The 111667-nt window shown below is 43.1% G+C and overlaps 2 protein-coding genes across 16 annotated transcripts; one reads left to right on the forward strand and one right to left on the reverse strand.

The window, feature by feature from the left end:
• Nucleotides 1–539: 539 nt before the first annotated feature.
• Nucleotides 540–110772, forward strand: PRR5L (proline rich 5 like). 15 transcript variants are annotated; one of them, XM_067557560.1, is made up of 13 exons: nucleotides 18453–18549; nucleotides 40459–40608; nucleotides 44821–44977; nucleotides 45709–45937; nucleotides 50094–50507; nucleotides 67703–68006; nucleotides 69148–69228; nucleotides 74698–74746; nucleotides 86940–86997; nucleotides 92190–92281; nucleotides 95902–96042; nucleotides 97765–97891; nucleotides 108972–110772. In XM_067557560.1, the coding sequence occupies exons 6-13, from the start codon at nucleotides 67837–67839 to the stop codon at nucleotides 109352–109354; spliced, it is 1101 nt and encodes a 366-aa protein (XP_067413661.1). In that variant the 5' UTR covers nucleotides 18453–18549; nucleotides 40459–40608; nucleotides 44821–44977; nucleotides 45709–45937; nucleotides 50094–50507; nucleotides 67703–67836; the 3' UTR covers nucleotides 109355–110772. The 15 variants fall into 15 exon arrangements, with proteins under 15 accessions (XP_067413672.1, XP_067413661.1, XP_067413673.1 ...); XM_067557572.1 differs by lacking the exon at nucleotides 108972–110772 and adding an exon at nucleotides 100306–101542; XM_067557576.1 differs by lacking the exon at nucleotides 108972–110772 and adding an exon at nucleotides 100639–101542.
• On the reverse strand, nucleotides 10281–19537 carry COMMD9 (COMM domain containing 9). Its single transcript, XM_067557577.1, has 6 exons — nucleotides 19445–19537; nucleotides 18369–18494; nucleotides 16771–16910; nucleotides 14964–14998; nucleotides 12291–12394; nucleotides 10281–11329 (listed from the first exon to the last, which is right to left on the reverse strand). The coding sequence occupies exons 1-6, from the start codon at nucleotides 19517–19519 to the stop codon at nucleotides 11189–11191; spliced, it is 621 nt and encodes a 206-aa protein (XP_067413678.1). The 5' UTR covers nucleotides 19520–19537; the 3' UTR covers nucleotides 10281–11188.
• Nucleotides 110773–111667: the final 895 nt, after the last annotated feature.

The raw sequence follows: 111667 nt of genomic DNA on the forward strand, positions 1-111667 counted from the left end.
TATAATTAATTACACTATTGCTTTCTACTGTATGGAATCAGTTTTTCTGAAGATTATTCTTTAGCTCTGTGATAAAGGCCTGGGTTTTTAGAGCAGGAGGATCAGAGTTCTATTCCCACTACTGCCAAGATGTTCTACAGAGCAGTAGTGTGCAACGTAGTCAGAGCTGTGAAATCCACCCTGACTATGCATTTGTTACATAATATGTTACAACTAGTGGCTGAGATCTGCCCCAGGTGATTATATTGAAGATAATCGTATGCATGGAGATGTGGGGTTTGCCAATCTGGATAGATTATTTGGTCATCAATTCTGGTACCAGAACTTCATACTGATCCTCATTTGGTACTTTTTTCATTGCACTGACTTCCATGCCTCTCTGGGTGCCTGGGTGCATTTGGCATCATTGTGTTTAAAATTACCTTGCATAGGCAATTCCCTATAGTTCTGAAGGGCTTTTGTGGTCCTCCAGGGTCATAGAAAAGGAACAGGCTAGACAAGCCAACTTCAGAGGATTACTACTTGTCTAGCCTGCTTGACTCTCTTCTTTATGGTTCTTTGAAGGAGTGCAAACATCCTCCTGGATTACGGACTGGAGGAGAAGCCTGGCTTGCTGTGCAGAGCAAGGCACTGGAGACAGGAGGCGCAGGGAGAAGGTAAGGACTGAGATGGAGAATGGGCCCGGGGAGGGCAGCAGGAGTGGGATCAGAGCATTAAGGAAGAGACAAGAGCTCTTAGGAGAGCAGCAAGAGAATTGAGGGGTGGCAATGAGGATAAAAGGCATTGGGTGGAGGGTATGTTTGGGTCAGGGACCAATAATCCAATGGCATCTGTGGCTCTTCTGGGGTGAAAGTTTTGGTTTTGAAATTACAATGTTTCTGATTTAACTGATGACACTGACCTTTGCAAGGATGGGAGCTAGCTGAGGTGCATCGCCAATTGCACATCCTTCAGCACTTGGCCTGCTCTGTTCAGGGCTGAGGGTGTCACCGAGATGGGGGCAGGAGAGTTGCTTGTCCGTGGGGCTTGTCAGGGTGGAAAGAGACCATGGACTCCCCAGGCCATGGAAAAAGCTGCTTTTCAGGAGTAACCCTAAAGCAGAGATTTCTGTGTGTATGTGAAATGAGAGAGAAACTAGCTTTTATTGGGTTTAAACCTAAAATCACTCTGAGACTGATTCATCAGTGCTTGTGGCCCCTTTGCACTAATTAGGCTGGCATGAAAGGGCCAGAGGGTAGATGTAAGGCTGATCCTTGGGGAATATCCCCAGGTGGGGCCCATGTGTTGCTTCTGGCCCTATTAGTGATAGGAATTGAGACAATGGGTGGAGAGGGGACTGAAAAGAATGAACATAGCATTTTAAAATACCTTTTTAAAGGAGTAAAGAGAGAAAGCAGGATGGATTGAGTCTAGAGGAGAAGAAGGAGGGTCTTATTGTTAAGTCACTAGACTGGGACTTGATCTATATTCATTTATCAGCCCTGCTACAGGATGCCCATGTGACCTTGGGCAAATCATTTAATTTCTGTGCCTTAATCTCCCTCTCTCTAAAATGGAAATAATACTTCTCTACCTCGTTGGGGTTGTTAGGATATATCCATTAACGATTGTGTGGTGCTCAGATAATACAGTGATGGAACTTGGACAGATAGAAGCTAATATGGCTTTGGAGACACTGGAAAAGAAAAAGTGAAAACAGGGCTCTAAATATCAACTCTTGGAAGTGGTGCTTTTAGCTGTGGTGTCACAGTGCACAGAGCAGCCCTAAATTAAGGTGAACCATTCTGTTTCATAGAACATAGAGATGAAAAAACACACATTCGGTCCTTCCTCGCTTGACTAATGCAGGATTGTTTCTTACACCACATTTGCTGTCAAGTCTAGTGCGACTGACCTAAACAATGGCAGCTTCCAGCATTCCCCTTGGGAGTTTCTTCTGTGGTTGAACAGACCTCCTAAGTGTTTGGAAATATTCTGATAGTCTCCCTAAACTTTACTTTATTGATGATGATGCTTTCAGCTTTGCAGCCTTGGAGAAACTAGGGAAAAGCCTCCCCAAATGAACTTACCACCAGCTTTGGGCATTTTCTCGCCTGCTCTCTGACGTATACACAAGTGTCTACATAAAAGGAAGGCTATGCAGACACAGTAAGATTTAGCCATTGACCTTTTGCAAAGTGTTGTAATAAAATGAAGAGGGAGAAAAAAATCAAAGTGACTCTACATCAAAGGCAGAGAGAGAATCGGTGGTTAACATAGCCAGATGTAGGGTGATCCAGTGGGAGAGAGACAGGGTATCTGAATTCGCAGAAAGTCCTTGCATCCCCTTGTCCGGAGCCCTATCAATCTTGCCAGGGAATCTAACAGGCAAGGAAAGCTGAAGAGCAGGTGAAAGATTCTGAAATCAAAAGACTTTGAAAGCTGGATCAGAGGGTGAAGTACAATTTTCCCATCTGCTTTGAATTTATTGCTGCTAATGTGAAAGGAGCCTCTGGTTTGAATGAATGTGTTAGACCAAAGGGGTCATTTGACATTTCCATCGTTTTCAGGAGAGGATAACAAAGATTCACTTCCTTATTTAACTCCTCCTCTACCAAACAGGTACAAATCAACAAATTTTTTTAAAAAAAAATGAAATTGGGAGCAGAGGAAAAGTTGTCCAGCTTTTTTTTTTTTAAAAAACTAAAAGGATATATTGTGTTTAGCCCCCCAATCCTGTCCAGCTCCACAATCGTCGTCTCTTGAGTATACTTACTCCCCTTGGATAAAATGTTTTACTGGACCCCAGACTGCATTTTAAAAGTAATTGATGTTTCTGTGACCACGGCACACGCAAATACCTAGATCAGAAGCTAGAAACTAGTTGAATTATCTAACTACGCCAGATATAAAAGACTTATGGCTATAGCTGGTGTCTTTGTGGCAGAATCTCAGCTCATGAGGAGACACTGGTGGCTCTGGAGATTCTGAGCCCAGTTTGTCTAGGTTGCTGACTTGAATCCAGCTTTGTTATGTGGTGATTAAACGTTACCACTTGATTTTTTTTCAGTGACCTGTGTGAAATAAATTGATGGCTCTCAGTCCAGTTTCTAGTAGTCAGGTGTCTATGAAAAACAAACAGAACAAAACACACCACCATCACATTCGGCAGTTCAGGGAAGAGGTCAAGGATTGAATGAGCCTGGATATTGAACTGCCCTCTGACCCAAAAGAAATGCTGGCCCTGCCAGCTCAGGGTTGAGGCACATTTCGGGATGATGGTGGTGTGTGGGAAGCTTGTATAACACAATGTGCCTGCTTCCTTGCTGCTGTCATTGGCAGGGATCAAGCACGGGGCCTTCTGCTCCAAAACTACCAAGTAGCAGGCTTTTATCTTGAGTCTGAGTCAGTCACTAGGGGGAGCCATGAAAACACACATTTACTTGGTGTCTTATGTGCTCACCTAGTTAGACAAAGCTTATCCTGGGCCTTTGGAGTCTTCAAGAATTCAAGTCTCATGTGGTGTTCTGTTTTGTATTGAACTCCTGAGCGTTTATAAACATCACGTCGTCAGCAAAAATTCAACCCAGAATCTTCAGCGTGACTTCTTGCATCCAATACCCTCTTAGAAGTTGTTCCTTTAGTGCAAGTGGTGGGAGATGATGCATATAGTGCTCTAAATCCTAGGCCCGAAACCTACTGATGACCATCTGTACAGTCTGGGTTTCTTACACCTGCATTGCCACTGCATGTGTTCTACTCAGACAGGACTGCAGACTGCGGGGATGTGAATCCAGCACTCAGACTGACTTTAAAGAAAAAAAGATCTCCCAATACATTTGTTTTATATATATGTAATTTATATATAAAAACTGCTAATCATTCTCTGGATAAATTACATCTAGGCACCAAATCCCCTTCAGGTTTGACCCTGTCACTGTCAGCAGAAGTTATATGAAACGCTACTGCTCTTTTCTCTCCACAGAATAGACCTTCCCTCTCCCCTCAACCGCCCTGCTATGTTTCCTAAGCAACGGGAACTGCATGGTGCTCTGGCTAGGCAGCAGATAAGGAAAGCGGTCAAGTCAATGAGATTTTGTCAGAACAGATTTTAGCTCTCACGCTGCTCATGAGTATTACGGGAAAGATCCCTCAATGTTGAAATCAGCACCCTCATTATTTTTTAATAACATTTGGCATCTTTCTTTCTTTCTTTCTTTTTTTTTTTTTGGTGCTCCCCAGGAATTGGCACCTGTTGTGCTGAATTGCTGCAGCCGTCACGTTTTATTTTCCTTGGCTACTTCTAATAGCATTGCGGGCATAGCAGCCAAAGACTAGAGCCTGGGGAGCTGCTCTGTGGGGTTATGAACCCTGCTCAGCATTAAACCAATTACAGTTCTAGGCTGCTGCTTGTCCAGGAGGCTAAAGCAAAAGCGGTGACTCAGAAGAAAATTCCAACTCTTCAGAGGAAGGGAGCCCGCAGGAGGGAATGTTGGCATGAGAGTGGAGTGGAGGAGTCAGTGAATCTAAGGCTATTTCTGCACTACACATTATTTCAGTATAACTTACATTGCTCAGGGGTGTGAAAAATCCACACCCCTGAGCGATGTATTATCGACCTATGGGATGGACACAACTATGTTGGTGGGAGAGCTTCTCCTGCCGACATAGCTACCACCTCTAGCGGAGGCAGGAGTTATTAAGCGGATGGGAGAGCTCTTTCCCGCCGGCTTAGAGCATCTTCACCAGAAGCATGACACTGATGCAGCTGCGCTGCTGCAGCTGCTGTAGTGTAGACATAGCCTAAGAACCTGTTTTTTGCTGGCCAAGGAGACTGCATTAGAACTAGAGAGGTTTGAGGGCTCATGCTGCAAAATTAGGCTCCAGAGTTAGGTTTCAAAGTTCAGCTCTAGGTTTTTGTTCAGCCTGTTACAGGATTGCAAAAGTCAGTTCTAGATTTGGGTTTGGATCACCCAGCAGGTGTGATCTGGGGGCTTGCATGGGTCTATCTCTAGTGAACCCCTTTCTAGAAAAATTTGCTTAAACAGAGCTCAGGCTAGCATAGTGTAGATGAATGGAGTAGGAGGTCTGGAGGGAGCACAGCCTGGGCCTTAATGCAGCACTTATTGCCACAGGATTTCCACCCTGGCCCAAAGCTGTCAGTACTACGTGTCTAAGAAGGATCCTGTTCTTGTGAAATTTCAAGAACAAGGAGATTCCAAGAGACTTCCAAATTTCTGGATTCTTTTCTAAAACATTTGAGGGTTGCCACTCATTAGTCCAGATAGAATTTCAAGTGGTTTTGCTTTTTATTATTTTTATATAAAGTTAAGGATCTGTCACCATATTACCTTCGCTAGTCCTTTGTCATCTTGGTGCTCAGATACTATAGTGCCCTAGAAATACTTAACACTGGTCCAGGACTGGGCTGCTAGCTGCTACTGCAATACTACTACTAAGTAATAGCTGGCAGATATTTGGAATTTATTATTGCTGACGCTAGCCAGGGACTGAAAAGTGAAAATTACTTGAGCTTAAAACAAAAAACAAAACCACCTTTTAAGCTTCATTCAAAAATAAAGCCACATGTTGGGATCAGACTGAGGCATGCCAAGATTTATCGATTGACATGAATTAAACTGGGACAGCAGGGTTGGCTCCCCTACTCCTTACTGACCACAGGAGGCCAGCTCGTTGATCTTACATTTTCTAAAAAATTATGAAGTGTTTCCCCATCTTTTTCTTCTTCAGTTATTTGTCTGCTTGAGTACCAGGATAAGCAGTCATAGGGAATCCATCCAGCTCAACACTATCTAGAAACACTTTTGTAGCCAATTCAGATGCTTATGATGCATCATATCAAGTAGAAGAGAAGTCCCAGAAGTGGATGAAGGATGCTGTGGCCACTGGTTTTGTGATGGTTAGGATTATGCTTTTAAGTAGGAGTGTTGGGAATTAAAGGAACCATCAGTTTTCAAGGACATCTGATCTCCTGGGAACATTTAGACCAGGAAATTTACATTGTTGATAATGTTAACAGGTTAATTTCCTGTCAGTGCATGTGGCAGGCCATGATGTACCTCAGCCCTTATCATTTAGGTTTCCATGTCTGTACCAATAATTTACAATATGGCCCAAAGCTTCAATGCACAATTGGGATTTATCACTTCTTTTAAAAAAGCTCACTCCAAGGCCTAGTCTTATATGCAAAGTTTCATCCTGCATCTTATTTGCATTGCTGAGTTATAACCCGCTAAATTACAATCTGCATTGGCAGACTCTTGCTAACAGCACTAATGGATGCTATTATAATTCTACCACTCTGTGACACTGAACTTTTACCATCTCAGCCGCATAAAGGGACGCTGTCAACTTGAAAAATCGCATTTCTGTCTGAAAAAGCGATACTTACATTGGTTACAAATAACACCTCAGAGACAGCAACTGAAAGAGATAAGGGTAGGGGTGGAAATGTATTTAATGCTATTCAGCTTCTTTACTTTGTGTGTTTTACAGCACTTTGTGTAATGTCAGTGTCACTGTTACGCTGATGCTCAGTTGTGTTTCCTGTCCCCCAATGACTTCCTTTGTGCATGGCTGTAGGGAGGATCTCATGCACTCTGTGTCCCAGGCCCTACACTTATAGTAACAACAAAGCTGAAAAAGGAGCAAGCAGGTGGGAATGTGCCCAGAGAGGAAGTGGAGTGGGAGGAGAAGTGCGCTCAAGCATGTGACTCGTGAGTTGTTTTAAAAGATCTCTGTAATATAGCAGAAGAGCAGAAAAACCCTTAGAATACTATTTTACAGAATTTTTGTAAATGTCTGATCATACTGTTATTTAAAGGGGGCTGTATCAGAAACGTGCATTCTTTGAAACTCATTAATTATACAAGATTCCAAATTGTCAGTGTCCCTTTAAGTATAACATTGTTGCTTTCTCTTGGGATGCCAAAGCTGTCTCTGGAGGAATCAGCATCTAAACACAAAAGGAAGGATTCACACTTGGCACGAATCCTTTTGCATTAAAAAGGCAAGTGACTGGCAAAGTGTTCTACTGAGAGGCATCGGTTCCTTCCAGTTCTGCCAGCCTCCCCTGGAATCCGCTCAAGTGCCTCAGCCCACAAATGTGCTAGCACCAGGGGCCTTTTGCGAAACAGTGAATAAATCTCCCCTTCATTCCTCTTCTTCTGCCAAAGTAAGTGGCTCTGGCTGTGGCAGGCACCTGATTCCTCCCAGCTTCTTATAGCACCAGCCCCAGACTGCAGCTTTCTACAGATAAAGTGGGATTATGGATAAAATTAGAAGGCCAAGGTCACCATCTACTGGGGAAAATGTGCAAGCTACCTAAGAGACAAGGTGGGTGAGGTAATCTCTTTTATTGTCCAACTTCAGTTGGAAAAAGAGACAAACTTTCAAGCTACGAAGAGCTCTTCTTCAGGTCACTGCACAAAAGCTACCTGGACACAAATATGTACTGTATTAATTCATTCCTACCATTCATTCCCTCACTCCGGTTCATGGCTGGATTAACCCATCACTGGGCCGTAGGCAAACGTACACTTCTGGGTCCCTCTACTGTCCAGCTAAACTAGATGCTCCCATGCAGTACGGATGCATGTGTATTAACTCTGTCCTGGCTGGTACAGCAGCGGTCTATTAACCCAACCATGTCTGGCTCCCAGTGCACAGATGTGGCTTAGTTAACCCTCTCCTATCAGGTCAGTGACTAGCTCTTGATGCCTTATTAACCTCCTTGAATGCCCCTCCCCCAGGGCTCCTAGCCACTCATCTCCCAGCTGGCTGCCCCCTGTGGGCACTCAGTGCAGCTCTCTGTACATGTAGCAGTTCTTGAGGCTGTCACTGAGTGAGTCTGGTGTGCAGAATAGAGGGGACATGGGCTGCTGGAAGGGGATGCCGTGGTGTGGGAGCCAGCCCCCAGGCAGCAGCAAGGAAGAGCAGTGCTGACTGCCCCATTGTTCACTTAAATTTGATCTGGCAACTCCTCTATCATAACAAAGGGGCGGCTGGACCAAATTTGAGTGAGTGGCATTGCTGGAGCACAGGGTCACAGCACCACTCAAGTTGCACCCCACCCCCAAAAAATTTGGGCCATAGGCACATGCCTCCTTTGCCTATGCATTAATCTGACCCTGCTCCTGTTAGCATATTCATGAGAGAGGAGTGGTCTGAGGACAAAACCGGGAGTTAAAAGTCTGCTGTATTCTGGTGCAAGCTCTCACTGCTAAGCTGTGTAAACTTGGACAAGCTGCAGAACCTCTCTGTGTATTTATCCATCAAATGTGGATTGCCATACTTACCTCTCTACATCATAGGCACAATCAATCAATGTGTATAAAACTCAGTATTCTTAGTATGCACCAGTGCATCATTAATGTATTTCAGCAGCAGCTTCAGAAATGTCAGTGGATGTATGTGTACTCTTAAATCAGCCCAAGAAATGAAGAGTTAGGAGGAGGTGCTGCTGTAGTCCCTGAACAAGGCAGGCTCCCCCTACATTTAAAGTGGCGATGACTGAGCTGGTAACTAGCAAGTGGAAAACCATGAAATCCACAGTAGCTCGGCCTCCCCAGTGATTCTTTATTAATGCACTAATTAGTTTTACTAGTTTAGTATTCACTGATAAATATTCAGGCCATGATTTTCAAGACCGTTCTGCTCCCAAATCAGCAGCTAAGTAAGTGGCGTGATGCTCAATTTGCTTAGCACCCGCAACTACCCATTGTCTTTCAGATCAGATTGGAAAAATCTCAGTTCCTTGCCTCTAGTTCTTAATTCGTCTCTGCTGTTGGGGAGGAAGAATTGTCTAATGCGTACAGCATGGGAAGTCAGAAATTCTGGGCTTCGTTGCCAGCTCCCTCATTGACTCATTGTGTGGCCCTGGGCAATGTTCCTTATGGCTCAGTTTACTTGTTTGTATAACTGGGACAATAATCCTACTGCGCCTTCCTCTGAGATGTGTTTGTGAGGTTTAATTGATTAGTATTTGTAAAGTGATGGGCGATACTTGAATCAGTGCTAGCACCATCTTAGTGCTATTAGATAACTCTGTAGAACATTTTAGGATACAACAGTAATGAGGATGTATTGCATTGTAATGTACCGAGCCTGCTAGCAGGGTGACAGCTCTGTGGCTATTGGAAAGCAGAAAACCTATAGAAGCTTAAATTATATAACCTTAATCAAGTTACATCCAGTATGTGACAGCTATTCAATAAGCACGACCCAAGTGGTGCTAGCATTAGCCTTCCATATAAAAAGAAATCAGCCAACCACCTACGCAAAAGCTGCCCAGAAAGAAGAAAAATGTGCAGAGGTTAGTGTAATTACTACACCATGTAATTAAAGTTTCCAGCGCCAGCAAAGGTGCTGCTGTTGAAGGCAATGGCACTTGTAGACGAGCTGGGGACTGAACAGTCAGTTGTTGGCATAGTGTTCAGAACCAGCTACCATGCAGAGCACAATCTGGCTCTCACAGAAATGAGGGTGCTTTCATTTGAGTGAGTTCTCTGCTGAAGGAGCTATCGTCCTCAAATGAGAGGACTGAAAAATCAGCAAGTCTCCCTCTTGTAATAAAAGCATAGAACAAGCCTTGCACTAATTCAGCAACGTGGAAGAATGCATTTAACTGTCCTCATAAAGAACCCAAAAATCTATGCTGAGGAAGCTTACGCCAGGAAAGGCAGTGTGGTCAAGGGGCTGGAAAAGAGACTAGTGAGCCAGGACTTCTGGGGTCTAGGCCCAGCACTGCCAAGGATTCATTAAGACTTTAGGCAAGTCACTTTACTGTTCTATGCCTCAATTAATCCACCTGCATATTACTTCCCTGAATTAATTAGTGCTTGTAAGAACCGAGACCCTTTTCTACATGCTAAGGAAATGCAGACTGTCATTACTAAATATGGGCCTGAGCTGCGGCGTTCAGGTCCAGGGTTTCTACTTGCCACATTATAGAACAAGGAGCCTATCTGAAGTGTGGATCTAGAAATCTTGGTTCTCAACTCTGCTCTTTCCCCCCCAAAACAGCTTGAGTGTGTTTGAATGAGATTTTGCCTCAGGCCCATCCCTAATTACATCCATGAGATAGATAGGAGAGGGCAGGAAGGATGAGACTAAATGGAAGAAAGAGAGAGCTAGAGGATCAGTTCTGTCTGAGTAGGAGCCAAAGAAAGGAACGCACCAGACCCAACCAATATAGAGAGCAGGTGTCACAGAGAGACTGAGACCAACTTGGTCCAATGTCCCTTTTGGAGAGAAGTGAATGCATCCAGAATAAACCTGAATTCAATCAAGTAACACTTTATTTTTTATTAAAAGATTTATTTTACATAAAGATGTAACTTGACATTTTGAGGGTACAGGCACCAGCTGCCAGAAGACTTCCTGTGGTATCACAGAAAGCTATTGATTCTTTACCATCTGAATCGATCTTCTCACCTTTTTTCATTTTGCAGGGAAGACGAAGCCTAAATCTATTAAACTCAACACAGGTGATCAAATCCCATCTCTTTCTTTTCAGTCAGAAGGAGGAAACTGCTTGCTATTAAAGATGTTCCAACCCAGTTACTTATAGTGAGGTGCTCAGAATAGTCATTTTGCAAACAGTAATATGGAGCCGATCAGAAGGGAATGCACTGCAGCATAATTGCCCTATTTCAAAACATTATCCTGTAATAACAATCTGTAGCACAGATGTGTCTCACTGAGAGGGAGAGAGAGAGAAACATACGGAATGCACCTCAGTAAATACACCATCAAGAGAGAAGCACCCTTGTTTCCTGCTAACACTGGAAGGCAGCCCATTAGCTATCCTCAGCCTTTTCGTCCTTAATCTCAGGGCAGGGAAATAACAGTCGCTCGACTGGCTGCTACTATTTCCCATTGCAACCATTATGATTAAACCAGGCTCTGAGCCTTTAAATCCTTCTCTGAAAGGGAGATCAGTTTTTGTTCCACAACATTAGTAAAATACTTTTGGCAACAGAGCAAGAGCACATTGAAGCATTTGCTTTTGAAATGCCATGTTATTACCTACCTGTCCCCCCAACAACCAAAAAAATCAAACCATTTTTAAATTTGTTTGGTAGAGAAAGAGAGAGATACCAGTCTGTAAAATATCAGAGCTCTATTTGCAATAGAGGGAAGTTCTTTTCCAGGTACAAATGGCAGCTGAAATTCACATCCCAGGCATTCATTTGTTCGCTACAGCAGAGAGTTGGTCTCGGATCCTTCCCAGACCATCTAACATAGTGTCCAGGGTTTCTTTATTCAGCTCCACAGTCACTGCAGAGATCACAGGGTTATCTCCACGCAAGGCAGCATCTTCCTGAATCTGAAGTAGAAACGTGGATTGAAATCACATGAGACATCCACAACACTCCCCTCTACCCCTCCCCCAGTGCCTCCATTCAAATCAGAATAGACTGGAAATGGACTAAAAATAGCTGACATACACCACAATTTCCCCTTCTGAAGGACCAGTGTTTCCCCCAAACTGCATACATCACCAATGAAATGCAGCTTCCTCTCTGGAAGAGGGCAAGCAACCATCTGGCACATAACACAACACTGAGTAAAGGGGAAGTTCTGATGAAGGACACCCGCCTCTTACGAGAAATGTCTTATCTTCTACGCTTACTAGAAATACTCTGAGTCAACACGGTACAAAGCTACCAGGCTTTTTTCTCCTCCAACATCTCCTCCAGAAGAGCCCACCCATCCCAATTCACTTTAACAGCTCTTGAAGAATGAAGGATTGAGTAGACCCTCCTGGGATTTAAACTTGTATGTCCAGGCAGCTTAGCTATCCCCCCCCCAATCTCAGCTGATTGACATGTCAGTGAGTGAGGTCTCTTCAAAGTCCACTGCTAATCAAAAACCACCTCCAGAATAATCTGCTAAAGAGGTGCTGGGTTAGAGAGTGAATAACTGTCTAGGACGAAGGGGCAGATGGCGCTGTTTGATTTGCTATCCTAATGCTGTCCCCATATTTCGGAGAACTCAAGTTGTCCTAATGCCCAGCCAGCTGGCTCCTCGTAACCGCAGAGCACTCTCCTGTACTGCAAAGAGTCTGTCGCTGTTTCCCCTACAGACCTCATTCATGGGGGTTCCAAGCATTCTTTGCCAGAGCACAGTGGTTTGGAGCTCTCTTGCATTGTTTCTGTTTGTGTCCATCTAGCAACACGAGTAGCTTGTCACTGAATTCTTCTATGCTGCCACAGAGAGCTCATGTGCAAGAGAGTCAGCAACCTAGATACTGTAACCCCTGGAGGGTTGGAATCCATTAGCATTACCTTCAACTGCAGCAAGCAGGTGGGGACTGCCATTCTGCCGATGCTATCTGAGGAGGTCTTGATGTCTACTCTCCAGTCCATATCAACCAGCCGAGGCAGGGAAACTGCAGAATTAAAAATTACATGTCAGTTAAATGAATGACTTGGGCTTGTCAACATGCAATAATCCCAGCCTTTGCAACGAGAGCCAGTGAACTGTTGCAGATCCAGATTACCAGGCCAGCAAACTGCACTGAAACAAACCAAAGGCTTACAATTTCGACAGAGGCACCTAGCAGCTTCTGGTTCCCAATCAGCCCTCTGCTCTGCACTATCCATAAGCTACAGATAGCAGGACACCCTCTCCCATGGCAATGAAACAACACACAAGATTCTTCCAGCACCCACCAGCAAGGATGGTAGCATGCAAGACCACCCTAGAAAGAGTGTAAAATAATTGGGGGAGGGGAGAATAGGGTTCATTAACTCCCCTCTCCAAAGCCATCCCAGCATCCCTTTTGCCTTATTGAACTGGCTTGCTGCCTGCAGCATACAACCAGCATTTCAGTGTAGCCTGATTTGGCCCTACAGTGTGTCTCGCTCTATGCTGTGGCCAAAGATCATCATGTAGGAATGATCTGAAAACTAAGCAATGTAGATACATGATTTCCACTTCCAGGCCTGCTAACAAAGGAACTCTGGTGGCTGTGTATGTGCAGGGGGACAGCGACCTTTTGGCCAGGTGCACATTCATTAAAAAGGACTGAGACACTTCCACTTGATGGATGACTAATGGATGTCAGCCTGACCCAATTTCTATTGGACTAAATCTAATGAATTCAACAGTGTAATGCAATACTTATGTAGGTGCTTAAGAGTCCCGAAACACTATAAACCCTTCAAGAGAATGGGGCTCTTTGAACTTGGCTGATAGTTCAATCATTTGTAGATCTGAACTCCACCTAGGAGAGAAAGGGTTACATTGTCTCATCTGAGGGAGTGCACACAGCCTAGCTGTTTCTTTCCAGGTTATTAAGAGGTCAGAGGCTGTACAAGTTTAAAAGCATCAATATTACAGCAAGTTTGCCAGGGCAGCAGGATGATCACATGACTCACCTTGTGTTCAAACTGGAAAAGCTACCAATATGTGAAAAACCTTGGAAAATAATTGCAAGCTGCATTCCAAAGCAGAGTTGGACAGGAAACATTTTCCCATCCCGCAAAATTTTAAATAAAAAAAAAATCATTTCCCATTCAACACCTGGAGGAAACCAAGGTCTTTCAAGGAAAAGCAGAGAGAGAGAGATCCCAGAATAGCCAATTGATCAGGGCACTTGAAAGCCAAGTTCAAGCACTGACTCTGCTGTTTGGAGCCTGCTCTTGTTATCTGTCCCCAGAGCTGAACTCCAAGGGGCAGTGCAGCCTCGACTGGCAAGCACTTGTCTTTGGAAGTCACTCCCATTTACAGTCCAGTGTTTGGCAGCATTCACAACACAACGTAAGATGCATCTGTGTAGTCTTGTCTTTTAATTGACAAGGGAGTCACTGCCGGTAGCTTTGGAGGACCAAGAAACTGTCCTCATTTTATGAGCATGTCAACTGACCATTCATAATGTCTGTTGTTTAAATCGTATCTGCCCCTCTATGATGTACAGCAGATGCCTTGTAAACACAGCATAAACATAATGCACCATTACCCAGAAAATAATCTCTTTCCAACATGGTGGAATACCCTGTTCACCAGTGAGTGCTGGGTTAAAATCAGAGCGAGAAGCCCTAGAGCAGAGGTCCCTGAATGTGGGCAAAAGGTTACCAGCAACAGCCATCAGAGCCCCGCTGATAGGCCATGGAGGTGGTTGGGCACAGGGTGCTGGCTCATCTCATTTCCTAGATCACATTGCAACATGAAGATACACGGAGAAGTACTGTTAGGACAATATTTAGTGTAAGCAATTGCAGTAATTGCCAGGGAGGTTATGCAACTGTGGAACAACCTCTCCCCCACCATTTGTATTCTATCAAGATGTTGAAAAACCCTTTCCCTAAATATTTTCTTACTCAGTGTTTCCGAGAATGTTGGGTGTACTGCTCCCTGCCCCAACCCCATGGCAGGGACAAGGAGGGCCCACATTGGCCTTGAGTTGTTCTCCAGAGCATCCACTTTCTTTTGACAGAGAAGTCTTTAGCTGTTTGGGTTGAAAAGAAAAGCTTAAAAATAGGTGTAGCAAGTGTAATCGATGCACAGACATCTGCTTGAGTTTGCAGACAGCCTGAAAAACAACTCTGAGGTGTGAACTGTCCAGGCACTTAAATGGGGGCTAATTCAGATGCCAGTGATGATGTTTCAAATGTCAGCATTGTTAAGTGTTACACTAAGCAGCTAAACATAAAAGAAAGGAGAGGAATTGCACTATGAAGAAGTAGGCTAGTGTTTTCTATAACATATGGGGATAGGGGAGGCTGGGGAGCAAGGACTTTTTGGGATGGCATTGAAGATGTATACACTAAAATATGAAAGCCTTTAACAGTCCATGGGAACTGTGGGGGCGATATTGGTTTCTCTTCCCTGAAAGGTGACTCAATTTTCCAAAGTTTGGCACACACCATTTTAGTACATCTCATGGTTTTAAATGTCAAGGTCTTGCTAACCATCTCAGAAATATTAATAGCCTTAAAATGCAACCTGCTACTTACTCTGACTTGATTGTGCTTCATTCCTCCAGATGGAGCTATGAAAGGGAAAAAGAGAGGAAAATATATGATCAGTGCTTTAAAAGAGATTACAGCAATAGTGCAGAGCAGGGATGTTGACTAGTGTGGCTCCTTGCTGAAGGATCAGTCAGAAAAAGTGAGTAGAGAGATGAGACTACCCATAGCAGGTGGCAACTCTATAAATGTGACAACTGAAAGTCAGTGGGGTGAAGAAACTAAAACAAAGGGGAAGGTTGGCCTGTGGCATTCAGGAAAAAAATCAGTAACTCGGTGCAATTTACTGATGACCAGTAAATTTGTCTTCAGGCTCACAAGGCTACTTTACTATCAAAAATACAGCCTAGCTTTAATCTTTACATTTTCTCCCTTGATTGCGAGACTTTCTGATAGGAGGTAAGGATGTGCCAGTGGTTAAGGCACTAGGCTGGGATCTGGGTGATAGAGGTTCAAATCTCTGCTCCACCACACGCTCCCTTGGGTTAGTCACTTAGGCCTGGATCCACAAAGAGACTTAGGTGTTGCAACACCTTTTTGATGCCTAGAAAATCACAGGAACAACACTGCAATCCACAAAGCCCGAGTTAGGTGCCTCAGCTCCATGGAGCCTACACAATGAATGGAGAGAGAGAGACACCTTAGCACAAGATCCACAAAAGCCAGCAGGCTAAGCAGGGAGCTGCCTAAGCTAGCCACTGGGAGATACCGAGAGGGGTGGGTCCTAAGCCCCACCCCTCTCACAGCGAAAGGCACTATATCTGGGCTGCAGGGAGGCACCTATCTCTGCTAGTGATCTGCAACCAGGAACCCTCTCCTGGAGTCATATGGCTTAAGTGCCTAAGTCATCTCTTATGAGAAGGAGCTAAGTTCTTGCCTCGGCCCACACAAAATAGCTGGAGGAGGCTGAGATGGTGCTATCACTCACCTTATAACTTTTAGCCCTGTGGTTAGAGCACTCCCCTGGGAGAGCCAGGTTCAATTCTCTGCCTGAATGAGAGAGAGGATTTTAACAGGGCCTCTCCTCTCTTGGGAGAGTGCTCTAAGCACTGAGCAATGGGAGATTCTAACATGGGGCTCCCTCAATCTCTGCTGCTGACTACCACCCAGGACTAGAGAGTCACTCCCTCTCTCTCTCTAGCCAGCCCAGTGACTAAGGGCTTGAGAGTATCCCATAGCTCGGTGATTAGAGTTCATGGATTGCTCTGGGACTTAGGCATGAGATGGGCATCAGGATGTCTAAAAGGAAGAAGAAGTGCACATGCTCAGAGGCACAAACTCAGACCCCGAGGGAATTTTTACCCTAAAAATGTAGGCACCGAGTGAATTTAGGTACCTACATTGTTTGGTGGGTGTTCTGCTGCTCACAGAGAAGTCTGAAATTGGGGTTTGACACATAAGTACCTTTATGGTATCTTAATCTGTCTGTTTCAGTTCCTTCAGTAACATAGGGAAAGTAGCACTTGCTCTTAGGGGTGTTGTGAGGACAAATACATTAAAGATTGAGGTGCTCAGATATCATGGTAATGAATAAGTACAATCGTTAGAGGAAGGGCTTGTCCCCTCCTAAGCTCTTGGGGAAATCTTAGGATGCATTACAGGGATAATCTACCATTCTGTTGCAGAAAGTACCATAATCCATTACATCCCTCACCAGTGGTACTCAACGACTGTGGCAAAGGCTCACATCTTTAACCCTTAGAATGCTGAGCTGTTCCAGGCTGCCAGCCACGCTACATGCCCTCTTGCTTTACCTCCGAATGAAATCAAATGTCAAGCATGTGCCAACACTTACACATTTTCCAAAATTATCTTGGTCAGGAGGTTTTTTAGACTCTGGTGGAAGTTTTCTGGGAAAAGAGAGAGAATTTCTTCCGCTGATGACAGGCCCCGATACACAATGTGCCTGGTGAGGTTGTGCAAAGAGCAGATCAGCTGCAGGAAAGGAACAGAGAATGGAAAAGAAGCTGAAGTGATAAAGGACACCACATACTGCAGAGGGAATGACTTAATGATTTCAGTAACCAGATGGGGTGCAGGACAGTGTACATGGATAGGCTCAGCTCCAGCAATCAGATCTATGCTGGCAGGCCCTCAAGGGGCCCCAATGACTTTATCTCCCCAGCCATGCAACCAACTGCAAAATCATAGTCACGGAATTTCATTTTCTGTAAGGAATGGCAAAGACCACCCACAATGCACGGTACTCGAACCAGCACTCTCCACACACCGACCACTCCAGCTTCCTCTTAAAAACTCTGAGCCATGTCATCCAACAAGCATGACCTTCACTGAGTCCTATAATTATAACTACTGCCCCAGGGCTTTCAAAACCAGTAAGGGCCATTTTTCAGCGCTGTAGAGCCCTCCGGCTTCAATCAAAATTGCAGGCATTCAACGCTTCTGAAAATCAAGTCCCAATTGCTCGTATTATTACTTTACAGAACTAATTACATTTAAGGATGAAACAGATACATGAAGTTACAGAAATTTGAAGAACATGCTTATTGGGTGACCTTACCCATCCCCCTGCTGATGAAGGGTGGCCCCCCATAGTATATTCCTACCTATATTTTGTACTGCATGTTCAGCCTTGGGAAAATGGTAAATCAATGGGACTTCAGCTCCTAAGTCACTTAAGCAATTTTGAATATTTTAACCCTAGTCTTGAAAAAACAAGACAATTAGCATGATTTAGGCCCCAATCCTGCATGATATTCTATAGGTATCTGAGCCTGATAAGCCTAATGTCAGATTGGTGTTTCAGCCATAGACAGCAACTCAGTTTGAACAGAGCAAGTTTTAAAGCCATATTTTCACTCAACTCACAGAATGAAACACAATTTATTAAAAACCTTGGCCAGGTAACTGGAGGAGGGGAAAAAAAATCTGTTTGGATTGTACCCGGTGCTTTCTTAGCTTATTGCATGACATGATTCTTAGTGGCTTTTAGAAGCATTTAATGTTTGTTCTTAAACTGCCACACTTGCTTCATGATACTTAAGCACTTTAGATCTTAAAGAGGCTTTGCTAACATTGACTGGTACTATGATCCCTGCTGTAAGGTAGATTAATGTTGCACTGATGTATGTTGAATTTGCATTCATTTTGACTGTACTTGTGAAGCAGAATTTCCCATTTTGTGCTTTAGTATCTTTGAAGCTGACCCAGGCCGACCCAATGAAGTTCTGAGCCAGCCTGATTGCAGTGCTAAGGTCTTTGTACTGACTCATTAGCCATCACACTGAAAGCAGATTATTATTAACTAACTACTTTTAGTTTTAAAATCTGCTTCTCACTGCTTGTGAAGAGTCAGAGGGAAAAGCACCTGTTAGATGCAGACACTGTTAATAAGACAGTATTGTCAATGAGGAAGTATCATTGCATTCTTACTTGAGCTGCTTCTTCTGGTGTTACAGACAGATTGGAACAGGTGCTGTCAATCAATTTGCTTGAGCCTCTTGTTGAACTAGAAAAGCACTCTTGGCAGAGCTCTCTAACTATGTCCTTTGAGGAAGCCTGGAAAATAAGGAGTGCAGGGTTCAGAAACCATTGTTTGTATGCAGCGAAACCAGTGAGTACTTACGTAGTGTTTTACAACTGCAAAGCATTGAACCAGTAACTACTTATTCTTCCAACCCCCCTATGAAACAGGTTAGCTTTATACTAATTTTGCTTACTGAGAATCTGAAACAGAGGTGAAGTGACTTGCCTGAGGCCACACAGAGTTGGTGGCATGAGCAGAATCAGAATGTAGGAGCAGCTGGCTCCTAATGCTGTGGTCAGCTCATACTGTGTTGCTGAATTATTTGTGTGTTTTCAAATCTGGACTTTTTTTAATTCTTAAAAGAGCAGCAAATTAAACCAGGCTAACAAATGCTGCTTCAATGCTACTTGACCACACCAACCATGAAAAAATACTCTCTGCCCCATCCTCTCAAGCAGTAACTTATTAATACAGAAGCTTTCATTTTACAGTCTTCTGGCTTTATTGTTAAGAGGTAATAAGGCTTGTAGAGCTCATTTACATGAATGGAATTGATCCAAAATGCTCTTGTCTAGGAGACAGCACTTTTTGAATGCATCTCCAATTTAACACCTCATCTCCCTTGTCTCCAAAGTGTGTGTGTGTGTACATTATTGCATACAACTCACCTCTATAAGTGTCAACTTCCAAAGTGAGCCATTGTTGATTCCAGGAAGAGAAAAACCATGCAAGGCAGCAACTGAATGAGCTCATGCTCACTTTTAATTTTCTTTTTTATTAATGAACACTAAGTCACCTTTACATGGCATATTTCTTCCCAAACTGCTTTACAAACTCTATTCAGGGATCAGTGAAAAACAGCCATCTCTTGGGCAGAATTCAGTAGCTGTTTAACAGTACAGGGATTTTAAAAAGCAAACAACATCATGCTAACTTAGCACATTTGTGTGTCCTTTTTATTTTATTTTATTTTATTTTTTACCTTCAATAAGATCTGCAGAGCTGCAAACTTCTCGTCTGTCATTGCAGCCATCTTTATGCTGTCATGTGACTGCATACAGTCACAAGAGCTGAACTTAAGTCATATGATTATAGCTTCAGTTGCCTTGCATTCTGGTATTTGTAGTTCTAGTTCTAGCTGCAGCCTGATGGAGAATTTTCAAACCGGAAGCTTAGGACATCAAAATATTGGTGATTATTTTCATTTGAAGCCATTTAAAAATGTAATGGCTTAAACAAAAAGTTCCTGGTATGATTTTTTTTTAAAAGTATATTGCTGAAGCCCTGATTCTGCAACATGTATGCACAGGAATCATTTATTTACAGGAATCATTCCAGGTGAAGTGGAACTGCTCACATGAGTCAAGTTACTCATCTGAGTGTTTGCAGAACTGGGGCCATAACTTTGTAAAGATGCACTTTCAATTTTAAATTTGGTTCAAAGTTTACCTGTTGTAGAAACAAGCCATTAAAAAGCTTAAGAGCAACAAAAATATTTCCACAAATTTAAAAACTAAAGCCAAAACCTCCAACAAAATCAATTGTTTAAGTATATACACATTCCCTGCTGAATTTCACATCCAAATATTACTGCACTAAGGACTGAAAAGTGAAATTTATTCTAAATAATCAAAAGTCAAAGGAACTTAATTGATTCTCATTGTCCATGTTACATAGATTGCCTTCTGCTTCTGTTTCCCTGGCAGATCCCATACTTTTCTCTAAAACTCTTCTACTGTATGTAATTGCAAACGTCCCAGAGCTAAAGCGTTGTATAATATTTTGTACTTGCTTTGTGTCCTTCATTCAAGAATCTCAAAGTACTATATAAACTTTAATGTTATGTGAACATTATATCACCTCTGTGAGGTAAGTAAGGTGGAGAAAGGTTGCTGTCTCCTTGTGTTGTTTTTATTACTGTAGCCAATTTACAGCTAAGTAATCCTACTTGTATTGTAAGACCCATCTTTTTGTTCTGTGTTTGTACAGTGCCTAGCACAATGGGGTCCAGGTCCATGATTAGGGCTCCTAGGCACTACAGTAATACAAATAATAATTAAATAATAGTAACACTAATAAACTGAGGGGCAGGGAAAGGTTCAATGATTTGCTCGTGGTTACCCAGTGAGTTAGTGACCCAGCTGGGAATGGACTAATTCATTGGTGTGCTAAGAACACTTTTCTGTACAGGGGCTTGGGAAGGACACACATTTTCCCACAATATGGCACAAACCCAATTGCTAGAGCAGCTCAATTTAGTGAGGCGCTAAGCACCTTGGCATACGTCCCTCAGAAATCATAGTGCCAAGCCTATATAATTGCAGCTACACAGGTATGAGTTCTGAGCAACTCTGCAACATGACTGCTTGAGGCGTCCGCATGCATAGTACACTCTGCAATGTAGGCAGATCCTAAGACCTATAAGTTTTGGCGTCAAGTCCTGTGATCTAATTGTTAGCCTACATTCCTTCCCAAAGCTTCAAGTAGCTTCTCTATAGTGGATGCATAGCTAGGAGAAAGATGGTGTAAGGGTCTGATCCTGGGAGGTGCTGAGTGCCCATTATCTTCAGCTGCTGGAAGCTGAAGACACAGCATTTACCATCATATTACTGCAATGTATGAACCTTTAGTCAAGGATACTGTTGTATTTTCCCCTGGGAAGGGATATTTAAATAAATCCTCTTTCAGTGAGAGAAATAGCTTGCTTCTGTCCTGTGTAATTCACGGCACATCGTGGTACCTTGCATTTTGTACAATCCAAGGGCTTTCCCCATCCCCACATCTCGGCCACATCACTGGCACCTCAATTTTATTTGCATTGCCCCTCTGCAAATGAAAGAATAAATTGTAATAAGCAGTGCAAATGCACAGCTGTTATTGGCAGCATGATGGAGAGCACTTGGCAAGGGGAAAGGGCTTCTGTTCACTGAGGAACTGATTTTGCTTTCACATGCTGGGAACCCTTCAAGGGCAGAAGAATCTGAAGGGAGAGGAGTTTATTTTCTATTTATTTTTCATGAGCAACTGGAAATGAGACTCTGGGGGGAGCTATTTCAGGGTATGATTTACCATCTGTGGCCTCTTGAAATTAATGAGTATGATTGATCAGTTTAGAGAGGCACAGTATGTTTGTGCTGTTGTTACCATTTAAATTAATCTGGTGTAGATAGTATATTATCTAAAGCTGTGGGTCTGCCTTATATATCGATTTCCAATGGAAGCACCCTATCTGGAGTACTGACATGCTTGTGTTAGTATGGCAGGATGGAATGGGAAACATGTGACTTGACCGTCCAGCTCGATAGTCCGACTACACAGCCAAATCCATAGATCTGCCCTGATCAACAAGGGAATACCAGCTGTAATCAGATTAGGGGAACTGCCACATCAGATGTTCTTCCCCAAGGGAAGATGTCTGGAAGATCTGGCAAAGGAATTGCATCTGCCAACTCCCAGACTGGCATGTTCCACATGCAATCATGATAATGGCATTTGCAAACTATATACTTGAGCTATTCTGGAAGAAAGTCTGGCCCTAAACTACTTCCCAACATTTGAAACTTGAAGAGTTGGAAAGTTGAGTCATTGCATCTGAAAGGAAGTGTGGATTAGTGGTTAAAGGCAGGGCTTAGGGTCAAGAGATCTAGATTCATTCCTGGCACTGAATGTCCCTGTGCCTCACTTATTATCATCCTCTTCACACAGATGAGGATGATAATACCTCTGTACCACACAGGAATATTGTGAGCCTTAATCAATTAACATTGGTAAAGAGCTTGGAGATCCTGAAGGCATGAATATAATACAGGCACTGTAGGAGGACAAAATACTATTACTATCACTGTGCTAGCAGGTTAAACACATGCACTATATCCAGAAGATCACTTAACGTGGTAGTTCTTCATATCATAAGTCTCCTATGGGCTGCTAGATTACTCTTCCAAAACCAATAAAACTACCCTTTTCTGCAGTTGCAGAGATGTAGAATTTTCAGAGATCCCAACTTTCTCCAAAAATCCTCATTGCCCAGCAGGAGAGGAGTGTCATTGTCTTTTTGCAGGGCTCGTCTAGAGATGGGTGAGTCTGGATTATTTCTGTACCCTGTTTAAAAATTTTCCTTGCATAGAAATTCGATTATTTGGCATATTACTTGACTAAGGATTTAATTACACAACGTGTCCTGCCAGTCAGACAAACAGGAGAAGCGGTGGAGAGATGAAAAGGAAGGGTGTAGATGACTATCATGGGCATCAAGGAGTATGTGGCAAGAGAGAACATTTACGTGTGAGTCACATATTCAGAACAAAGATATCACCTGCCAGTAAACACAGCTGGCGTGGTATTGAATTCATGCTCCAACCACCTCCTACTGCCATCATTTCCTCACTGTAGGAACCATCTAATTATGCGGAAACAATGACATGTTTGATTTAATATCAAAATTGAAATGCTTAGTGTATAGCTCAGAAGTCGACACAACTGCTCAGGAAATAGGGTGTATTTGGAGTGGGTGGTCTCTTTTCTCTTTGTATTTTTTTCACCTCTTAGCAGCTTCAAGGAACAAGCGTCCAGAACAGATTTTCCCATGTAACAATTGGGGCCGAAGCGTGTTTAAACTGTTGTGTCTCCTCATTTTATGGAAGGATGGGCCAGTGGCTGGAATGTTAGCCTGGGACTAGGAAGATTTTGGCAGCAAGAATTGCCGCTCTTCCATAGACTTCCTCTGTGATCTTGGGCAAGTCACTCAGCTTCTCTGTGCCTCAGTTCCCTATCCGTGCAGTGAGGATGATAGCACTTCCCTACCTCCCATTATGAGGCTAAATACATGAATGACCGTGAGGCTCTCTGATACTATAGTAATAGGCTTTAAAATAGCTTCTTTATGCGGGTGCTTCCTGAATGTAAGATCTCCCCAGAAAGTGGGGGAGTTCTGAGTTGCTTGTTCCCTTGTGTCCCCTACATGTTAAATCCCCAGTGCTGGAATGAGCTCCATTTGAGCTCACCACTGACATCAGTGGGTTTCATGTAGGCATAGAGGTCCACTGACATGGAGTTCATTGGTCAGGGCCTGGATAAGTGTAGGCAGGGACATAGGGTAGCAACTATTAATTTTCATGGTGGCATTTTCTGGTGGGAATTGGCAGGTTGTTCTTCAGAGGCCTTTCACTTAAGATATTAGGCAGTATCTAACTGTACCTGCTGAGTTAGTTATTGGACTGAGCCCCATTTCATATGTGGGCATAATGGTTGTGCCCCTATGTATCCCAGTGAAGTCACAAAATCCTGTAGTTATTAGTGCAATATGGGCAAGTGCATGTGCTAGCTCATCTCCATATGGATTTACCCTGTTCTCTCAAGGTTTATGTATTTGGCTCTCAGCTGGACCATGAAGGAATTAAGCTTTTCCATTGGGTGGAGGGGAAGAACCCTTTGCTTACGGGAGACTGCCTCTTGCAAAGGAAAAAACTGGGCTTTGTGCCCCTTTTTTTGCTTCTTTATGATGGATGAAAAAGGTCTGAAAGCATGTTGTTTAAAAAAAACCCAAACTATTCCGTGTATATTACATTAGAAATATATATTTTGTCTAGCCAGGACACTATTGTAACCAGAGAGCTATTGAAATTATGACACCATAAAATCAAAAAACTGAAAGTTGAGCAATTGTGGGAGCAGGGATTCTAATTAGACTCTTTAAAACTCTTAGATATGTTTTACCAAACAAAACAAACTCTTATGATTAATGAATGCTTTAGAGAAATGACATTTTGGTTACACATTCAGCACCACTACCCCTGTAGCTAAGGTGTGAGAACTCACAATATACATTTCTGAGAGTAAAGTAAAGACTCTCAGGGAAGACCAGACTTGCTATTCCTAATATTTCTAAGGTAAAAAAATAACCAGCCAACCAACCAACCAAAACCGAACAACCCCTCCAAAGAAACAAAAAACTAACTAAACAAACTAACCAACCTTTCAATCCTTCTTTATTCATCATAAAGATGAAAAAACAAAGGACCAAAACTAACTTTTAAACATTCCGTGCCAGCCGCCTTCAACCTTTGTCAGGCTCTAGAGAGAAGCCCATTGCGGTGGCTGGTCTTGGAAGGTGCAGCTGACAGCTGGGGGCTCAGTCAGAGAAATTCATGAGCCATTAAAGGGTTTGGTTTGAATGACTCCTGGGAAGGAGTTAAGCTCGTTTCTGTGGTGAGCGCTGTGTCGGCTGGAGCCTCTTTGGGAGCTGTCTCTTCTTTATATACTTCTTGCTGCAGGGCAGGGATGTGCTGTTGAGCTACATCCCGTGTGTGTGTTTAATTTCCCTGCTGCTTGGGAAAAATGACCCCTTAAAGAACTGATCTGGTGTTAAAGAGAGAGAAACGTGTTAGTTTAAGCTGCTTTCGTATTTCGTGCTTCTTTTAAAGGGTGAGCATTTTGTTAGCAATAGATGATGTGACAGGTAGGCAGAATTGTAGAAGAGACATGCTTATTGGTGGCCAATTTATATTGCTGAGTTGCAGGTGTCCCACCAAAATGGGTCATCTTGAAACCTCACCATCTTTCTCCAGTCCCACTTATATTTCTACACTGAGCAGCCCCTCTTATATCATATAGCCATTTTGAAAATATGGCCTAGTGTGTGTAATAGCTTACCTGCCTTGGGGAAGAGGACAGCGGGAAGAAAATATTTCTGGTTTTGGTAGACTATGCATAGGCTAGAGACGATAGATCTAGTAAAGGAAGGATGAATTTCAGCTTCTTCTCTGTGTCCTGGGCCTGATGCAGTTGGCTCTAGTTAAAATTAGTTTTTCAGAAAATCTGTTTGTTTTTTTTTCTTTTGTTCCATGTAACTAGCCACATGGCCAGTCATCCAGCCTCTCCAGAGACTACAACAGCCCTTTGTGACTTTAGTGACTCTGGACATAGAGTCCTAGCGGCCCAGTAAAGGAGCACATATAAGGAGCACGTATAAGTAGCACAGGACCAGGATATGAGCGGCTTTAAAACTGTTAACATCTAGAAGGGCATCTCCATTCAACTTTCAATATTATCAAAAACTATCCTCAGCTATGCCCTAGCCAGGAAAGACAATAGCCAGTGTCCTGGCACCTGACTAACAAAAGCTATCCCTAGAACTGTGTGTGTTCTCATCGATCTCACCAGCGATGACCAATGTACATATCAAGAAGCAAACAATATAGGTTTATGGCATCTGATTTTTTTCCATTCAAAGCACAGAAGCAAAACATGGTTTGCAAAATGCATAGAGAGGAAAATGACTAAGGAAAGAAACAGGATGTCAAAACTGCTAATTAGTCTGTGTGAGTCTTTTCTAGGATTCCAAAAGAATTTGACTGGAGCAGGACACGTAGCTGGTTTATTTTAAAAGTTTATTATAAATAAGAATTATACGCTAGGGAAATCAAAATAGCCATCTCAACAAGTAAGTTTACAGGGTCCGAATCAGCATCTAGGTCACAAGTCTGAATGCTCTCTAGCAGCTTCTTAGTTGCACTCAAGCATATTAAACATAGGCCAGTATGAAATATGAAGATGCACCCCCAGCTACCCAATACTGCGGATATTCGTGAGTCTCCAAATTGACCCAAGGATCAACCCACACAGAGATCATTGCAATTATTGTGTAATTTATCTTGCATTCAAATGCTCCCCTTTCCCCGGTGCTTTTAAAGTGATTGGTTTTTTTTTAATTGACTGTGCTGTTGAAAACAAAGCTCAAGCTAATAGCCAAAATATCAAATTATATTCTTATTTATTTGTATTGCAGTTGTGCTGAGGAATCCCAATCACCAACCAGGGCTTCATGGTGCAAAAAGATAGTTCCTATCCCAAAGAGCTTACAGCCCATACACTTTTTAACTTAGGATGAAAATCACCAGAAAAGCTGACAATTAAGGGTTTTGCTACTATCCCCTAATATGAAAGAAAGAAAATCAGTAACACTGGTAAGATGGGTTTGGAAAAAGTTGTTTGTTTTGTTAATCGAGTCAGATCTTCAGTTGGTATCAACTGGCACAGCTTGCCAATGGAGCTTTGCTGATTTACACAAGTTGAGGATGTGGTGCAGCGTATCTGGTGCGCTACAAAAGACAAAGGACAAGATGGTTCCTGCCCTGAAGAGGTTGTAATAAAAAAACCTGATCATTCTTTGATTTAGGAGCTGCAGGATCGGGCTTTTCTAGTGGTGCAATAGATAGAGCACCAGACTGCGGAGTCAGTTGAGCTGGGTCCTATTCCCAGCCTGCCCGTAGGCTGACTGTATGATTTTAAAGCACAAACTCTCTGCTTCAGATTCCTCATATATAAAAGGAAGACAATTGCTTATCCTTTGTGTACCACTGTAAGATCTACAGATGGAAAGCACAATGCAAGTGCTAAGTATTATGGATGTTTATTATTAAATAAACCATGAAGAATGTAAAAATATTGAAAATCAATTCAAATAGGACTGCTTGACAGTTGCCTTTAATGTGTATTGATTTTAAGTTCCTTGCATGCATGAAAACAAGGCTTTTGTATTTAGCATTTTGACACAGTTCTTCTTATTATAATGCAGACTCATTGATTGGTGTTGCCTGATACAGGAAAGCTTCCCTATTGATTACTGTAGCTGGCAGATAATTCTTGCCTTGAAGACTTGTCTACACTAGACTTTTTCTCCCTCAAAATTTCCCACAGTTGCTGCTATTGGTGCAGCTCCACTATTTATTGCAATGGGGGGAGTGCTAGTGTAGACATGTCACAGACATTTAGAACACTGTGGGCCTGACTTTTCCATTGCCCTGCCCTTTATGTAGTCATTTACACAGTGCAGAATGGGTGAAAAATGCTACTGAGTCTGAATGGTAGAATTGTGTTCCTACTTTGCACTTGTGTAAATGACTAAACAAGGTGCAGGGCAATGGAGAACTGGGCTCTGTGTTGTCTAGACCTGCTTTGATTTAGAGTTTGGGCCCATCTCTAATCATTGAATAGATCTCATCCTAACAACCTTTCTATTCTTCTTGCTGAGTACACAGAGAAGGGCCCTGACTGTGGTTTTGTTTAGTTTCACACCCTGGTTTGTCCTCTTCACCCTTACAAAATCTGGCATCTTTAAAATCCCTAAGATTTTCCTCTTCTTCTGGCCTCTCAGCTGAAGCACCTGGTGCCTTTTCAGTTTCACTTGCTGACATTTGTGGCTCTTGTGATGGGAGTGCTAATGTCTCTGAGGACACCGCTGCTGATAGATCTGACCTGTAAGATACCAGAGTGTTCCCAGATGCCAATACGTGTCCGTGTTCCATATAACACTGCAGACATTTATTTCTATTGTAATTGGAAGTGATCAGCTTAATGTCATCATGAAGAGGACACTAAAAGTTAATGGCTTGTCTAATACAATGTCTCTTCCCCCACCATGTTGAACTCTCTCAAATAACCCCTTAAAATGTGATTGACAAGTCAAACCATTCCCCACCGGATAACTAATATGAGTAAATTGCAAGGTGTCCCAGATAAGAGATACGACCATATTTCAGCAGGACACATCAGGCTACTGCCTGAGACTAATACCCAGGTGTTATTACCTTTATCCATTAATTAATGTTTACAAAACTCCCTTGAGAACATTAGGTTTAACAAATCTCAGCTCAATAAAAATGTTTCCATTTTTTCTAAATGTGAATTAAAGCAGGCACTTGTTTGCATTTCAACATTTTTCCCTTCAGTGTTTGCAACTCAGACATTGCAGCAGAGCTACTGCTGGAGAGGCAGAGGGGACGAGAGACTGGGGACAGAAGTGAAACAGACTTAATCTCTCTTTATTTTCCTACTGGAGAGAAAAGCACAAAGGAAACAAGCAGCATAACTAAGGCCATGTCTACACTATTATGTCGACCTAACTTACATCATCATATAGTCATCACAGTTGTTAAATGACTTGTGTGTGTGACCAGGACTCTACGCCACGTGGGGAAGTGGTGTTAGTAAATTAGCACAGAGAGGCACTTAAGTCAGCGGGAACCAAATTTAAGTGAAAACACTTCCTCAGCTCAGTCAACACAAGGCAGCTTCCGTTGACCTAACCCTGTAGTGTAGACCAGGCCTTAGTTAATAAACAATGAATGAGTGGCACACCAAGTTCTCACTCCCAGTTCCCTATTCTCATCACTTAAAACCACTGCCAGATTATAAGGCTGGGTCTGTACTTAAAAATCAGATCCATCTAGCTGCATAGCTCAGGGCTGTGAAAAATTTCACAGCCTAAGTGCCATACTTAGGTCAACCTAATATCTGGTGTAGATGCAGCTAGGTCAATGGAAAAATTCGTCTGCCAACCTCTCTACTGCCTCAGAGAGCTGGTTTAACTGCATCTATGGAAAAACCCCTTTCATCAATGTAGGAAGCATTTACATTACGGTGCTACAGTGGCACAGCTGCAGTATCATAACTGTTTCACTGTAGTGTAGACATGGCCTAAGTTAGACGCTACTGTGGGTCAGAGATGTTGAACAAACCCAGCATTGGCCTCTCCTCAGGTGAGGTTAGTGTATTTGGAGATTTTTAAGGCCAACAGGAACCACTGTGATCATTTAGTCAGATCACCACATGCAATAGTTCAGGTTATTGTGGAAATGGATGAGTTGTTATGTTAATGACTGTCAGTAATAGATCCTCTGAGACTAGTATTCAAAACAATGTAACAGTAAGTCTCAATCATACTTTCTGCAATCATGTTGGAATCGATTCCTTTTCCCATCTATGCTATCAGTTAATTTGTTATCAATGCCAGTTGAGGGAAGCCCATTCTGGAACCCATTGTTGGTAAGAAGTCAGTTTCCCAGTGTAGGGACATTCTCCATAGCCATGGATTACAACCTTCAATATAAGAACTGAGTGAAACGTCAAGGGGTTGTGAGGAGTATAGTGAATTCTATGACAACAAACTTGTTTTAGAGACATTTCACTAGTACACCCAACAATTAAGTGTTCTGTTTTAATACAAAGGCTTGCCATACCACAGCCTTTTGCATTCACCTCCAGGCATTGGACACAAACTAGGATATGTGGCATGGCCCATAGGCATTTTGAAAACCCATTATTAGTCTGCTGATTCTGTTGCCTCCTTTCATCTCTCCCAACCCACTGACCCTCATTATTTATTATCCTTTGTGCCTCTCTTCTTTAACCACTAGGTGTCACTTGGTCTCTCAACAATAGTCCATTTATGTGCTGTTTCTTCCTAAATAATGGGAAATGTTCCATGCAGTTAGTTAAACAGGGGCCAGAGAATGAATCTGCATGGCTTATTCCAGAGCTAGCATTAGGCAATACAACAGTTGCATTCTTTAGTATCAATAGCTGGTAAATTCATCTGGCAAGGCCGAGCACATGTTGAATTAGCGGTGCGGCCTGGGCCAGTTTTCAATCACTCCATCCTGTTTTGTTTTTGTAATAAATGTAGCTCTGGTGAAAGGTGCTATTGAGGGCAATGGCAGTTCACGCGTCCCCCACACCATTAAAGTATAGTTCTGCAATCCTAACCTAGAGGGACCACTAGGGGAGAGAAGATAGTTCAGTTTCTGAGTTTATTTTATCCTTGATTTCCCCTCTGAGTGCCCTAAGGTAGTAAGTTAATACTTGACATAGCAATGGTTTTGTGACTGGGGATCAGAACACAGAGTACCACCTGCTCAGTTTGCATGGGTCCCCGAACAGCCAACATAAAGTCTCTCAATTGCCACTAACCTAATCTAGATTTAAACAGGTAATCTGAATGCTGAGGTGAAATGATCCATATCCCATTAACAATCAACTCCTTGAGTCATCCAATCTCCAGTTGCTGCTGCAGTTTTTAATGATTTAAAATTATTATTATTTAAGGTTTAATCATGCACCTCTTTGGGGACAAGGACTGTCTTTTTGTTCTGTGTTTGTACAGTGACTAGCACAATGAAATCGTGGTCTGTGGCTGGGGCTCCTAGACTCTACAGTAACACAAATAATAAAGTAAATGGGAAAGCTTCCATTAACTTGTTTGTTAAAACTTTTATTTTTTTTATTGTTTTTATATAAAATATAAACACCAAACAAAACAAAACATATGTAAATACATGTACAAAATGGAAATACTATACACATTACAACATACAATGTTCATTATTTGTAAAACCTGGAAAAACTAAATAAAACCAAATAAAAATCCTGAACCTGTAGAGGTCATACAGGGCATCAATTATTAAGTGACTAAATAGAGAAATAAGTGAGAACATAACCTATGAGCATCAGGGACTATTATATACTAAACTGCAAAAGTATGCAATATTCCAAGTGTTTCTATTACACACAGTCATTTTTTCCATTAAGGCGGTAGTAGAGAGCTCACTAAACAGTCTGTGTATGAGGGAGCAATTGCAGATTTCCATTTTCTCAAAATAACTTGTGGCCACTACAATAGTTACTGCAATCCATTTCTTAACATTAACTGGAAACACCAACTCCTCCAGCACCCGTAAAATACACAAGCTTGGCGAAGGAAAGATAGCAACACAAAGACTTTGAGAGAGCACTGAATGTGGTGTTACTGAAAACATGCATTTTAAGTATTGCCAACCCCAGATGTTCAAAAATCATGAGTCAGGCTCACCAAAAATCATGATTGGCTTTAATTTAAAATCATGAGATTATGTAAAAAGAATAGGTCTGGTGCTCTTTTTATTTGCCTTCTGCTTTTTGAGCCTTTAGGGTGCCCTGGCTGTCACCTTTTTGAAGCTTTCTCAATAACCACGAGGGCTAGAAACTTACTTTTTTCTTTAAAAACGAAGGCTGAAATCATCACATATCCACTTGACTCCAGAAGCTGAGGCTTTAAGGAAAACAGTAATTATGATGAGACTCGTGACAAAATCATTAGAGTTGGCAACGCTGGGGGGTATAGAGGATGTGTGAAAGGTTGGCATGTGGCTGTTTGCATCTCCAGCATTCACTGTGTGTTGCTAAAATAGCCTTAAACAAAGGCCAGTCCAGTAGTACCTGTTTAATATCTTGCTCTGCAAGGAGAAAGAACTTGAAGTATCTTTCACATTAAGCCAGATGTCCTCCCAGGTTCCTATGGTAGTAATAAGGCTAAGTTGTTTTCCCCATTTTTCTTTGAGACTGACCTTGAGAGGGTAATGCAAAGCATTAATTCACCGATACATAATTCCTACCAAATGACTTTTGTTTCCATATTTCTAAACCTGTTCTTCTAGAGGTGAGAGAGTTGAAACAGACCAGTTGTCCCCTATCCTTGCACGAATCCTTGAGCATAGCTGCTGAAAAAAGGAACTGTGAGACAGCAGTAGCTGATATTTGTTACACATGTAATTGAAGGAGGCTAGTCTATCGTCTTGTATTATATCTTTAATTTTTGTTAATCCTTTTTCTATCCAAATTGTTTTAAGCATGGAATCTTGATCTTGAGGCAATACAAGAAGTATTACAAGAAGAAATACAAGAAGAAAATTAGTAAGATTGGATGCTGTGATAGTCTTATTGTGTTGCAGGACATGCCCCATGTGGATGCAAATATTGGATTTTCCCTTAAGGGTGTGGGTAGCCTCTTAAGGTCTATAAAAACGAGGTTGTTGTGTAACAGAGCTACTGCCTTACAATAGGATGTATTTGGAATGCTAACTCATATAGATACAAATCTGGTGACCCCATACCTCCAGTAGCTAGGACTTTTTAAGGGTCTTGTATGGCAAGCAAGGCTGTTTTTTATCCCATTTAAATATCATGATAAGCCTATTTATTTGAGCAAAGAGCAAGGGAGAGACCTTGAAAGACAATAGGCTAATGATCCAAGTCATTCTTGGGCAGATATTCATTTTGGCTATTTCTATTCTCCCCAGTAAGGACAGAACAAGGTGACACCACCTCTCTATAGCTTTGAAAATTTATTTTAATATTCTATAGTTCATATTTATAGAAACAATTTTGGAAAGATTAGGACAAATTTTAACACCTAACTAAGTTATTCCCTTGCATAGTTGAAATGGAAAATGCTGAAATTGAGAAGAATCTGGTCTTTGGGATATACCCAATGCTTGCAATTTATTCCCGTTAATGTAAAACCCAGAGCTCTTTCCAAAAATATCAACTATATTCAGTAATAAAGGATTCCATTAATTTTTGTGATGCTGGATCAGGCATTTAATCACAGCAGAAATCAAACAAGTTATTTCTTTCCCCAATTGTTTGGGCTGAATCAAAACACACACAAAAAGATGTGAATAGATATGGAAAAACCTGGCACACCCAGTACATTTGGAAAGTTTCCACAACAACTTCTTATAGGAAAAGGAGAACTGAGTTCTGAAAGGCGCACAACCCGGCATATAAATGATCACTGCTCTATCACGTTCTCTGGCTGAGCTTTACCCCATCACGACTACTGGCTTAAATTAGCAAGCCATTGTAAAGGAAAATGTCAAGATCAAAAAAACATTTCTTAAAAAAAAAACAAAAAACCTTCCCTGTGTTACTAACAGCCTCATAGATTAGATTTTAAACTAACTTTTTAAAACTTAACATTAACTTTTCATTATTTAGCTCATGTTTTCTCTTCTTCGGTCATACATGATGAAACTTACACATGTCAGTTTTATTTTTTTGTCTTGTTTTTCTGCCTCTATCATGTCGGGGCATAAACCAACCCCTAAACAATGGGAGTTAGAAAGCAGCTTTGAGCAGGTTATTCCATACTGGTTACAAGGTTACTGCCTTCTGTAGTTTCTTGTATCTTCCTCTAAAGTATTTGATACTGGGCACTGTCAGAGACAGGATGCTGGACCGCATGGGCCACTGGTCTGATCCACTATGGTAATTCCTGCACTCAAATTTTCCTGGGGCACTTGGGAAATTCAGTGTCCTGCACCTCCCATGTCCAGGCCCACTATGTACATGATACATAAGTAAGCAGAAGACAGGGAAGCTAAAGTGAAATCTTCTCCTCTAGCTGAGGCCTGGTTTACACTTAAAATTTAGATCAATCTAGTTGTGTTGCTTAAGGGTGTGAAAAATTCATATCCACAACTTCTGTGGTTAAGCTGACCTAACCCCCAGTGTAGACATGGCTAGGTTGATGAAATAATTCTTCCATTGACCAAGTTACCATCAGTCAGGAAGGTGGATTACTTACATCAATGAAAAATCCTTCTGTCAATATAGGAAGGGTCCACACTACTGTGCTACAGTGACATAGTTGCAACATTGTAGCTGTGCCACTGTTGCCTGTAGTGTTGACATGGCCTGAATCAGCACCAACCTAGTTGGTCTTAGCTGGACTTCAGTCTTGCACAGATTACAGAGCTGACACTGGCCCTAGAACAAGAGCCTCTTTGGTCCAGTGTGAAAGAGTAAAGAGTTTTTTATCTGCACATTTCTCTTGACCTCAGGACATTGACAATTAATTAATTCTATTAAGACTTCAGTCCACGTTTGCCTGAAACGTTAAGCAACAAACCGATTGAATCCATCCAAGTCTGCTGGCCTTCTACCAACAGTACAAGTATGAAATCTGATACCGGATGAAATAATTATCTGTCTCTTAAAGGAAGTGTTCAAGTGGACAACACAAGATGCATGGATGGACTCTTCATCCCCAACCTGCATAGTCCATTACATAATAAAATGAAGCATGTTTAACAGAAATTTAATATCACACTGTTTACTCCAGAAGAGGTACCCATATCCACTGTGCATGAATTCATTATCCATCATGGTCTCCATTCCCTAAACAGGGTTTTGGGTGTAAATGTAATGAGTTTATTTGAACACATTGTGGCCCAGATGCTAAATTTCTTTGGCAAAAGTTTTGCATGCATTAGGAGTACATTAAGATTAGATTAGGGTTTACAGTGAATTAATTGCATTGGATTAGGGTTTACAGTGAATGCTTCTCTGCAGGAAGTACTGACATGGAACATCCCCTACACAACTAACATAGCAGGGTAGATGTCCTGATGAATCCGCCAATCAGTGCTCTCTGTTTTGGAGAGGTCAGAGTGAAGCATGACAAGATAAGGGCTTCAGAATGTGAATGAACCCTCGTAGCACTCCCATGGGATGGGTGTTATCAGGCAGATAGGGAAAGTGAGGCACAGAGCAATTATTTGACTTTCCCAAGATCCCATAGCAAGTTGGTTGCAGAGCTGGGAAATAATACCAAGGCCTTCTGTCTCCCAGGTCTGCACTTTAAACTCTAGACCATGCTTTCAGTCAACAGGTTGAAACCTGTCTTAGGCTGGGAATTAAATGTTTCATTCCAATCTAGGGGCTGGTAGCCTCAGTTGTCCATTTTACTACTCCCCCATGTTGATCAGCAGAATGTGGCTCAGATGAAGAATAGAATGTGAATAAGCCGGGAAACTGACAGCCAAGACTGAGGCAATTTTCTGGCGCAATAGCTGAGCATACTGAGGCTCAAGAATGAGATTTGCTTGTGGAGTTATGGGTGGGGGCAGAGCTCTCCTAGAAGTGGGTGCTCCTGCAGGGGAGGAGTGAAGTACAGTGGTAGAGGAGACTGGAGTCCAGGATTAAGATAACGGGGAGCACTATCAGCCGCTATGTTTGTGGCTCTGTTCAGTATCATAAGTATCTCACTTTCAAAGACATAACACTCACCCATAAATTATTAAGTACCCACAGTTTTTAGATTAAATTAGCTTTGGGTCATTGATCACATTGGGGTTGGCTGGGTTAAAATGATCAACTACCAGGTTGCCCTCAGAATATCTTGTGGCTTGTGGGCATTTACAGTCAGAGGCACTCTCTCTGACATTTTTTGCATGGTACACACAACTGCACCCCATTCCCCTCAGAGTGGCAGCTTGGCTCTTGTCCTGAGGGATGGGGCCTGGTACCCTGCTCTGGGCATTGCGCCCTGGTACATGGAATCGCAGTGCCATTCCAGTCATGATAGAGGGGCCACTTGGCCAAATTTCAGAGAGTGGCGTCGGGTCGCAATATCACTTGGTTTGGGATCCTGTTTTGCCCCTCATCTGGGCAGCTCTGCCCCCCAATTGGTGCCCCTGCCAGTAGTAGACACTATGCACAATGTCCATAAAAGCTGCAGGTGCCACTGTTTAGTCTTTTAGTCCGACTTACTGTTCAAAAAGGAACACGTGACAAAAAAGTGTCGTCTGGGAGACGCAGCATTTAATGTAGGTGCCTCGGGAATGCATCCATCTCTTGATCTATCGGTCTGATCCTTTGCCATGCCAAGAGGAGCACCTAGGCACTGGTGTGTGTGTTGTTTTTTTTCTCTGGCTGGTACATCAGTCAAGCAAGTTGACGTCATCCCCAGATCTCACAATGGGAGTATTGTATATTGATTGCAGGCACAAATCATCATTCAGCAATGGGAATCATGCTTCATGGTACCAAGGCTTGAACTGAAGGGGTACTCCGGGGTGGTGCAGTCTTAAAAATGACATTACTAGACTCAGAAGTTGTCTCTACACCCCCAAAATTACAGTTTTTGTTTACCCACCCCAGGCTCCTCCTCACACCCCCCATTCCCCTTATAAAAGTCATCAGCCTCTGAAATGAGTATTACAGCCGTGTTAGAATCCCCTAGGTTGGATAGAGCCGTCCACCCTCTCCATTCCAAACCATCCAGGACAATCCTTATCTTGAGTCTTACAGGAGTCTCAAATGTATCTTGTGTCTCTTGCTGCAGTGCTGCATAGAAGCATCATCGCCTGTATCTTCATGTGGTGATGTTGAGTTAGTATAAGGTGATGTAATGTTGTGATGTAACTTCACCATACCGTGCTAACCTCACAGCCCGGGCATATTGTACTCCCCAAGTCTCATCAGCATAAAATTTACCCTCAAATTAATAAGAACCTAGATCTGTTGTGTTCAATCAGCTTTGTGTCACTGACTACAGTGGGCTTGCATGGGCTTAAATAATGCAGAATTTATTTCTGTATCTTTGGACACAGCCTACATCAGCGAAGCATTTGGGTACAGTTACTTTGTCCTGCAGGAAAAATGCCTAACGGTAGAAAGCCTACGGCTGAGTTGAAAATGCAGGCCCAGGTTGTTGGAATCCCAGATACGTGGAATGACGAACACATGTATATCTATACTTGATGGCTTTGTGGTTGTAATATATAGGGAAGTGGTATGGTCTAGTAGTGGACTGTCAGAAGCTAGATTTCTAATCCTGGCATTGCCACCAGTTTGATCTTGGACAAATCACTTATTGCCTGATTTTTAAGAGTAGCTGAGTACATACAGCTCCTATCAGACTCTGAAATCAGAGCAGCAACCTTGTTGCCTCAGTTTTCCCCTCTATAAAATGGGGATAATACTTTTACCACAGAGGCAGGCTGTGATTTTTAATGAATTCGTTTTTATACAGCACCCCAGAAGTGTGACATAGTTTATTTAAAGTGATATCAATGAGGAAAATATATTACAGAGACATCTTTTATCATGTAGGATCCCCCAATGCATTTAATAAAATATACATATAGAGTAAACACTTCACCCATCACTGAAATGCAGCCCCTTCTGAAGCGGAACATGTCAGTTGATTCACAGAGTACAAAATTACTATATAATAGTTTAGGATAAGAAGCAAAGAAGAATCTTATGTAAAGAGAATATAGAACGTATCAATCTAAATTGAAATTATGCCAGCCTTTATACCCTTATTTGTACCAAAGTTGTCATAGGACCTTTAAGCAGTCAGGACCATGCTTGTAACATTTCATTGAGAAACAAATTATCTCAAAAACCCTACTTAAAAATAATTAAAAAATCACCTAGAGAGAAATAATCTCTACAGTGAGAGAGATGGTGGTCAGATTGGTCCAGATCTTCAAAGGTATTGAGGTGCCTAACTCCCATTGATATCAGTGGACGTTAGGAGCCTACGTACCTTTGAGAATCTGGACGTTGTCCTTAATATTTTCTCTGTGGCACTTCAGAAGGAACAAATAAGTATTTGACATGCTGGTCAGTGCAAGGTCGTTGTCTGCATTAACAGGTTAAAGCAGTGGTTCCCAACCTTTTTGGCTCACAAATATCATTTTTACAACCCGGAAGGGCCACCAGTCACAAAAAATAATAAACTCATAAATGTACTGGGCCTGCATTTTCAGCTCAGCCATAGGCTTTCTACCGTTAGGCATTTCTCCTGCAGGACAAAGACCATTAAGGACTACAAATCACTACATATTTAAAGTAAACATTTTGATGCTACTGTGCTCATGTTTACATTCACTATTTTACACCTACAAATCACTCACAGTATGTCACACACTCACAGACAAAGCACTAGTGTAGATGAGTGACTGTCACTACACACTGAAGCACATGGCCTGGCAGTTAAGTCATGGGGGGTAACCTGGTAAGTGCAGGCCAAACTGGAAGGCACTGATTTTTTTATTCTTGCTCCTCCTCAAGCATGGTGGATCCTGGCTGCTCCGCTAGCAGCTTCCTCTCCCACCCGTGCAGCCAGACAGAAGGAGTTCAATGAGGAGGCTGCCTCCTCGCTGATCTCCCATCCCCCAGCTGCAGCAGGGAAACCGCATGCATCCAGTAGTCCTGTGTGTTCCACCTGAGTCCCTAGGCAGTGGGTCCCTCTGGCAGCCAGGGGGATGGGAGATCAGTGCTCCCTTCCCTCCGGCTCCAGCAGGGACCCCAGTGCCTGTGGACCCAGGCAGAGCGCTTTGCCCTGCTATAGCCACGGGGAGGGGAGCGCTGATCTCCTATCCCCTTGGCTGCAGCAAGGAGCCTGCACCCTGCGGCAACGCACTTCGCCTGGGTCCTTAGGTGGCGGCTCTCTTCTGTAGCCAGCAGGAGGGGAGTTGCGGATCACTTTGAAAGACCTTGCGGGCCACTTTTGGCCCCCGGGCCACAGGTTGGGAACCACTGGGTTAAAGATTAACAGTGTATGCAAGAATCGGGAGTGTTAATGAGTCACAGAAACATGCTGTATTTTCACCAAGTGATGCAAGGACACTCCCCCTCCCCCCCCCCCTTTTTCCCCTGAAGCAGAAGTTCAGCTAATTCTTTAAGGATCAGCAGAAATTCTGGTTTCATACAACCTAGGAAGGCAAAGTCTGTAATAAAAAAAATTCCTTCCTTCCTGGAACATGAAATGTAAAAATAAGGATACAGTAGTATATTTCCAACTTCTGCTAAAGGAGGTGAGAACATATCCACTTCTTTCCCCCTCCTCCCCCACAAGACTCTATATACAACATATTTCTCGAAAGGAACACATTTCAAACGTAGATGTCCCCATATAATAATAAACATGATGAACTAAGCAGTTTTAGATATAAATATGCTTATGTGTTTCTATTAAAGCAGCATATGGGCAAGATATGAAAGCATACAGAAATTCCATCTGTTTTGATTTCCAAGGCAGCTGCAGCATGCACTAGTGGACTAGACCTGGGACTGAGAACATGGGACTCCTGTTTTCTGACCCTGGCTTGGACTATGGTTCTCCCTGTCTTCTTGGGCAACTCGCTTAAAGCTACATTCCTAAAAGCGGGTGCTTCAGTTTTTGGTTGTCCAACTTGTGTCTCATTTTCAGAAGCGTTGCGCACCCATAAATCCGGTTTGCAGTCAGCGGGAGCTGCAAGCATTCTGCCAATCAGAACTCTGGCCTCTCAGATTAGCACCCAAAATCTAAAGCCTCTAAAACTCAGAGGACACTTTGTAAAACATAGGCCTTAAACTTTCTGTCTTTGTTTGCCCACTAGTACAATGAGGATATTAACCCCTACTTCACAGAGGGGTTATGAACGTTAATGTAAAGCATTATAAATCCTAAATTTACCAGACCATATACAAAGCCTTCATGCAGAAGAGGCCCTAGAATTCCCCGTTTTGCAAGGGACTGTTACCAAATATTACCCAAATGTTGGCCATATGAATAGACTCCAACACAAGCAGCCCCTACTCTGCTTCTCCTGCAGCAGCAACCAGAGGAGTACATTTTCAAATTCTTCATGCAGGATCCTGGACACTGTTACAGCATAAAAGAAAGGAGTCAGTTATGTTTGAAGGCACTGGAGATGGGAAAAAATTTGTTTCACAGGCCTTCCCAGAATTACTAAAACCAGCTCTGTTCCCTGCCTGTGCAGGACTGCTCTCTCCTGAACATTTGTTAGGGCTTTATTCAATGTATGCAGCTTGCATTCAGTTCCTTCTGGAAATATGATCGGTATGATAAACTGGAACTGAGCCAATGCCCTTAGATTAGGGGACAGGATACAGGAGGACTTTATTACGTCTTGGGTTTCCTGGAGGGAAGTCTAGTCAAAGAGGTGGCTTGCATTCTCCCCGGGCTATTGTTCATTCAGACTTGGACCCTGGCCTTTTCTGTTTATTTATGCAGACTGAGCATCTCCTTGCATACCAGTCCTCCTGTATACAGTAAACAATGGCAGCTTATTGTAGCGGTAATAAATGCAGGGGCAGCTATGACCTTCCTCCTCTTCCTAGGATCATCTGATAATCTTAGTTCCTTCTGCCCTCTTTCTGTTTGTTCCCAGGCTCATGGAAGAACATAATAAAATGTGTAGTATAGAATTTAATTCCTTGTCTGAACAACTCTATATAGGAACTTTCACCTTGACATTTTGCTTTTGCTTGACATGTTTGTTTTTGTTCAAAATCCCATTTACATTTGCTCTTACCTTTCTCAAAGATTCTCCTTTGGGTTTGGAATGTTCCAAGCTTGTGTGTGTGTGTGTGTGTGTGTGTGTGTGTGTGTGTGTGTGTGTGTGTGTGTGAGAGAGAGAGAGAGAAAAGTTGTTTTTGAGATACAACTGTATGGGATAGAGAAGAAAAACATGCTAGGCCAGATCCTGAGCTGGTGTAAATCAGGGTAGCTCCATTGGCTTTTGTGCTCAATGAAGGCCCTTCCCCATCTTAAAAAAAGAAAAGAAAAAAAAATCTGAGCCCCTTTTTGACACCCTGCAGATAACTCCAAATAGGCATTGCAAAGCTCATCCAACCTGTGAATGGCAGTTTCCCTCAGCAAGGTGTCTGCACTTTGGACAGCTTTGAAAAACAAGGATGGAGAAATAACAAAGTGAGAAGCAGCTGAAAATATTGCATCCGGCCTGCACGGTAAGTAGAAAGCACTGAATGTGGCTAGCCCTTGTATGTGCTCTCTGAGCTGTGTATGTACAGCAATTAATCCCTCCTTAAGAGTCCCTTTTGCCATGATGCCTATAGAACCTAGTTTGCTGATAACAGGTAGGCAGGTGACAAGTGGATTTTTCTAAATCCCTTTCCCATTATAAAAAATCCAATACAAGTAGCTAACAAAGCTGTGCCAGTTCTTGGTCATATTCTCATAGACTTTAAGGTGAGAAGGGACCAATATGATCATCTAGTCAGCAACCTGCAGCACATGCACTGACTTTGAGTGGCATGCGGCGCCCTGGCCAGAGCTGCGCCGCTCCGTGCTTGCTGCCGACACTGGAACGGGGACTCCAGACCCACCTCTGCCACTGACACCAGCACCAGGATGGGGCTGCAAACCTGCCCCCACCGCTGACACTGCTGCCGGCATGGGGAGGGGGGTGGGCGCATGGGGAGGGGGGTGGGCACGGCCCTTTTGTTAAGGTTGCCAATCCCTAATCTAGTTGACTTCCTGCACAACGCAGGCCACAGAACCTCACCCAGCCACTCCTGTAATAGACCCCTAACCTATGACTGAGTTACTGAAGTCCTCAAATCATGGTTTAAAAGACTTCAAGGTACAGAGAATCCACCAGCAAGTTACCTGTGCCCCATGCTACAGAGAGAGGTGAAAAACCCCAACGGCCTCTGCCAATCTGCCTTGGGGGGGAAATTTCTTCCTGACCCAGATATGGCGATCAGCTAAACCCTGAGCGTGTGAGCAAGACTCACCAGCCAGACCCTCAAGGAAGACTTCTCTGTAGTAACTCGGAACCCACCCCATCAAATGTCCCATCCCAGGCCATTGGCATATTTACCACTAGCAGTCAAAGATCAGTTAACTGCCATATTAGGCTAACCCATCATACCATCCCCTCCATAAATGTATCAATTATTATTCATCAGTTTGTATGTTCTAGCTGCATCTTCTACCCTATGTCTGGTTGTGTCTTTAAACTGAAAGTCCTTCAGGGCAAGAGTTTTCTCTTTTCTATGTTTGCACTGTGCCCAGTCCAATGGGATCTCAATCCTGCTGTGACCACTACCATACTATACATATTTAATAATAATAATAATAAAAAAAAATCATAAGCATAATGTCTGAAATGGAAGTACTGGGCTTTCCCCTATTTTCAGTTGCTTGTAAGGGGGAGAGGAGAATATAGGTGACTATGCAAGGGTGTCTCTCACACATGTACATTAGAATGTCACATGCCTTTCCAATCCTACACCGTAACTCCTCCTTCCCCAACCCACTTTCAACTTGTGGGTTCTTTGAGTATTATTTCCCTTCCTCCTCCTCCATTTTTCTCCAAACCAAAGAAATTCCAGGAAACAAACAAACAAAATCCAACCCAAAATACCCTAAGCTAATGCAACAGTCCTCAGGAAACACTTCTCTGAGAGTGAACTTTCATGTTACCTTACCTTTGTCCCCTTTGTGCTTATGTATCATCATAAGGTCTTTAATTTGCAACATGTTGTGTAGTTGGCTTCAAGCATTTAGGATCTGTTCCTTCAGAATGCTGTGGATTATTTTCTCAGTCCTTCTGCAAGTAAGGGCTTGTCTACCTGGGGAAATTGCCCAGCAGAATTGTACCGGTATAATTATACCACTATAGCTACACGACTGTGGCTCCCTGTGTGGACACTCTATTCTGCTATATGTTACTTTTTTGGTACGGCTTATACGGTTTCTAATGTGACATAAGCTATACTGAAGGAAAGTCATAGGTGTGCACATGGGGGAGTTGTACTGGCATAGCTATAGCAGTATAATATTGCTGCTATAGTTCTGCTGCTCAATTTCCCCATTTAGACAAGCCATTCTTCTCTCATCCTAGCCATTCCTTGGTGAGGAAACGTTGAGAGTTCTGAAAACCCCTGAAGAGCAGACTAGTGAAAGTTTAACTATGATTCAAAATGTACAGTGGTTATGGATGTCTGTGGAAATCAGACTTCTTTGGGCCTGATTTACAGATGTGAGTGCCTGAGAACAGTACTCACTTCTGCATGTGGGTGGTTATGTTAGCATGTAAGTGCCTAGATAGAAAGTAGTGATGGCAGCTACCAGCTAGTCTGCAGGAATGTCTATGCTGCTAAATCTGGTGGAACTGACCTGGTGTTAGCAACCATAATTTAGGCAGAGCCTAAGGAGCAGGAGGGAGCTGTGCTTCTGATGTACCTAGTGGATATTTTATCCCAGTGCAGGGCTGGTAAATGCAAATTGTGATAGCTGGTTAGATTTTGTTGTGTTTCTGCCTACTAAAAAAGACCTCATCATTTCTGGGAGGCAAGGCTAATTTTTCAAGGTGGGATGCCAGCTCTGCTGTGTGTGCAATGAGGAACAAATGGGAAACCTGCTTAGAGTGGGAAATGTGTGTCTGCTAGTCCTTCGGCTGGTGGTGTGAATCCCAGATAGGCTCAAGGCTCTCATCCAGTCCTGGCTGTATATAAATCCAATCAGAGGCACTGTGATCATTTCCAGTATGACACACTACTTACTATCGTCTCTGACGGAACCAAAGTTTTCATGCTGTTCAACTCAGGAGGTCACCATTCCTGTGCACTGCATCCTCACCACCTTACTAGCCTCAGCAGGCCTGAAAATGGCATTAAACAAACACAGTGGCTTCCATTAGACTTTTTAATGACGAAACCTTGGGTTCCAGATGACGGTGATCCACCCCCAATGAAAAAATAACCATTTTCATTGTTTCAAAATGCTTCCATTTCAGCAACATAGAGATTCATTTCACACACAAAAGCATAGCAGCCATTGCACAGTCAGAAAGGCCTGTGCGGACCTGTGAATAGAAATGCAAATGAATCACAGTGAGGCATGGAGTGAGTAAGGGAAGGTATTTTCAGAGCTGTTTGTAATGATTGGGTTGTTATAAAGAACTCTGTATAACACCCTGTGTGATTTGACATCCATTCACTAATCAGAGTCATCTGGCTCCCAATGAGTCACTTGTTCCATTCCTCTGGAGACACGTCTCATGTTGTATCCAAAAACATTTGCTTTTGTTCATTTAGTTTTAAAAGGAACAGACACAACAGAGTGACCAAACGTTGTTGCCATCTGACAGCTAATCCATGAAATGAGTTAACAGGCCTCAGTACAGTTGCTAGTTGACAGGTGTCCACAGGCTTGACTAGATCCTGCACAACCCCGTTGTTTTTAGAGGTGATCCCTGTATGTCAGGGTTGAGGCACATGGGCAGGCACAGGGTGGGGAAGGCCGCACAGCTGCCGACTGTGCCTTTTCTTGAGCTTCCTTTAACCAGCCCCGAATTAATGAAAAAGATAAATTTATGAAAATAATTTTTAAAAAGAGAAGAAAAATAAACTACAAAAGGCAAATTGCTCCATAGTACCATTTCCAAATGTGCAAGATACAAGGCAAGGGGACGGGATGACATTGTACAGCAGTGGTTCTCAGACTGATTTTATTGTGCACATCCCCTTTTTGTGTCTGTAGTATATTATGCCTCTCTGCCACACAAGAACATATAACAATTTTTTTAAAAATGAACATGCAACTCTCACTAAATATTTATTAAAAACAGTAATGCATTGATTCAAACAGAGCCAACAATCCACTGGAATAAGAGCAAAAGCAAAACTGCGATTGTGGTCGATGCTCACAATTAACCATGCACACTGTGTCATAGCAAACGGATTAACACACAGATGGCAACGACTTTGTATAATGCTATGCAAGCTTAACAGAAATGCACAGCGCCATCTGAGGACCTGATATGTTTGGAGGAATCCACTTTGCTATTTATTCATTGCTGGAGGTAAAATGTGCACAGTAAGCTTTTTTTCTCCCTAAAGCTTCTCACGCCCCTCCAGAATGTATTCTGTGTCCCTCCCCATGAGGTCCTGCCCCTCAGTCTGAGAAACTCTGCTTTAGTTAGTATTAGGGCCTGGCCTGGCTAAAAGTGCTTTATGAGCCACTGTAAACAATTATCAGCCATTGATGAAGACGCATTGGGAAGAGTTTGGATGTTACATGCCAGCCTTTTGGACAGTGATGGTAGGAGAGTGTGTGTATGTGACGGGACGCTCGTAGCTTGAGGGCAGAAGGCCCGTGTAGGTGCAGTCACACTTAGACCAAGTGCAGGTCTCTGTATTCTTGTCCTACAGGCTGGTGTGGAGTAGAACTATGGCAACCCAACCTTGAAAGAAGCATGTCTGCATGAAGCAGCTCCTGTCACTTTGGTATCAGAGTGTCATGAACTTGTCCTCAAGTCGCATAACAAGTGGATCATTTTTTCCACTTCTGAGAGCAGAGTGGACCCAGGTCAGGCTCCTCTTGCACTGGGGAAGCAGAAGGGGGAATGTCAAATGGTGAGATGTTCTCCTTTACCTTGTCCCATAATCTGGAGGAAATCCCACTACAGGAGTACCGTGGGAATAGAAACATAAGAATAGCCAGTCTGGACTAGACCAGAGTGTCTTCTTTCCTTCAGTGGCCAGCACCAGATTCCTCAGAGGAAGATGTAAGAACTCCAGAGTAGACAGATGTGGGATAATCTGCCTTCTACATTAGGTCTCATCCTGATCTCTATTTGTTAGAGATTGGATTAAACCCTGAAGCGGGAGGTTTAATATCCCTTCCAAAATTATTGTTAGCATTTAGCTACTGTATTATAACGGTGAATATTCTTCTTATCCATATAGCTATCCAGTCCTTTTTTTAATCGTGTTAAGTTCTCAACAACCTTCTGTGGCAATGAGTTGCACAATCTAATTTAATATTTTAGGTCCTTTCCCCACCCAATCCCTTGGGAATTCCCAGTTCACTGTGATCTGATGTTCCATGGTGTTTTTTGCTGCTGAGTGGAAAGAATGAACAATTTGTGGCTGTGAATGTGTGCCCATGTTCTTAGGAGCTTTACATGATCATTTCTGTTGCATTGGCCTTGTTGTTGTTGTTGGGTTTTTTTTTGTTTTTTTTAAACTATAATTTGTTGTGTGACATTACAATGTTGTACACAATCACTCCTTTATTCTCTCTCTCTCTCTCAACAGATTCTCCCTCCTGGAGGGCTAGTCTATTTGCCTGCTCCCTTACAGATTTGATTCTGACAGCGTCCTAAACAGGAGAAAGACCACAGGAGTTAGAGATGGAAAATCCCTCAATATAAAATCAGCTAGCCTACCACACACCGTCAGCCAATGCAGAATTGTGTCTAGCTGCATATGTGCTAGCGCTATGCTCAGTCTCATTTTAATTGTCCCAAGCAACAGGGCTTCTAGAGTGAGTATTCTACAGTGTAACAGATTTCATAGCAAAACACTTTCAATGGTACTCATCCTAAATTTTATTTTGCCTAATTTCAGTCCCTTTATACCATTACTCCTAATTATACCCCCTTGTGCAACCTAAATAGTCCTCCTTTCTCCTTGGTGTTTTACACCTTCTCAGATATTTGTAGACTCTTATCTTGTCCTCCTAGCACAGCTAGGCATATTTAGATCTGAAGTCTTTCCTCATAGGGCAGAGTCTCCAAAACCTTGATCATTTTTGTTGCTCTTCTATGAACTACTTGTCAATATTTTTCTGATCATGGGGTGTCTAGAATGGAACGCAGTATTCCAGGTCTGTTTGCACCAGGGCTACAGAGAAAGACACTATTATCTCTGTCTCTGTGACATACTTTCTCTTATGCAGCTCTCAGTTGCATAGGCCTTTTGGCTGTCATCTCACATTAGAAGCATCTAATGTCCTGTTCACTCTCCAGCTACTTTGTCTTGTTCAGCATTACTGCTTCTCAGAATCCTCCTTCCTCCTGAATTCAGATGATCTCTTACCAGATGATAGCCACACTTTTCCATGTGGAAGCGCATTTTGTTTCCTGAATCACATTTTGTGCCAGTTTTGACTTCCCAACCTAACAGGATAATGCTCTTTGCATGCACACAGTCAGTCCTTTCAGAAGACTGGCAGGACTTGAACATCAGTACTTGGCAGACACCTAGGCTGAAGTATCGTTATATACATTTAAGAGGTGAGTAACTGAGACATAAAGTGGTTATGTGATTTGCACAAGGTCACACAGCAAAGCAGTGGCAGAGCCAGGAATAGTATTCAGAATTTCTGACTCCTTATTCATTGCTTTAGTTATTAGCTCTGCAGGTGGTGCTACAGTGTGGTCTAACTTCTTGTAAGCATGTGATACAGAAGATGGGTAAGGCCAAATATCCATAACTGAAGTTACATAATGTGCTGCATCCACATGGATTCACTCTTCCACCCAACTGAAAACATATTATAAACCAAACCAATAAAAGGTCATGTATTTAGTGACACCTCTTGTGGTTTTGCCCTCTTCAGAAGAGTGTGTGTGAGAGCAAGACATCTGGATGTATGAGGGCTGCCGTGCTATAGTGATCTCACTGTGGGGAGGACGTGTGGTAAAAAACAACAACATATTGCTGCAGCAATTTCATGCGTGTGTGTTCAATATGCAAATGATGTGATAACATCTTTCATGATGCTGATTTGCATGTTCAAATCTTTTAATGATGCTTTAATCAGACGAGTGAGCCCAATGGAGAGTAAACTCTCTGTCAGTTTGCACCATGTTGTTTGACAGGTGCTAAGTATAGTCATTTTTAGATGATTGCTTTTCTGTGTGGTGCAAGGAGCTTCCACTAGGAATAATCTTCCTGTGCTTTTTCATGACTAAAGCTCAAAGGCAAAATGCAGCTTATAAGATCCTCTTCCTGGCCCATGAATCTGACCACGAGACCTCGCTCTTTGAGTCCCTCCACTGGCTCTCCCTTGCTCCCTATGAAGTTTAAATGTCTTGTCCTCCCTCTCAAGGCTCATCACATCTCTACCCTCCCTTCTTGACTCGTATCACATTGCTATCCCATCGCCTCTGCTCCACTAACAAAGCTAGGCCAGGACTGGATGAAGGCAATTAGGGTCCTCAGCCCCACTTGACGAGGCCCCACTCCCAACTCAGAATGGAAGTCACAGGATGTCCTCCCACCTTTTCTAGAGAAGCATGGACAGCAGTATGGGACCCCTCTCCTCCCAAGAGGCAGAGCTGGCAGCAGAGGCTGTCTCCTCAGTTCTTAATACACTGTATCTGCTGCAGTGGGTGGACTGGGCCCACCTCTCTTTTCGCCTCCTGCCACACAGTGTCCCCTGCTGGGATGGGGTTGGCCAGGACTCCTCTGAGAAATGGGTCTTGGAGCTGGCACCTCACTGAAATGCACAGGGCAGTTCACCCCTCCTTTAGCTATTTTTTTCAAGCTCTCTGCAGATCAGGCAGCTGTCACTCAGCAATTACACTCAAGTCATGTTCTGAAGCTTTTCTCCTCAGTCATGAGGGCTAGAAACTTCCTTTAAAAAAAACAAAAAAAAACCCCTGAGATTCTAATGTAATCATAACTCCAGAAGCTACGGTCCTAGGCAAGGACCTGCCTCAATCTGTGTCAGCCAAATCTGCCTGTCATCAGTTTCTTATATACATTTCTCTACGTCATCTTTTGCACTACAACTTACACATGGGACACCCTCCCTGAATCAGTCTGTCAGGCTACTACACACTCCTCTTTCAAATCCCTCAAAACCCATTTCTGTCATGATGCTTATGGGAAATAAATGAATTATGGCTGGGTTGAAGGGCAGGTGAGGAATAAGTGACACTTTATCTACTTGTAGTAATTAACAAGTACGTAAAAATTGTATACATTTCACTGCATCCTTCACCCTTTGTATGTCACATGTTTTCTTAGTGGTAAGTTCTTCAGGGCAGGGAACATGTCTTTTCCATGTGTTTATTCAGGCTGAGTGGGCTTGTAGGCACTTATTCAATAGTAATAAATTCTCTTTATATAGCCTATGGAATAACAGCCAGGCTCCTTAGAAGGAAAAATACAGCTACATGATTTTAGCTGGACACTGGTTTGTTGAAATGTGGATTACATGAATTCATTACACATATTTAGCTCCATTTATTTAAAGGTCTCCATGGGCATTGTTAGACTCCCAACACTCATGTGTGAGAGGCATTCATTATGCCTTTTGAGGTAAACTGAAGCACAGGGCTACTAGGAGCCCGTTCCTGAAGCCATTGAAGTCACTGGCACCAAGTGACTTGCTCCAAGGATGCGCATAGCGGGGTCCTTTTGTGCACTGGTGCAGGGGCCTGTGTTTGCTTACGTGATGCAGGATCAGGGCCTAGGTCAGCTGCAGAGTTGTGATAGGAAGGCAGGGTCCCAAGCTCCTGCCCTTTGTGTTGGTCACAAGGCAGCAGGTCAGGTCGACCCAAAGTTACTTATCAGAACTCTCCTACCCTGTTAGCAAGAAAGACATGGTTTTTACAGATTTTTTGCTCATCCTGCAACCAAGTAACTTAAATCACATGGGTAGCTCGCCACAGAAGTCAGGGGGAGGGCGAGGTATTTCTGTGCGGAAAAGCTGCTCACGCCTGTGTTTACAGGATGGGGTCTATTCTAATTTAGGCTTTAGGGACTGCTTCAGGACTCCCGCTGCCCCCGTGAGTAGCATTTCAGGAGCGTCCTGCCCAACACCGACTGCAGTGGAGAATGGAGATTACAGCTAAGTCAAACAAGCTGCAGGGAAACCTGCAGCCACCAGAAAACGTAGAGAAAGCTGGAAAAGCAACAAACCAAAACCCACCTCTAGTGCACTCTGCCACCTCACCCAGGCTTTGCCTTTCTGAAGCGGTCTGTCCAGCTGAGGAATTTGTATGTATTTATTTATTTTGCAAGGTGCACTGGCTGATCTCCAGTGACTTCATCTCTCCCCCCGCAATTAGCACTGTCCGAGGCAAATTCCAGCTAGCCCGTCACCTGGCTTTGCAAGAAACTTGGCCTCAGACCTCGCCACTCTCAAATGCTGACTCAGTCCGTGGAAACCTGGAAGAGCCTCCTCTGTTTTGAAGTGAAATTCGTTATTCTGCTGAAAGCATCCAGGATCTGATCATGTTAAGGAACCGCCCCCGGCCCCCCTCTTAAAGTCACAAAGGCGCAGAACATTTTGCCTTTCAGTTTGCCCCTCGTGCGGCGTTCATGGGAACACGCCCAGGCGGCTGGAGGCAATTTCGCCACCTCTGCCAAGTCAAGGCAACTTCTCACAAGGTTGATCCCTGACGAGAGCGCGAGCGAGCTGACCAGAGCCTTGGCAGCCGAGGCAGGCGCTGTTAAGTCAGAGCTTTCACTGTGGAGACTCGCACATCCCATGCAGGGTGCCCCTCGTTCAAAGCTTCGGCCCCCCGCCCCTGAAAAGTGTTTCGCCCGCTCGCCTTTGGTGCACTTGAAGGTCCAGGATTAGCTGCCCCGGGCTGGAGCCGGAGCCAGACTCAGCAGGAGGAGAGGGGGCATGTTGAGAAAACGGCTTGCATCATTTTCTCTCTCTCTCTCCTTTTTCTTTAAAGGTCAAAGAATTGAAGCTTCCTGAAATTGTTGCACTGAATCTGAGCGGACTTTTCTTCTTCCTCCAGGAGCTAGAAACTGACTAGGAAGGCTCCGAAGCGGGGAGAGAGGGAGAAGAGCACACGTCCTTTAGGGGACTCTCCGGACTTTCCCCTCTGCCCCGTTTGTCTCTCCTGGGAGGAGCCAGCCACCACCGGCTCACTGTAAAAATAAAAACTGGAGCGGGGCCAGCAAGTGTCAAATCCTCACTAATTGGTATTGGTCAGATCGCGGCGGATAAAGCAGAAACTCCTTCACTCCCCCGTGTGAAAAGTGTCACTAGGCTTCTGACACATTTCTAGCAGCCGTGGGTTCTTGCTTCTCTTATTTCCTTCTCCAAAAGCCGCGATGCAGCCCTAACTTAAAATAAAAAGGGGGTGAGTGTAAAATATACATATATATCTTTTTTGGCTTTTACACTGGCAACGTAAGGTGGTGATGGTGGTGGGGAATGCATGGTAGTTTAGCCTAATGCAAAGAGGGGAGGGGAGGGGAGGCGCGGCGAGACCTCAGAGGAGCTGCACATTGCAATCATGTAGATTTCGGATCAGTGTGTCAACGCTGGTCTTGTTTGAACAGGAATAATCGCAAGGTTGCTGCCATTAAAACGGTCTTTGTTGTGTGAACAAGATGTTCATCTTGAGACGGAGCTTGCAAAATTAGGAGTTTGGGTTGTGTCTGATCTCCCATACTTTATTTTTTTAGGCTGACTCAGTTTGTTTGGGTTGTTTTTGCCCAGTTGTTACAGTTTATGGAGGCATCGGATACACTGACAGTGAGATCCTGTTTGAGTCAAAACAAAAACAAAACAAAAAAAAAAAAATGAGCAAGTTCTCCATTTACATAAATAAATAAAAAGAGAATCGCCGGGCTTTTGATATCTTTGAAGAGTGAGTCATCTCGAAAACAAAATGCCTCATTCTGCCCCTTCTCCTCAGGAGACACAAAGTAATTGTGAAACTGGGGGTGGGGGAAAGAGAATTTTCTCTGGCTTTTTCGGTTTGCTAAATGCATGTAATTAGCATGCAGGCTGCTGCAAAGAGACTGGAGCCGTGTAAAAGGCAGAGCAGAGAGAACCATCCATCCCTCTTCTCTCTCCCAATCTTTTCTCAGGAGCTGTGTAAAATTCACTTGTCTGGCTGTTTTGTGAATGAAAGTGGAACGTTTCTTGAACTCTAATAACTGCTCAGAGTCTCCGTGCACTGGGAGCTTTTTGTAACGGGCTGTTTTTATTAGACAAAATGTCAGTACATACACCAAAGAGTCCCTCCCTGTTGTTACAAAGAATCCCCTTCTTTCTTCTGTTCCGTGAAATGTCCCCAAGTTTGCAGCTCTTGTAATTTGCCTGGGCCGGAGAGAAATGCAAATATATGAATGCAGATTTGGGGAGTGGTGCAGTTCATAACTGTCTTTACCGAAAAGAACATCCTAAAACACAGTCGCTGGTTTTTTGTGTTTTTTGTTTTTTTTGTTGTTTTTTTTTGCTGACCTGCCAGTCTCATGAGCCCCGTCCCTCGATTTTGTGTATTTTTGTTTGTCAGCAACAAGGGCTGAACATATTTGTAGGCAACACTGTAATTCTGTGGTGTGAAAGGTTTCAGTTATGCAACTCGCCAGTGTCTGTGGTCAACACACATCTATCTGTTTACCATGTGTTTTATATACATTTAAGGTATATAGACAGATATGACTTCAGCTGAGTTGCATAAATTCAGCACAGAAATTGATCCACAATTTCTTACTTTTTTATCATAGAAGCCATAGAGAAACTGTATCATAAACCACAGTGGCATAGACGACTTCTTGGTTAGTTTCATCTCTGCATTGTTGTAATAGATATAGATGATTTTTTCTTCAGAGATCTCCAGACACTTTACATACCCATAGCTTTACAAACTATAGGTCAAATTCTGCTCTCCTTACCCATGTGAGTAGCTTCATTAGTCTTGTACAAAAATGACCTGTTGCTGACAATGTGTCTAAGCCATAGGTGCAGCTAAGTATGTGCAGTGCTGAACATAATCTGCCCTGCTCTGCAGTTGCAGTTAAACCATTTCAGCATCAGTTCAGCCACATCTGTCATCAGTAATGGGGAAGCTTCTCATAAAACAGACAGTGTTACGGACTTCTGTGTGAGCAGGATTTGTTCCACAACATGTCAGTGCCACCATCTCTGGGGTGGAACGCAGAGAAAATTTAGTTAAGCAGCATGCAATTACCTGAGCTGGAATTTCGCCAGGACAAAGTGGTTAAACCTCCCCCCACACCTGAAAAGTGACATGGGTTCAATTTTGGAAACTTCGTAATTTATTTCTCTCTTCCCCCAATCCATTTGGTTTGTCTAATGTCCTGATTTTATGTATGAAAGCCCTCTTTTGGGGTAGTGTTGGCTGCAGGTTTTAGGGGCTGGATCTCTTCCTCATCTCTTCTACCCCAGACTATACTTTTGTCCTACCTCTTTCTGATGAGCCATGTGTTGTCTTTTTACATATTGCATCTGCCGTTTAAAAACAGAAGGAATAGTTTGGCCTCATTAAAATTAGTTTGCGGGGCTGGAGAAATCTTACCCATTTCCTGTACTGACTACTGTAAATGAGGATTCCAGGTGCAGTTTTTATAGGCATATTTGTATGAGACTATTACAATTCTTATGTGGCGAAACATGTTTTTCAGATGTTATTAAAATTTTACTGATCCTTTCTATTAGGAGGGAACTTCATAAAATGTCAAACGTGTGGGTTTTTCCCATAACAAACAATGTATATGTTTTTTATCCTCATCATATACTTACCCTGCATGTCTGGAACAAAGTATATCTTAGACAATAAGTGTAAAGTGATAAATATTGTAACAAATCCATGGTCACCTACAATTTCATGGTTGTTGCTATGTAGCTCCCTGTGGCTGTTTGGAACCTCAGCAACAGCAACTATGATCTTCTGCGCCATGAGCATAGGACCCTATTATGTGAACTAAAGGAGAATCTCCATTAACTGTCACAGCATAGGGCAACATGGCACGCAGTTCCACCGTTTTAAATTAATTTCCATTTGAGTCAATGGTGTGTGCCGCCACAACCCCGCTCTTTCGTTATACACTATATGGTATGTTAATGTGAGGATATGAAACGTGATAGTAGATTTTAAGATGGAAATAGAGATTTAATTAGAGCTTTATTTTTTTTTAACCCAGTAAAGAAAAATATCGAAAAGCACGTTGGGCCTAATTTCCCTGATTAACACCATTCATAGATCTTAAAACCATTAGTATCTAGTCTGACCTCTTGCATAATGCAAACCATAGAATCATGCCCAATAATTCCTGCATCAAACCCATAACTTCTGATTGAACTGTGGCATGTTTCTTAGAAAGATAGCCATAATTTTTTTTCCTAAGTAAATGTGTCTAGAGTACATACGTTTTATATGGAGAAGGTAAATCAGATTCTCCCATTTACAATAAAAAGGGGACTTCAGATGTAATGCTTTTTTGTTACACAAGCAACCCATAATTAACGCATGACACTCATTGCCACAGGCTGTTATTGAGGCCAAGATCTTAGTAGGGTTTAAAAAGACATGCATATGGATAGGCAATAATACATTTAAAGTATGCTCAGGTTACAAGCCAACCACTAATTGATGGGGTAAGGAAGAAACTTCTCCAGAGACAGATTATGCCATAACTGTCCATTGTGGGAGTTTTTGGCACCTTTGTGAAGTGTCTGGTTCTGGCCACTGTCAGAGACAAGACTCTTGGCTAGACAGATTTGATCCAATATGGCAATCCGTATGTTCTTATTCTTCTTTATTTCATCAGTGATGAAAACTTTCAGTTCACAATGGCTTAATTTGGGTGGTGAAACTCTTGGTACATCAACAAGCAACAAAGCCCATAAGACACCTTCTTTCACTCTATAAAAGCAAATATAACTGGAATGTGGATATTTACTCTACAGCAGTGGTTCTTAACCTTTCCAAACTACTGTACCCCTGAAGCCTGAGTCCCACCCCCATGGGGCTGAGGCATGTAACTTAGTTTCATGGCGCCCTTGTGGCTCCAGGCAATTGCCTTTCTTGCCACCCCCAATACCAGCTCTGCACTTGCGACCCCTCTAAAACCCCAGGTTAAGAAACACTGCTCTACAGTGTAGTTGGCAGCTAACATGGATATCATAATTGCACTCAGCCTTCAAGATAAAGGCTCCTATAAACACCTTTGTGTAACATTTTCATGGAGTATAGAGGTCAATCAGATCAGTGATAAGACTCCTAAGGTTCATTTTCAAAACTAAAGAGCTCAGCCACTCTAGCAATAAAAAGCTGTGTTGCCAACACTCCCAAATATTTGGTGTTTTCTCAAAGTCACAGCTCCCAGGGATGTGTGATTTTGCAGAGAATCTCAGCTTCCATTTAAGAAAAAAAAAGTTTCTAGTGCCCATCGTTGTAAGGAACAAAAGTTTGAAAACAAGAACCAAGTGTACCTGTCAGGCTCAGAAACCAGACAGCAAAGTAAAAGAACTCAAAATCTATTAATTTTTTAAAACCTTTTGGTTTTGAAGTTAGTCGCGTGAATTTGGGGGGCCTGGCATGATTTAACAACATTTAGGGTTGGCAGTACTGCTTTGGCAATATAGCTTTGTCTAAGACAATAAATCTAGTGTAATATTTACCACTGGTGGCTTGTAAGTAAGGTGACCAGATGCCACGATTTTATAGCGATAGTCCCAATATTCAGAGGTGGTTTTTTTTTTTTTTTTTTTTTTTTTTTTATATATAGGCTCCTATTACCCTCCTCCCCCATCCCGATTTTTTCACATTTGCTGTCTGGTCACCTTAAATTCAAGTGTAGGCTGAACACACTGAGAAGACGTGCTGTGATCCTTTTCTAGTGCTTGTCCAGTATAGGATAACAGCCTACTGCGGATGCAAGCTGAGGGGTTATCTTTAGTTCAGATGGTCGTGGTCTATGTTGAAGGTCTTCATTTCAAACCCCTTTGAAGAGCCATATGGAAGGTTGTTATGTAAACCGTCCTTGTGAAGCCACTGTTGTTGGAGCTGCAAAGATGGGAAATGCTAAGGAAGTATATAGTGCAGAGAAGATCTGATTTTGCCAGAACACTTCCACTTGTAGAGTGGATTGACCCTAAAAGATTTGTGGTTATTTAAATTGGACTAAGTCATGTCTAAAGAGATCTTGCATTTTCTCTAATTATCATCTCATAAGCAATAAAACATGCCATTACATTTAAACTGACATAGCTTTTTTTCTTCACATGTGGTGTTGGATTTTTTAACAGATTTTTTTTTGAATTTGAGCAGTTGATTTGTTGAGCATCTACTCTTTTTTTTTCTTTAAAAAAAAAAAAAAAAAAAAAAAAAAAAAAAATTTGCCAGATTTCTCCATATGCAGAGCAAAGCTCTACTAATCTTCACAAACTGTTCTCTGTGTCTAGTTCAGTACACGTTGTCTGAATTAATACATTTACATGCTTCCTGGACTTCTGCTGCAGATGTTACTAGTATCATTTGAGAGAGACTGAAAACAGGATATAGAAGTTGAAAGTTCATGTTAGTTTCCGAGTTTGAATACATACATTTGTTAATTATTCCTTCAGGCCAGCCAAGGCCCCAATCCTCTAGGCCCTGTCTACACTAGAAAGTGTTGTTTATATGGCTATGTCTACCCTACAGCTTATGTCGACATAACTTATGTCATTCAGGGGAGTGAATAAATCATAATAAGTGACATAAGTTACACCGACATAAGCGCTTGTGTGCCCAGCACTGTGTCGGCGGGACAGCTTCTTTACCAAACGCGCTGCAACAGCACAGCTGCATTGGTACAGCTGCACCACTGCAGCGCTGTACTTGTAGATATACCCTTACTCATGCCGTATGAAAAATCCACCTCCCTGAGAGGTGTAGCTGTGCTGACCTAACCCCCAGTATAGACAGCACTAAGTTGATGGCAGAATTCCTCCGTTGATCTAGCTACCGCCTCTCGGGGAGGTAAATTCCTATGCCGACAGGCAAATCTCGCCCATCAGTGTAGGTAGTCTCTGCATCAGTGCGCTACAGTGGCACAACTGCAGCACTGCAGCTTTGTTGCTATAGCGTTTCAAGTATAGACAAGCCCTATGTCTTCACTGCCAAAAAGTGTTTTTGTAGTGAAATAGCTTCAGTTACCTATCTGTAAAATTCTAGTGGAGACAAAGCATATAAAAATCCCCCCTATGGGTCGTCAGATAGTTTGAAGTGAAGACCTTCACCTCTACCATTTGAGTTAACTTTAATTCCTTAGCATGTATAATGTGAAGTTAATCCCTTAGCAGTAGACCATTATTCTTTACTGGACAAGCCCTAGAAAGGGATTAGGGCACAGGTTTTGTCAGTGTGTTAAATTTACACTAGCACTCCAGCCAGTGGTAAATTTTAAGAAAATAATTCTAGTGTAGTCAAGGCCTTTCTTCCATGGTCAGTGATATTGCCCACCCCAAGCATTCAAAAATCATGAATTAGGCCCTCAAAAATCTTGAGATTACTTTGGTGTAGCTAGTCAAGGTCAACATCACCAGTGGGTTATCTCAGCTAGCTACACTGTGATGAGAGAGAACCTGAGAGGATTGGATGCTAAACTTGCTTCTTGGCAAAGGTATGAGCAGCAGAGGCACTAAAGCTCTCTGTCTGCAGACTCAGTCAGCATTTGATTGGGTCGTGTTTGAAAGGTTACATTAATTAGAATTCTACAAAAATTGATGGCTTAGCACCCCACGTTTCTCTATCTCCCTCCTCCCCTCAAGCGCTCTCTCATCAGGAAAAGGTCCTTACTAGTCCCTGGCAAATTGTGTGTAGTTTTTTCAAGGCATGGTACTAGATCTGTCAGTATTTCAGTTTTAAAATTCGTCTGTAACCTTTGCCTTCGTCTGTAATCAATCTTGTATTGTGGTTATTATGTGAGAAACTTAGTTTGATTTAATCCAGATTAAATCAATTCACTTCTCTTAATATCTCTAATTCAAAAATGCTTTTGTTTTCAGACAGATCTGTTAAGTGACTATACTAATGAGTTGCTCTGCTCTAGCACTTTCCACCTAAGCATTTTAACATGTTCTACAAATATTTTAAGCTTCTTGACACCCATAAAAGGTAGGTGTTATTTTCCCCTTTTTTCAGATGGAGAAATTGAAGCACAGGAGTTAAGTAATTTGCCCAAGATCAGACAAGAAAGCTGTGGCAAAGACAGGAATAGAACACAGTTCTGTTGGTAATTAAGCCAGTGTCTTAATTACAAAAATAATTCTTCTCTGTATGTTCTGTAGCATGATCGATCTGCTTGGCTCAAAACTAAACTAACTGGCCACTGTACAATAACTATTGTTTTAGAATTTTCATAAGGAATTTTACCACCCGTAATACATGTGTGAAATGCACCTATTTCATACCATAGAATCCAAAGAGATTTCTGTGGTGTCAGAAATACAGTGGGCTGTCTCAAACCATAGTGGACTACGTGCAAAAGGCTTTCTTCTGCTTCAGTTCTCAGAGAGTTCCTTCCTACCACTGCCACCAAGTGTCTTGCTGGTAGTTGTGATTCAGCCTCAACAGCTCAAAGCAAAACTCAGTTAAAACCACCGAGTTTCTTTGCAAACCTTGCATTGTTTTGTGGTTGAACCGTAAATGGGCCCAGATTCCAGAGAACTTTCACTGAGCCTGCTTAGAGGCTATAATGAAACCTGTCACTCTGGAAGTTTAATGGCAAACACCAGAGAGGTGGTTGCATCCAGAGGCTAGGGCCTTGGGTTGGCGGTTGGGAGACCTGAGCTTCATTGCTACCTCTGCTGCTCACTCATCTGAAGGAGTCACTTTAGGGCTCTGTAATTGCATTACCTCCTCTGTCAAATGATATGATTCTTGCCCTCTTTGAAAAGTGCTTTGAGATCCTTGTGTGAAAGTGCTAAGGGTGAACATGTCACAAAGCTGTCTGGTTCTCTCAGATAAATTATACCCATGTGATCTTTTATGAGAGATTATTTACCAAAATGAAATAGTGGCTGCAAAGCATGATATGTTGGAAGGGCTCATGTGAGGGTTTCAAGTACATTCAAAGACTGTTTTGAATGTGTTGCAGTCCACAATCACATCACTGTTTTTAGCACGGTGTGAGATGGTGGGGGATATAAGCAGAGGTACATGTTTTCATCTGTGTTATAATTTGGAGATGGTGTCAGGGCTTGTCTACACTTACCTCCGAGATTTGGCGGCAGTTGACCAGAGTTACGCAAGCTGCACAAAAAAAACTTGTGTAACTCCCGTCAAGTTCTCCACTTCTGTTCTGCATGCCATCTTCACTGCACTGTGCCGACAGGAACCGCGTTCCCATTGACACAGCGCTACTCCACTTGAGAAGGTGGTCTTAATACGTCGATTTCTGGATCGACTGAGCAGGTCTTCACTGACCGCTCAGTCGATCCAGAGAAATCGATCTGACAGCGGTGAATTTGCGGTTGTCAGTGAAGACTTAGCCTCAGCCTTCAGTTAGTTGAGCTTCCAGGCTTTAGTCCAGCTAAACCTGGCCTTCTTTCACATTCTTTAATCATTAATTTTTGGCATTTAATTATAGTACATGTGTCTTGTCTGGGTCATGAAGTGTGTGCATTGTGTTTCTTGGCTGGCTCTTCCTGCATTCTTCTCAGTCTTTCACTCTGAAGTCCAGCTGGCCCCTAGTGTGGCACGTAGTGTTTCTTAATCTTCTGTATTCCCCTAGCTGGGAGCCTGAGACTTCTCCGATTTTTGGATTTGAAGGGTGGTGATGCGGCAAGATCAGCCTTATTATTGGGGGCAGCAAAGGGGAGGAGCTGGGGAAGGTGGAATCCTGGTCATATCACCCCCCTGCTACTTGCAGCTGTGAAATTGCATGCAGCACTTATGGCTCTGGTGCTTTGGAAAGAAGATGCCTATGTACATTTTCTTGACCAAAGATAAGGGAACTACAATAACATTCAAAGGGGAGTCATTTTGTGGGTCTTGAACTTGGACGTTTTCTTATAAAATTGTTTTACTACTGCAGCACCACTGGCAAAACACTAACTTCACAAGCACCTAAACCAATTTTTACATACAATCTAGTTCTTTTCTTCCTGCACCTTAATTTATTTTGTTTTTCAGCATACAGATAATTTTATGAGCATGTTTGTTTTAAGCAAATGATGACTTGGAGCTTCAATCCTCACCTTCCAATTTGCTTGTGGTGTTGGCTTTTTTTGTTTGTTTGTTTTTATTGCTGTCCAAATAACTTTCTAGGTGAAATCAGAATTAACCTGGAGGAGGAGATGTCAGTTATGTGGATGGATAGTGTTAGTACAATCATTTTGAAACAAAACATAGTGGCAAGTGTAGCTTGTGATTAGGGCTATCATCTAGCTGTCTTTTTTAATTTGTGAGGGAAGTGACAACTTTTTTTTGATGGGCAGGTTTTAAATTTTATTTTGTTATATTAGAATAAAAATGTCTTTGGCTTAGGTTTTGAATCAAAGTCGACACTTAAAAAGCTGATTTTGCCAAGGAGCTGGAAACAACGAGTCTCTTTCTAACACTTGAGGCTATGTCTACACTGACAGCAGCAAAGTAGCTGCCGTCAGATTGATTTATCTGGATCGACGTTATTAATCCACCCCCACAAGTGGCTCAGTGCAGTGAAGATGGCGCGCAGAAGAGAAGCACAGGAGTCAACGGGAGTTACGCAAGTTCTTTGCGCAACTCCTGTCGACTGCCGCCGAATTGCGGAGGTAAACGTAGACCGAGCCTGAGTTGCCTGTTTTCATTATGTTCCTTCATTCTGGGGCTATGCTAGCAAAATATCTATTTGCAGCTTGGGTTAGTGGGGCTGCAGTGGGGTAGTGGTATTAGCTCCAGCACCTCCATGGGGGAGGCGATGTCTGCTGTTCATACTCATTGTCCGGTTGATGTTCTCTGCTTTGCAAATTGGCTTGCAACCAGCATTGCAAACTTGAGCCATTGACATATGACTTTGCAGTGGTACAGCCACGCTTACAAATACTGCTGGTAAGATGGCAGCTGGCCATGAGGAATGTTTTCTTCCCCCTCATGTTTAATCCTATTCTGGTTTTGTGGAATAGAAACAGGATGAACTCTCACGTAGTCCTTGACTCGTAGTCTGACGCCTTTAGCTAAATTCATTTAGTTCCTTGAACTAGAGAGTTTCTGCTTGCAGAATTTACACTCTTTGCTGATTTTGCCAGGAAAGTTGGTGACTAACTGGGACTTTAGGAATAAACAGATAAAGTTCTAATGTGCATGCAGAAACTGCTATCTCTTAATGCTCAGAATATGACAAACTTGTAGTGTGATCCTACAAACCCTACTGTCATCCTTGGACTGTGGGATCCTAGGAGCATGGACCGTGTTTGTTCAGTGTTTGGAAATACCTAGTCTGTGTTGGGCATGAGAGTAAATAAATAATGAGCGTTTCTTAGTCACATGAGAAGTCCTGTTGAAGTCAATAGGACTGATTGCATGAATAAAGGTTTGCAGGATTAGATCCTTTCCTTGCTTTCTAAGGGGCTGACCCAAAGCCTTTTGAAGTCAATGGTTAGATTCCCTGAATGGTTAGAGGCCCCGAAGTCACTGTGGGCCAGATTTTAAAAGGTATTTTAGGTGCAAAAAAGAAACAAAGCACCTATGTGCCTAGGTGCCTAACTCCCATAGGCACTTGTGCTGTTGAAAATCCTGGTAAGTGCCTATCTGTGTGTTTAGGCACTTTAATATCTTGGCTCCATGGGCCTAATTCAAAGCCTTCCACTGACTTTGATTGGCTTTGGATCAGGCCCCGTGGGACCCGCAAAATAAGCTAGTTTTGAAGTTTCCGTTGTCAGCTATCCTTGAATTAACTGAGATGATTTCTCATCAGAACCTGTTTTTGAGTGGGGTTTTGTTAATTATGTGATGTTTTAGGGAGGAATGGGCATGGGAATTAAAACCTTTATTGATTTTGTTTAAACTCATTATTCCTTCCCTCACTCTACTCCTCCAAAAATAAAACTCCCTGAGATTTTCTTGAGGAAACTGACCAACTGGAAAAAAGAATGGAAATTGGATGCAACCTTAAGAAGTGGCAGGAACTATCTGCTCTCACTTCATAAAGACAACTGAGCCTTGGTTTATGCTACAGACTTATATCCGTATAAATATGTTGCTCAGGAGTGTGGCAAATCATGCAGTTAGGTTGATATAACTTCCCATGTATTCGGCACTAAGTTTACAGAAGGGCTTCTCTTGTCGACATAGCTACCGTGTCTTGGGAAGGTGGAGTATCTATGCTTACGGGAGAACAGGTAGCATCTTCACTATGCGTTACAGTGATGCAGCTGCATGGGAGCAGCTCTGTAAGGGTAGACAAGCCCTTATGTTCATGCACATACCCACAGAGTTTTGATAAACTGAAGGGCATTGAGGTAGAGTTTTGTGGAATGCCTGCAGCTATCAGTCTGGCCCTGTAGTAAATAATTTAAAGAAATGTGATTCAGAAATCATCATGCCTAGATCCTATTGGCTGAATTCACATCAAAGGATTTCACTGATCCCATTTTTGTTAAATATTTACTGGGCTTGAAAGAGCAGCAGCTAACAAAATTCCAGCCTGGTTCTTTCCACACCTTTTTGTATCTATTTAGGTTGGTTGAGTGGGGTGGAGCTGTGTTTTTTATGAAGGGAGGCCATACATGGAATTGTAAAGCTGAGACAGTGGGAAATCCCTTTTAAAAATTTTTATTTTTCCTACATTTTTATGCAAAAGACCTAAAAGTTTCTAGTATATGTTGCTTTTTCCAGTTGTGTGCATTTTTAATTCCATTTTATGTGTGACTTACAATAATATCTGGATTGCTTTGATCAGATGCTACCTCCTGAGCCTAACTGTAACACTCGCCTCTCCCCCAATTCTCTGTGGCTAGATTTGGGGAGGGCTGTGAAGGATTTGTTGGGTAAAGAAGGCTCCTTTTGATTTTCCTTCTGCTTCTGGTTTAAAGTTGCTTTTTGGCTTGTGATGGCATGGTGCGAATTTACTTTTGGTCTTGACAAATACATGAAGTGCCAGTTATCCTATTGCAAGCCTTTCAGTCCTTTATGCTACCCCATCGCCTCCACTGGCAGCCGTCCCAACACCCACACTGCCTTTCCAAAGGAACTTGGTTCCAATGCATATTGGCTCTACTGCCCTGCTCTGCAGAAAAAATACCAGTGAAAAGTAAAAATAACCCAAGATACAAATTGTCTGTTCTCTTGTTATTTAAGTATTTGTTGCTGTGTTTTTAATCAACTCTGCACCATCTATAAGATGCCTATTTTTGAAGAAGAGCGGCCAACCTTCTCCCTTTGTTATCCCTTCGGTGTTTCTGAAGTTCCAATAAGGAGCAAGTCTTTTGCTGATCTCACTTCTCTTCCAGGCAGCCAGATGTATTTTGCCTGTGCTGGGGCACTTTTGGCTAAAATCTTTTTATAATTAATTCTCTGGTGGTTGTCATAGCAAACAGGAGACAAACAGTTATACACTTGTAGCATTGGTCCTTAATTGGGTTATGGGTGAGGTTATTTCTTATCTAATTTTTAGAAATATTAGCTTCCAACAGATGTGCGTGTGTGTGTATCTATGTTGCCTCTTGCCCTGTTTGGCATCTCTAATGAAAGTGTTTGCTGAAATGTAACTTATTGCAGAAGGATAAAATTTCTTCACTGTCAGGTTATGCATATCCCCCAGTTTAGAAATCTTGTGCTCAACCTTGCATTGTTTGTGCACTTAAAGACCACAGAACTCTGTGGACTACCTTGATTGTATATGGACTACATATCTGCTTTGTTTTGGCTTTGAGATTTTTTTTGGCAGATAGATGTTAAGCTTATAATTAGGGATGAGTGAGCCAGATCAGCTGTGGGCCCATGCTATTGGGGTGGGGAGAAGACAACAATAAATCCTCTCCTTGAACTTTGACAAGCTTCTTATCAGGAAAACATCCATCATCATTAAGTGGGATGGGTGGAGGATTTTGTTGGCAAAGAAGACAATGACTGAATTAGTATGAAGATGGGATGACTCTGGTGTCCCTAGAGGTGTTTCACAGCACTAAACCATGTGCTAGTATTGGGGTGGATTGCACTGCTGCTGCCCCATGCTAGATCTGGTCTGCAGTTTGAGGACTTCAGTGTCCAGACCTTGACACCTTTCATGAGCACTAATAAAAGGCAGTATTGCCTAGCAGCTAGAGCACTAGACTGGGATTTGGGAGGTTTGGATTCTGTTCACAGCTTTGCCACTGGCCTGCTGAGTGAGCTAGGGCAAGTCATTTCATTGCTCTATGCCTCAGTTTCCCATATGTAAAATGGGGATAAGGATACTTCCCTCCTTTGTAAAGCACTTTGAGATCTATGGATGAAAAGTGCTACATAAGAGCCATGTGGCGTTATTATAGTCACATGAAACATTTTAAAGGCATGGAGGGGAAAAAGCTTGGACAAGACTGAAGAGCTGTAGGAGGGGGATATCTTTTGCTGAAATCTTTTTTTTATCTAATTGATTCTTTAACTGCTTTCATAGCAAACAGAGGGAAAACCGTTCTACACTTGTCATACTCAGCATTTTGTTACGTATTATGCATTCCTGGCAGCCAAAGTAGCCAGAATATCATGAAGACTCCTTACAAGACTATAACTATATTAATGCCTCTCTAACCACAAAGATAGTCCCTCTAAGCAGAAGCTATAAATTACACATTATGGAACACACAAAATGGGCACAGCCAAGAAATAACTAACAAGACTTCCCTGCACAGAAGAGACAGTGTTTATAAAGAAGCCTTGTTTTGGGGAACTTTGTTGGGGTCTGAGGGAGATTCATTACTGTGGAAGAAAAATTTGGTCTCCATGAAGTGTAGGAAATGCAGCTTTTTGGCAGATATTGCTGAGTAGTGATGGGAGGCTCAGGATCTGGTTTGGATGCTTAGCAAAATATTGTTAACATGAATTGGGTCTGCAAAATTTAAACTTGCTCTGTCAATGTGTCTTGTGAGCATTCTATTATCTCCTGCTTTTTGGTGGTCTGAAAAAAAAAAATGAGTAGGCTGTAAGATGAGCAAAATGGGCTCCCAGTTTTTGGAACTTCCGGTTGGAACCAGGCATTGTACTGGCCAATTGTGTTTTGATGTCCTCTAGTGACTGGTGCCATATAGACTATAATAGCCTACTACTCTTACTGCGTTAGCTCAAGTGGAAGAGGCTTGTGTCTTTGGGTCCTGAAGCAATGGAGAGACTCCCAATGACTTCAGTAGATTTTGGATCAGGTCCTTAGTGCTGAAGGTCTCAGGTTCAGTTTCTGGTGATGACCTGAAGTTAGGATTGCTGCATAGGAATTGGAGATGTTCATGAAAATACAATAAGGGGGAGGAAGAACATTCATCTTCTATACACAGACCAGGACATGCACTACCTGTCTGAGTGACTTACAGAAGCTGAAGGAAAACAGCATATAAATTTCAGTGAGCAAGAGTGAGCACATTCTTTAGTAAGAGCAATTCAGGAAATCTGTTGCAGGGACCTAAGTATTCCATAATTCTGTAACTGTGGAATTTGCTGCAGAAACCATCTCCTCTTACAGATTTATTCTCCAGAATCTAAGGGCATGTCTGCACTGCATCTGATGAAGACACTCTATGCCAACCGGAGAGAGCTCTCCCATCAGCATAATAAAGCCACCTCCGCAAGTGATAGAAGCTATGCTGGTAGGAGGAGCAATCCTGGTGACATAGCACTGTTCATACCGGCACTTATGTCGGTGTAACTTATGGCGCTCAGGAGGGTGGTTTATTCACCCCCCAAACGACGTAAATTCTGTTGACATAAGCTGTAGTATAGACATAGCCTCAGCTTTCATTTTAAGAAAAGTTTTAGCCCTCTTAATTTCAATATATATATATATAATTAAGAATATGAACCTAATGCAGTGCAGTCATCATGGCCTTGTCTATTTTAGGAAAACCTATATGCATTTTTTTAAATACTGGTACAGCTATTCTGGGCACTAGCTATTGTGTAAGGGATAGAGAAGAGTAGTGAAGACTGGCACAGGTGTCTTATGGTTATGAACCAGGTGCGTAGCCAGAACTGATTTTTTTGGCAGGGCCTGTGGTTGACACGGGTGGGCATGAGTTCGACAGCCGAAAAACAAATGCTTCCCGAACTTCCGGGCTGCCCAATGCTCCAGTTGCCACGGTAGTTTAAGTGGAGCGTCAGAACTTCCGCAACCAACTGGGTGGACCTGCTTTCAAAGTAGCTACACCACTGTTATGAACACTGCCTTCTGACACAGTAGTGGCAATGCCTGCACCTGGTGTAAAATAATGTTTAATGCACTGCACCAGCATGGAAAAATACATACACGTTTTTCTTTTATGGATATCCTGAAGTAATAGCTCTAAGAGGTGTGAGTTGCCTCTTATTCATTTAAATGGATTGTTTAACTCTTAAACCTAAAGATGATAAATGTCAACACATAACTATCTCACTACTGATCTTTTAGGCAGAAACATCCAGCTAACGTACTTATTCCAAACCTTTTTTCTATACATTAAATCGTTGTTTCCAAAAGAGCTGACTTCCCTCTACCCAGCTACCCAAACCTTCACCTTTTCCCCTGGCAACTCCTACAATGTGATTGGACATTTTAAATACTGAAATCTGTAGCACACTGAAAAAGTCAGGACAGTGTAAAACACATGGAATTTAATATGCAAATAAATGACACCGTTATGATGCCATCCTCTTCATTTCAATTAAAAATATGGAGGTTTTATAAGTATGGAAATGAATAATACAATCAGGATGCAGAGTCTTCAGTCTACCAACCTAGAGCCCCATAGAGCAGCACCTCAGTTGAATTTAGGCTCATTTTGCAGCAGATTACCTGGGGGTTTGCTTCATTTAAAGTGCCAAGAAAGAAATGAATTGGAACAACACTGCTGTGTGCACCACAGAGCTCTTATCCAAACTGTATTGAACCTGTACAAAGGATCTGGGTGAAGCTTTGGACAGGCGTTTAGACTTTAAGCTCTTTGAGGTGATGAGTATTATTAGCGTCTTGTATAGCACTAAGTATATTCTCAGTGCTTACCAAGAGTGAGGTTCAAGTCCTGTTATTTTCTTTAAGCTGATTCACCAATCTGTAATCATAGCATGAGATCCTAATACCTTTGTAATGAATGGTACCTCTGCTGGAATGCGGTGGTGAGGAGAGTCACAGCAACCTTTCCTATGTCAATCAGTTTCTTCAGCTGTCAGATTTTGGAGGTTCCTTGAAGTGTGAGGCAAGTTCCTGAGCACAAACAAGTCTTAGAGCAGTAGGATCCGAACCTGGCAGATGGGTACGAAGGGCGAGGAGGTGAGGTCAGCCTAAAACAGGACTAGTTTGGTAGAGGAAAAAATGTTTCTGACACCCATGAAAGAGTTAATTTGAAAGCCGCTAGAAATGGGTTCATGTTTTCAGGGTAATGACCAGCCAATGGGAATTTGTTGTGTCGCATTATTTCTAAACTGGATTTTCACTAGCTGACTGTATTGCGTTTTTGCTATTCTGTTGGAAGTGTACTGAAAAAGAGAGAGGTTCCTGCCCTCTGAGCATAGCTCTTTGTTTCCCCCTTAAACTACTTGTAAACTTCTAACATCTCTCCAAATACTGTAGGAGGAGATGGGCAGAAGGTGGAGTAGAGAGGCTTCAAAAGTTTTGGCTAAGTTTCTGGATTTTGGAGAGTTTACCTAAATTCCACCTGACCTCTGCAATTTACTTAATGGCTACTTAATCATCTCTTGGAAGATGACAATTGGAGGGAAGAGTTTATGCATTTTATACTTGGTCTAGCAGTTGCACCTGGCTGTGTGAAGTAAAAACCCCAGACCTCTTTTTATTAAGTCAGTGATTCCTAAACCTCTTGTGCAGGATCCCAATATTTTGACCCTTGCAATGGATGGATGTTTGGTAGCCTTTATTTCCTCCCCACCATGTCCCCTTGAACCATGACCCAGAACAGTTACAGATGTCTGTCTGTCTTTCTCTCCCCCCTACCCCCTGATCCTTCCCCTCCATGTTGCCTGGGATGGACATAGGGATGCACCGGTATCTCCAGATTGAAGCTCCTGACAGAAGCATTTAGGCACTTGTGCTCTCACCGCTGAGCTAAATTAAGTGGGAGGAGAGAGGAGATGTTTGGGCTAGCGGGCTGCCCTCTAATTCACATAGCTTGTTCCCATGGCTGGCTGCTGCAGGGGCAGGATGGGAAGGTGGGCTGCTTTCAGAGAGCTACTTGACACTTTTCCTAAGTGTACACTTGCAGGAGGGGTGGATTATGGGTTCTGTAGATTTCCTTGATCCCCTCCTGGACCCTATACCCTTCATTCTCTTCACCAATCTTCAGAACTACTTTGTTCCCTGATGCCATCTTGGAAAACACCTATCTTAAGGCATGCTTGTTTAGGCCCAGCAATTACGAATCAACTCTTTGCTTCTGTTACAGACTGAACCCTTGGACTTGAAGGAAGGAGGTCCAATCTATGCCAGTGAAATCATAACCTTGATACCCTCCTTAGTTTGACCTTCAAGAGAAGAAGACTTCTGGTTCCCCTGACGCCTTTCAGTCCATCTGAATCTATGACTGGGGGTTCCACCCTAGTTCCACCCTTTGCTGTTCCCTTCCAGAAGATGGGTTCATTTCGAAGGCCCAGGCCTCGCTTCATGAGCTCCCCGGTGCTCAGTGACTTGCCACGTTTTCAAGCAGCACGGCAGGCTTTGCAGCTGAGCTCCAACTCTGCATGGAACAGGTGAGAAACTGCCAGTACCAGGCCTGAGGTGGCTATATTTGTAAAAGGTCTGTAGATATTGACCTCAAGGGACTGATCCAGCTTAATCAGTCTGCTAGGGAGGATGGATGAATTTTGGACGCTGCTCAGATTTTGTCTGCATCGAGAAACTGACCCATTGTTAATACTGGGTGGTTCTAATATTTTTCAACTGTCCTTTCTTTAATAGTGTTGATAGAAACTGTGTCCATCTCCATTAACAGTTAAACCATTGTCCACACCAGCTCAGGGGAACCCACTGATGACAGTGTCAGCAGAGCATCTATTTTCTCACACAGAAAGGACTTTTTTTTTTTGCATATTATGTTTTTTCCCTAATGTTGCTCCTGGACAGGCAAAATTGTTTGCTGGTGGCATGAATCTGGGTGTGGCATCTATTACCATTGCCTGTAAACAATCAAGTCCTGCCCACTATAAATAGAAAATCCATGTCGTCAAACCTTGAACGGTATAAAGACCACTTTTTAAGACTTTGTCTATACTAGTCAAAAAAAATTGTTGGTTAGAACACCTGACAGCATCTTTTAGGCACAAAACAGCTGTTCCAAGATTTTACAAGCAGTGACTGTGATGCGTTGAATCAGATCTCTAGCTTGGGCCAGGTCTTTAGCTTGGGTCTGGATGAACTGGTGCTGTCTACAGAAATCACTCCACTGTGGACAGGAATCCACAAATATTTCAGATTCACTGGTTTAGCTAGTCATCTACCTCAAAACCCCCTGGTCCCAGGAGCAATGCTGGGTGATGTGGGTCAGGTGCTGCAGGAATCCAGAAGCACTGGTATGTAAAGCCATGATTGCAAGATGTATAGTATCTGGATGTGCCAAAGCCCAGAACTTGTGCATTCTTTGTAATGGTTTCCCCCTTACTCACTGTAAGCACAGCCTAAGTTTGCTCTGTTCTGTCTCCCCTGAAGAACACAGTCAAACAAGAGCAGTGATTTCCAAGGGAGAAAAAGTGGAAGTATGTAAGTGCAGTTAACCTCCCCACCCCATTATGTCCACTTGGCTGTTGATAGCTAGCTCACGTTGCTTGGTGTGTTAAATCATCCTGATGTGTGTGTTATTTATGGATGGAATGCTGTCTTATTTCTCTTTGGCAGTGTTCAAACAGCAGTGATAAATGTGTTCAAAGGGGGAGGCTTGCAAAACAATGAACTTTACACCCTCAACGAAAACATCAGGTACGTTGGCAAGTTGTGTGCACAGAGCCCTTCTGGTGTCAAACAGGTGGTGAGATGTGGAGTGCGGTGTGTCAGGGGTAAAGTCCATGTTCAACTTCCTCTCTTGCCACTGGGGAGTAGAGGATGTGTATCTAAGGTTTGAAAACTGCTGTTCTGTCCTGCATGGATGCATGTAGCTTTGATCAGAGCAAGGCTTGCGTTTATTTGGATGGAGGAGATTTTCTTCCTTCTTTGGGAGTTTATCTCCTTAGTTGGATACTAGCAGTGTTGCCAATCATTAGCCACCTTATATTTGGTGTTTTTTCCTAAAGCCCCAGCTCCAAGAGTCATGTGATTATGTGAAGACTTTCTGCTTTCATTTAATAAATAAATAAACTACTAGCCCTCATGGTGGTGGAGAAAAGCATGAAAATATGAACCCTAATGGTTCAAAACTAGGGCTTTTTTTAAATTTGCCTAACATTTGTTATTTTTAAAAGCTCATGATTTTTAGGCAAATCTCATGGATTTTTGGTAGGGCCTCACTCATGAATTTTAGAATGCTTAGGGATGATACAGGACTGATACAACTAAGTTGTCCGTGTTTCTTCCCCCTCTCCCGGTCAAGGGTGACTTATAAACCCACTCTACATAAGGCTACTTGAATCTAGACTGAAAACGGACTTCAGCAACAGGTCTGCAAAATGGTTTACGTATTTATGGAGACCAGACCAAACTATTTTCAATGTTGTTCAGAAACTGAGACTGAATCTTGGTTCTGCTTTGATTCTGTGGTGCAATCCATTCACTCTTTCACTTTCTGGTCTGGCCTATTTTGAAGAAATGTTCTTATTTCAAAACCTGCTGAATGCAGATTCAAACCAGTTCAGTGAAATGGTTCTGGCTGCCTGAATCCTGGCCTACATTACAACTCCCAGCTATTTTTAAAATCAGTTTTGCTGGGCTGGTTTTAAATTGTTGGGAAAACTTCCCCAGTGTAGGTAGGCTACATTGAAGCTGTGTTGAAAATTCTTCGTTCTGGTCTACGTGAGAACTTTAAACTGTCTTTAGTACTGGTTCAGAGAGATCTGCAGCTTGAAAACTGTTTTCAGCAGCTGGTGAATTTCCTAGCATAGACAGGACTATAGGGTAGGTGAGTCTCTCTGTTCCAGCCTCACAAAGATCAATTTCTTGTTGCTTTTTTACCAAATGACACTTGTTTAAGATACTTTCCCAGGGCAGACAGATCTTACTGCAAAGTGGTGTTCCTCCTTCCACCACCTATCCCAATATGTACTCATGTACACAGTTTGAACATTGTCACAGAAGGAGAAGTTGATACCTTTTATATGAAGATTAACAACATGGCATTATTGCAGTTCTGTTGTACATTAAATTCAGACATCTGTTCCAACTGAAGCCCTTATTTTCAGCAGCCTAACTACCCCTTTCCCTACTTTCAAAATAAAACCTAAAGGGCACGAAACTCTTCCCACTTGATTTCAGCCCAAAGGCCAAAGTTTCATAAAATTCTATTCAGCTGCTTTTAAGATCCTCTGAGTAACAAAACAGCACCTTTCACCTTCAATAACCTCTTTACGTGCTGCCACTGGAGTCTGAACTCCTGAGATTTAGTGCTGTATAAGGGGAACTGCATTTGATCTACATGAAGAAATACAGTTTAGAAATAAATGTCTTAATTACTTGAAAATAGTGTAGTCTGTGGTGCATTTCGTTTATCTTTCTGAAATTAATAGACTGTAAAGAACTTGTTAAAGAACAGGATTTTTGCTGCTGTTGTGAAATTTAGAAATGTCCCCGCCACCTTTAATGCAGAGTGAGCTCCTCCAGGTAGAGAGAGACACTTATAGAGCTGGGAGTACACATCATGAAATAAACACACTTACCTTTATTTAACGTTCTAAGTGCTTGCAGGGTTGATTACATTTCAAAGTGTCAGTTCTTAAAGAAATAGCCTCCCAAATTCATTGAGTAGTGCATTCATTTCAACCTAGGGAGCAAAGGGTATGTATTTTGCATGCATGCAGATCTGCACTCAGCACCTGTGATTCTAAATCTTTCTTCTGGCAAACTGTCAATAGATGTGCTCTATAGCCTGACACCTGGCAAAGAAACAAACCTGTTGAAAGGCTAGTTCTTACGTGCCATGAGATTGAGTCAGTGTATTTTCCTAGTTTGTATTACTTGGTTCATGTTACACACTGACTTTACCCAATGCAAGACTTTTTTAAAAAGAAAAAACCAAAAACACAAATTAGCATTCCACTGGTTCTCCACAGAGTGTATTTACGTGGTGTGTGGGTGTGTGTGTGGGCCGGGGGGAGATGAGAGGGTAACTGGGGTAGCAAAAATTGGATTGGGGGCAAGAGATTGATAACATTCTGCTCTGGATCGCTGCGACAGAGCTTCTCATCTCCTTGTCACTTGAGAGTGCTTTTCTAGCTCCTTTTCTGTTTTCCTGTTCTGAAGAGGCAAGAAGCTGTCACAGCAAGAGGAAAGCTTGGTCTACGCTTTGCATAGCTACATTCATCGCGGGAAGGGGGAGGTAAAAACCAGACCCCTGACCTACATAGCTATGCCAACCTTGGCCCCAGAATAGATGCAGCTATGTTGATGCTTCCGTTGATGTAGGTATCTTTGTTCCGGGAGGTGGTGGTCCTGCGCCAATGGAAAAAACCCTTCTGTTGGTCTAGGCCACATCTATGCTACGGGACTATGCTGGCACTGCCAGGCCAGTATAGTCTCCATACCATAGACACATCCACGGTGTCAGAATGCTGTAGAGAGGTGGAATTTCAGGAAGCAGGAAATGAGCTGGTCATAGTTAGGCTACGACTACATTACGGGCCGTATAGCAACGGAGCTACAGCGCTATAGTTGTGCCTCTGTTGTGCCACGGTATAGAATCTATGGAAGGGGCTTTTCCCATTGCTGTAAGTAATCCACTTCTCCAAGAGATGGGTAGTTAGGTCAACAGAAGACTTTTTAGCCTCCTTTATTCTGGGGGTTAGGTCAGCTTAAGCATGATGCTCAGGGTGTGAATTTTTCACACTGCTGAGGGATGTAGCTAGGCCCATCTAGGTGTAGACCAGGTCTTAGTGTGGGGACAGTAAAATTTCCCTCTAGTGCAGCAGGTACCAAACTTCATTGATTCATGTCTCACCTTCTTAAAATGTCATGAAGTGAATGGATGGAAACCAGCCTCACGTACCACCGGTGGTACATGTACCACAATTTGGGAACCCCTGCCTTAGAGCCTTCAGTTGCAAGGGGAAGAAATTGTCACCAGTGATTCACTCTCGGAACTAGGGTCCTCAAATTCAATCCGAGTCCACTGACTAAATATCCTGGGTTTTTTTTTTTCCCAAATCAGTGATCTGGCTGAAGCCAGTGGGAGGCTTCTGAAAATCCATCCCCAGATGACTAACCTCCTTATATTTGCTGTCCCCTAGAGAAAGAAATTAACAGTGAGACTGAGAGGGTGGACGGAGCTGGAATGGGGAGATTAAGGAAAGTTTCTGCTGCCAAACAGGGATGTTTAATTTTAGTCTTGTGCAGTTCAATCACTCCTGCAAAATGCCTGAATGTGCCAAATTAAACTGGCTGACAAAATACAATCCTGTTCCAACCACTCCTGATGCAGCATTATGGTGGTGGTTTTTCCCCATCAGTGAACCCTTGCCTCTGACCCTTTGCATTAGTGGGAGATAGGTTCGCATGCTGAAAACTATACAGACCTTTATCGTCATCCAAAATGCCTGGGAGTACATATTACACAGAGATCTATGGGGAAATATTTACGCGTAAGATGCATGTTCGAGACCTTTATATGTGCTCAGAGGTTTGAAGCACCAGTAGATAATTTTATGTAAGAAATATTATATCATCAAAATCTACTTTTGCTAAAGACTGCAAAAATAGTGACGTGGTCTAGTGCTTTGAACATGGACCTGGGAGTCAAACATCTCCCTAACTAATATTAGTTCCACCCAAGACTTTCTATATGACCTGGCATGAATGGTATGGAGAAGGTGAATAAGGAAGTATTATTTACCCTTCACATAACATACAAACCAGGGGTCATCCAATGAAATTAATAGGTAGCAGGTTTAAAACTAACATAAGGAAGTACTTCTTCACACAACATACAGCCAACCTCTGGAACTCATTGCCAGGGATGCTGTAAAGGCCAAAAGTATAACTGGGTTCAAAAAAGAATTAGACAAGTTCATGGAAGATAGGTCCATCAATGGCTATTAGCCAAGATGGTCAGGGGCACAACCCCGTGCTCTGGGTATCTCTAAACCTCTGACTGCCAGAAGCTGCAACTGGATGATGGAATGAATCACTTGGTAATTGTCCTGTTCTGTTCATTCCCTCTGAAGCACCTGGCACCGGCTACTGTCAGAAGACAGGATACAGGGCTAGATGAGCCATTAGTCTGACCCAATATGTCTGTTCATATGTTCTTATCTTGGGCACAGTCATCTCTTGGAGCCTCAATATCCCCATCTGTAAAACAGGCATTACAATAGTAATCTTCAGAGCGTGCTGCAATCCATTTCCCATTTTCGGTTTGAAAAACTGGACAAAACTATTCAGTCAAAAATAAAACTTTTTGCAAAAAATGTTTCAAACTAAATTTAGCACTTCTTTAAAACAATAATGTACTCTCATTTTAATAACTTTTCCCATACTTTTTTCCCCAACTGGAAATATTGTGGGATTTTTTTTGTTTCAAGGGAGGGTAACAACTTTCTCCCACTTTATTTCCCCTATCCCCGCCATTCTCCAAATGAAGACTATGGGTGGGGGAAATCCCCCAAATTTGAAATTAAACAAATTTTTGTTTAGAACTTCCGTCAGGGGGTTTAAAACAAAACAGGTAAAATGTTGAAAACAATGAAAACTGTTTTATTTTAAAAAAAAATTCTCTTGGAATGGAGAGCCACATTTTTCAGCCAATTCTAGTTGTAAGGCCGTTGTATGCAGGACTTTAGGGGAGAGGTTTAATTCCTCTTTGGTCTATACATAACCTCAGTGGCATTAATAGGAGGTATGCAGAGAGACGAAGGGAATCCTAGCTTTGACCAGAATGACTCTCTCCTTTCTTCATGGTATTCCACTTACACATATCAGGATGTCTTTGGCATGAATATAGAGTGCAGTGCAAATTTACCTATGAGCCAGAGGCGTTATTTCAGAAAAATTCTGTGGGAGGCAAAGTTGTGTCAGAATATAGCATTATATGCGATTATATTATGTCCTGCAAGGTCCAGGAAAAAGAGGGTGAGGGAGACAAAAAGTGGAAGACATAATAGTGCGTATACACCTATGTAAAGTTTGGGAGAAGGGGGGCCAATCAAGGTCTGAGGCGACAATTGCCTCCTTTGTCCCATAGTGAATGACACCCCTGCCTGTGAGAAATGATCAGCAACCAATTTATAAAGCATGTTCATCTCTTTTCAGACGTCTGCTGAAGAGTGAACTTGGATCCTTCATCACAGATTATTTCCAGGTAAAACATGTTTTCCTTAACAGATAACTAAACATTGCTCAGTTTTCTTTTTTTTTTTTAGGTTGTTCTTTAAAACTTTTTCATATGTAGAAAAATAAGTAGAATTACTTCTTACAAGTAGGTAGCCTGCAATCAGTGTTCTCTGCCACGCACGTGCATGGAATCAAATACGGTATTAGAATTTTTAAGGGCTGCATAGTCTGATGTTCAATAATAATTGTGGTTATACGTGCTAAAATAAAGATGACCAGCTCCCATGCTTCAGTGTGTCATGTGATCAACTGCTGAGATCAAGAAAGAATTCCTCTCTGAGCTCTCTAATATAGCACTGGGTACACTGATGTTTCTTTTTGCCTCAGGTTGGTAGGGGTCTCTGATGGTTAAAGCACAGGACTGTGGAGCATGGGGTGGAGCAAATTCCAGGGGAAAAAATGATCTACTCCTGGTTCTGTCACTAACTTGATGCGTGGCCTTGGATAAACCACTTCCCCTCTGTAAACTAGGGCTGATGCCCACTTTTTATAAAGTGCTTTGAGAACCTTTGAGATCAGAGCAAGGCATGGACTGGATAAACTAATCTGGTGTGGTAATTCCTATGTGTGGAGAATTAGAAAATGAGAATTAGAAGCTAATCTGGTTTGATAATTCCTATGTTTCCAACACAGATGCTCAGTTTCTCAGTGTGTAACTGGAAAAAAAATCAAATATTTAGAAATGGTGGATGAAAGATTCTTTCTCTAGAATGGGAGAAAAATCTTACCCTATCAGCAGGATTCAGTCTGATCAGCGTCTTGGGATTCCAGAAATGTAAATCCAGTTGGTGGAGGAGCAAAAATCTAAAGATTGGGGAAGAGGTAATTAGTCACAAATGTGAATAAATGTAACTGCCTTTAACTAATAATGTCATCATCTGTGGTTCAGACATAACCACATGAAAGTGTGTTTTAGATGAGTTGAGGGGCTTGCTGATGGTTTCAGTACTGCAATCATTCATTAGCACTATTTGAAAAAGACCAGGACTGCTGAGATCAACAGGGATTTCAGGTTTGGTTTTATTCTCTACCAGTAAAAGAGATTAAAAAAAAAACTGCACCACTTCCTGAGGTGGCTGAAGCTGCCTGTGTACTGTGTCAGTAGTAAAAAAATAACCGACTGGTGGTGTTTCCTATCGGTATTAGACTGCATGACTTAAAAAGCTATGCTGTGCTCTTGAGTAAGAAATAAACTCCCATGCTGCAGGCAGCTATGTTTCACCTTTTCAGACCCTATCTTCACAACTCATTTACTGGAAGGAAAAAACTTTTGGTTCACTTAATGGTAGGACATTTCCTAGAATGTGAGCCAAGAGTCTAGCAGCAGTGAGACAGTCATGCAGTGAGTCCATATTACAAAGAGTTGGTCTGAGTGGAAATCCACTAATACTGTAAGTGGCTTTAGGGGTATTTTTTTAAACATTGCAAACCATTATATTGGTTTAGATTTGTGAAGGACTCCAGAAGGGCCTATGCATGGTCAGATGTTACAGTGATGGGCCGATATAAAAACTTCAACATGAGAAAACGTACACTTATTGCAGTGTGGACATACTCTCAAAGACCTGTATCATGGCCGTGGCTGGCCCAGGCCAGCTGATATGGGCTTGGAGAGCTATACAATTGCAGTATAGGCATTCGGGCTTGGGCTGGAGCTCAGGCTGTGAGACCCCGTGGCCCCACCCAAACCTCTACATTGCAATCTTATAGGCCCGCAGCCTGAGTTCCATGAGCCCAAGTCTGCTGACCCAGCCTCTGAGACTCAGTGCTGCAGGTTTTTGATCGCAGTGTAGATGTACTCGATGGGACAAGAGACTGAACAAAGACAAGTGTGAAGCAATGGATGCTAGAAGGAGCAATATACAGTGCTAATATATAGCTCTGATTGGCTCTGAATGGTCTATGTTCTGGACTATACTGAAAGAGGCAAGTTTTGTTTTGTTTTGTTTTTTTAACTCTGAATAAGACGTGCTTGCATTATGCAAGACAGTTAGAAAAGTCCTGGAAGACTTGATGGCTAGACGCACTGGTAATAGAATATGTTGTTTTTCCTCCATGTCACAGGTTCAAACGCTGTCTAGACTCTAGTCCAACTGGATGCCAGTGATATTAACTGATGCTTGCTGCACCTCTCCACAGTACAGCCAATGATAGAATAGGCCATATAGACTAAAATCTCCTCTCATCTTTATTGGTTGGACCTCTATTTCAGGGCCATGTCATATTAATAAGTGAAACCTTGCCCTGTTTTGTGGGTGATACGGAGATTCTTCCACCAAGGCTGTCAATCAGCAACACTGGAACTCAGAAGTGTAAAATGTATCACTTTGATAGAATAGCAGAGTGATGATATTATTATATTATTGAACAGGATTGGGATCCATATGTGCTCAGCATTGTACAAACACAGAGGAAGCGATGGTCCTTGCCTCAAAGAGCTGACAGTGCAAGGGCTAATCTATACTTGAGTTTGTTTTAGGTTGTTGGGGCGGTTTTGTGTACTGGTATGACTACACTCATGCAGCGGGTCTTGTCCAAACATGATGAATGTTTTGCCATTGAAGTCAACAGGGCCAGGATTTTATTCCTAGTATAGTCAAGTGCTAAAAATGTGACTTGCCCCAGTTTGGCTCACCCTGATGCAAAAAAGCCTCAGTGCAGGCATTCCATAAGAGGGCAACCAATATGAGATGTAGACTAAAGAAGGAAGCAATTTTATCTTCACCTGGTGTGTTTGTGAAATTAGACTTACAATGCACATCATTGACTATTAAAAGTTGACATCCGTCTCCATGGATCTCTGTTCAAGAAGTAGCAAGGCAGTGGAATGGGGGCAGTCTGTGTGTGTGATACTAACCAAATTATCTTATTGGTATTTCTCTTATCAGAGAATTAATGTCACTGTTTTCTGATTAGGTTCTCTAAGATTCTCTTTTTCTGCCTTCCTCTGCCTGGGTCACTTACTAGTTTAAACTAGAGTAATTGGTGGATTCTCTATAACTTGAAGTCAAATTGAGATTTGAGGACCTCAGTAACTCAGCCAGAGGTTATGGGCCTGTTACATGAGTGGGTGAGTGAGTCTATGTTCAGACTGACGGCGGCAAAATCACCGCTGCCAGATCGCTCAATTGATCAAGAAAGATGGGTCAGTGAGACCTGCTCAATTGATCAGGAAGTTGACTGAGTAAGTCCACCCCCTCAAACAGTGTGAACAGTGCGCAGAAGGAAAGCTGAGCAGTCGATGTCAGTTACGCAAACTACTCTGCATAGTTTGCATAACTCCTGTCAATTGCCGCTGAATCGCGCGGTAAGTGTGAACCAGCCCAGAGATTCTGTGGCCTGTGATGTGCGGGAGGTCGACTAGATGATCATGATGGTCCTTCTGGCCTTTGAAGTCTATGAGGTTAAAATGTACAACCCATCCTACTCCACCCCAAGGACAGATCTGTTTTTCCCCCCAAGATCATGTGGCTAATTTTAAAAACTCTGAATTAGTTGTCCTGCTTGCCATTAATCTTCCAAAGCTTGAAAATTATAAAGTGCCTCAAACATTTTTCATCCTGTTCCACTACAGAGGTTCCTATTAGTAAGTGCTAAAATAATATTCAGATCACATTTTCCATAGTTTGAGTGCTGGCTCTAACATTATTTTTTAAAGAATTGTTTCAACCACTGAAGGTTAAAGAACTTTTCCATGGAACATAGTTCAGATGCTGAGACAAAGCTAACTTTATGATTCACTTGAATTTGTTGCTCAGAAGTAATTTTCACCCACACTCATGGAAATTACCAGTTCTTACATTGCATGGAATATTCAGGAATGGATGCTAATAGGCATCTTCATATTTTTTTAGATTGTCCTAATGAAGTCTAGAGAGATTTTATCTTCAAAATCCCCATGCCCCCAGTGTTATCAAGTCCATCTTGTAGTTAAACAGAAGCACAGTACAACAGACTAATGCACCCACTCATATAAAGATCTCAGTGGAAATTCAAATGTTTGATTCTGAAGGCGGTTTATGTAACTAATCTACTGCCTTAGTAACTTTAGAAGAGATGTAAGCCATGTTATTGAATGTGACTTCTGAGCTTTTAAAGACCAAATAGCCAGTGGCAGTATATTCTGCAGCTGCTGATTTGCTGCAGGATCTACCCCATGCTGAATGTTCCAGAATCCACATTTTCAGTTATAATCTTTCTAGCCCTCATGAATGTGAAGAAAGCCTGTAAAAATGTAAACCTGTTGCAGATTGCTATATTGATACATAATGTACCTGAGTCCGCAGACAGCCTGAAACGATAGCTTTGGCAGGTGTGAATCACTGCTCTTCACATGCCATAGGTGGAAAATGTAAATGTTAAGTATTTAACTGCTGACCACTTTAGCCGAAATACCCAACTAATGTGCTTACCCCAGACTGACTCCGGTACAGAAACCCTAACTGTTCCTTGCCCAGCTTCCCTCCAGCATGCAGTACAAAACTGTTGTGAACTGAAAGCAGAGACATCATAAAATATATTGACTTTGATATCAAAATGGGGGAGTATTTGCTAGTATTTTCAGATTTAATTTAATCAAAACTTCAACTTCTTAAAATTGAAATAAAGCTGCTGCTGAATTTTCAAGCCTGTGGCACCAGAGGGTTGCAGAATCCAGGGGCCTTGACCCGGAATTTAGATCCATCTTGCTGAAGCATATACGGAGCTTTGCAAATAACCAGTATATGGGGTAGCTAAATGCCCAGTAGGGTGTCCAGCTTTTCAGAGAAAACAGACCAATTCATACTAGAGCTCTGCTTAAAAAAAAAAAAAATCATGTCTCCTTCTCTGTCCCCCCCCACCCCAATTCTCGAGGCCTGTATACTTGAAAATTCTAGTCCAAATGTTCTGTAGCTCAAATCTGCTTTTTCACCTGCTGATTGCCATGCCCCCTGTACTCCACATCCAGCCTGATGGGTTAAAACTGCTCAAGGCTGATTCCTTGAGGAGCAGAGCCCGAGGACTAATACAATTTTCCCTTCCCCGGTACTTTCTCCTGCTGGGCTCTTTGTGGTACAGCTACACCAGAGGCTCCTTAAGATTTGTCCAGCCTTCTGAATTAATAGGCAGACCAGCCCCAATGAGCTGCATGTAGGATAAGAGCCTAAGAGAGGGCACAGTCCTGCTTATGGTACAGGTGACCATGGAAGGTGTGCACCATCTTGTAGGTTTGGCCCAAAGCTGCTTTGTGGAACTGGCTGATTCACCAGCAGGAGCTCTGAACTGTGGCTGGTTGCTGCCACTAAACTTTACATGCGACCGTGAGCCTGCTTAGTCACTTCACTCTGAACTGCAACCCTACGTGGGCAGATGTGTTGTCTGTTTTCCTTGTAGCTGCTGAAACACTGTGGTCTAAATTCTTACGGTAACACCTTCTTGGTGAATGGCAGTAACTCCCTCTGTCATCTTTACTCACACTCAGGCCTGGTTTACACTTAAAAATGTTAAGTCAATACAGCAACGGCACTCGGATGTGAAAAATTCACACCTCTGAGCACCAGCGCTGTGCCTCTCTAACCCCTGGAGTCGATGCAGCTAGGTTGACGGAAGAATGCTTCCATTGAGCTAGCTACTGTCACTTGGGGAGGTGTAGTTTCTACAGTGATGGTACAACCCCCTGTAGGAAGCGTTCACATTATGGTGCTGCAATGACATAGCTATGGTGCCGTAGCTGAGCCCGTAGTGTAGACGTGGCCTCCGTCACTTTCTCTCTTTAAGTCTGCCTGTAAAACCTTCCTCTGATTTCTTTGCATTTCAAATAGTGAAAGGCTTGAACAAACCCCCTAGATCTGAACTGCTTTGTATTTTTGGGACACTGTGAGATACAAAGGCAGGAGCTGTGACAGAATACACCCCTGTGTTCACACCCCATGCAGTATTGTAATAATCTTTGTACAAGCTACGCCGTGTAAGGTATCATTTGAAAACTCATAATTTGCTGGTCAGTATTGTCCTTGTAAAATATGTGTGGCAACACTGTGTGAAGCTATAAGATTCCCCTGTATGATGTTATTAACGCATGTTCTGCCTGGCCAGGGCTGTGGGGTTTGGAAGTCAGGTCTGTCCTAAATAAAGAAAGGAATGTGTGTTTGCCTTAATTTGCATTTAGGCAGTAAACAGAGTCATCAGGCAGGAAGGGAAAACAAAGGATGATCAAACAGGTGAAAAACCAGGAAATATCCTTCCACATAGACTCGTTGTCTCCTGGGTCTCAGATGGAAATGTTTTTCAAGAGGGGAACTGAAATTATAAAAAAGGAAGGACAAACACCCCAAGGCCCGCCCCCTTCACTCCCCACCCATTGCATTCTCTGCACCTGAGAGGACAAAAGAAAACAGCTGTTGGACTTTGCGGGAGGGGTCCTCCTGAGCTGAAGAGTTTGGTCAGTAACCTTGCTGGAAGCAAGTGGTGAGAGAGCTTGCTTTGCAGCTAAGAGAGTTTCTTAAGTAGATACTAGTAAGTGTTTTATCTGTATGACATTAAAAAATCTGAAACAGACCCAATTTTTGGAGTTTGATGTGGAAAAGAGACTTTTTCCTTTTGAACAGTTGTTTCTGTGGTGAGTGTACTTTTTTAGAAATATCGGATATCTCCAGTGCTGAAAAGTGAAGGGAAAAGAATCCTGTAGTTGTTTGTGATTGGGGGGTGTGTGTGTATTTTCTTTTGTCAAGCAGTAGAGAGCCATGTTGAGGAATGTTAATTTCTTTCTTTGGTTAGTTGGAGAATTCCTCCACTCCCTTTTGAACTTCAGGAACATGGCCACAGGCATATCCATCTTTCAGACAAGATGTGAAACTGCTTGTGATTTGCTAAAGATTTCTCTGATGCTTTTCATAAGACTTGGGGTATTAATTTCCAGCTCAGATAATTGCATTCTGCCTATTTAAAATTCACCCTCCAGATACAATTGGAGAAATTTGCTTTATTTCCCCTTATGGAGAAAAAAACTTCTGTGCTTTGTCACTAGAATAAAGAAGCTATCATCTACCAAGTGACTGCATTTTACTGGTGGGCAAGTGGCTCCATTTGGGAACTTTCTGGTCCAAAAATGTCCATACAGAGCAGACAAGACTCAGTGTTTCAGGTTTTATCCAAAAGAGCCCCCCAGCCAGCACGCTGACACACACCCACACACTCTCTCTCTCTCTTACTCAGTCATTGAAAAATGTATTGTGTTTATCATCCTTGAGGAGAAAGACCTGAGTTGACTGCTGGGATTTGAACTTGTGATTCCAGAAAGCTTAGGTATTAGAAATCTTATTCTTGGCCTTCTCAGTTGCTCCCTCCAGCCATAGATCTATAACAAAGTTACTATGGTTTTATATGCATTATAAAAACATAGGGATTCTCATCCTATCAGATTTCATAAATCCATTTGTTTGTACACCTTCCCAAACTTTCTTGCCATGTTTGCTAACTGTTTGGGGGTAAATCTAGGGCCTTGTCCTTCCCAGTCCATCTCTTCTTCCCACAGTGAAGTATTAATACAATGTTTGTGGCACCCATCACTAGAGCTACAGCAACGTATGGTGTTCTAATTGTAAGGTTCAGGTTTCACTATGGGATCTAGGAGAAAGTTGACTCAGAAGGAGAATAATCTCTTCCCAAGCATATAATTCTCCTGTAATATCAAAGGGAAAAAAGAGGGCAATGTAATTCCTTTTCATATAGACGTGTCCTTCAAGCTTGCTTGGTGTGAAGCTTTATCTGCTCCTGCTTGTAACTGTATCAGATTATTTTTCCCTAGGCTATGTCCGCTATAGCCATCAGGGATAAAGCAGTAATGATATATGTAATTTAGACAAGATCTGGTGCAAACTTTCACTTCATTCTGTGTTAGAGTATATTGATTCATCAGCAAACTACACTGTTGGATTTTTTTTAAATGCAAATGTATCTGGCTGAGTGCTTGATCTGGGGAGGAGAAAGCTTAAATTGAATCTGTTTTCAATCTTGTGTCTTTTGGCAGTAAAGCAAAGCAGCTCCTGGACTTATCAACAGTAAAACCTGTTCTGGAAAATGAATCCAAAATCTGTAGAGCAAGAAGGTGGGTGACGTAATATCTTTTACTGGACCAACTTCTGTGTCACTTCATCTTGAATTGTCTCATAGTTTAGCATAGGTAGTTAGCATGTATTCTATCTGTTTGATTTTGTATTTAGCTGTGACACTCTCAGTACTTTTCTCAGACTTGAAGAAGAGCTCTGTGTAGCTTGAAAGTTTGTCTGTCTCACCAACAGAAGTTGGTCCAGTAAAAGATTTTACCTCACCCACCGTGTCTCCCTCAGATCCTGGACCAACCTGGCTACAACAACACTGCATGCAAAATCTGTAGTGATGTATCCGGACAAGTGATTGTATCTCTCAAAGGACCTGTCTTCACCCTCGGGAAACTTTGAGAAAATTAAAGCTCCACCAGCGTTTGCAGCGTAGGAAGCCTGAAGCCTTATCGACACAAGGGAAATTTTCCCCACTGTTGCTAATGTTTGTCTCTACAATAGAGCAGGTTGGAAAATAGGAGGTGGGATTTTCTGCAGAAATGTTTGACTTTTTTTTTGTCCCCCCCAAAAGAAAAAAAAAAAAATCAAAGTTGAAAATTTTTCACAGAAAGTAAACCCTTTTTGTAAAATGTGGCCAGCACTACACTATAAACGTATATTGGTATAACTATGTCACTCTGGGGTTTGAAAAATCCACATCTCTGAGCCCTGGTCTACACTTACCTGGCGATTCGGCGGCAGTTGACGGGAGTTATGCAAGCTACTCTGTGTAGCTTGCGTAACTCCTGTCAACTGCTGTACTTCCCTTCTGTGTGGCGTCTTCACTGCACTGCGTTCCCGTTGACGTAGTGCTACATCACTTGAGGGGATGGTTTTACAGCGTTGACTTCTGGATCGATTGAGCCATCAGTGAAGACCCGCTCAATCGATCCAGAAAGGTCGATCTGACGGCAGTGATTTTGCCGCCATCAGTGTAGACCTACCCTGAGTGACACAGCTATACTGACCTAACCTCTGGTGTAGACAGTGCTATATTGATGGGAGGGCTTCTCCCATCAACATAGTTGCTGCCTCTCATGGAGGTGAAGCCACTATGCAAATGGGAGAGGCTTTCCTGTTGGTGTAACAGCATCTTCACTGAAGCAATTTAAGTTTAGACCTGCCCTCACAAACCACAAATTTTCCACTGGAAAATGCTTGACTAACCCTAGTTAGCAACCGAATCTGCTGCATCATGGATGGGGTGACATCTGCTGCTGGCATTCGGCGCACTGTGTTATCTGCTTTTTAGCAGGGTCAGCTTTTAACTGCATTTCCCAATCATGCAAAAACCTTTGACCTGTGCGGGCTGTGGCATGATGCAGAAACAGTCTTCCATCTATGTACGCCCAAACCATAAATTGTTTTTGTGGATTAATGTGCTGTTATCTCCTGACATGTTAGCATAGGATCCATGTTGATCTGGGTAGCTCTGCTTGCTTGTTGCCAGGGATGTGAAACTGCTTACATGCAGGAGCGAATATATGGGGAATGGAGCCCTAAGGATTTATGCATTTGAATTCCTTAATCAGCTTGCAAATGAGGCACAAATGATTCTCGTTAACCTCAGTTAAAAGCTTGCGGATGCCAACAGGAAAAAGCAATATGCTGGCAAGTCTATATTGCAGAATCGCTGCTCTTGGCATTGTGAGAATGGCTTCCAGTTTGACAGCTTGAATTTCTGATCTCTGATGACATCCTTGTTCCTTTCTACGCCAAGAATTCCCACCAGTGTTGGCAACATTCAGATAACACAGTGTGTAGAATGGCAGCAGCAGCCAGCACCCTGTCCACGTTGTAGCTCCCATATTTGCTGCCCAGTTCAAATGTCTTATTCATCTCTAACAAATTCTGACTTGACTTGCATCCCAAGCAACATCATTGACTTGAGGGCAGATTTTGGCCCTTCATATATATATTTGAGGAATCCTTCTAGTGGGTGAGTTATGAGAGGGCCCCAAATCAAGTTACACAAACTGTTCTCTTCCTTAAAGGCTCTTTGCCAAGATTTCAGACTAAAGCAAAAATGCCAAGGGAAGAAGGTCACTTTTTAATTTCAGGTATTTCTAGTGCACCTATCAATGTAGCATGTAAGTGCAAAGCTCTAATTGCATAAGACTCCAGGGCAGAAGGAGCCTCTTGCTATGTTGAATTCAAGGACTGATTTGCCTAGCTAAGCACTTTGGAGTCTTGCTGACCATGGCAGCATTGGCGGTCAGATTTCACTCCCCCTCCACACACACTTACGTGGATAAATTCTTAAATATAGTGCGTGCAAAGGCATTTTCTTATTAATAAGGTGCGTGGGTCTCCCTCCTTCTCCCCAAAGACCTTACAAAGGAGATCCCCCTGCCAATGCATTATTAAACCTGCCTTACGCTCTGAGGGGAATATTAGAGCATAGGTCCCGATCTGCAAGCTGAGCTCTGATTGTAGAAATGGGGTGCTAAGGGAAAAATGCCACAAAACAAATAATTGTGATCCGTGATTATTCTTCCAATGGTACCACAGTTCTGTTTTTGTTCTTGGTTTGCGAGGATGTGGAGTGTGCTGTTCTCTTCTTAGCTCAGGGTGAACCATTCTTCACTTTTTGAGTGAGAGCAACATCTTATATGGGTGCTGTCAAGCTGTCCTTCAGTGGCTCAAGAGCATGAGTACCAACCTCAGGGCAAACAGATAAGAAGCAGAGCACAAACTCCAAATTGGTTGTGTGTTCTATATTTTGATTTCACCTACCAAGTGTAAACTCCTCAGGCACTATTACATTCCCACTTGACCATGGAGTCACACAGTCCCCTTGGGTACTCCAGTTTATCTTCCACCTAGGCAAGCTTGCCTTTGTGATAGATGGTCCATTACACCAAAAATCACACCAATAATCAGATTAATCTCAGTCCCAATGGACCTGTCACTTACCCCAGGTCAGTTGCACTTTAGATCTTACACCAAAGACAACAGTTGTAGCCAATCCTATAATAAACTAACCAAAGATTTGTTAGCTAAGAAAAAGAAATTAGTTATTTACAAGGTTAAAGAAGATAAACGTGTACACACACACACACGTGAGTTACAGTCTTGGGTTTCAAAAGATGATAGAAGCTTATATAATAAGCAAGCTCTATATGTCCTTTAGGGCTACCCAGGCCAAGTACTTGGGATCCTTTGCTTTTGCTTAGTAATCCTTGCCCCTCCAGGTCCAAGCAGCAGAGCTCAAGCTGATGGGATGAGTCCTCATGCATGTCTCCTCTTCATGGGTGTCTGTGGGGAGGCAATCAACAAAGTCTCTTGTCCTCTGATGTTCCACAGTGGTTTGTCTGGTATTCGTGGCCCTTCCTTTGTTGGGCGGGATATAACACCTCCTGTGGCAAACTAGTATTTCACACTTGGTAATACTTCTCTCTTGGCTGTTGATTTACAGTTGCAGAGCAAACACTTTATTTATATTTATCTTATGATATGGGATACAGATATTATAAGTGAGATTAATGCATAGAGCAACCTACAAGCATTTCATAAAGTTTAAAGACTAAACACAATTTTTTCAATCTAAGACCTGTTTTAACAATACTAACACACATGAGCCAGACTGGTTTCCAGCTATGTAATGGTCAGTGTTCAGTTGAGGCCTAGAAGGCTTGGTCTAAGAAGATTAGGCACCCTTGCAAATTCTACTAGGTTCCTAAATACCTTTCTAAATTTGTCCCATAATGGCTTTTCCCAAGGGCACATGGGAAGGCTGTGGCAATCCCAGGAGGAGATCTACCTGCTTCTCCTGACTCCCTGTCTTGTGAGCTAATATAAGATCATCCTGTAGTTCACCTCAAAGTCCAGTTGTTTTGTGAAATGCTCAAGGTGTCATCTGCACATGTTCTGTTGCACAGAATATTTGTAGGCTAGGTAAGGGTTAATACCATGTGTGAGATTCTTAACCCAACCAAGGCTAATGTTAGTGCTGGGAAGTGTTTTGACTGAACTTTAGACACCTGCATGTAAAGTGAATAACAAACGTTAAGACTCTGTCTTCAAAGTTTATTTTAAGTCTTGAGAAAAGCAAATGCATGTGTCTCTCTTCTCTCTTGGCAGAACCAACTCCTTGCGAAGGGCTTGCTGTTTATAGAGGAGAAGGTTAAGCTGTGTGAAGGCAAGTATAGAGAGACCATTTTGGAATGGGGTCCAGGCAGGCCCTTGTGAGTCAGCCTTTGACATTTGGACAGCTGAGATGCATCTGTCATAACCCCACCACCTCTGCATGACTCACACGACTGGAAGTTCTAAGGCCCTTTCTATGCAATTGAGATGACATGCATTTACTAAACCCTGTTCAGGCTAGCACACAGCTGAATTGATTTAACATATCCATGCTACCCCTCTGGGAGCATTATTACTTGAGGGATGTTGGATTTTGTTGAGTCAGAAGCATGGCTGAGACTTTTCCATCAGTCCCTTCCTTCACTGGAAGAAATCAAACATGGTTCTGCAGGGTGATTTTTAAACCCAGTTTCAAAATGGTGCCATCTTTGATGTGAATCCTGCTCCCCTGCTTTCAGACAGTGTGAAATCCCTACAGCCTTTTGCCTTATTTCTTAAGATGATTTGAAAGTGTGCAGAAAGGCCTGGATTAATTATTCTTGTGACCATAACCTTGGTACCACTAATACCGTGGCTTTGTTCTGTTGAAAGCCCCATACAAATGTACCAGGATGAGGGTGTGTTTCACTGGGCTGGGGATGAGACCCCCTCAGGACTCAAACTATCTATATGTGAAGAGCTGATGGCCATTCGAACGGCTGGCCTCACAGTGTCCTGGTCCAGTTGCAGTTGGAGGTCCAGTGAGGGGATGACAGTGGGACAGCAACTGTTATGGTTTATCTTTGGGGATAAATCACTTTTATTAGGTTTTCCCAGTCAAACAAATTGACTTGTACAGTTCTGTCTCTTGAAAACTAGATTGCCATTTGCTGACCCAGTTTCGTGGCCTCTGATCATCAGCAAACCAGCTTCCCCATTGCCCCGCTTTCTCTGGGTCATTAAATGCCAATACATACACATATGCTTAGCACTGCTTTCTTTTTAAGCTGATTTCTCAACCTGTGTGTTGCCAGAGAGCAGCTCGTAGGACTTTGGTAATCACAGTGTGTAGGAGCCAGAGCGTTTGCTAATCTCCTTCTTAAAGGGACCACCTCCCATTTGACTTTCTGCCCACTTGTTTGGTGCAGTCCTGTAAAGGAGAATACGAGAGGAACGGAGGCTTCAGACTAGATCTAAAGGTGTATGCTACACTCAGTATCCTAAACAGTGGGTCTCTGTCTGACTGTTATTAGTCCCACAGCCTTCTAAAGAACAAACATTGACCAGTTAACAAAATTCTAAAACAAACAAACAATCCCCCTTGTTCCTCTGTGTAAAACTGTCCCAGTGTGTGAATCAAATTAAAAGATACAGCTTCCGTTGGTAGCAGGTTTGTGATGTTAAAATGAATTATTAAAATGAATATAAAGTTCCAGCTTGAGGCTGCTGATTGCTTGGGAAAGATATTCCGGATAGACAAACAAGGGCCTTCCTGCTATCTTGCATTTGTCTGAAATGTCATTGTAAACACGGTGCTTACAGGGGTTAAGATCATTGTGATGCTGTTAGGAGCCAGATGATTCATGGAATTTCCAAGCATTGATTTCCCCCCCCCACTCCCCCTTTCATAAATGTATCACTTTGTTCCAGAGAATCTGGCTTCTTGTCACTGCATCAAGAGCCGCTTGTGCCCACTTCCCGGTTAGCTTTGCCTTCCAAAAAGAGAGCTCCTTTCCCAGTTCTGAGACAAAGTAATGCCGAGAGCAGCAATGTTTTTAGTGCATGTTTGTCTTGATCAGCACTTGATTTTAATGTGGCATTTCAAATTTCTGTAGGATTTATGACCTCTTGCACAAATACACGACTTCCCCATCCTAAAGATTACCTTCCCTTTTATTTCCAGCCCCACACACTGCAACAGCTCTGCCCTGAGACCAGGGGTGGAAGTGGGGAAGGGGATCCTGAAATCTATCCACACACTCATAGACTTTAAGGCTAGAAGGGCCCATCATAATTATCTAATCTGACCTCCTGCACATCGCAGGTCATGAACCTCACCCACCCACTCCTGTAGTAGGCCAGTAAGCTCAGACTGAGTTATTGAAGTGCTTAATCTTGAATTAAAGCCTTCAAGTTACAGAAAATCCACCATTTACTTTAGTTCAAACCAACAAGTGACCTGTGTCCCACCCTGACAGGGAGGCGAACCTACCCCACCCAAAGGTCTCTGCCAATCTGACCTGGGGAAAATTCCTTCCTGACCCCATAAATGGCGATTGGTTAGACCCTGAGCATGTTGGCAAGACCGATCGGAGAGAGACTTGGGAAAGAATGCTCTGTAATAACTCAGAGCCCTCCCCATCTAGCATCCCCTCTCCAGCCACTGGAGATATTTGCTGATTCACAGATGGGCCACATGCCATTGTAGGCAATCTTATCATACCATTCCCTCCATAAACTTATCAAGCTCAGTCTTGAAACAAGTTAGGTTTTTTGCCCCCATTACTCCTCTTGGAAGGTTAATCCAGAACTTCACTCCTCTGATCATTAGAAACCTTTGTCTAGTTTCAAGCTCAAACTTCTTGATGGCCAGTTTATATCCATTTTGTTCTTGTGACAATATTGGCCCTTAACTTAAATGATTCCTCTCCCTCCCTGGTATTGCCCTCTGATGTATTTATAGAGAGCAATCATATTTTCCCTCATCTTTCATTTTGTATTTAGTCTCCTGTCATAAAGCAAATTCCCCATTCCTTTGATCATCCTAGTAACCTTTCTCCAGTTTGAATTAATCTTTCTTAAACATGGGAGATCAGAGCTGCACACTATATTCCAGATAAGGTCTCACAAGTACTTTGTATAATGAAAATAACACCTCTCTATTTCTACTGGAAATACCTCGCCTTATACATCCTAGGATTGCATTAGCCGTTTTCATGGCTGCATTACATTGGTGGATCATAGTCATCCTGTGATTGACCAATACTCCCAGGGCTTTCTCCTCCTCTTTTGCTTCCAACTGATACATCCTCATCTTATAGCAAAAATTCTTGTGTTAGTTTCTAAGTGTACTATTGCAGTAATAAATTTCATCTTATTCCTATTACTTCAGTTTTCAAGGTTGTCCAAATCTTCTTGTATGACAGGTTGGTCCTCCTCTGTTTGGGTAGTATTGCTCAACTTAGTGTCACAAATTTTATTAGCACACTTCGACTTTTTGTGCCAAGGTCATTAATGTTAATGTTAAATAAGATTAGTTTCAAGACCGATCCTTGTGTAACTCTACTAGTAACCTCCCTCCAGCCTGATAGTTCACCTTTCAGCATAGCTGTTGTAATCTCCCCTTTAACCAGTTTCTTCCCACCTTTTGATTTGCAGATTAATCTCCATCTTCTCCAGTTTTTAACTAATAATTTCCCATGGGGAACTGTGTTAAATGTCTTACTGAAATCCTTACTGCATTTCTTTCATCTAGAAAATTCAGAATTTGTTCTAAGACCTTGCATACAATTGAGGTCAAAATAATGGGCCTGTAGTTTGCCATATTACTTCCCCTCCCTTTTCTTAAATAAAGGTACTATATTTGCAATTCCAGTCATAGGGTACTATCCCAATATTTGCAGATTCATTAAAAATTCTTGCTATTGGCTTTGCAATTCGTGTGCCAGTTCCTTTAATTTTCCTGGATGGAGATTATCTGGACCCCTCAAATTGGTCCTATTAAGCTGTTTGAGTATGGCTTCCACCTCGGATGTGGCCATTTCTGCTTCCATATCCTTGTTCACATTAGCTGCCCTGCCACTGCCCCCACGCTCCTCATTACCCTTATTGAAAACTGAGGCAAAGTATTCATTTAAGTGTTGGGCCATACCTAGATTATATTTAATCTCCACCCCATCCTCAGTATTTAGCAGTCCCACTTCTCAGTCATTGTAGCCAGTGCGAATAAAGCATGGTTGTTTCAGTGGATGCTTTTTTTGGTGTATTCTTGCAGTTGGGGTTAAAAAGCAGACATAGGAGCTGCTCCTGTAATCCATTGAAGTTAATGGGGTCTTTACTTCTGGGAGGCAAGGTTTGCAGAATCAGACCCTATGGTTGCAGGTTCTCTTCTTGATGGCTTATATCACAAGTAAGGTTGTGCTGGGGGAACAATCAGTAGTAAACATGAAAACTCAGGCAAAGTCTTTGGAATTTTCCTGCATTTGGAAAACATTTCAGTACAGGTAAATAACGTTCCCATGAGACGCAACTTACATTTAAGTCCCTCTGTGAGGAACTGAAACAGCTGGTACACACAAGTTTAATCCTGAGATTTCAAAGCTGCCTAGGGGATTGGAAACTGCATGTCCAAATCCACTAGGCAGTTTGGCAATCTCAGCCTAAATTTTTAGAAACCGAAGAAGCTTTATGAATTAAATTTATTCATGAGTTAATTAAAAATATTCCATCTAAATGACCAGCTGTACCCATTGCATGATCATTTATACGTCACCGTGTGATCAAAGCTACCTGTTTGTCATGTGAGTTCTGGGTTGCATGACTTTGTCTACATTTATTTTAAGTATCCAGACTTGTGACAGGAGAGGCTTTTATTGCAGCTTGGCGGATACAATGTGAACCTTGTGAGTTGCCAAGTTTAAAACTTAGCTCCAGTGGAAGAGGCACTCTCATCATCATGCCCTTGTGGCTTTTAACAGGGGTGGGTGGGCGGGTGGGTTCTGTGCCTTCTAGGCTTAGATTCTCCCTCCCCCAAATCTCAGAGGTAATGTTGCTGGGTTAAAGAGGTATCTGTATAGCACTGCCTCCCTGACTCAGCCTCTGGGCTCTCTCTTGCGTGCTTTGTTCACAGCTGTCCAGTGGGACCATACTGGAATATCAGCTTAATGTTTATTAGGTGCTTTTTAATTGCAACATACTTGGCCAATGGAGGTCGCTTATCCCTCTTGTCTAAGGAGCAGCTTCACCCTTTTAGTTTAGTTGGCCTGTTTTACATTTCACATGGGCCTGTGTTCTTAGAGCTGGGAGGGACTCAGCAGTTTCTGATTACAGATTTATGCCCCCATCACTTCTTTGCTGTGAACAAATACAAAGCAAAACTCAGCTGACGTTGCCAAGACTTGTCTGCTTTGGGGTAGGAGATCCTAAATGATAAGGCATGTTTGCGATGCTCACCTAGAAAAGGAAAGAGCACGGGGACATTTGAACCTGACTGTAGTGTCCTAATTGCTAAAGGGTTTTTCTCCCTCCAAATTCCTGTACTTTCAGGTGAGGATCGCATTGATATCCTGTCTGAAATCTGGGATCACTTCTTCACAGAGACCCTTCCCACACTCCAGGCAATATTCTACCCTGTCCAGGTAAACCTGATCAAAATGTAGCCTGGGAGATGGGGAGGGAATGCAACTATACTGTTTGCTAATGGCCCCGTGGAGCTTCCCTTCTCTCTCTACAGCAATTAAGGCTCCATCTCTGCTGGCTAAACATGTTTTAAAAACTTTAAACTATTTAAACTGGGCCAAATGGGTTCCTGGTGACGTTTGTCCTAGTGAACTATGTACACGGAACTAGTGTGATAAACTAGCTAATCTAGGGGAGAACACAATATTTTGAACCCAGTTTGGTCCTGTCCTCTCTGGCTGTTAGGAGCCTGTTTGTGTATGATAGAGTTTAAACAGTGCTTAAGCACTGATACAACTGGACTGTACTTGGGCCTTATCTAGACGGACAATTTGTCCCAATTACAGTCATTAGTTCATCAGTCATTGCACTAGCTGTAGCTCCATCACTGCAAGTAGTGGCTTTGCTTGTCTGCATTAGGGATAGCACTGGCACAGCTATTTGTGTCTGGCCGTCACTGGGGCAAATCCTGAGTCTAATGAAGGGAGAACATTTTAAAGGCAAACATGAAGGATCTCTAACTCCCATTGACTTTAATCGGAAGTTAGGCATCTAGTTGTCATTTCTGCCTTTGAAAATATCCCCCTGGCGCTCAGATGCTTAAGTGATGAATGGCCATATACAGACCTGCATAGATAAGTGACATCACTTAGAGAGAAACCAAAGTCCCATTTACAAAGTTAAACAGCTGAGTATAAAAATTGAACATCCTTCAGAAATGCTAATTTATATTACAATTCTTTAATTTCCTTAGATTGTCTTTTGGTTCAGTTTGTACAGCGCCTAGTGCAATGGGCTCCTGGCTCATGACTTAGGGCTCCTAGGTGCTATGGTAATAATAGTAGTTTTAATTTATAACTTCTCTCCAGTCATGGGAGAAAGGGGAGAGAGGTTCCAAAAAGGCACCAAAAATGCATCATCTGTGTAGAATGAAATTCTTAGAAATGTTAGGCCTTCCCTTTTGGCCTGTGTCTGCTCCTGGAGAACCAGACTCTAGATACGTTTGATTTTTCCTTTTATCGCTTGAAAGTCAGCAGGAGAAATTTGAAGGTTGCCCCTTTCCTAATTATTCAAGTTGGCATTTCCTAAAAGCGGCTTAGAGGACTTTTTTAAAGATGGATGCTAACCTTTCCAATATATTTGTTTTTACTCTCTCCTGGCTGTACTTGCTGCAGATGCTAGAAGGTATGTGTGTGGGGGGGAGGATAGGTGAAATTGTGCAACTGAGAAGTCATTTTACTCTTTCTTTGTGTGTGTGCGTGCATGTGCACATAATCTGGAGACATGGAGTGACCTAATCTAGCAGGGTAAAATGTGAAAACCTGGTTTTTAATGCACTAAACTCCTTTAGGAGAAGAATCTTTTCATTTTATTGGGAGTTGCTTCTGCTTTCCTTGTATTTTAATAGCTCTCCAGGCTATAGAAAAAGTGATACCATGTTGCTAAGGGGTGATACCCTTTTACACTAATGGCTCTGGCATTCTACTGGGAAAATCTCTCCGCTGCTATACAGCATCTCAACAACTTAGAAATTGAATGAAAGTTACTGCAGAAATTTGTGATTTAAAAAAAAATAAAAGATATGGAGGTAAGAATGCTGGAAATTGAGTTCCTTTGTATTTTATCTATAGATTTTTCCTATGGCATGCATCAAAGTAGTATCTGAGGACCTCATAAACCTATCCTTGCAACTCCCCTGTGAGTTAGGGAAGCACTATTCTCTTTTACAGATGAGAAACCTAGGCACAGGGAGTCTAAGTGACTTGCCACAATCACATAGGGAATTTGTGGTAGATCTGGGGACTGAACCCAGATCACTGGACTCTCAGTCCAGGGCCTTAATAACAAGAACAGCCTCCTCTCCCTTCAGAAAGGGACTGCATTTATCCACATATCTGGCACTGCAGAGGCCATAACACTGCAAATTTCCCTCGCCAAAGTTAATTCCATTCCAGAGGAGCCACTCTGTGGGTGAGAGGGTCCTGACAGTGTATGTACCCATTCCGCCTGTGACGACTTTGCTGCAAATGCCACTAAGGGTATAGCAGTGGCTTTTGTGATGTGGACAAGTGTCCACTTGGAATGAAACTGAGCCTGTCAACCAAATTCACATAAGCTACTGAACCTCCATCATATGGAAGTGACTTTTGGTTATTCCCAACCTCAGCTAGGTTTGAATCTGTGACCTAGGTTTGACCTAATGACATCCAGTCCCCTAAATTGCCAACTAGATGCAAACAATTTACACAAGTCTCGCTGCTCTCACTGAGTTACTGAAGTCAGAGTGACTGCTCTGCGGGGCTTGGGAAAAAAATAAACATTCTTTCTGTTTTCTGTGGGGGGATGTTGTTTTTAACTGAGGTAGTAAATTAGTTGCATTAAATTGGACAATATGAATAAATGGAAAAAGAGTGTCATGTTATTCCTGAGATACATTTTGTTGCTTTGTGCAGTTCCTTTGCATTCCCAGACAAACTCTGTGGGAATGCAAAGAGACCAAAAGCAACAAAATGTAACGGCCAGACCAGTGTTGGCTACTGGTCTTATTTGCATATTGATGTAGCTGTTAATTGCAGCATTAACCCTATTCTAAATTAATGATTAACTGGCGTTGATTTCCTCCAGTCACAAATCTGCATCACTGAGTCTATTATGGAGGCTGTAAAAAGATCCTGAAGCAGAATATAGGGCAGAGTTTAATTCCCTCGAGTGGGGGGGGGGGGGGGGAGACTCCACATTGGAAAGCATTGGGGACCGGTGGGGAGAAAGTTTAAGCAGTGAAATCTTAGCTGCAGTTGGTTTAATGGGACAGTAGACTGTGGTGTGTGTGTGCTAGGCATAGCACTGGGTTGCTGTGACGCAGGAATGTGGGGCTGAGTTCAATTGTGTTTAAATATTCTGTGAAATATTTCAACATCTTGATCTGTTAAACCTTTACAGGTGCTTTATTGTGAATGTTAAAAATGAAAACAAAACATTCCTTTAGCCTTGTCACACTCGAAAGCCAAAGTGGTTGCTTTCCTCACTCTCCGTGGAAAGAATTGGGCAGGGCTTGGCTTTAGCTGAAAAGTAAATAGCCAGCATAATAATTAATTAAATTGTATTTTCATTTGCAATTTCCAATGTTAAATGTTGGTGTTCAAATGCTTGTGGGGTCTGAGACAGATTAGAATAGTTCAGGTGCATGCTGTACAAATTTCATCTCCTCCCAGCATAGCCAATGTGCCTCAAGTCTGACCAGCAACACAAGCAGTACCAGCCCTTGTCTTCAGACAGCTAACCCTAATTGCAACAAAGATAGTGGTTTGGGTTTTGTGAATAAGTGCCATTTGCTGCTGAGATCATGGCTCATTTTTTGCATTTCTGTCACCGTCATGTGCTTCAGGGGTCTGTCACTCAGAGATTAGAATTAGGGCAGGATAGCTGCTCTCTAGATAGATCACTCAGCAGTACAAGGAACCATGAGGCTGAGCAGCTGATGGGTGCTCTACCATAACAGCACACAACAATAATTTGCAGGACGGGCTGTGTGTGTGCGTGTGCCGTGCACACACATATTTCACAACTGTATTTTTTTCAGGGGCAGGAATTGACTATCCGCCAGATTGCCTTGCTCGGCTTCAGAGACTTGGTCTTGTTAAAGGTGAAGTTGGAAGAGATTCTTCCTCTAGTTCAAACAAAGCTCCCGGCTTCCATTGTCCAGATGCTGCTGATTCTACAGGTAGGGAGTTTCCTTTCTTTTTCTTCTTCTAGCCGTCTCTCACCCAAACATACACATCTCACAGCTACCAATTCATATTGTCCCTGGAAGGAGGAAAAACAGTTGGGATGGTGAAACTGGGGAAAGATGAAGTTGTGTGTGTTCATTTGGGGAGGCTGGACATGAAAATAAACTAAACTGAACATTAAGCATTGTGGCTTGAATTTCCTGAGCAAGGGTCGAGCTGTCCCTATGGGAAGGAAATGAACCAAACTCTAGTCTTGAGGCTTTTCCCTTGGTGACTGAGAAGTCCCAGTGCTCTTGCTTCACTTACCCACTGATCTTAGAGCATCTCCAAATGCCTTTCACTTCTGATTACAGTTCTCATGTGTGTGGTCCCGTATACCAGTTCTTCTAGTTCAACAGTTTTATATTGACAGGGAAGTGGTCTCTCTCACTCATAAGAGATAATGGAACCTGATGAGCACTGGCTGTTAATTTATAATACAGGTTTTCTCCACTAGGGAGGGGGCTGAGCTGGGGTTCAGCTGTGAGGGGAAGAGCACTGATGGGAGGAGAACTGTTGGCAGGAGGCAATGGGCTGTAGATCTTCCAAGGGCCTCTCTCAAGCAACACAAATGTTCTAAGGGGACAATCCTCAAGGGAGCAGGAGCAGAATCTTCCAAATATGATCTATGCATCCAAGTGTACCAGCTGTGTCATCATCTCATACAGCCTGACATGGAAACCATAGAAAATATCCAGATTCCAGACATTTATTTAGGCTGCTCTGGTTTTATTTCCCTACAGTTTCCATGGATTTTTTTTCCCCTTTAAAAGGAGAGAGACAGAAAAACCAAGAGGAATTTAACTTTCTGAAGCGCAATCAGTGTGGAAAGTGGCTATGCTTGTTTATCTAAGAGCTTTTAGTTTTCCAACCGTAATTTTTGTAACCCAAGTGGTGCGAACGGGAGCCATCAGAGTGAAGGCTGAATTTCCCTTTAAAGATTTGAGGAAAAGAAGGTTGGGAGTATGGAGGGGCAATCGCCAAAGTGAGAAAATTACACAGTCACTAAAAGGAGAAATGCTTAGCTAGGCTTTGCAAGAAAACGGTAGAAATCTATACTGAGTTTCTATCATCAGACTCCTCTGTTAAATAGCTTAGCTTTATCTGCCCCCTTTACAGGTAAACGAAGAAGAGAGGGGTGGTGACCCTCCGTTCCAGTTCAGGGAGAGGCAATGATGTATGCATTTGCAGCAAAGTCGTCACAGGCTGAATGGGTACAAATTTCACCACTGTGAAATTGACAAGAAAGCCCAAGCCCGGGCTGCTGCAGATCCAGGCTGCTGGTTCCCACTCTCAGCTGGGAGCCAGAGCCAGTAGTCTGGGTGCTGCTTCGGGCCTTCTTCTGGAAGACAAGCATCTTTATGATGCTTAGCAACATAAGCTAAACCAGAAAAAGGCATTCTTCTTGCAGAATAGGTGTGTCCACACATGAAGAGTGCCATTTTTCCATTTCTTATATTGCTAAGTGGCACAAAGGCACTCTTGTCCCAGAATAAGTTGCTCACACATGGAGTTACACTGGTACAACTACAGGGGTATAATTCTGCCATCAGTTTCCCCATGTAGCTACTCCCTTAGAATTGGAAGTAGAACCCAGGCATTCTGGCTCTCACAATGTGTGACAGGACACTATGTAGTTGTGTGATGACCTATTTGCTTTGGTGCTTGAATTGCAGGGTGTCCATGAACCTACAGGCCCCAGCAAGGGCTATGTACAGCTGGAAGAGCTGGTCAAACAGGTGGTCTCGCCATACCTGGGTTTGTGTGAGGATCACAGCTTCCTTGGCAGCACCTGCGCGCTCGGTAAGACATGCCTCACTGAAGCTGTTGTAAGTCGTCTTGTTCAGGCCCCTCCACTGGTTAATGTAAGGAAATGTGCAGCTGTGCCAGACAAAGAGCTGGGAACTGAAAGACGCACAGCTCCATGAGAGAGAATCAAAGGTTAAAACGTCCCCAAGTGGATTCCGATCAATACAGCCCTGGATGTAATTTATGCACATGTGAAAGGCTTTAATCTTTTCCCCTGCCACAATGAGTTGTAATGAAACCTCACAAACACTCTCCGGTTGCTTTTGTGGGTGGAATGATTAAAAGCTGTAACTGCACTCTGTTTATTTCCAACGTCTTGGCTTTTAGATCACTCACCCTGTCGCCCAGCAAGTGATCTGATCCCTCCCCCTCCAACACTCACCTCCACCCTCTTTTACGTGATCCCTTCATTTCCTCTCCAACATTCATTCTCAGATGCCAGGCGTCATCCTTCCCTCCTCCCTTCCCCACCTCCAGTTCCTGCGGTAACTGATATGTCTGCCAGCCTCCTAAGGCAATGAGTTTCCAGGTGTTGGTTCTCAAGAGTTAAGTTTCCCTTACAGAGATTTTCTTGTGTCTCTTGGTGTCCACCAAGTGAGGCATCTGGATGAGAAAAGCTACACCTAAGACTGTGAATAAAAAAGGGTGGTTTATGTCCAGACTACTTAGGTGGCTAGCCAGAGCACCATGCTCTGAGTGAGGGGATGCTGTGACTCCAGGAGAAGTTCCACTACACAAGGAACATCTCCAACCAGGTTGCCATGCTACAAGAACCCAGCTCAAGAGCCTGGCTTTCAGGAGAAGGCAGAATGACAGGAGTGAAAGATCACAACTGAACTGTGTAACCAAAGGGATGAGTATAAAAAAGCTCCTCCCCTCCTCTGTTTTGTAGCATTTCATAGATTATAAGCTTCATTTTAGAAAAGGGTCACAGTTTCAGGATAATTACACCTGTATTCCCCCTCTGTAGTCCACCAACAGCACCCACTTTAGGCTTTCAGATCCCAGCCAACACCTCTTTTTGGGAGGAGACTTGTGTCTCACGCCCTCTTGGGATTTTAAGCCTGCACAACTCCATTCCTTATATTATACTGTGATATCTGCAGCAAGCCAGACTGCCTGAAAAAGTCAGTGCCTGTGCTTTGCTTCTCCTGACGACTACGACTGGTGTATTGCCCTCAGTTATAAGGTATCACACAGCTCCTTCTAAGCAAGCACATTTATTCTTAAGGTAAAAGCGTTACAGAGAAAACATGAAAATGTCTACATCCATGCTACCTAACCAGAGGTCACCCCCAACTTCAAACTCGTGGTCGGGTAGATTGAAACCCACAACTGGGTTTTCCCCATAGTTACAAGTTCATATCCATCTTAGATCCAGAGTAAAGGCTGGGCACTTCAGCCATTTTTTTATATAGCTCGGGCCTTTGATCTTGGCCTTCTGTAACAGGTAATCAGCAGATAATGACCCTCTCCTCTGGGTGTAGCTTCAAAAGGCTGGTTTTTGCATAAATGGAGTAGGGGAATTTGCATTAACATCTCCTAGGATTTTCCCAGGAAACCCACTTACCACACTGTCCCAAAAATCCATACTTGTCTGGTACATCTTTAGTGAAGTCCTTTGAACTCCCAGGTTTTATATCTATTATGTTTCCCCCTAGAGAGGTTACATACAATCCCAACCCACAATTATACATAAACTTAATAAAATAAGGTCTTTTAAGTGTATTGCAGGAAATCTTTATATCTGTCACAGGAATCTCAATAGGATTCAGATAGCTGGAGACACTTAACCCCTCATCCTCATTCTCTAGAGCAGGGGAGAAAAGATGGCTTTGTGGTTATGACAGCCGACTGGAGGTGGTAGGACCTGGGGTCCATCCTGGCTCTATTACAGACTCATTGTCTGATCTTTTGGTGACTTATTTCTATGGGCCTTTCGTTCCTCCCTTCCCCAGTAAAATGGGGATGTTGGCAAATTAGCTAGTATTTGACATCTGCTGTGGCAGCGCTAAGTGCTACATGCTCTCTAAAATCCAAGTTGCCATCACTGTTGCATCCATTCGTGCAGCTAGAAGTGGTTAATCCACCTGCACTTCCGAGTGCAAACCTGATCATTGGACAGACTGCTTGTCCTAGATGATAAGTCATTACCCTACTTAGGGCCAGCTGAGTGTTGACCTGATGAGTCTGGTCACTTATAGGGATCTGCATGCTGCTGGAATAGTTTAAAGTGTTGCCTCCTGACCCTTTTGAAAGTTTCTATCCATCTTGTTTCCTGCTAAATAAAAGAGAAGCTAGTGTCATAAAAACCAGTTTCAGGCAATCTGTCCTTGTAAAGTTTGTGGCACTTAACATCATTGTGTTTACTTTGATTTAGCTGCTGTTAATTTGTGTGTTTTTCCCAGGTGGCTTTTTGCTTCAGACCCTTCCTTTTCTGAACAGATGGGAGAAAAGAAGAAGGGAAAACTTGTGTTTGCGTTACACAATGTGGGCAGCAAAACAGAACTCTTCCCCAGATAATCTTGGCATTTCAAAAGCGCACACAGTTTGCAAAACCCTTTCCCTAGTCTGCAGACTCCTCTCTCTCTGGTTCTGGAAGAGTCAAAAAGTGATACTCTGGGCTCTTCATGTGTAACATAACAGCTGTGAAATCCAGAGGTGTCCATGTCACTCGTAGCACCATAGTAACCTCTGCAAAATGATTAGTTGGACTCTGGGTATATTTGCTTTCTCAACAGAAGCCAAGGACTGAATAAAAGGGCCATGAAGCCTGAATTACCCTCTGCTCCCTAGAGCTGGACTCTCCATGTCAGGCTTGTGGAATATAGCTGAGCTGGTTGGTTTGTTTTTTTTAGATGAAGTTTGCACTGGTCAGGCCCCTGCTTTAGGTAAATAAAGTACTTCAGCCTGCAGAGTTGTCAGTCTGGCCCCCTTTAACTCATATTTAACTTTATTTTCAAATGGGCAGGGAATGCAGCCGGAACCAAAATGAAAAGGGAAGATGGACACTAAGGAATGGGGATGTTAGCAGAAGTAGCACTGAAACCAGTAATTTAGAAAGATAAATTGTGGCAGAGGGCAGGATCTGAGAGCCTGGGTGTAGGGAGGCTGGACTGTGCCCCTGAGAACCCATTTTGCTTCTGTCTTGACATACAGCAGCCTGTCACTGTGAATTAAGCTGGATCTTGGCAATGACATAGTGTGTTGGAGGAGAGCCTTCCCTATTCTTTCAAGTTCTCTTTCACTGCTCTTACATTACCCACCACCACCCTTCCTGTTTGTAGCTCTGTCCCATGTTACTTAACCACAGCCTACCCTGGGAATGCAGAGCGTGTTGGTGGGACTCACCTGCTTCAGAAATAAATGTTTACATCAGTGGTTCCCAATCTGTGGCTGCATGGCCTTCTACTGCGTGTAGAAGGGAGCCGCTGCCTAAGGACCCAGACAGAGCGCACTGCCACGGGGCTTCAAGACTGGTGCATGCTCTTTGCTGCAACCAAGGGGCTGGGAGATCAGCGCTCCCCTCCCCCTGGTTGTAGCAGGGAGCATGGCAAAGCGCTCCACCTGAGTTCATAGGTGCTGGGGTCCCTGCTGGAGCTAGAGGGAGGGGAGCACTAATCTCTCATCCCTCTGGCTGCAGAAGGGAGCCATGGCCTAGGGACCCAGGGGGAGCGCACAGGCTACGGGATACGTGCTGTTTCCCTGCTGCAGCCAGGGGGATGGGAGATCAGGGAGGAGTCTCCTCACTGAACTCATTCCTTCTGGGTGCAGTGGGGGGGGGGGGGGGGGGGGGTTGCTGGTGGAGACTGGTAGCCCTTAAAGGTTGTAAAAATGTTAGCTGTGACCCTCAAGCCAAAATGATTGGGAAGCCCTGGTTTGCATTATAAATGGGAAAGATGATAAGCCCTTCCCCCAGGTGGAAGTGTGTGACTAACCCAATGTGCAGAGGCTGCGTTTGGCAGGAATGTCAGTGTTGATCTGAGTTTGTATTCAAGGATACCCTCCAAAAACCTCTCGTTCAAGTTCCTACTTCAATGCTAACAAATTAAACGTGAACTAACATCCCAGCTAAGCTATTCATGAGAATCATCACAGGGCTGCATCTTGTGTGGCTTCTGAGAGGATGAGTGATACAGCCTTGTTTCTGGCTTGAACCGTCTCCTCCAAAACACATGAGTAATGCTGTCCATACTCACAGCCAGCACTCCCTTCACCTTCTGCACAGCGAGCAGGCTGTGCTGGGATTTGAGCTTCACGCTGGCCTGGCTTTTTGCCCTTAGCTGTAAGCTAGGGTGACTGGGTTTTGGAAATGGAAAACCAGAACACCATTTCCTCTAGAGTCCTGCCCTGCAGGAAAGCTTTGAAGATCAGAAAGGAATAGGGTGAAGGGTCTTGTGTCAGACCTTCTCTGCTTTGCACACCAGAGAACTTTCTGATACACTCTTCCAGGGGACAGGAAGGAATTTTCTTCTCTCCTACGCCTCTGCATGACAGCCATACACAACTGTCTAGGTACATTGAAACTAGTATGGGCTGGTTGTTATGGATTTGGTGTGATGACATGCCTCATAATGAGAAGTGAGTGAGGCTGAAGAGAGAACAAAACAAAGCGGGCTGAAGTACATTTGCCACTGTTGGTGTCAATATTAGACACCTTGGTCTAATCAGGTTTAGCAAATTCTCGTGCCAGCCATGCTGGTTCCTCAGGCTGGCCAAGGAGAGATGAGCCATGGTTCAACTGATGGCCACTAAACTCCCTGCCCTCAGTCTATTTTTAGCACCTCTCCACACATCATCTGCCCTGGTGAATCTGTTGATCTCTCTTCCTCTCATAGCTGTAATTTGAGGCTACCCATCTGCAGGTACAGACGGGCAAAGAATTATTCTAGTAGTGCAGTGTCAGTTCCTTTCCAGCCCCTATTAAGGTGTGATCCCCTCCGGAGTTCTTATATGGCCCCCATTACCATAGTATCTGAGCCCACTACAATCTTCAATGTATTTATCCTCACAACACTCCTGTGTGGTAGAGAAGAGCTATTATCCCCATTTCACAGATAGGGAACTGAGGCCTAGATCCTCCTTTAGGTACCACTGACATTTTCAAAACGTCCACCTTAACCCTACTGCCTAACACTGTAGGGGTGCCTACAGTCCCATAGGCCAAGAAGGCTAATGTCATACTGGGCTGAATTAGTAGGAGAATTGCCAGCAAATCGAGGGAAGTGATTATTCCCCTCTATGCGGCACCGATGAGGCCAAATTTGGAGTATTGTGTCCAGTTTTGGACCCCACATTACAAGACGTATGTGGACAAATTGGAGAGAGTCCAGCAGAGGGCAACAAAAATTATTAGGGGGCTGGAGCACATGACTTACGAGGAGAGTCTGAGGGAACTGGGCTTGTTTAGTCTGCAGAAGAGAAGAATGAGGGGGATTTGATAGCAACCTTTAACTACCTGAAAGGAGGTTCCAGGGAGGATGGAGCTAGGCTGTTCTCAATGGTAGTAGATGATAGAACAAGGAGAAATGGTCTCAAGTTGCAGTGAGGGAGGTCTAGGTTGGATATTAGGAAAAAGTTTTTCACTAGGAGGGTGGAGAAGCACTGGAATGGGTTACCTAGGGAGCTGGTGGAATCTCCATCTTTAGAGGTTTTTAAGGCCTGGCTTGACAAATGCCCTGGTTTGAATGATTTAGTTTGGGTTGGTACTGCTTTGTGCAGGGGGTTGGACTAGATGATCTCTTGAGGTCACTGCCAACCCTAATCTATGATTCTGCCAGCTGGCACTCACAAAGCTGCTTACACCCCAGTGCCACCCCACAGCTAACAAGCTGCTCAGAGCTCTGATTGCCCCAAGGCAGGATTCTCAAACTAGGCAGGAGATGCCTGTCTCACTAGAGGAGCCTGAGCTGAGCATGGACCTGGTACCTGTCAGAAGCTGCAGCAGGAAGGCTGGCTGCAGCCCACTGATAAGTTGGGGGCAGCACAATACCTTCAGAAAAGATAGCTAGGGGCACAGGATAGCATAGGTTAAGTGTGAGAGAGGTATCAATCATGAGCAGGAGTTCGGAGCTGAGGACCCTTCACAGAGGGAGGCACCTCTCTCCAGACCTGTCAGATAGATGCACCAAGACAGACATTTAGGCATCTAAGCCCTGCCCTTTCCCCCATTTCACTGCTGGCTTAGCTTAGGTGGCTCCTTGCTGTCTTCTGCGGATCCCTTCCTATAGTAGGTGCTTAGCCTAACTCTTCCCATGCATTGTGTGTATGGAGGGGCTTAGCTTAGGATTCCACTAGGCAGCAGGCATTAGGGGTTGCAATGCCAAAGTAACCTGGGAGGATCTGTCCTGAGAGAAACTAAGGCCCAGATCTCCAAAGGTATTTAGACTCCTAACTTCCCCTTCTAGTTATTTCAGTGGAAGTTAGGAGCCTAAATACCTTTGTGGATCTGGGCCTGAGTGACTGGCTGACGGTCACACGGAATGGCTGTAGCAAAGCAGGCAATTGAACCTGAGTCTCCCAAGTCCTAGGCTAAGGCTGTAACCACTGGACCAGGCTCTTTTCAGATCTTCATTTCCTCTATACTACTCCTGAACGGAGAATATTCTTCAGCGGGCGTAACTGTGACTGCTCTGTTGCATTTGGGTTGGAGAGATCTCCTCAGGCCTTACTTGCCAGCTTCAAAGAGGTTTGCTAGCTGCCTTTGTTGCTGCCTTCCAAGTTGGCAGCTGGAAGGGATAATTGAAGGTATGGAATCCAGCGCTCTAAACAAATGAGAGACACATGAAGCCACTGCAAAATCTAATTTAGAAAAGTGGGATCATATGCTGGCCCAGCAGAATGCTTCCATTCAGCTCTCTCTTTATCCCAGCTAACTGAAATAAGTAGCCCACAGTTTAAACAGCCTCAACCCTAGCAAATTCCAATAGCACAGGAGACCTTGTCCCTGTAATTTTTGAAGCTGTTGCTTTCTATTAGAGACCTCTTTGCTTGGTTAAGAACTCTGTTGTCATATACTTCCCATTATGTACTATTGCATAATACCAACTTGAGCGGCATCTCTTTCCTAAAAGATCATAAAGCATTTTAGACTGCAGGAAGAAATCTGAAATGTAGTAATTTCTGGGGTGGAATGGGGCAGCCTATCTGCATCAGTAGCTGTACACAACAATTTTTAGCAGGGGGAGCTAGGATTTAACTTCTCCCACTGAAAACGCTGGAGTTAACTTACTTGAAATTTGACAGCCTATATTCTTGCAAAATGTGACTTGGGAAGGCTGACTAGGACCTCGGCTTTAACCTCACACAAAAGACAGCAGCAGTATAGATATAGAGAGAGACATAGAGATATAGATATGAACAGTAGTAAGATAGCCATGCTGGGGCATTGATGTAGGGCTGGCTAAAGTGCACCATCACCACTTGCTTGCAACACTTTTTTGTTGTTGTTGTTTTCTTTAAATCTCATCCAAATTCTGACCAGGCCTGACCCTATTTAACATGTGAGATTGAGAGGCCAAGGAGTGAAAGGACAAAAGGGAGCACCCTTTTGAGCCTTGGGGTTGGTTTCAGGCATAGTGGCAGCATGGTACAGGTGGAGGCTTGCATTGCTGTACTTGCTCTGGAAGGACTTTAATCTACCGAGTTGTCAGGCTGGCCTCTTTCAACAGCACAAAAATTTACACACACTCAAAACCCAGCTTTATTCCACGAGAAGCCATGTTTTAAGCGAACATGTGAGGCTTATTTGCTTGTGACTTTTCTCCCTCTCCTCTGTTTATTCTGGCTGGGAGTGGGGCACGTAGACTGTCTTGGGCTTGGGTGGTCCCAAAATCTTCCCTGCTACGATGAAGGAAATAACCATTTTTAAAAATGGAGCATTTAGAAACAGAGAAAAGAAACAAAATTCCATCTTCTGAGGCAGGACTTGCAACAAAACGAGGAAAGGGGAAGTGGGCAGCATTTCCCATAGTTTAGTTCAGTTTGATCTCCTGGAGACTAATAATGAAGTAAACCATGGGGGTGGTAGATGACCCTTTCTCTAAAAAGCAATTCAGCCACCTTGCCGCCTGGCCCTTGAGGCTTGTCAAGCCTGAGAGGGTTACAGTTGAGCAGGATTTAAGTTACTGAGCTGAGTAACTGTTGCACTGGCTTCTGTCTCCCACTGTGTCAACCTTTGAGTTTGTTTACTTCAGTCAGAAAAGCAGAAGCCATCATATGGTTGCTCTCTATAAATACATCAGGGGTAAACAGAGCTATTTAAGGTAAAGGGCAATGTTGGAAGGAAAAAGGAATGGCCATCGATAAACTTGGCCTGGAAATTAGAAGAAGGTTTCTAACCATTGGAGGAATGAGGTCCTAGAACAACCCCTCAATAGATGTATTTGGAGCAAACAACCTAACTAGCATTACGATGGGACTTGATACATTTATGGACAGGTTTATATGATGTGGTTGCCTGCATTAGCAAGAAACTGGACTGTGTGACCAGGGAGGCCCCTTCCAGTCCCAAGTCCTATGATTCATCAGGAAAGATGGAGAGGCAGCTGCCACCAATTACTATTGTGTGGCTATGTCTAGACTGTGCCGTCGGATTGATTTATCTGGATCAATTGAGCGGAAGTGGAGACCCGCTCAACTGACCCAGAAAGCGACACTATTAATCCACCTCCGCCAGGTGGAGTAACGCTGCGTTGACGGGAGCGCATTTCCCTTCGTCACAGCGAACTGAAGACATCGCAATAAGTAGGAGTTTGGAAGTTGATGGGAGATACGCAAGCTACTCCATGTAGCTTGCGTATCTCCCGTCGACTGCCGCCGAATTTGGCGGCAAGTGTAGACATAGGCTGTAACTTAAGACTCATTTTCCTGTGAATAAAAGTGTCCCTTAGCAACCATTCCTCCGTGGGGAGCGCTGGTGTAAACAAAGCACTCACAGCTAACAGCGCACTAATGTGGTTAGATGACATGGTGGTTAAAATGCTGTTGGCCAGGCTTTAGTAGTTACTACCATTGTTACTACCATTGGTGGAGCTGCACATGTGGTGGCAATGATGAGACGTTTTAGGAGAAAAGGGCTAATGTTGACATCTCCTACAACTCTCCCTCACATATACACAGCCCTACTCGTTGTGGGCCTAGTGGAAGCTGGGTTCAAAATAATGCATTTACTGTGCTTGTAACATGTCTAAACCAGATTTCACTGTTCTCTTAAGCCTGAAATGAGGCTTTTTGAATGAGTCTGTTATTGGCAGCGTAAGGGTGAAGTTTTGTCACAGCCTGACTGCTGCCAGTGGTGGAGTTTTGGCTGCTCCCCATCCCTCACTGTAACAATATAGAGTTTGTTTTCTGCGTTTCTTACTGATGCAAGCTTCCAAAAATATTTCATAACCCTCAGTGACCAGTGCTGTGCATTTTGTTATTCTGTGTCACATGCTTTGCACTTTTTGACTGGACAGATTTTATTGGATCTCAAAAGTGCTGCCTAAGAATTAATTGGGCCTCAACATTTTTAGGACATAGGTAAGAGAGATACAGGGACCCACTTTATTTACAGCCACTTCTGGGGAGGAGCACACCAGCTATTTAACAATGCACAACAACTCTGCCCAACGGTATAGGACAGGAGATGAAGGAATAATACGGTGTTCAGTTAGAACTGCTGGGGGAATTTAGTTGCGCAGACTGGAATTACTTGAATGGCAATAAGCCGGGACACAGGAGTTAAAACTCCTGCTTCTCCTAAAAATACCCTAGTCAGTATTGAATCAGTGCCTCAGAATGCTGGTGAGATGCACGGTGGTACAGGAGGTGACATCTTAGGTGTTGAGTTTAAAAGTAAGGGACTCTTTTCAGCTTTCTTGGATATTTTGCAGAGAAGGTGGTAGGCCCTGAGTCCTGGCCGTTCTCGTAATTTCATTCTGCATTCTAAAATTCCCTTAGCAGTTCTAAAGGAACACTGAGTTCTTCTTCTCTGTTCCAGATGCTTGGCTGGCTGGTTCTTGCTCACATGTTTAGGGTCTTACGGATCACCATATGTGGGGTCAGGAAGGAATTTCCCCCCATGTCAGATTGGCAGTTCCTTAGGGGGGTCGTCTTCCTCTGCATCAAAAGGGAGTGGTCGCTTGCCGGGATTATCTGGGTATATCTCGTTTAATCATTTTCCTGCCATTTTGAGGGCCTTGGGCATTGCTCCATCTCAGTCCTTCCTAGTCTCTGCCTGTGGCACATAATAATCTAGTCTCCTGTGGATATCATTTCTTTTGGCCTCGTTTCAGTTATTGGGTTTAGTATGTGGATGCTGGGTCATGTTGGTGAACTGTGCTATACAGGAGGTCAGACTAGCTGATGTAGTGGTCCCTTGTGGCTTCAAACTCTGACTGTATCACATTTTGTGTCTCGCCCCAGAAGTGGCCACATTGCAGTAGTGAGTGACATGCTTCTTGCACGTGTAATCGGTAAAATGCATGAGAATAGTGCTGGCATCACAGATGTGCAGCATGTGACAAAACAGCCTGTTTTCTGACCCAAAGAGTGTATTGCATAAGTGTAAGATGTTTCATATTTCATATGAATCATATTCGTTTAGCTGATGGCAGAGCATTTTATTGCAATACATTTGTTAGACCAAAATCCTCAACTCATTTCTGGGGATTTCTCTGGAGATGGTGGAGGAGATTTTCAACAGCAGAAAGGGAAGTTAGGCACCTAACTCCCATTGACTTTCAGTGGGCATTGGGCCCCTAGCTGCCATTTGTGACATTGAAAGTTTCCCCCCGAGAGCCTGATACCACTCTTGTTTGTCCCAAGGTAACTCCATTGGCTTCAGTGTAGCTATACCTGATTCCCATTGTTGTAAGTAAAAAGAGAATCAGATCCAGACACCAAAGAGTGTCTGAGTTGCAAACTTCCTACTAGTTTTTGTCCCACTTTCCCAGCAGGTGGTAGTGCCTCTGCTGCATTCACTTTCAGGAGACCCTAAGGGCAAGTGTAAAGGCAAGCGCTGCGATTCAGCAGAATGCTATTGGATTCATCTATGCCTGCTTATCTCTCCCGCTTCACTTTTGTTTTCCAGAGAGACGGTATTCCAGATCTCGTCCCAAGGCAAACACGCTGAGCTATTCTTCCCACATCATGACGGGTGGGCAGCCCAGCGAGATGGCCCTGACGCCACTGACCGAGCAGGAGGGTGAGGTTTACCTGGAGAAATGTGGCAACATCCGTCGCCACACTGTTGCCAATGCTCACTCCGATATCCAGCTGCTGGCCATGGCCTCCATGATGCACACAGCGATGGTGATAGAAGAGCCAGACAACAGTGACAACTGCCTCCTCCTGCAGCCCAACTTCAGCCACAGACAATGCTCCAGTGAGCCCAGTATTGCTGATGGGCCGGAGGGACTGGTGGCAACGGGCAGGCAGGAAGCTACGACACTGAACTGCACGTCTGTCAGCTAGTGGGGATCCTTCCAAGGGATCCCCCTCCCCCAGCAGAGAGAACCATGTGCACTAAACCAGACGATGGGTTGTTGTGTTCTTTCTGGGAATGGTGGAGAACGTGCGCTTTGGGGGATATATTTGGTCAGGTAGTGGGAACAGTCTCTGTTCTCAAGTCTCTTGGGAAAGGCTCCCTAGATTTTTATCTCTGACTTTCCAGGATCACTGTCAGTGGAGGTACCAGGCTGCTCCCAGCAGAGCATTCGGGGCTGCAAGGGTTTCAGTGTCAAATGCCACTGTCTCTGTCTTCTGTAGTGTTTCTTCCAGAGCTGCTCAACATTCAAATTCCACGGCTGGACCCTCAGGATCCCTTCCGTTTATTTTTAGTGACGGAAATTAATTGGAATGTTTTTCAATCTCATGCCTAACTCCGTGGTCCCATTAAATGAAGCGCTCCCCACGCTCCCAGCTGCCATTCGAGAGGACTGTGCTAAAAGCTCACTTTCTCCTTGCCCTCTGTTGCTAGGACGGTGATGCCTGGGGTTGGGTTTTTCTTTTAAATGTATTGTACTCAGGGATTAAACTTTGTGAGTCCTAGAGAGAACTTTGCCCTCGCTGCTTTGTGGTTTCTGAGGGGTGGGGAGGGATTTTCTTTCTTTCTTTGCTCCCACTACATATAGGGGAGAGACTTTATCTGATTTAGCAAGAAGTCCAAATTTGAATGAGCTAACGCTCTGAATGGTTTTTCCTCTGAGAGTATTGCCTGTCCATGTTGAGCCCCAGAGTGCATCCCCTTTGATGTCAGTGGAGTCTTAGGGCAGGATTTGATCCCAAGTGTCCTACTTGGACTTTGGCATCAAGCGTGCTGTCAAATATGCCAGCATTATCAGGATTCCAGCGTAAAGAGAAACCTACACAGGTGGCTTCAGAGAGACAAGGGGCAATATGGTAACTGAGGGTATGCTCCTGCATTAGAAAAGTGACTTTTCGAGCCCGGTCATCCATGGGTCCAACCCTGGAGCTGAGATGGGGGAAGTTAGCTTTGGGCTGATGCCTGAATTTCTAGCTCTCACCGAATTTGTGAAACCAAAGATAACCATCTGGGTGTGGAGACAGGAACTCTAGCTCTGTTGCAAATCCATGCAGAGCTTGTGACCTCTGATGATATCTGGCTTATCTAAGTGTTTCTTTTTACTCCTTGCATGTCCTGTTTGCATGTTTTATTTGGAAAGCTACAACTGGTCCAGTTCTTAAAAAATGCTAGTGTCTGTCTGACAGTGGCGTACAGTGCATTCCACTCTAACTGCTACAGAGGGACACTCCAGAAGCTGCTCCCGTCAGAGTGGGGTCAACCTGCTCCACAAATCCCCCTAGATATTCTGCTCATGTCTTGTGAAACAGCATTGTAAGTGTAATTACAAGCTTAAATGGGAACTGCTTTAAATTTCAGACTCCATTTAAAAAGGAGACACCGCCCCATCACCTCTGAGAGTGTTGTCTGTCCATGTTCAGCCCCAATGTGCACCGCCTTCGATGCCCCCACGGTCAATACGCACATGTGGATGCCAAATAAGTGAGTTGAAAGGTCTTCTTTACCTGCTAGGACCTGAGTTCAGGGCTCTGTATTTCTCATGCTATAGTTAATGACTTGGCGTAAGGTCTGCTTTTGCAAGGCCCTGAGCACAACTGCATACCCACAGACTTCAATGCAAGTGGAGATTGCTGAGCACCTCTCAGGATTGGGCCTCAACTGCCTGTGCAGTGCTGGGAGTCGAGTTCTTAGCTGGCTGCTGTAAGCATCAGAAATACCAGGGGGGAGCCCTGAGCTCTGCTCTCAGTATAAACGGGGGAACTGCTTTGTAGCCCCTGTGGTTGATAATTGTAGGTCTCCGTATGCATTAGCCAAGAGTCTTCTCCTGTCCCTGGCATTTCGCTGTTGGCTTTAGCAGAAGTGCACTGATTTGGCATTACAGGCAGCTCTTTGGACTTGGTAGACCAGTTTTAAATGTAACCCTTCTGCCAGACCACCTCAGCAGCAGCAAGGGCCGGGTTCTATATCTAGGGGTCCCTCTCAATGATACAACACCAAACTGGCTCGAGCCCCCACCCAGTCACCTGGGAAATTACACACTATTCCCTGGGCGCCCCCAAAGGGCAATACTTCCCCTCTCGCAAGCACAGAGTCTGAGTGTAGAAAGAAACCTTTTAATAGCAAAAGAGAGGTAACACAGCACTGGTTTGGGGAACAGTGCAAACAGAGTTCATGAACTCAATGAACCAAACCCCTCCCAGAGTACGGGGCGTGTCCTTCGCCTCTCCCTTCCTTCTTCCCCC

This window comes from Emydura macquarii, unplaced genomic scaffold, assembly GCF_026122565.2.
Source record: "Emydura macquarii macquarii isolate MOO-44397 ecotype Brisbane River unplaced genomic scaffold, CSIRO-AGI_Emac_v2 contig_1876, whole genome shotgun sequence".
Classification (NCBI taxonomy): Eukaryota; Metazoa; Chordata; order Testudines; family Chelidae; genus Emydura; species Emydura macquarii.

Bases quoted from the DNA above. Each gene is read 5' to 3' on its own strand.
- COMMD9 (XM_067557577.1), bottom strand. From the start codon at position 19,519: ATGCAGTCACATGACAGCATAAAGATGGCTGCAATGACAGACGAGAAG. The intron at 14,999-16,770 runs GTAAGTGTTGGC...TCCCTTTCATAG, and splicing joins AAGATAATTTTGGAAAATGT to CTCCATCTGGAGGAATGAAG. The intron at 12,395-14,963 runs GTAAGTAGCAGG...TTAATTCTGCAG, and splicing joins TGAAGCACAATCAAGTCAGA to TTTCCCTGCCTCGGCTGGTT.
- PRR5L (XM_067557571.1), top strand. From the start codon at position 67,837: ATGACTGGGGGTTCCACCCTAGTTCCACCCTTTGCTGTTCCCTTCCAG. The intron at 86,998-92,189 runs GCAAGTATAGAG...CTGTACTTTCAG, and splicing joins GAAGGTTAAGCTGTGTGAAG to GTGAGGATCGCATTGATATC. The intron at 96,043-97,764 runs GTAGGGAGTTTC...CTTGAATTGCAG, and splicing joins AGATGCTGCTGATTCTACAG to GGTGTCCATGAACCTACAGG.